At 39.5% G+C, this 144,179-nt stretch overlaps 2 pseudogenes; both read left to right on the top strand.

Moving 5' to 3' along the window:
• Window positions 1–18,622: 18,622 nt before the first annotated feature.
• LOC148013944 (adenosylhomocysteinase 2-like) lies at window positions 18,623–103,067 on the top strand (annotated as a pseudogene).
• A 1-nt stretch (window position 103,068) lies between these two features.
• Window positions 103,069–103,749, top strand: LOC148013945 (uncharacterized; annotated as a pseudogene).
• The last annotated feature ends 40,430 nt before the right edge of the window (window positions 103,750–144,179 follow it).

Below are 144,179 nucleotides of genomic sequence, written 5' to 3' on the forward strand. Positions count from 1 at the left end.
GGCATCACCTCTCTATGGAGGCCTAGGGTAAATGCCTCCAATGGGGGGTTCTGGGGTAGTGCCCCCAGTGGGGGCTTGGGGACAACACCCCTACCAGGCTATCCGAGGGGAGAGTACCCCGCGCTTTGGGGATCCGAGGGTTGTTGGTATACCTCGATGGGTGATAGTATAACCATTACATGATTTTTTTAAACTTTTGACTTAAAATATTTAAAAAAACTAAAAAATAGTTACAAAAGATCTAAATTTACTCGTACTCGGTAACGAGTCATGATAATTTGAATAGTGCTATACATTAATGACTCTTTTCACGAGGTTGGTCTTTATAATTAATCATGAGATTTCTCAAAATGAGTTTCTCTTTTCGTCGGTTTCTATGTCACATAACTCTGCAACTTGAGAGTTTTCTCTGTTGTATTTTCACAGTTACAAGTTTTGCATCCCTAATCCTTTGTGTTTTTATCTTTTCTCCTCTCGCTCCTCTCTTACTATAGGTTTTGTGCCCCTAATCTTTGGTAGTTCTATCCCCTTGCTTCTCTGAGTATTATTTATTGTTTCATTATCTCAACTAAAATATATTATGTAGTGTAAATTTTGATTCACATCTGGATATTGTGACCAAAATTGCTTGCATCTTCAAATAAAAAACCTTGCTCCAAATGTTTAAGAATATAGGGTAGTGAATGATCACCACTTCTTAGTGCATTCGCTCTACTTTATTGGTGATTTCTATTACGCTTCAAGCAATAGAGATTAACGCTACTTCTACTAACTAAAAAAAGTTTTAAACTCTTCTCTACTTTATTTCTCACTTTGAGTTAAACTACATTGATTTGGTATTAGTGGTTCTTCACTTGTTTTCTTAATCCCTACTAATGTATACTCTCTTAATCAATTTAATCCATGCAATTATGACAAATCACACAGCTAATCTTTCATATAATTAGTGTTGAATGATATTAAGATCAAGGATCAGAAGCATTATTAAATAAGAATCACTATAAAAATTAAATGTAATCTTTACTTTTATAGCAATAAGATTAGATACTCATTCTTGGAAATTCAATGTCTTTTTATTCTTCTTGATTGCTTGATTGATCTCTTGGACTTCTTGTTTTTTTTTTTAAAATGACCACTATTCTACAAATGATAGCTTCTTTGTATTGAATATGAAAAATATGATTTTGTATAATGTTGAAAATGCTCTCTTTTTTATGAATACAAAATATATGATTTTTATAATGTTGAAAAAACTCTCTTGGATGTGAATATGAAATAAATGATTCGTGTAATTCTTTTATTAATGAATATTTTCAAAATAGTAACCTTCTATCTATTTTGTGATGCTATATACCTTAAGGTTTGCCCTCATGGCTAAATTTGGCCTTATATTTCTTATGTTGATCACTAATATTGGAGAATTTTATCAAGTGCTCATGCATCATATTATACTTTCTTATATAGCACTCTATTATACTAAATTCACTACAAGGGATGGGGGAGTGATGCTAGTTAGTGACACAAAATAGCGGTATCGCTATTTGCATTGCAAATAGCGTCACTAAATTAATTAGTGATGCTAATAGCAATGTAGATAGCAATGTTTAAATACACTAATTATGATGCTGATAGTGATGCTTAGCAACACTAATTGCGATACTAATGGTAGCGATGTTGCTTTGAGAAAAAAAAGTGACAAAAATTGGAGTGCCGTATTTGTTTTAGATATTTTTGAGAGAGTGACAGAGTTCGTTGCCTTGAGAGGGAGAGGGAGATGAAGAGGGAAAGAGAGAATAAGAGCTTCTCAGCGCCGCCGCTACCTTTGTGGTAGATACATTGCCTCTTCTTGCTTTGTTTTTGTATTTTTTTCCTTTTTTTTGTTTTTCTTTATAATGAGATGCATTAAAAGAGAGAGAGGAAGAGAGAAAAGGAGGGAGGAAGAAGAAGAAATGAAGAGGAAGGGAGAATGAGAAAGAGAAAAAGAGGAAAGGTAACACACACACATACAGAGCGGAAAAGAGAAAAGAGATATGAAGGAAGGGAGAGGAAGGGAGAGGAAGAAAGAAAGAGGGAGAAAGGGGGAACGGATAATAAAGAGAGAGGAAGAGAGAAATGAGAAATGAAGGGAGGGAGGGAGAGAGGAGAATGGGAGAGAAACAATGAGGGGAGGAGAGAAACAAAGAGAGAGGCAACAAAGAAAGAGAAAGAGAAAGAAAGAGAGGGGGAAGATAAAGAGAGATGGAGAATGAAGAAAGAGGTGGAAGAAAGGGGTGGGTTAAGGAGAGGAAGGAGAGTTAAAAGAAATGAAAGAGAGGGAGGAGGAGAAAAATGAAGGAGAGAAAAATAAATAAATAGAGAGAGAGAGAGAGAGAGAGAGAGAGAGAGAGAGAGAGAGAGAGAGAGAGAGAGAGAGAGAAACAAAAATACTAAGAGAATTAGAGAGAATGTAATGATAGTAACATAGAGGGAGACACAAAGAGAGGTGGGAAGAGGGTCTTTCAATATCCTTGTTTTATAAGTTTTTCATTTTTTATCTTTCATTTTAATTATAAAAAGATGCATTGAGTGAGAGTGGAGAGGAAAATGGAAAAAAATAGAGAGAAGAAGGGAGGGAAATTAAAAGAGAGAAGTAAGAATGGGAGGAAAGATGGGAGAGAGAAAAAACATTGAGAGAGAGAGAGAGAGAGAGAGAGAGAGAGAGAGAGAGAGAGAGAGAGAGAGAGAGAGAGAGAGAGAGAGAGAGAGAGAGAGAGAGAGAGAGAGAGAGAAGGGGAGAGAGAAACAAATAAGAATGAAGGGAGGCAAATAAAACAAGAGAAAGAGAGAGAAAGAGGGGTGGCGAGAGAAACAAAGAAGGATGAAGGGAGTAAAATGGACAAAGAGAGATGGATGGAGAGAAATAAATAAAGAGAAAGGGAGAGAAAGATTAGAGATTAAAATGGAGGAAAATCACCAATGACGAGAACAAAAACTTATTATTTGCCGTAACATAGACCAAATGGAAAATGATGATGGTCGTGCGATCGCGAGACATATCTTAATCAATTTGTCTCGTACCCTTGCACTCAATGCAAGTTGGCAATTAGATGAAAGTGTTGCTTGTCCATAGAACGTGTATGACACTTTGGCATGTTTTAATTGGAGATCATTGACCAAGTGATCTCAAACTTTATGCGAATGGTAAGAAAAGTGTGAATCAATCATACTTTACATTCACAAAGTAATTAAATATCATATTAAAAAATATTAGATGTGCCCATAAAATTTATACAAAAAGATGATGCTTCACTCTAAGGAATGCACCTATTGTAGTGTCGGAGGGGTTTTAGTCCAAATGTTATATCCACGGAGATCAGAGATAGCAGGAAATAGAGAATAGGTGATAGAAGAGAAAAAAAAGAATAAACAAGAGGTACACAAGGTAAAGAAAAAGCACAATGAATTAAAGCACTATGTATTGATAGAACCTAAAATTCTTTGTTTGGCACTAATCAGAAGCAATCTCCAAGCATTAAATCTCTTGGAGCATCCTTGTAGACTAAAACACATGCATGAAACACTAGCTTCTTCTTTGCCACTCAGACCGCAAATATCATGGTTCCATTGTCTTCGAAAGAGGGGTAAAATCCGAGGACAACTGGTGAGAATTCTTTCAAGTCACTCCTTCTTTTCTGAGTTAGTTCTTTACTTTGTGTAAACTATGATTGCGACGCGTGTGATTTTGCCAATCCTTCTTTTTTCATGAAATCTCCAAAACTGGTTGAAAAAACAACTTTATTTTTGTATGCCACCCTATTCTAGATGTTTTTAATAGCTTTTTAGAATATTTATAAGAAATAATATCCAAAATATCAAAAATAGGTTAAACTTGTCCAAAAATCTAACATTTTTGAACCATCCATACTATGGACACTGACACTAATAACTAATATGATATTGATTCTTTAGATTAATAAGAAAGCTGGATAATGATACACTCTAGAGTTTTTCACATTGTGTCTGTATAGCTGTACGTTATCCACCTCCTCTCAATCTACACATCCTCTGGTATGTGCCAAAGTTGTAGTTGTCACCAAATTCTGAGTGCTCATCCTCTACAGCCATATTCTTTGCTTCTTCATCTTCCATATCTTCTTGGCTAGCCCTTGTATCATGGCCACTATTTTCTTCCAATTTTGGGAACTCATAGGTAATAAATTCCCATCTCTTGAATAATTTGATTCTTTTTCTTGCTATTGAAAGTTTTATGGCTATTCCATCCACCTCATGTAATGCGTAAGTAGCATTACCAAACACGTGTCTGATGCCAGGAGGCATATTACACGGTGGATTCCGTGCCACGATGGATTATGTGAGGTTTTACAGTGGATTGCGTAAGATTTTATTACCGGGGCTCATACACAAAGTGGATTCTTTGTGCGAGAAGTCGATGGGGATACCTATCCTTTTCAGGCATTTTGTTAATTTAGTGTGTACATGGGTGATTCCATAGCGAGTGATTCCATAAAATACATATTTAAATTAATAAACGTTTATGAGTTTAGAGTGCGCACTTGTGATAAATTAAGGTTAGGATTGATTTCTAACCAAATAATTTATTTATGTAGCTGAAGACTGCTAGGTATTCACTTTTGTCGGTTTAATTGTATTATTTTACTAACGATTGTGAATGCTTTAGTTGATGTGTAGAGATAGCAACAGTGGCGGTGGAAAGCATTGGAGGATAGCATGTATTCAAGTTATCGTCAATATTTTGATGGGCGCCTATATTTTGTCACGCCTATTTATCAAGGTGTTCAATATTTATTTACTATTTTTGTATGCGCATGGGCGCACGATTTAGATATTTGTATTTGGACATTGTATTTGGGTACACCTGACTTCTTGGGCACCCATTAGCTTTATTTTTATTTGGCACAAAAGCAAACTTAAAAGCTAAAGCATGCTATTTTGTAATTTGGGTTATTATTTGAGCTTGAAGATGATTAATATATGAAATACATGCTTTGTGGAGCACTCACACAAGGCATAGGGGGCGATTGCACCCAATTGGTCTCTTATTCATGTCATGCAAGCTTTCTATATTGATTTGTGTGCAAAAAGTAGAGTTCCTTTGTTCTTGGGGATCTTCTGACGCTCACTACACATGTTTATGACATCCAATATGTGCACTAGTGTCTTACCACATAGGGTACAAACCATCTTTTGAAAACTTTACGCATTGCACTATGCTTGTTGTCTAAACTACTATCATAAATCAATATCCAATCCCCATCACTACAAGATATAGACTTTATACCAATGTTTAAAGCGATGAAAATACAAACAAAAAATTTTTCCCCTGTCGTCGCAAGAAGCATCGTTATTGACAATGCCATAGACACGTCGCTATTGGCGTCGCTATATGCATCACTATTAGCGACGCCAATAGCGATGCCAATAGCGATGCAACTAGTAAATTTGCGATGCGCATAGCGATGGCAATAGCGATGTGAGAAGTAAATTTACGACGCTAATAGTGACGGTAATAGGGGTAAAAAAAAATTTGTAGCAAATATAGCACTGTATGTTGTATGAGAGCCATACAAAATAGTTTCTGCACTACTGTATACAAAGCACTTGCAAACAAAAATAATGTATACTGAAATCATAAAACTGATATATGAAATAAATACATGATCGCATAAAAAGCGATTGGTACAATCATGACAGGATATCACTAATATATAGAAAATGTCTACATAGATCAGGCGACTAAAAAATAAAGGTGTGTGAGCTCCAAGGATTCAAGGGCAAGCTACAAATCCTTGACCCTTGAAATTTCGTCCCGTTGCAAAGGAGCATCGAACGGATTCTGCAGAAAAAGAAACAACACATCAATCCACCATACAATAATGCATTCAAATATCTCATGGTAACTACAAACAAGAAAGATGAGTGACTTACAGGGCCGCCGCGTCTATATAATCGGTCGATCAATGCATTGAGACCGTGCCTCTCTGCATATCGAATCTCAAGGCCTTGCGGATCGCGATTTGTAATGAAGTACTGCAAAGAAAACAAAATGCTAACTATTAGAAACATGATTGTCAGTTCAAAGAATATTTCAAAAAAACAAACAAGCAAAACAAAAGAGAAACTTACAAAGTCCTCCAAATATGTCGTGTGGGCCGCCACTCCCAAGATGATGGACCACTCCGGCCTCGAGTCGTGCCCTCGCCGCCTCGCGCTGCTGACTCCAATGTCCTAGAGAATCTGTAGCCTCCTCCCTCAATCGGCGCCAGTCGTCTGAATCTAACCACTCGGGCTTTGCGGCTCCACTCTTGATTGCCTTGTGTGCGTTGGATCATCTATGTGACATGTATGCACGCATGCAATCCATCATCCAGCCCGTAGAGAATCTATCTACTGTGACTGGCACCGGAAACTCCTCGTGCAAGGATGCTACTATGAATTCCTTACTCCCCTCTAGTATGTTCTTCCAATGATCCAGGACGTGCCGAAAAACTTGTTGGCACAACTCTCTCATGCAAGCCATCACCCTCCTCCCCTCATCATTCATGATGATGGCTCCTGACCTACTATCGACCAGATATCCATAACACCTAGGAGTCTGCCTAAGATGGGTCCTCTTCCATCTCCGTCCACGCTCTTGGGCATATCCACGAGACCCCTCTACATCCGGTGTATCGACAAGGGTAACCTCTCTCGGAGTGGTACCCAAAGGGGTGTTGACACCTGTGCAAAAGCCGGAGTAACTGGAGTAGACGTCCCCATAGGTGTGACAAATTCTGGAGGTGACAAAGCTCCAGCTGAACGATGAGACGGAGACACCACATCCATGTCTCCATAGTAGCATCCCCCTGATTCCAATGTAGTCCCTCTCTCTGGCCCAAGTCGTGAGCGTTGAGATCGTCTGCTCGAAGCCGAAGCATCCGATCGCGTTGAAGCAGATCTAGCAGAGCGCCCTGACGAAGAACGAGACAACTCCTGGTCTGCCATCTCTCTGAATCTCGCGAGCTGGTCTGGAGACATGCGTGCGAAGATGTCCTGCAACTCCTCATCGCTCATCCCTCGACTCATCCTGAAAATGTCACCTGCATAGATAAAAAATGGTGTTAGAATAATCAATTTAAATTATACAAAGCACAATAATATAAATCATTTTTAAAAAATCCCTCTTAAAATGCATATCTTATGTACCTTTATAAGAGATCTAAACAACGAATTGAGTAAGTGGATGCTCCAAGTATGAAGTATCCTATGGTCCCATGTTAATCTCCTGACACAACTCCACATACACTAGAAGGTTGATAGACATGTCACCACAAAAGAATGAGTCCGCCTCGTTCTCAAAAAATTCTTGGACTCCTGTATTTCCATCATTGTTAGCCGATGCGGGCTCCAAGCTTTCAATGGCCTCCACCCCTTGTAATATCGACCCCTCTATTTGCATATTATCTTCATCTATGCTCGGAACATCGCTTTGATCATATACTCTCGCACTTCGGGGAGTTGAAGACCATCGAGGTTATCGGGGGTTTGGATAGAATATTACATGTTCACAAACACGTACAAAGCGAGTTCAAACCATTGTGACATAAACCATGTCATATTACAACTAGCAAGCAAATGACTCCATGCACCTGTTCACAATGGTTCGGCAACACAAAGGTGTCGCACAAATCCGTCCATTTTTTTTCGGAATCTATCTATTTCGAGAAATCCCGATGGATCTCGTCGAACTGTTGCTCCAGCTCCTCCAAGTACCACTTTGAACCACTGCACATCGAATAGTATCATGAAGAAGCTACGGTAATCCACCGTAATAATACTTTGCAAGTTCGCAAAATACTCCATCTCATCCACAACCATGTTCGGATCCGTTGCTCGTCGTCAGCTCTCTTGCTTGAACCTTGCCATGACACCACAGTCCATTGTGGATCGCATTTTGTCAATACGCTCCACGCGAAAATACCGTCCACGCGACCACGCTGCACTATATATTTTGTACTGTACATTGAAACACTCAAATTAGATGTCGCATATAAAATTTAGATACGACAGATTCTAAACCCCTCATCACCTTTGGACTACATCCCCTCGAGAATTCCTACTTCTCCATTGAGACCTCTGTCCCTTCGCTGGATGCTATGGTTAAGGCTCCATGCAATCATCGTGTTGACATAAACCGCGGCATCTCCTCCATGCCTTCAGGATATCGAATCAGTCGATGATGTGTACTATGTCAGAATTCAGCTCACGGTTCCTCTCGATCTTGCCTTGCAATCTGGTACTTGGCGAGCCACGTCTCCATGGAGACATGGTGCAACATACAAAAGCGATTCACCTGCTCTTCCATTGAGACATCCATTCTTTTTTCTACCCCATTTCCAACCACCACATCTCCAGTCAGTCTATCATCGTCCTTCAGCGTCCATAGCATATCATTGTCTGGTTCCACCGTTGGTAGCCATTGAGAGATATGCACTAATGCCTCTGACACCAACCAACCTTCGACCATGCTATCTTCTAACCGAGCTCGTTGTCGCACAAAGCCTTCAGAGTTTTCATGAAGCGCTTCAGGAAGAACATCCATTGCGTATGGACAGGTCTAGCAATCTCCACTTCGTCCACAAGATGCACAAGAAAGTCGACTTGTATCGTGAGCATGCTAGTGGGCAGGTATTTCTCAAAGAGACAGACCGTCTCCACTGATCCCCGCCTCACGGATTCAATAGAGAACGCCTTAATCTCTTTCTGTGAGATCCATTGCACCAAAGTCGACAACTTGTAAATGGCCCCATGAATTTCTGGAGTAAGGCATCCTGCGATCGCGATCGGTAGGACAAATTGTCACAAATGAGAAAGCATTATGAATAATGGTCACTTTTCAAATTGCAAAATGCCCACGCTAATTACAATCGATTCGTAGCACAAACCTGACATATCTTATGCAAATCATGGGATTTTAGCCCCGACAATTGGTCATCTTTAGAAAATGCGGACCTGAGAGAAGGCATCATACCCGTCGGAGTGCGGATAGACTTGATTAATTGCTTCACAATGCGCTCTTCTTTAGTGGACAAAACCCAAGGAGCGCGAGGAAGCTGCACGTGACCGTCAGCACTCGATTGCAGCCAAAGCGCCTCCATCTTACCTACCTCCTTCAAATCCATTCGTGCCCCTATAGTGTCTCTCTTTCTTGTGATGTGGTCCCATAGCAAGCTTCCCACATTCTTAAAAATATGCATGGGATCCAATAAGTGGTTGACCTGTAAGTGGGTCCAATATGGCAACTTGTAGAAAACTGAGAATCGTCACGTTCTATTTGGATGTGATTTCGGGTTGACCATTTTCAGCTCGTACTAGCTTGCGGTATCCATATGTGTTGGAGGTCGTCCAAGGAAACCTTCCTTGGGTTCATGATCCTCCGGAAAGAAAGTGGCGTGTCCTTAATATACCATCTTCTTCATGGTTCCTGACCTTCGGAAGTCTAACTGTGTCCCACACAATGGACATGCATGATAACCTAAGGTAACCAGACCTGTAAGGCGAGCCACGACCTAGTGAATACTTGATTGAATGAGATAAAATATAGATATTACCAGCGAGAACGGAGTTCTGCTCACCTGAGCACTCTCCCAATCCCGGAAAGTCATGCATCGTCCGCATGAGAATGGCTCGAATGTTGGCTGACTGCCGACCATTGCGTATGCTCATTTCTTGCACTGTGACCCCCTCCTCCCACAAAATATTAAGCTCATTCGACTAATGGACGAAGATACATGTCCATATTTTTTACTTTGTAGCGGCCTGGGACGAGAAAGCTAAGGATGAGATGTCCTTTCTTCGTAGAAAGAAACAGTATGCAATCGTTGATACATGCATGGATGTTATTGTAGTCCATGCTAAGCTTCCGTAAAACATGTCGTGCATCATCACAAGACTCAGGCATGGTATTTGCAGGTGGTAATATATGATATTTCAGTAACCTGAAAAAAATCATAAAACACCTTGAAAAAGCACAAATGTTTGTAATAATAGTGTAAAAAAATAATAATCAATGAAGCCTATGTGCAAGGTACTTGAATAACTCGGTCACACTCGTATTGCTCCACCCGTATTTTTCTTGCACACTTAAGAGTGTAAGAAATGTCTTCAACCGAGATACTTGGCATCCATCATATAATGGTATGGATGCTTCCTCTCTAAGTGGATCAGATGTCTTGACATTCATGGGAATCAGTGCATCGATCATTGCCTCCATCTCAGGCTCCAAGATTGTAGGTAGGTCTGGAAGGTTGTCTGTCTCCTCTGGCATTGACGGTATAGATTGGCCTTGCGAGTGGTGGATTGGCTCCTACACTCCATCCATCGCATGCCCATGAACTCTTCTAATTGGCTACAAAGGGTGCACTCCCCCTTGGGACGAGACATCACCCCCTAGATAGAAAATTTGCCAACAAGACCCAATCTTATTGTGTATGGTTTTCAATTAGCTTGTGAGTACAATGCATGATTAATATTAACTTCAAATTACCATTTGTTAAAAATCCTCAATCGCCTGATCAATGATCTCAGATTGAAACTCGCCAAATCGTCGTACGTGTTCTATAGACAATCGACGTTTTTGTCTAATTGCCAAGTTGCATTGAGAGCAAGGACATGGGACACGCTGATTAAGATACGCCTCGCGATCTTGAACAATAAGACCTTCTTCGTTTTCCATCTGATCTACATTACAGCAAACGAGGCTCAAATGGATAGCTTTATGGAGATGTATGTCAAGTTGCAAGTTGACAATAAGCTCTTGCTTGAGAGGTTTTAGCCTCTGCAAGAGCTTGAGAAGAAAATTTTGTAAAACATTGAGGTTGATATTGATGCATCCATGGTGTTAAAATCTAAACTTCAAGATATAAGAAATGCTTTACTGATTAATGTAAAGAATGCATTGTACATAGTAGTTGAGAGATTTGTTGATGTTATATCTCGGCTATATACCATGCTCAAGGATTTGTTTGTCCCCGTAGATAATTATTCGTTATTGTTTTTAAAAAAAAGCATTGGTTCATAAGGTTCATGAGTCGAAGACTAAATGTTTGGACTTGACTAAAAGATTGGATAATGGCTTAGATGCTAAAAGAAAAAGTGATGAATATGTTACTTCATCATTGCAACAAAAAGATTGGTGACAAGGATGCTATGATCAATGAAGTTCTTCACGAGGTGAATATAGAGTTGAAGGGGATGGAACACGATTCTTCTTTGGGATTTAATGGTGATAAGTCAATTATTGAGGTGTCTTCTTGTACAACCATTATACCTTATATACCTAGCTACAGTCTCTAGGTTATGTACTTTTAGTATCTTAGAGGGGCTCTACTAGGATTACTTACACAACTGCACTAGAAGGCTTTGAGTATAAGTAATCCATTTATGAGCATCATTGAGGATCTCTTAGTCTAATAATAAATCAGTCTCAACAAAAAGCATCTTAGAAATGTGGTTTTTTTGTCCTAGGTCCATGTATTAAAACTAATGCCATCTATGAAATCTATCAACTATAGTAATAAAATTTGTTTCAATCAATTCTACTCATAGTCATAACATTTGAAGAAAATATCCTATGCTCAATTTAAGGGATTCTTCTTCTATAACAATACTTTTGGGTTCATTTTGATGAAATACCATAATGACCATTAGCTAGGGTATCATTTTCTTTTAGTCCTTCCGTTGACTAGTTGGCATGATTTCTAATTTGTTATGCCTATAAAGTTAATACAAAAACAATGAATTATGCATATCACAATTAGATCCCCTACTTGGACATTATGAAGGATATGACCAATTTTAATCCATCTTAAAGAGTCACCAATGTATGTGGCCCATGGCAAAGCACATTGCATACCATTATCGATAAGTCTATTATCGTGCATCTTAAATCTCCTAATTAGACTTTATAAAGTGTATGACTAATTTTTAGCCCTCTTAAGGAGTCGATGTAATGGTACCCATAAAAAAAGCAAAGTGGATACCATTACCCTAATCATGGATATGTTATTGTTCCAATATATGTTATCTTTCTCTTTCTCTCCCTCTCTCTCCCTCTCCCTCTCTTTCTCTCGCATTTCCTCTCCCTCTCACAATATATCTTAACACTCTCCAAAAGCAAAAGGGAGAGGGAGAGAGAGAATGCACTCTCCCTCTCTCTCCCTCTCCCTCTCTTTCTCTCTTTATCTCTCATTTCCTCTCCTAAAAAAGCAAAAAAGAAAGTGATTTAAACCTTTAATAAGAAAAAGGGAGAGGGAGAGAGAGAATGCACTCTCCCCCCCCCTCTCTCTCCCTCTCCCTCTCTTTCTCTTTCTCTCCCTCTCTCATTTCCTCCCCCTCCCTCTCCCTCTCCCTCTCCCTCTCTTTCTCTTTCTCTCCCTCTCTCTCCGTTTCCCTCTCTTTCTCTCTTTTTCTCTCATTTCCTCTCCTATTAACAAGTAAAAAAGAAAGTTATTTAAACATTAAACAAGCAAAAGGGAGAGGGAGAGAGAGAATGCACTCTCCCTCCCTCTCCCTCTCCCTCTCTTTCTCTTTCTCTCCCTCTCCCTCTCCCTCTCCCTCTCCCTCTCCCTCTCCCTCTCCCTCTCCCTCTCCCTCCCCCTCTCTTTCTCTTTCTCTCCCTCTCCATCTCTTTCTCTCTTTCTCTCTCATTTCCTCTCCTAAACAAGCAAAAAAGAAAGTGATTTAAACTTTAAACAAGCAAAAGGGAGAGGGAGAGAGAGAATACACTCTCCCTCCCTCTCCGTCTCCGTCTCCGTCTCCCTCTCTTTCTCTTTCTTTCCCTCTCTCTCTTTCTCCCTCTCTTTCTCTCTCATTTCCTCTCCTAAACAAGCAAAAGAGAAATTGATTTAAACCTTAAACAAGCAAAAGAAAGAGAGAGGGAGACACGGATGAGATATGGCGAGTGTGGGGCGGCTCCTCTTTGCGATGAAGGCTCCTCCTCTCCTTCGTGAACAATGGTGGCGGCGGCGGCGGCGGCAAGTCTTCTTCCTCTCCTTCTTTCACGACGGTCGCTCTCTCCCTTGCTCTCACTCTCAAAACACAAAACATGAAAATGCAAAATAAAGCTGCTCTCGGTTTCGGCCCGCTTTTTTCCCTGTGGAGCGTTGCTATTTGTGTTGCTATTGACGCCAATAGCGACGCAAATAGTGACGCCGCTACCCACCGTCACTAATCGCCGTTGCTACCAGCTCAAATCCTTGTAGTGCATCTTGTATTGTTTTTTACCTCAATCTATATCTTTTATCTAACCATGTCTTGTTCATTATCCTTGTTGCCCTTAACTTTTCAACTAGCACCTCTATATCTTTTGACTTTCTTTCCAACTATCTAATGCATAAGGTCAACAACTCTCCATTCAACTCCTTTTTCAAAGGTAGCACACTCCATGTGACTATCATCTCTTCTATCGGCATGATAGGTTTTTAACCATACGACCACTCTTTTACCTTCTCTCCACATGCTTTTCCCAATGCCTTCACAATAGGTGGATGACCTCTTTCACTTTTTCAATTTTCTTCAAGGTTATAAGTTGAAGTTAAAGTAAGCTTTATCTCCAATTGTGCAAAGAAATCATTGGCTTCATCTACATCTAGTTCACCCCTATCTGATGTAATTTTTTTCACACATCCATATCAACAAAAGATCTCTTCTAAGAGAAAATCACACATGGCATTTGTTGTCCTAGTACGCAAAGCTCTCCCTTCCACTTGATTAGTCAAGTCTTCCCGGGAAAGTACAATATATCTTATTTGCCAAAGACCTATAGGCATCATGACTAAATCCACCACCCATTTAAAATGAAGAGACAAGGGATATGTGGGTTGCAATCCATTTGGATGTCTCACAGATGAATACATTTGACATGCCGTACATGTTTCCATAAAGTGAACAACATCCTTATACATACCCTACCACCAATATCTTTCTTAGATCTTTGCAAAAGTACCCCAAACACCTCTATGGCTAGCCCATAAGCTTTCATGAAATTCTTTCACAATGTTTTCTTGTGAAGCTTTGACACCCAATACTCGCAATGGCATACCGTGTTTCTTTTTAGCATGTTTCCACAAGTATCCATCTTTTGAGAAAAACCCGTAGGCTTTCCTCTTGATTTTCTTAAATTCCTCATCCGACCACTCATATCTCTTTGTTAATGTACTGAGGTACTGACCGATTCTCAGCCACTCTCCTACATATTTGTCTTCTAGGAACACTTCTACACAAGATACAAAATATCTAAAGTGTTTTCTCTTTGTTGTCCAAGCTTCTATTAGTGCTATAGCAACTGCTTGTATTGCTAAATTAACTGTTACAACATCCTTTTCAGTCGCAAGAAAGTTACCTTCTTCCTTTTTATCCATCATCCCATTTTCATTTTCATAGCATGCTTGAGATAACATGTTTGCCACTAGGTTATCTCTTCCTGAAATTTAGGGTTTAAAGATTTGATGTATGCAATCCTTCGGAACATAGAAATGTTTGAGGTAGCACAACTAGTAATCATACCGAATATAGACAAACAATCAATCTCAATGACTACACGTCACCCATAAAATACTTGTTATCATATTAAAGGGCTATCACAATTCCCTATAATTCTCTTTTACTTATGGATACCTTCTCGTTCAGTCAATACTTTAGCACCAAAGCAGATTAGCATATCTTTGCCATTTCTCATCATCTTGCCCAATTACCCATCCAATCCTGATTGGGCTCATATCAACAGTAATAAGGATAGGCTTTCCATGAGATTAGTCAGGTTTTTTCAATGTAGAAGTAGATTTCAACAGTTGCTTCAATTTCTTCATTGTTTTTTGATGTTTCCCTTCCTAGTGAAACCTCTGACCTTTCCTCAAGAGGTGATATAGAGCATCAACTACATGTGTAAAGTGAAGGAACCATATCAAATAGAATACACATACACCCAAGAATGTACGCACCTTAGATACATTTATGCACACATCTTGCATTCTATCAATCCCATCTATTTTTTTCTTGTGATAGTCTTTGCCCATAGGGCCCACACATATGCCCAACAATCAAAACCTCTTCAACTCTAAAGACTGGCTTTTTGACTTTTGTCTAGAAAGAGTTAAGTGCATCTCTTCTAGATGCATCAAAATCCTTTCACAATCAACAATATGGTCTACAACAAACTGTGTGTACCCATGAGCATCCATCTCTTTATTAAATCATCCACTACATACCCTTTGATTGGAACATCATCCAAGAAGGGCATTGTCAACTATGGTATAAAATCCTTGAGTACTCTATTCATAGAATTTGTCATGTGTGCCACTAAGTTTGTTGCACCCTGTGGGAGAGTACACATATGTACTAACCCCAAGGGTATTTATTTACTTGTGTTGGTTTAGGGTATGGTTAATTTTATATCTTAGATTTCGAATCACTTTCCCAATTCCACCAAGTTTTTTCCCTAGAGTTAATACCGTGATTACAGACGAGGCCATTTTACATGTGGCCCCTTGACTAATTATTTGGTTTATAGGTCTAACCGACACACATGGCTTAGTAGTTTAAGTAACTTTGTCACCTTCGTGTACCCATCAGGTGTTGCCCTTTTGGGATTCCTTAGGGACCGATTCACTTTGCGCAGATCGACTGAACACAGAAACCCTGAAACTAGCAAAGGATCCTGTTTTTTACATGATTTTTCATTAGTCATGCCAACATTCTTACTTTTGATATCTCCAGTTATTATCACCAACTACCTTCTTGGATCAACAAAACCTTCCGCTACTAACTCTTAGAGAATCACTTGACCTCCGATACATCTTTGCTGCTATGAAGCTAGATCAGTAAGCTATTACGCTTTCTTTAAAAGATGGTTGCTTTCGAGCCCACTCCCTAACTATCAACGCTTGATTACCTCCTTTTCCACTAAGTAATTGCTTAAGGACCTTAGCATATGATCCGGGATGTTTCCCTCTTGACTTCGGATCTTAGTACCCAAAGTATGTCTATACAAACCTATGGCCTGTATTCGGAGTTTCCTTGAGGTTGGTCAAGCTTGAGGCCAACCTAGCCCATTGAGTGCTCTATCCCAAACCATAAACATTGTACGCTCTATTGTAATAGATTTTGCAGAAAACCAGCTATATCCGATCTTGGTTGGCCTTTCCAAGCCGCTCTATCATTCGATCAAGATTAGACTATACATTTTTCCATTCCCAATGTAATTTTTAAGTTAGATCACGAATGCCATAAAGATATCCCCATTACGATTATATATTAGAAGCAAAATGTAGTAATAAACTTATTTTTAAAGACATAATCCATTTGTTGGCCAAAATTAGGTATGTCTGCCTGCAGCCATGTCAATCCTAGCTAGTCATTATTTGGAATGACTGCAGCCACGTCATTCTAAACATTGTTTAGCTTTTGCTACTGCATTATAGTTATATTAGAAGCAAAATGTAGTAAAAAAATTATCGTTCTAAACATTGTCTAGCTTTTGCTACCGCATGTATTAGAAGAAAAATGTAATAGGTAAGTTAGGCAAGGGGAATCATCTTACATTCTAGATACTGAGCTAACCGGTCTGAAGATAAGGGCCGGGACCCCAATAGGCCAAAGCCACTACTTTTGAAAAGACTTCTTATTGTAGTTATAGCCTTATCCTGATATGTTCTTTTTGGTAGTGCTTGAAGTGGTGGCCAACAATGGAGTTTTTGAGCTTAAAACGAGAAAATATTTTTATCATTTTAATTGATGACTCCACTTGCTGATTGCATGGAATGCAAATTGAAAGGGGATATCAAAGTCAAAAACCTCATCACTTTCATTACGAGAATTCAACCTCATAGTGGTGATTTACGGTCATCAATGTGATGTGATCATAGCGTTATCCGAAAACAATCCGGACTGTCCAACCATGTCTCCCGGTAATTTCCAGTACATATGGCAGAAAAAGACATACGCTTTTCACACATTGAGGTCAAAATGGCATCGGGTGTTTCACGTCTTATTAGAGTGCCGGAGATTTCTTAACTTACTTAAAAAACAAAAGAAGGCAACTATACTAAAGCAAAGAGGCATAAGGGCCATGGTGAGTTCAATCCGTGGGTTTAGAGTGAAAAATTTTTTTACAACAAAGATTTCTATGGCACAACCCATTTGGATTGGCCAAAAGAATAGGTTCTTATTAATCGATTGTTATTATACAAGAATTCTTGTATCGCTCATGTAGATCTTCCATGTACCGGAAACCAAAGGATTTACTGATTTTCCCTTTTTGCTGAACTTGTTTTAACACAACCCTATTTGCACGTATCAATTATGAACTTGCTATTGTTATGAAAGACAACCCCTAGGCTCAATTGTCACAGCAACGAGTATCGAACCATCGTTCCCACGGCTACAGTACCAGGAGTTGGTGCTGAGCCATCCCGTTCAAAACAGTACCACCGTCTAGCAGAAACTATTAGCGACATCTCGACGAAAAGTATTCGTATTGTGAACCAATGGACAATTTTTCGATTGAAGGAAATGCCTAATAAATAGTCAAATACTGCACTCTTTCGCTACAGTACTTTAGAAACAAAGTAAGGGAAAGCCCCATACATCAAGAGTTGTACTACTATGAATCAAAGACTGTCTACTCAGCGTTTCAGTCCAGTATTGCGCGTTCAATGGCTTTATAAGAATTAGCTGTTTTTGACCCATCCGATCCCTTACGCAAAATCTATTAGCTATATATAATCTATCTATATATAGTCTCCCGGTCCCCTCTATATATTCCTATCATGTGTGCTCAATTGACACACTTCTGGGGTTCCACTTTCGGTGTCTCGTGTCTCTCTTTTCCTCTCTCTTCCTCCGTTTCTTGTCTCCCTTGTGCACTGTTCAACATGGTATCAGAGCTGCTTGGATCCGATGAGAAAGAATCGTTTGATGACGAGGAGCTGGACTGGACAACACGGCCGATTGGTCGCAATTGAGGGCTAAGCAAGCTTCATCTCTCTGCGCCAGATGTCCTCACAGGATCGAGTGTGCTGTGCTTTGGTAAACCATTCCAAAGATCCAGAGCGCAGTTTTCGAGCCTCCCAAACGATCCAGAGCGCAGTTTTCCAGCCTCCCAAGACTCAGGAGAGATGCCAAATGCATCAGGCCCCTCTGAAAGCCCTAGGATGTTCAGAAGCTGATTGAGTTCCTCCTTGCTGTCTTGTCCATCGACTCTGAAGCTTCGTGAGGAGTCACGATTCAATACGTGGAAACACGTCGAATCTGGCGTTCCAGGAGAGGAGGAGGAAGAATCCGAGTGGATAAAATCTGCATTTTTTATTGCATTGCTTCTCCCCAGCTTCGGCTTGACGGGAGAAGATGGCTTTGACAAGAAAGCCAATCTCCCCCAGACGCAGCAGAGAAGTGTCGCAGCACGGCTTGCCACGAGGTAGGCTTGGTGCAGGGTCGCTACGAGGGCAAAGGTGATGCAATGCGATGGAACGGGAGCTTAGGGGAGGCTCCTGCACATCGAGTGCTTGAGAGAAGGGCCCTGAGGATCGAGAAAAGGGCCCTGAGGAGTCATGGGGCGGCGGAAGGCGCCATGGCAACAGGGTGTACAACTCAAAGGCGGGCAGAATTGCTAGCTGCCGAGGTCATGAAAGCTCCGCAAGAAGAAAAACCAGGAAAAAATCGGGTCCTTTTAAAAGCTCTACAGGCGTATCAAGTTTTGTCTGGACCGCAAACGCACTGTCAGCTCTACTGCAGCTTCGAGCAAGGACTTGGAGGAGGCGTATTGCTCTATCCTCAAGCTATCTCTGGGGTGCTCAAGTGTTCAATGAATTGCTGCAGAGCTGATTCCAAGATATGCTAAATTTTGTCCAAGTGCGATTGATCTTGCATCTAATGCCTTGATACAAATTTTAGAGTGGAGTGAGGACTTAGTTTTCCAAGATGAGGATTTTGATGGTGTGGCATTCAAGACTGTGAAAGCATGCTTAGCAGACATGCTAGAACTTTCACCTACAGTAGTAGCTGCAGCTTCTGAAGTACCAGATATTTTTGATATGTCAACAGCAATGTGTCATAATATAGCATACTATTTGCTTTGTCGACTGGAGGGAAGAGATTTGATAAAGTGCAACCTTGCTGAGGATGTCTCTGCTTTTCTGAAGGATGACTCGTCCATGCAGGATAGGCTATTGAATTTGGTGTCCTACAATCTAGTGAGGTTGTTTTATCTTCATCCAGAGATGACTCTTTGTCTTGCTTTGTTGACTAGAAGGAATAGATTTGATAAAGTGCAACCTTGCTGAGGATGTCTCTGCTTTTCTGGAGGATGACTCATCCATGCAGGATAGGCTATTGACTTTGGTGTCCTACAATCTAGTGAGGTTGTTTTATCTTCATCCAGAGATGACTGTTTTTCTAGCTTTGTCGACTAGAAGGAAGAGATTTGATAAAGTGCAACATTGCTGAGGATGTCTCTGCTTTTTTGGAGGATGACTCGTCCATGCAGGATAGGCTATTGACTTTGGTGTCCTACAATCTAGTGAGGTTGTTTTATCTTCATCCAAAGATGACTGTTTGTCTTTGAGATCTTTCAACCCATCTGATTTGGATCCGGATTATGAAGAACCACAAGAATTCTCAGAAAAAGAGACTGCAGTAGAAGAACAGAGTACAGGGGAGGAGCATCAGGATACTGAAAATGAAGAGAATGGGGCAAATTCATCGTTGGATGTCAAGTATAGTCCTCATTCTGAGGATAACAATGAAGCAGCTCCTTCGACAAAATGGAAAGTGAGGATGCTAAGATATTACCTGAAATATCTGAAAAGTCAAGGGTGGAAGACATTGGCGAGGTTGTGGAAGCTAACTTGGAAGGTAATGTCAACTCTAGGAGTGACTCTGTGCTGCATCCTCATAATGAACTTCATGACATCAAAGTTATAACAAGCCAATCTATTGGTTCATGAAAAGCCTCAGAAAGGCATATATTCTTTCCAGCTGATGAGGGTCTATATTCTAGTAATAGGCCAATCTGTTGGTTCATGAAAAGCCTCAGAAAGGCATATATTCTTTCCAGCTGATGAGGGTCTATATTCCAGATGATGACACATTATTTCGTTTATATTCTTTCCAGCTGATGAGCGTCTATATTCCAGTTGATGACAAATTGTTTCATTTATATTCTGTCCATGAGGCCCCACATGTGTTATGTTGTCTATAGAGTAGCGTCGCGAACCGTCTCTATAGACCTTGTGTTGTTCTAATTTCTGTGTTGTTCTAATGTTACTGTAACGTTTTTCTTTAAGTTTTGATGTGACAGATATACTGTTTACATCCCAAGTTCAGTTGCAGGAATTTCTTGGAGATTTTATCTTTTGTAGTGATATTGCTTATCCTTAATATACCTTCTCCGTTGATGTTGTAATTCACGAGTGATGTAGCTCCTTTGATGCCTAGGAGTGATAAAGCTCTTTTGATGCCTCTAAATAGGCTGTTGTAATTTAGGAGTGATGTAGCTCCTGAGTGATGTAGCTCATGAGTGATGTAGCTACTTCTCCGTTGATGTTGTAATTCACGTGTGATGTAGCTCCTTTGATGCCTATGAATAGGCTCTTGTAAGATCAACTTTGTAATTTTATATTTTGAATATTAATATAACGGTAGGCCTATATAGAGCTGTGGGTTTTTCCCTTGAGCCCCCAAGGGTTTTTTTCATCCATAATAAGGGATATTTATTTCAGCAGGGGTGTTAGCTATATATAGTTTGTCTATATATAGTGCCCGAGGTCCCCTCTATATATTCCTATCATGTGTGCTCAGTTGACACACGTCTAGGGTTCCACTTTCGGTGTCTCGTGTCTCTCTTCTCCTCTCTCTTCCTCTGTTCCTTGTCTCCCTCGCGCACTGTTCAACAAAATCAAACTAAGAAAATTTGAATGAAGTGAATGACTCTTCCAGTTTAATTAGTATGAAAGACATTTCAAAAATACCAATTCACACTTAGGTGAAATCGTCAGCATCCACCTGTTAGGTAGGGGAAGGGCCTTCTCTAGCGGTTAAATCTATTCGAGTTGAGGCAGAAGTTGAATCAAAAGCAGTTTCCAGATAGCCTGGTACGAAACCCAAGCTGCCCGAGACTAGAGAGCTATTAGCAGATAAGGAAGAAGATCCTAAAGTGTGTGATCCTCCTAACCTAAAGTGAAAGGTAAGAAGTAAGGATAAAGTGCCTTTGCATATGATGTTATTACTTATGCCTTTAAAAGCGCAGAGATTGCCTATGTTGCTATCAATCCTTTAAAAGGCTCTTTGGGAGCTGCCTGGCAACATGTACTATTTTTGTTGCCTCCAACAACCTAACTTTACATTCAGGAGGAAGAAAGACTATTTTGCCAGGAATGTGATAAAAATTTTAGAGTTTTCCAGCTAGAAAAAAGCTAATAAGAGGACTAACCATACTAGAAAAAGCTAATAAAAGGGGACTAATCGTACGACAAAAAATCTAATAAAAAGGGACTAACCGTTTCCTATTCTCATTTTATTGCTTGAAATAATGATTGCAAGCTATACAGAGAATACAAAAATTGGTTCATGTAACGGCTAAACAAACCGTTTTTTATTCTCATTAAAATGAAATAAAAAACATGTATAATATTACGGTGATAGTTATGATATGAGGCTTCAATATTGCTAGATACAAAGGAGAGTAAAGTATGGCTGAAAATAGAAGGAATTGACTTGAAAATTTTCATTCGATTTGTAGCTAATCCAATCCTTGCCATTACAAGCCATACAATATAAAAATGCTTGAAATAATCATTGCAAGCCATATTGTCGAGGCTAAACAAACTTATGAGACTCTACAGGACCATTTCTAATAATCGTTAGGCTCTGGCCTTTTTTAATGAGAGTAAGAGAGTTTATTATCTATAGGATGCAATAATAGTAGGTGCTTTCCTTATTAAGCCTAGGTGTGTTTATGAATTAAACAAAATTGAAGCTATGGAGGAAAAGCGAAGCTAACTCTTTAGGTAAGTACGATAGTCATTACAACAGTTTTTATTGGTTTTTTAGTGACTTTTCTCTTTATTGGTTTTTGATATAGTCTCTTGAACTAGTGCTTTCCTTGGAACCAATGCATTTAAAAAATGATGTATTTACTTTAAAATAAGATTGACTATATGAAAGACATATTTAATATGATTTTATCATTACCACAACCTATGCATTTACCATAGATAATATATTTATTGAAACCATAACCCATGCATTTATAAAAAACATAGCCAACGCATTTACCAAAACCATAACCGATGTATTTGTCCCATTTAACTCTTATAAACAGTTTAATTAGAAACATCTTTTTTTATTAAGAAAGAGATATGGTACAATGCATTTACCAAAACCATAACCAATGCATTGGATCATCTTCTTTTTCTTTAAAAACAAATGTCCTTTGGTTCTTTCTTATCCCTTTTTCATATTGTTATACATATCCATCAACATCTTATTTGTAAGTATTATGAGATAGAGAAATAGTCCATCAACACGTTGAACATTATGAAACAGTCCATTAACTTATTTATTGGTAAGATATGGAAACAATCCATCAACATAAAGACCATCATAGCTAGGATCAATTTCAAAATTTTTTAATTTTTCTCTATAAAAATATATGTTTTTTATGTTTGTGAAGCGTGACCAAGTGGTAAGGTAGGGGGTTTTGGTCCCATCACTTGGAGGTTTGAATCCTTTCGTCCCAAAATCTACTATTTGGCAAACACGCTCCATGGAGTAACCATGGGTTGAATAAAGGAAAGATAGGTTAGAATGAATGGAAAACAAAGGGAAAAAATCTTAGAGTCACAATGCACCAGTTTTAACTTAACTATAATATTGCCTTTTTCTTCTCAAAGAAAACCCCTTTCTTTGATGAAGATGATTTTTTGGGCTGGATACAACAATGGGTCCTTGTACGATGCGATGCATGAAAACTCTATTAAATGATAGAAAGATAAATAGAGGAATTGGTATGAAACTAGCCTATTCGATGTATGTTGGTCCCGCCCATATTGGTACTTTAAGAGTAGCAAGTTCCTTAAAAAATGTGCATATTGTAATGCATGCTCCCCTCGCAGATGACTATTTCAACGTAATGCGTTCCATGTTGGAAAGGGAGAGACATTTTACACCGGTAACTGCTAGTGTAGTGGACTTCCATGTATTAGCACGTGGATCCCAAGAAAAGGTTATTAATAATATAACTCGAAAAGATGAGGAATAATGTTCCGATTTGATTGTCCCTAATAGGCCTCAAGTTCCATGGTACATGTGACACAGTAAATATTACCATAGGAGAGACAACATTCGGATCCACACAACCTATTTGAGTTGGCTGAAATGCAAATGCTTTTTCATGCCTAACCAACATCTACATAAAAGAGTCTCTTTCAACACATCTGCATGAACTTTCAATTCCTCTAATATTTTAGATGTAACTAATGACCTATATCTTTAGAATCCCGTAAGCTTGGCTCCCTTGACACATTTTTACATATAGACCCTCAGTTTTTGGTGGAAGCAGCAAAGCAACTAGTTTCACCTTTTTGTCAACCATCTTATACTTTGTTTCCACAATTGCTTCATCCCATTGTAATCCTTCATGCTTAGCAAACAATGTTGTAACATCATACATGTCCAATGAACATACTCACAATACTCTATTTTTAACCTCATTTTCTACATTATAGTTGCTTAATTTCAGCCAGTGTCATTAATATTCAGCCCATAAAAGATGACTCAAGTGCCTTCATTTTTAGCTAGCAACTCTAGTGCTCTCAGTTCCTTAGTAGCCCGTTTCATATATATGCGTTCAACCTTGCAGATAGTTTCCATAGGCTTAAACCAACATAAACTGTTTGTTGTAAATTGAGAATAACCAATAGCAAATATATGCTTCATTCCATCAAGAGGCAAGTACATCCTCTGAATAGTACTATTGTAGCCTTGCATTACAGTGGTGCTCAATGAAAATATGGGTCTTTGAATTCCTTTGCATTTGGAGGTAAAGGAGACTCTCAAAGCATATCCTGATTCTTAGGATGATTAACACAAATAGTAAGAAATTGTGTTGCTTTCCTCCCATCCTTACTTTTAACTCTTGCATAAGAAGAACCATCATCAAGCACCTTTGTTTCCATATGCACTCTTGTAATATACAGCCATTCCAAAATCACTGCATATGAGGAATTATCTTGCACAAAGAAGTATTGCTCTTCTTGTACATCACTAATCATCACTTTTTCATTAGGACATACAGTATAGAGCTCTATTGAAGAATTTTTTGCAACCCTCATATGCCAACCATGATGTGTCCACCACAAGCCATGTACCATTTTCATACAATCCACACTCAATGACATTAATATCAGACTCGTGGTCAAGCAAAGCAATACAAGGAGTTCATGCTCCCCTATCTTCACTATTGTTTTAATGGTAGCCCTAGCCTAGTGATTTCTTGTCTAATGACTTCGAGGAATTAATCCTAGAGTCTCGTCCCCATATTGTTGCTTTTGCCGCATTACTCCACCATGGATATTGCTACAATACAATGCATTTTCAGCCACTTTCTTCTCTTTTCCACATGTTGTCCATTGATTAGTAGCATCCTACATAGATAAACCACTACTTACATCATGCTCATATTCGGTCCGAATACCCAATCAAATTACATCAATGAACAAGTGGTATGACCAAGACATTGACTCTTTGTCTTAATTATGTCAATGATTTTATCATGAAATTTCCACTTGACGATGCTAAGCACCTCTCCCAAGGTGAATTCCACTTGACTGTTTAAAATCTGTTCTTCAAGGACCTTCTTAAGATCTGTGGCTATCTCAATATCAAACTGCAACTTATATCCTGGGTGCTTGCCCTTTCTTTTTCCCTCTTGTTTGCTAAAACTGCAACTTATATCCTGGGTGCTTGCCCTTCTTTTTTCCCTCTTTTTTGCTATTTTGTTTTGCTCTGACCAACCTCTTCCATAACATGCTCGGGAGGTAGCTGGCTCGTTTGTAGCTCTAGGTTGCTCCACACTTCTTCTTGTCACTCATTTAGATGTCCCTACATTCTCTTCATCTCTCTTTTGTTTCTCTTCCATAAGTACATCCGTGTTTTGCACATTTGCTATATATGTATACTCTTTGCTAAATATGTACACGTTGAATATGCATCGACCAGTGATTCCCAACCAGTTGTTACAAATGTGTTGCCTTGCATGGGACATTTCACTCTCAATAACTTCTCTTTTCAGTTACATGTAAAGCATGTATCCATATTGTAGGCTTTGGACCAACCATCACTTGGCCAGACATTCTATCCAACTGTAGACCAAAAGTAGAAGCATGTAAAACCACTGTCGAGACATAAAACGGGCCCCACACTAGCTATAGGCACTAGCTAGGCCTTGATAACACTCAAAAGACAACCCCACACAGCTTCATGGCTAGGAGTGTCCAAGGGACATGCTCCCCTAATTGCTAGTATAGATATCGCATTTGTAGTAAAACGTAGTATAACAATTGTCTTTCCCTACTCCTCAGAGGATGATCCCACACATCTTGGTGTAGTATACCAACGTAACACAAACATAGGAGGCGACCCCTCGGCTGAATGTCATGGCCCCACTACAACTCTCCTACACCAAGTGGATTAGTCTCCACTCTCATATATTTTGAGCGATCCAAGAGATTTGATATTTCCTTACCAAGCGTACCCTAAGAAACCATTCATCTTCCCTACAACTGGGTTTCTTTATACACTCCACGTAGGTCAATGTTTGAAAAACAATTGTAATGCGTTCCAGTTTGATACCATGTTATGCTCACTGCAAGTGTGGATGACCATTGTGCTTAAGCATTTTATCATTAGAAATTATTTAGGTGAAATGCAAAGAAAACCCTTCAATGATTTTCCAACTATTCGTACGTGCGACGTTGATAAAGACTAACACCGAATTTCTTCGTGCTACTAGTCTCCTTAACTCAAATGATAGTCCATCCTATATGTTATGTATAGACAAAAAGATCATAATTTGAATCATTTTTAGCAATCAACCACTTTCACAAACCCTCTTCCCCCTAGTACTGTTTAGCTTTTGCTTTTGTTGGATAGTGTAAGGTTCATTTTTATGTAAATTTTCATGTAAAAATCGATAAAAATATACTCTGACATAGAAACAAGGCTTGACTGAGGCTTGATCCTCATGCCAACCTTTTTATACGTTCAAGAACATAAAATGTATTTTTTCCCTATTTTTTAGGTGAATTTTTTTTTCTATTTTTTCCATTTATTTGTCCAAAAAATCTATGATATTTTAGAGTTATTTTTATTTTTGATAAATTATACTCAACATTATTCCCATATTCATTTCCATCTCATATGAACCCCAAAAACCCCAAATTCCATTATTTCAATGAAAACCGCAACTTGCAAGTTTTACATGTTTAAGGGAAAATTATTATACTACTAATTTTTTTAATTTTTTGTTAGCATTTCTGAGAAAACACAATATGGGGAACCAATACCAATCATCCTCAAGCAAGTTTTTCAACCATTTATCATAAAACAAAAGAAAAGATCACTTAAGCATAGAAACCGCGATTTTGAGGCTCGTATCTCATAGATGAGAGGTCCTTGATGCTTGTTCTTTGCCGCTATTGCACGATCTTAGCCCGATCTATGTACTCCATTGCTTCCACATCATCATTTGATGTAGATTCTTTATCACACCCCTTCCTCTTCTCTCTTGAATTGATGCATATGAACAATAGCAAAGCGAAGAGATGAGAGAGGAGAGAGAAAGACTAAAAAAATCAAAATTTTCATTCCTTCATGCAATCCAGCAAGCTTACAATAATATTTTAAATAAGTTTACAGTCATGAAATCTGACAAGTCTCATCATTTTTTTTTCTTAAGCTCTTTTAAATAAGCTTGAGGTTAAATTATTAAACTATCTAGTTCATGTTTGACATGTTCACACTACATTGCAAGTGGATATTTGGATTTTGAGGAAGCAAACAAACTTGGATTCAAGATCCATCTAGATAAGTAGCTTCGTAGCATCGAAATCCATTGTCTTGGCCTCTGTTGTGCACTTTTTGGCTCCCGAATCCATGAGTTGCTTTATAATGCCAAACCTTGTAGAGATTAAATGAGGGATCAAACGACCACCAATTGACAAATCAAGACTTGTCTTAGATTCTTGACATTAAAATGCATCTAGAAAAAATTCATCTTGGCCATCTATTATCGTTTGATTTTTTATAAAAATTTAGTCTTTGGCGCTTCTTGGGCACTTTTTGCTCCCAAAACAACCCCAAATGTTTCAAGCACAACTCAAAATCAACTCATTAAATCAATCTTTCATTTTCAACCATGGGATAGGATGATTTAGCCTACTGTAGAGTCCCATGAATAGATCTGCACATGCATAACCACAAAGAGCATCGAGCTAATATAAAAAATTATAATCAACAAAGCATAAGAAGAGCTCTCACCCTATCCCTTGACAAAATCAAGGCATGAAAATCCACAAGAGATAGGCCTAGCATAATCGGATAGACATCTAGAGCAAGTCATTAACCAATTATGCTAACACGGACTAGCTAAAAAACCTATCAAAGAGGTCATCCTAGTGGTGGTCCGAACTACTTACCTAACTTAGGACAACTGGACCAGGACCTCCTACTATAGGCAAGGACTCCTATAGCATGGGCATCATATTTTTCTTGTAACACATTGTCTTCCCAAGGTTTCTATACTTGGACGTGTAAAAAGGAGGGAACTAAGCGTAGAGTGACCCAAGGAGAACAAGCACGGGGGGTTCACTCATATTAAAAAAGACATGTTACCTACATGCAAGGACTTCTAAAAAAACCCCTATTTATGAAGCTCGTAAGACTAGTATATCTCCCTATTAAAGCTTATAAGATATATACATGTATGCCTTTTTATGTATCCCCTTTCTTAAATTTAAGTCTTTATAGAACATATACTAACTTTCTTTTTAAAAGTTGGAATTATCCTAAGGAATTAAAAGTATCAAAATGGTTATATCACAAAGTGATTTATGTAGTGGCAGTTGGAGACCATCAAAGTATGTGTCACAATGTTTTTGAGTGCCCGTGCCCCCTTACCACATGAGGAGAGAGAGTAGGGGAATCAAACTCCTTTATACTTAAAGTGATTACAATAAGCGGACACCAAGCTCTCTTTGGAAGAAGGGGAGTTGAATCTCTCTACCAAAACCATGGGAGAGTGCCAACTCCCCCCCTCCTACACTATGATTAATTCAATAACCCTAATATGTGAGGGTTTATGATTTTAACCTTACTTGTCAAGGTCTCTTGTATGCCATGGAAAAACCAATCTATGGAGAGAGGTGATCAAATGCATCCCCCCTTCTTTTTTACCTCTATCCTCTCCTCAAATTTAAGTTCAATATAGGAAATTAAGAGGGGTCTACCTCTAATGTATACACTTAAGTGTCCCCTTCCAAAAAACCCCTCCCTTACACTCACCTGATACCATATAACATCTATAGTGAACCCGCCAAGAGAAAAGGGCATAAGTCTTAGGTCCTCACTTGGTACCCAAGAACCTACTAAACTCTCATGAGGTGACACTTTATCCTTTTTTAACGCTCACTTTTATTTTCACTCCAATCTTCATTTCTTTTCTTTTTAGCTAGCTCCTACCCTTAGGAAGACAAGGCATTAGACTCGTCCCTAGGAAGCTACCAAGTCTCCGCAAGGCGGTAATCAACTGCTTATGGAAACTTTATTTCTTTTTCTTCATCTTCTTTTCCTTTTCTTATTGAGGGGCTAGAACCCCTTTTTACACACCTCTGTAATTTTATTTCTTTAGATAGATTTAGAACTTTCTCTTCTCTTGAATATTTTGGCAGGCTTCTCTAATTGCCTCACAACTAACATAAAATCCTAGAATGACCGCCTAGCAAGTAGGACAGACAACGTTACAAGGACTATCCTCTATCACAGATCTTTGATGCTTGACAATGTCCTAACAACAAGTAGACAACTACTCAAATCTCCCCCAGATATACCTAACCCAAGCTTAGGACTTCATGCCTTGATTGCTAGTCCCACAAACAAAAAGAAATTTACCCCTACATATATAGAACATTATTTGGTTAATGAGAAAACTCAAAAAGGGTACGATACCACCTGGAATGGCCATAAGAAGCTCCTCTACAACAAAGGATCCCTCCAATGACTTTGTCTACCTGTGTGATGCAATCATTAAAATAGAAAAACCATTAAATGTACCTGCACCAAACAGACATACGGCCCTCTTGGCCAAATGAAATAGAACATTTCACTGCAACCTAACTGGCCCTCTTGGTCTAATGAAATAGAACATTTCACTATAACATAAGTGGCCCTCTTGGCCTAACAAAATTAAGCATTAAATTCCTAGAAGTACTCGGCCCTCTTGGCCTAATGAAATAAAACAAAACAGCTCGTATATATCCCCCCTTTTTGAAAGCTTGCTAATATATAGCAAGATGCTCCATCCCAAGGAGAAAATATGGCTCCTTCCTTAAACTAAATGCATCAGATTGTGATCCATGCCTCCTGCATAAATAGCTAGATGTTGGTCAGACAACATACTAATCATCAATATTTAGGCCCATGATTAAATCTTTGTATTCCGCCATCATGTTATTGGTAAATCCAATCCCAAGATAAATAGCTAATTTCATCAGGACTCTACATAGGAGATCTCTAATATCTACCCCTATACTCCCTTTCTTGATGGGATCCCTAGACACTCCATCAAAGTACAATGTGTACATCCACAAAGGGTTCACACAGTCAGCCATCGACACCTCCTCTACTTGTAATTATAATAGTCAAAATTCAGCATGTTTAGAGGATGAACTATAGGCTCCATCCCACAATCATCATTTGATACAACAAGGATGCTTGTCAAAATTCATAAGCAGTGATGATAGAAGACTTTGATTTTCCAAATTAATGATCCATCCTCTTGCTCAATTACTTTATAGCCTTTACTCCACCAGATAAGCTTCCCTTGATTGTATCTTTGCTCCAAGTATGGGTGCTCCAGATAAGGAATTAGCCACCTCATCAACCAATATTTTCTCTTGCAAGTTTCTAAATAGTCCCACATTGACTTGCAATGTATTTATTTCGTTAGTGCATTTAGATATAACAAGGAACTTTAATATTTTTAAGATTAACCTTATTTCTAAACTCCATTCCCTTAAGATCAGCCATTAATTCCATAGACTTACTTTTTCCTATTCTTACGATGTTGTAGGGACCGCCCCATTTGGGCTCAAGTTTTCTTGAAAATAGCTCTCTATGTGCATCATAATATAGAACTAGTTGTCTCTTCTTAAAGGTATATTTCTTCAATTTTAAATTATGCAGCTGCTTCATCTGACACTTACTAGCAACTTCTTGGTGCAACAAACTCTACAGCTTGAGCTCATCCAAGTGGGTCAGAGTCTTAAACTGCTCGAAGAGTACATCCTCATCACCTAAAGAGTGATTGATTGTGAATCTTATAGTTGACAACTCAATCTCTAAGGGAAAAACACACTCCTCCGCATAGACAAGCTTGAATGGGGTGTGGCCAGTGGATTGTTTAAACATCATGTTATATGCCCACACCACCACATATAGTTTCTTATCCTAGTCTTACTTCTTTTCGGACACTATTTTCAATAAGGCATCGATAAGCTGCTTGTTAGTACTTTCAACTTGCCCATTTGTCTGAGGGTTATAAGGAGTCATCTTATTGTGCTTAATTTGCCACATGTCAATCAGGCTCTCAATCACCTTATTTAGGAAATGGGTTCCTTGGTCTGATACTAATTCTTTTGGTGAATGAAATCAGCATATAATCTACTCTAGTAGGAAGCTAGCAGTTTCCTTTACATTGTCCTTCCTTGTCACTTGTCTCTAATTCCATACAAGATACAATAGCTCTCTCACTTTGAGGAGACTCAAGGTGGTATGAATCCTCAAGTAAGTCACTCATAAATATATGTGTGCATCACATGGGTTCAAAATAAGATATTTTCAAAATACCATCTTTATACAAATTTTTCATACAAAAGAGTGTAACAAAAATGGATTATTTACAAATTGAATAGAGAAGGGTTATGTTTCATTTAGAAAAAATTCATAGATAAGAATATTTATAAATATGCCTTGAATGCACATGATGTAGAGGACATATATATAGTAACTCCCTTGAGTATGCATCTACTACCACACGAATGGCACCTTTTCCAAATATCAATCGACCAGTAGGAGGTTTCCCAGTCTTGCTTCTTTTTGGACACTATTTTCAATAAAGTACTAACAAGCTGCTTGTTAGTACTTTCAACTTGCCCATTTTGCTGAGGGTTATAAGGAGTCGTCTTATTGTGCTTAATTTGCCACACATCAATTAGGCTTTTAATCACCTTATTTAGGAAATGGGTTCCTTTATCTGATAGTAATTCTTTTGGCGAATGAGATCAGCATATAATCTACTCTAGTAGGAAGCTAGCAGTTTCCTTTATGTTGTCCTTCCTCATCGCTCGTCTCTAATTCCATACAGGATAGAGTAGCTCTCTCACTTTGAGGAGACTCAGGGTGGTATGCATCCTTGGGTAAGTTACTCATAAATATATGTGTGCATCACATGGGTTCAAAATAAGATATTTTAAAAATACCATATTTATACATTTTTTACATACAAAAGGGTGCTATATAAAGGGGTTATTTACAAATTGAATAGAAAAGGGTTATGCTTATTTTAAAAAAATCATAGATAAGAATATTTATAAATAGGCCTTGAATGCACATAATGTAGAGGATATATATATAGTAACTCCCTCAAGTATGCATCTACTGCCACATGATTGGCACCTCTGCCAAATATCAATTGACCACTAGGTATATGGACTTGACAGTTGGATTGAAAGATCCATGGCCTTTCTAACAATACTTGATAGCTTGGCCGTCTTGTGAACCTAATAATCCTAAAGTCCACAATGCATTCCACACTAGCAACACTCACAAGGACTTTGGTAATACAACCTTTAGGCTGTCTTAAATTGTTATCAACCATTCACTGAATTGTGGAGGAGTCTTTTTGGATTGCTAGACCTAACCTCTCCATCAATTCTAAACTCATAATGTTAACCGATGATCTTGTATCTATGATAGCATGATCTACTAGTATTTCATCAATGTAGGTTGCAACCCTTGGGCAATGTCTTTCACCATGCTCCCACCAATCATATCCTACTCGTGCTATGCCCAAAGGTTTCACAATATACCCATAACACAAGATCTTTTTAAATTCCTTGCACACTCTTGGAGACAGCCTAATCAGCTGCAAGAGATTCACATTTGATTCAACTTCACAAAGAGAGATTGCCAAATCAAATTCGAGATAATTTGCTAGAGCTCTCTTGTCTCGCAAGACCATTCTCTCTTTTGGTTTTTGAAGTGGCTTTCGTGTTTTCTTCTTAGCTTTAGCCTTTCTCCTTGTTAATTCTTTATCCTTCTTAGTGCCATCTTTACTCTCTATGGGTTTTAAAGTTTCCCCTTTCATGTCAAGGTTAAGGACTTGCATCCATTTCTCATATTTCTTAGGGTTTCGAGTGACAGGTTTCACATTATCTTTGTTGCTTTCTCTACCCTTTTGGCCTCTTATAATGGCCTGAAAATTAGAAGCTTGAGTGCCATTAACCCATACAGTCTCAATGCAGCTAACTCCACTACCACTAGGTAGCTCCTCTACAATAGCCTTACCTCTTTGAAGTATGTGTTTTGGTCCATCATCTTGTTGAAGATTGTTCCCTTGCGCACGATGGTTAACATGACCTAGATGTCTACTACCTTGCTGGAGAGAGCTAATCTTACTCCAACAGGTGGCAGCCAAATGGCCAGACTTCCCACAAACATCACAATTAGCATTCGGCCAATTTCTAGAGTAGTGCTAGCTGCCAAACCATTTACAACTAAATCTTGATGGTGCACCCTCTTTAGGGCATCTACTTCCTATCAAATTCTGTTGTTTTTAAAGGAAATTGACATCAATAGCTATTTGGTGATATTGTTCAAAAACCATGTCAATGTAGTGCTTCATGATATCCTTAACTTCACTGAGGATATTCAATGCTCTTGACTCATAGCCATGATTGTCTATTTGTCGTTTCATTGGCCTAACAGTTTTATTGGGCATTTGTTGGTAACTAAGAAGAACAAAATTAGGGTTTGATGCTTGGCCTCCAATATTTGGTGGCACCATCTGAATAGCCATATGCATAGTCACACTAGGAGGAATTGGCAATAAAGGCACATTTTGCACCATGCTTTCTCTCACATTCCTGTTAGTCATAGCTATCCATTGACTTCCATTGCCATTAGTCAATGCCAAATTAATTCCTAGAACTAGACCCATATTAAGTTTGGTTTGAGAGGCATAGGCCGCTTCTAGTCAGGATTCTACTTCTTGTGCTTGTCTAATGGCAGTGTCCACATCCGATAAAGTGACACTACTGAACTACACTTACATGTTGAAATACAGACCATGCAAGAAATACTGCAATTGGTGGGATATATAGAGGCTTGCAATTTGCGAAAGACATCTTTTCACTTCTTGGCATATGCTCTGATATCCTCATATGGATCTCGATTTGTCACATTTAGTGCATGTAGCCAATATTGATTCTTTTCATAGGTAAACCCCCATCAAAAGCCTTCAAAAAATAAATCAATATGGTTATGGTTCGGGCCTCTAGGCCGTGATACCATATAGCAGCTCTTCCTTTGGAAGTTGTATTAAAGAACATAATTAAATGTCCATCTTGAATCCGATAGTTGAACATCAACTTCTAGAATTCATTAATGTGCAGTTCCGCATCTTACTCCACTAACCCATTAAATATGGGTACAGGGAAACCTAGGGCTGGCGAATCCACCGTTCCAGTAGATATAGCAATAGGTTGTGCCACCATGGTAACAACCAGATTCGCTACAGGGTTTGACTAATTGGAACTATAGCTCCACACAAAGTTGAGAAAATGATTGGAGGGGGGGAAGAACTAGAGCTTCCTCCCCCTAACGGTTTTTGTGCCAAGCTAGGGTTATTAAGACCCCACCCTTGCAAAGATATCGGGCCACTCCATTGTGGAGAGTATCTTTTTTTATCTCCGCCTACCGTGTAGATGCTTTAGCCCTTTCTTGCTTTTGCAGCTTCGCTTGATAGTCTTGTAAGCTGGCTCACTAATTTGAATTCCTGTACAGTAACCTGTACAAAATACTCTCTCCATGCAAGATGAGCTAGCCCAAACAATTCCATCTTTTGAGCATATGTATGCACATGTGTAGATACATTCGTACCATTGAACAACTTGATCTTATGCTCCACTGCTTGTAGAGCATTCATCATAGCAGTTTTTGTTTGAATAGAAGCTTGCATTACTTGTTGTTGTACGTGCATATAAGCATGTTTATAATATTGCACTAGCTATTGCAAAACATCACTAGAAATTATGCTTGAAGGTTCTCCCAACTTCTCTTTTGCTCTGATAACCTTTCATGTCAGGTTCACCACTATTGAAGGGGTTTTTGTTGAAAGGTTTATCCATGACCTGAGATAGACCGCATTTACAATCCATCGCCTGTGTACATGGAACGGATATGGATGGGTGTTTCAGGGATCTATTACATAGCTGCCCATCGACCTGCGTACCTTCAAATTAACTTGAAGAGAATCAAGTGGATGGAGGATTTGAAGATCGTGAAGCTGTTCGTCTTTGTTGAGGTTCATGCAAACGCGACCCTATAGGTCAGAGGTCGAAGGGTTAACCAGAATAAGTATGTGTACGGGGAAGTGATTCAAAGAATCCCTGTTGATCGAATCAAGGTTTTGGGACGTCATGAGAAGAATGGATATCAAAGAAAAAGATACCCTAATCTTCCAATGAACTATCGATTCCTCAAAATTGATGACCCCAATTCATACTACTACTCAGTTCCTGTAGCTGAATGCAACAACATCTTATTCTCCTACTTATGATCTAACTTATTGAGCTTAATCAAGTAGAAGTGGATCATGCTAAAGAGTTAACTGAACTAACTTATTGAGCTTTAGTTCATTGGAAGCGGACGTATTTCCTAAAGAGTTAACAGAACTTCTGTCTCAAAGAGAAGTGGATCATGCTAGTGCCAGGAGTTGCACCAATTGCAAAGAGACCTTATACAATGTCCATCTCGGAAGCAATTGAGCTGAAGGAACAACTCAAGCAACTACTAGATCAGGGCTACATGTCCTAGCAGTTCACAATGGGGAGCTCAAGTATTGTTCCAGAAAAAGAAAGATGGAACGCTTCGACTGTGTATTGATTATAGAGGGTTAAATCAATCAACTGTCAGGAATAAGTACCCTATTCCTAGAATAGATGAGTTTCTTGACCGTTTTCAGGGTGCGAAGATCTTCTCCAAGATTATCTCAGGTCGGGTTACTATCAGATAAGAATCAAGGAAGAAGATATCCCAAAGACGGCCTTCAACACTAGATATGGACACTTTGAGTTCTAGTTATGTCATTAGGGCTTACGAATGTGCCTGCCCCCTTCAATAGGTTAATGCAGGATATCTTCAGACCATATCTCGATAACTTCGTGCTCGTCTTTTTCAATGACACTCTATTTTATTCCAAACACAAAGGAGATCATGAACCCCAACTTCGGATTTTCCTTGAGACAATGAGGTCACACAAGATGTATGCTAAGATGACGAAATGTGCATTCCTCAAACGTCATATTGGTTATTCAGGATTGATCGTATCAGCAGAAGGAATCTCAGTGGATCCGGCCTAAGTCACAAATGTTCTAGGATGGCCAATACCAACAACTGTCAAAGAAATACACAGCTTTCTTGGATTGACAAGATGGTATAGGGTCTTCATTTAAAAATAAATAAAAAACTATGCTTTGATTGCAGCACCTCTGACAGACTTACTGAAGAAGCAAACGTCCATTGCATGGTCAACTGCCGAACAAACTAGCTTTGATAGGGTGAAGCAAAGTTTGGTATTAGCACCGATCCTGAAACTTCTAGACCTCAGTAAGGAGTTTGAGGTAGTAACTGATACTAGCATGCTTGCCTTAGGATGTGTGCTCATGCAGGAAGGTCATCTTGTAGCATGCTCTTCAAGGAAACTAAAGAGCCATGAGAAGAAGTATGCTACCCATGATCTAGAATTGTTAGTTGTCATCCATGCTCTAAAACTTTGGAGACACTACCTGTTGGGTAACAAGTTACTCTAGTGACTCATCATAAAGTCTCAAGTGGATCTTTACCGAGAACAAGCTTAACATGAGACAACGTCGGTGGATTGAAGTGCTGGAGGAGTATGACTTTGAAATCAAGTAGCGACTTAGAGAGGAGAATGTAGTTGCCGATACACTTAGTCTTAATGCATTCTTTAATTCACTAATCTTGCAAAACCCATCAATAGCTAGATCTCTAGCTACAAAGGTGTCCATGCCAAACAACCCAATACTTGAACTAGCTAGAGAAGAAGCATGCCATGATTTAGTCCATTGAAGAAGTATGTACCTAATCCTAGCCATGTACTTGTTGACCAACAAGTGTAATGCCTAGTCAAGAAGTCCTTGAACTATGGCATGACAGGATCTTAGATGTTAGGGAAAGACAACTGAAATCTAGAACCTTGAGAGAATGGCTCGTCCAATGGAAAGATTATTCCGAGGAGGATGCCACTTGGATGGATAAAAGCACTCTCAACCATTAATATTCCCATTTTATATCGAGATGAGGACATCTTGATTCCTCCAAGGGGAAGGGAATGTAATATTTCTATTGAAAATATTACGAGGCCGTATGAAATCCCGGGAAAATGATAATGCCGGCATTTTGGTCTCACAGACGGTGAGATCTTTAACACGATGTATTATGATCTCCATGGGCAGAATCGAGACTACGGTCTAATGAAACCGTATATTTTCATGAGAACCTCCTCTTGGGAGGAGGTCAAGAGGATAATATTGGAGTGAATGCAATTTTTTTTTAAATCCTCTTCCCCCCACAACCGAAGCATGGCTGAGGGAAGAGGATGGTGCTAAAATGGGAGAGTGTAGATGTGGAGGGGAGGGACTACATGTAGGCACCACGTGGGGGGAAGGGGAGGCCTTACCCCTTCCTATAAATACCCCCTCTAAGGGGTGAGAAGGGAGGAGTGGTAGAGAAGCAAATAGTGTCGTGACACTGCCATAGACCATTGTGGAGGGAGGAGGATCGACGCCGCCAGGCTGTGTGACCGAGAGAAGAAAATCTGCTTCAACCCTCGTGACCAATTTGATAGTGGAAAAGGAGGGGGGACGTTGCAGTCGCCAGACCAAGGGAGGAAAACAATAAAGCTACCGTTGTGAGGTTGAAGGGGGGAGTCGTGGAGGAGCGTAAATGCTGCTGGTCATGAGGGAGGGGAGCTAGGTAATCGAAGGCTGTCAGAGAGGAGGAATAGTGGGAGAAGTCTTTACGTGAGGAGGGAGGTGAGAAGTACGCTAGCCTCGTCACCGCCTGAAGTCGAGTACACTGCCAGGGTCTCCATCTGCTGTCGTGCCTGAAGCCGAGGATTCCGCCAGCAGCCAATTCGATGGCTCCCTCTTCGTCCACATGAATAGCTGTTACCCACAGAAGCTTCCAAGAAGGTTTCTTGGGAAGCTTCTAAGGGGGGGCCTCCTTAAGGCCCTTTGCCTTGCGTTTTTACACAAGGGGATTTTTACCCCGGGAAATTAAGCTTTTCCCTTGCTTTTTTCCCCCTCGAGAATTTAGACTTTTTCATTGAAATCCTTTCCACACAAGTCCATATTTTATCCCCTAGAATTTAAGCTCGCTTGCCCCCCCCCCCCCCAAAACCCACCTTAGGCTAGGTTTTAAAGAACCTTCCCATGGGGAATCCCCACTCAAGTTCATATTTATTCACGGGCTCTTAAAAACCCTTCCTATTGCCCTTCTCAAGCGGTATCTTATACCCCAGGAATTAGGCTTTTCTCCCCCTTGCATCCTTGGGAATTAAACCCTTTCGTTCTTGGTTTCCCAAAAAAAAAGTCACCTATCTCGGGTTTTTTTAAAATTAAAAAAGAAGTATTTCCACAAGGCTAGTTAACCCCCATTTCCTTTTAAATCCTCCCCTTGCATTCCACAAAGCCATTTTTAAACCCTTCAGTGGATTTCACCCACACAAGTTCTTTAAAGGCTCCCATGGTATTCCCACTCAAAGCCATATTAGCAAGTTTTAAACCCTCTTCTCATTGGGTCTATTGAATCTCCCCCTAAGTTTTTTCTAACCAAATTAAAAGGCCCTTCCCTTTTGAACCTTCCGAAAGCCCAAAGTTCTTTCCCTCATAAGCTTCAAGAAGGAAGCCTATAAGGTCTTCCAAAGCCAATTCCACAAGACGAGGCATCGGTTAAGGAAGCGGAATCTCAAAAGGAATTGCGTGTGCGAGGGAGACGGGCCAAGATCGTAAGTCTGTGGCCAAGGCAAGAAGGTTGAATTCGCGATGGCCCCTAAAAAGTCACAAGGTGCAACTGCGGGAGGTTCTTCTCCTAACATTCACGTGGATATCTCCCTAAGCCCACAAGTCCAGGTTTTTACTATTTTTGATTCGTCGCAAAAGTAAGGCATTATGCACGATAAATTCATGGACTAGGAAGCACCCACGCATGTCAAATTCACCTAGCCTAGTTAAATGCAATTGGAAATAGATTGACTATTTGAATAATTAGCTCATGACATGAAGTGGTCATTGGTATTTCCAACATGATGAACAAAATAACGTAAATTATCTATGCATCTCACGACCTTATTAGTAGTTTCCCTTGCGTGCATATCAAAGTGACGGCCTAGAACACCTATTGCCTATCCTTATAAGGTCAATTTTTTTTTATTAAAGTGCACCTTTGATTAAGCATGAAAAGAGTAATCCCATGTTGCATTTTTAGACAAATCTTCATTGAATGATTCATTAGGGAAAGTCATTAACCCTGAAAAAAATAGAAGAGCCTAGAAATGATTCTAGAAATTTGCATGTGGCATGGATTGTAAATTGGAATAAGTTAACTCTAGTTTTTTGTGGCATAAATCTCAATCAATTACGTAAGTAGTTACGAAAGTTGGTGTAATGCTCATTTAGCCTACAAATAATTCATTCAGAAATAAAATTAGGAAAAGGCTGCATGGTCCACTTTAACATAAACCCCAAAAGCCTAGCAGCATAAATCATGAAATGCATGTTCTAGAAGGGTCAATGAAAATTATGTCGTAACTTAACCTACGCTTTGATCTTAAGTATGAAAGTTAGGGTTGGTAAATCTAATCATACGTAGGCAATGAATCATGTGATTACGAGAATGGTATCGTAAATATCTTCAAGAATAGACAAGTAAATTGGTTTACCCTGACACCTAAACCCCGAGGGACTCGCTTAGGAATGGTTAAATCAAAGCAACATATCCCAAGTGCTAACTGGGATTTAGCACGTTGAGGACGTAACCTAGTTGCTCTTATTTCCAAGCTAAAACTCTCATACTCTAAAGACCTGCCCACATTCACGGAATGTAGCGACAATAGGACATACTTGTGAGAAATGATCTAGGGTTTGTTACCCTAAGGATCGCTCGCTAAAAATATGAAACTCGGTTTGAATTGGAACCCTAGGACTGTCAAGGTCGGCCTAGTGCAATCAGGAATGGATCAGATATGAAGACACCCTAACCCTATTTCCTATTATTCATGATTTCGTAATTAGAAGACGACATTCGATGGGTAAAATAGTCCCATGGATTAGATGCGACACGTACAACAAGTTGCAAAGTTGCGTGACCTTGTGGGTTGACCACAAGGGAATGGCCAATTCCTCGAAATGAGATTGGCAGATTCTTGCGCAAGTTTATCTTGCAAGAGAATGAGTGCTCATCCTGATATAGCCCCTTTCTTGGGAAAGGTGACCAAGATAAGTGGATTAGATAATTGCTTGGAAGCAAAAGACCAATCAGTAAATTGGAATAACATATTTACTGATAATAGAACTTAAGGTATTGGTTAAGCTGGGTTAATAGGGTACGGCCCTAACCCAAGGATATAAGGGTTAACAAACAAACCCTTGGGGATCTTGCCAAGTTGCAATTGATCCCGGATCGAGTGTTGGATGCATTCGGAGAGAAGGATTCACTCCTTAGCTGTTGGCCAAATAAACGACCACTGGAAATGATTGTGCCTGTAACAGTTTAGAAAGCACTGTTTACATTGTTTACTCAAGGAACTAAAGGGATAAAAAGATATCTAATGCTTCAGGTTTAAGGCCTGAAGGGAGAGGCAGCTTCAGTTACCCCCGACTGCCTGCCTGACCCTAACCAAGGGGGTTGTTGACCGCGCCGGGAACGTGGACTGAACTTGCCACAAGAGGTCTCTCCGTTGAGCTCTACTTGGAGCAGGAGGACGCTTGGGTGCCAGGGGGGACTCTGGCCGTAAATCCCTTTCCTTACGGGTCCTGCACAAGAGGCTAACGTGACTCGGGATTGGATCTTGAGGCCCACATACTAGTTTACGGGTGGAAGCTTGGAATAGTGATCCCTGTGGATTACTGGATAGCCTTCAGGCGGATTATGGACAAGCCTACGGGCGGAACTCCTTGTATTCCAAAGATAAAATGATGAAATGTTAATAAAGAATTTGTTTGATATTGTTTTTCTATGTCACGTGATAAGATTACGTGAAGGAACCAATGCTTAACGGATTAATTAAAGAAGCTGATTGCTACATGTCAAATTAATGTGTTAGATAATTACATAACTAAAACAAACCGAGGAAAGTGCGGAGGATAGGCCATAGGTCCGTCCTATGGTTGGGTGGTCCCGGTTAGCCGGAACTTTTCTCAAAATCTCGAAGAACAGCTGAATGATCGTCAGAGAAAATGAATAAAGAAAGCAATAACCTAGAGTTATGTCTTAACCGATTTACGCTGTTTTAGGGGAACGGAATGGGACTATGCCTTATGGCAGAGAGGTTGAGCTTTGCATCCCCCTCGTTTCCCATTCTCCTTGAACCAAGTGCAACATAAATCCGCTTCGGATCTGGTGTTTCTGCGTAAAGTAGTACGCTTGGGTACGACGCTAGTTGCTGTTAGATAATGACCAATCAGGATAACCCTAATTTCGGTCGATTCTAAGTGGGAACGGCCAGGATACTTCCGCTACGTGGCAGACGCGGGAAGACCTAGATCGCAAATCCCGTAACATTCCATGGGAGTGCCAGGCGGAGATTTCTAGACATCCTTTCCGATGGACTGCTAAGACGTGTCTTGGATGATTCTAGTGGACACGTTACACACACTTTCCTCAATTTGTTTTAGTTAGGTAATTATCTAACACGTTAGTTGGACATGTAACAATTAGCTTCTTTAATTAAACCATTAAGCACTAGTTCCTTCATGTAATCTTATCACGTGACATAGAAAAACAATATCAAACAAGTTCTTTATTAAAATATCATCATATTTATCTTTGAAATACAAGGAGTTCCTCCCGTAGGCTTGTCCATAATCCGCCTGAAGGCTATCCAGTAATCCACAAGGATCACTATTCTAAGTTTCCGCCCATAGACTAGTATGTGGGCCTTGAGATCCAATCCTGAGTCACGTTAGCCTCTTGTGCAGGACCCGAAAGGCGAGGGATTTATGGCCAGAGCCCCCCCTAGCACCCAAGCGTCCTCTTGCTCCAAGTAGTGCTCAATGGAGAGACCTCTCGCAGTGGGTTTGATCCACGTTCCTGGCGCAGTCAACAACCCCCTTGGTTAGGGTCAGGTAGGCAGTCGGGGGTAACTGAAGCTTCCTCTCCCTTCAAGCCTTCAACCTGAAGTATAGATATTCATTTAGTTTGTAATTCATAAATCAAACAGTGCTCTAAAATCTCTAGCAAGCACAAACATTTTCATTGATCGATCTTGTTGTTGACAAACTGATAAGGAAGGAGTCTTTCCTTTCGAATGCATCGAGCACTCGATCCAAGGTGTCTTGCAACTTGGCAAGATCCCTTATATTCTAGGTTAGGGCGTACCCTATTAACCCAACTTGGTCAACCCTGAAGTTCATTGGATACTTTAGTTTCCAGTTTTTAACCTTCCTTACTTAGAAGGATATCAAAGAATACATCCTTTTTGCAAGATAACTTACGTTAAGGATCCACCATCCTTGTTGAGGATATTTAACCTTTCTTCTTGGGAATCAATCACAAGACCATATGACTTCGTACTTGTTGCGCAAGTCCTGCATCGTAATATGCGATGAAACAATCCGTTTTAGTTTCTTTAAGACCTAGGGTCTCCTAACTTTTATTATTTCCTTTAAGAACTCAGGGACAAACCCTAGTTCTTTTATGTTTATGATTTACTGACCCTACAATCAGGGAATGTGGGCAAGTATTTAGGGAATAAACATTTCTTGGATTTTAAATCATTCCCGATGAATATTTGGCAGCATAGGTATTTCTAAGTTTATATTAATTTGGTTAACTTTTAGAAGGTAATATCGAGATCACTTCCACACGATTTGTTATCTAGGTGTCAATTGATTTTTCAATCCTAAACTTTATCGATTTAAGGTTAGGTAAATTCAATTAATCTTCCTTTTTCCTTGCAAACAAAACTCGTGCCAAATAAGCAATCTTTCCCTTGCTAAGTTATGGAGTTAGCAATGATAATGTCCTAGAGTTTAAGCATCGTAAGAAATCTTTCATGAATTGCACCTTCTATGATGATTCGTTGTAAAAAGGAATAATGATTAATGGTGCAAGATGCAGAATTATACCTTCTAGACTTAACCAAAGTATACTACTTTAGTGGGTAAATAATCTTGCTCATAATTCGTTTCAATGCATAATGCTTTTTGAAGGAAAACTATGTTTATACTTTATTTATTTTGCATGTTTAATTAAACTAAATTCCTTCGTCGTAAATAACTAGGACAAAATATATCTTATCCCTAACAATTCATCTTGTACAATTAAATTAAAACCGATATAAAATTAAGAAGGAAAAACTTGGGTTTGGGGTGAGATATCCACATGGATATCGGGAGATGACCCTCCCGTAGCTACTCCTTGGACTTTCTTAGGCGGCATCGCAATTGTAGTCCTTCGAACGTGGAAGCAACTTTACCTCCTTTTCGGAATTCCACCGTTGCTTCAATACTCTTCTTCTCTCTTTCGAGGCAAGGAATCGTAAAGGGATTAACCACGAGAAGGGGGTAATAAGACCTCTAAGGTCTTAGCTTCTTCGGGAGGGAAAGGTTTACAAAGCCTAAAAAGGCCCTATAGGGGTACATACACAGTGAAAAGGGTGAGTGTGAGTGTGGTTTCACAAACATATGAAGGGCCTTGGGAGATCTTTGGGCACGGGAGTGAAAGGGTATAAAAAGGGGGATCTTGAAGGGATTTTTGGACACGGGGGTAAGTTCCAAGCCAAGGGGAAAGGTGAAGGGTGAAGGGGGGTTTCAAAAGGCACAAGAGGGGGGCTTATGAATTTAAGCACGGGGGGGGAAAAGTAATAAGACTTTTCAAGCCTTAGTTATTTTTGGGGGGGTTCCATCCATGGGAAGGGGGCTTAAGGGGGAAAGGGGCTTAAGGCTTTAAGCATGGAGGGGGAAAAAAAAAGACTTATAAGGGCTTAATGACTTTTAACACACGAGGGGGTTAAATCCGTAAGAATCATCTGTGAGGGGATTAAATTGCGGGGTGGCCACATGGAAACAAGCCTTAAGGGGACCCACTTATGGAAGCTTCCAAGGAAGCTTCTATACCTGAGAAGCTTACGTGGAAGAGTGAGGGAATTTTCACATTAATGTCGGGGGGGGGGGGGGGGGGGGGGACCCTTCTATTCATGACGAGGAGGATCTTGATGGTGGCAGCGCGGTTGCATTGGCCACTTGGCGGCGATCTTGGCGCTCCACCTGCACGCGAATGCTGCCCCCTCGGACCTCAGCTCCTCACGGCCTTAGGTGAATGCTGTGCCGAGTAGCAGCAGCAACGCCAACACTAGTAGTACTATGGCTCTTCTCCTTCTCTTCAAGATATTAACCCCCTGATTACTGACAAGACGATCAGCCTACCCGATTTCATCCTTTCCCCCGCTGGCAGCGTCGTCCTCATTTAAATAGGGGAGGGAAGGGGGATCCTCCCTCCCCTAACGTGTCAATGCACATGGTCCTCCTCCCTCCAAAGCATCCACAAGGATGCTTAGTCATCCACCATTCCCTCCCTCTCCCCCAACACGACACTCGACTGGGGGAAGGAGGGAATAATTTTTTTTTTCCTAATTTTAAAGAAAAAAAATATTATCCCTACTAAGAGGGTATTCATGCAAAATGCGTGTTTCAACTACGTAGCTGTCACATTCTCCTCCTCTTAGAGGAATCAAGATGTCCTCATCTCGAGATAAACTCGGGATATTGATGGTTGAGAGTGCCTTCATCTATCCAAGTGGCATTCTCTTCGGGATAATCTTTCCACTGGACGAGGCATTCTCTCAAGGTTTAGGATCTTAACTGTCTCTCCCTAACATCTAAGATCCTATCAGGCCTTAGTTCAAGGACTCCTTGACTAGGCATTACAATTTGTTGGTCATCAAGTACATGGTTAGGGTTGGGTATATATTTTTTCAATAGGCTAATATGGAATACATTGTGAACCTTTAGGTTCTTAGGGAGTTGCAATCTATAAGCATTAGGTCCTAGGCATTTGAGGATCTTGTATGGCCCACAATACCTTGGACTTAGCTTCTTGCAATTTCCTAAGGCTAGAGAACTCTTTTTAGGGTGTACATGAATGAAGACCATATCTCCTTCTTCGAAGACCCTTTCTTGACGCTTCAAATCCACGTATGCCTCCTGTCTATCCTTGGCCGCTTGTATGTCTTGTCTTATTGACTTTATTTGGTCATCCATCTCTTCAAACATCTGTCTTGAAGCTTCAACCCTTAAGGTTGGATCAGAAAAGTTTAGGGGACTTCGACAGTCATGACCATACAATGCTTGGAAGGGAGTCATCTGAATGCTCTGCTAATAAGAAGCATTGTATGCAAATTCTACCAAAGGCAAGTATTGAATCCACCTCTTCAGCTCTCGATAGCAGTATGCCCTAAGCATATCCTCGATGACTTGATTTACTCGTTCCGTTTGGCCATCCGTTTGGGGATGGTAGACGGTGCTAAAACAGAGTTGAGTCCTAATAGCTTCAAAGATAGCTCTCCAGAAGTGTGATGTGAAGAGAAAATCTCGGTCACTAATTATTCTTCTGGGTAAACCATGTAGCTTGAATATCTCTTTGATAAACAATCTTGCAATGTCGGAGGCTTTATAGTTTGTCTTTACTGGAATAAGGTGTGCAACCTTGGTAAGCATGTCAACCACAACCATGATGGAGTTGTATCCTCCCTGGACTTGGGATAGGCCTACAATAAAATCCATACAGATGAATTCCCATTTCATTTGGGGAATGTCAAGCGGTTGCAGTTTCCCTGGCATCATGACATGTTCGGCTTTGATACGTTGGCAAGACAAACACTCAGTGACATATTTGAGAACGTCACCTTTGAGCCTCTCCCAATGGTAGCTCTTCCTAGCTGCATTAAGAGTCTTAGCATAGCCAGGATGTCCTGTAAAAGGGGAATCATGAGCTTCCCACATTATTTTCTGCTTAAGTGACTGGCTTGTTGGTATACACAGCCTTGTTCTATAGTAGACAAGTCCATTATCAATGGAAAATTCATGATACTTAGCTTGCAGCTTTTGATTCTGATCCTTGATAGAGATCTCCTTTAGCATTAATTGGTAGGCGAAATCCTGGCATGCTTTCTCTCTAGCTAACTCAAGTATAGGGTTGTTTGGCATAGATACTTTTGTAGCTAGAGATCTAGCCGTTGATGGATTCTGCAAGATTAGGGAATTTAGGAATGCCTTGCGACTAAGTGCATCGACAACTACATTCTCTTTCCCTGGTTGGTACTTGATTTCAAAGTCATATTCCTCCAACACTTCAATCCACCGACGTTGTCTCATGTTGAGCTCGTTCTGGGTAAAGATCCATTTGAGACTCTTATGGTCGGTTACTAGAGTAAACTTGTTACCCAACAAGTAGTGTCTCCAAAGCTTTAGAGCGTGGATGACAGCTAGTAATTCCAGATCATGCGTAGCATAATTCTTTTCATGGCTCTTTAATTTCCTTGAAGGATGACCTTCCTGCATAAGTACACACCCCAAGGCAAGAATGCTAGCATGAGTTACTACCTCGAACTCCTTATTGAGGTTTGGAAGTTTTAGAATAGGTGCTGATACCAAACTTTGCTTTAAGCTATCGAAGCTATTTTGTTCGTGAGTTGACCATGCAATGGAAGTCTGCTTCTTCAGTAAATCCGTCAGAGGTGCTGCAATCAAAGCATAGTTTTTGATGAAGACCCAATACCATCCTGTCAATCCAAGAAAGCTACGTATCTCTTTGATGGATACTGGTGTTGGCCACTCAAGCACATCTTTGACCTTGGCTGGGTCCACTGATATTCCTTCTGCTGATACTATGAGTCCAAGATATTCAATCTGACGCTTTAAGAATGCACACTTCTTCATTTTTTCATACAGCTTATGTGACCTCATTGTCTCAAGGACAATCCAAAGTTGAGGTTCATGATCTTCTTCCTATTTAGAATAGACTAAAGTGTCATCGAAGAAGACAAGCATGAAATCATCAAGATATGGCCTAAAGATATCCTGTATTAACCTATTGAAGGTGGCAGGTGCATTCGTAAGCCCGAATGACATAACTAGGAACTCAAAGTGCCCATATCTTGTATTGAAGGCCGTCTTTGGGATATCTTTTTCCTTGATCCTTATCTCATAGTAACCTGACCTGAGATCAATCTTGGAGAAGATCTTCGCACCCTGAAGAAGATTAAGAAGCTCATCTATTCTAGGAATAGGATACTTGTTCTTAACTGTTGATTGATTCAGCCCCCTCGGTAATCAATACATAGTCGAAGTGTCCCATCCATCTTTTTCTGGAATAGTATTGGAGCTCCCCATGGTGAATTGCTAGGTCAGATGTAGCCCTGATCTAACAGTTGCTTGAGTTGTTCCTTCAGCTCAATTGCTTCTGGTATGGACATTTTGTAAGGTCTCTTTGCAATTGGCGTAGCTCCAGGTACTAAGCTAATCTCATGATCCACTTCTCTTTGAGGCGGAGGTTCAGTCAACTCTTCAAGGAATACGTCCGCGTATTCCTTTAGCCAAGAAGGTCCTTCATGAGACTCTTTCTTTTGATCTAATTTGTTGAGTTTGATCAAGTAACCAGGTAATCCTTTTCTGACTCCTTTTATGATCCGAGATACTTTGGCCAATTGGATTATCGGCACTCCAGCCTCGCCTTGAGTAGTGACTAATTCCCTTTCAGAGTTTCGAAAGGAAACTTGACCCTTTCCACAGTGAATGTGGGTGTCGTTGGGCTTAAGCCAATCCATTCCGAGTAGACACTCATGGATACCTAATTTCATGACTCTGAATTTGACCGAAGTATTCTTTCCTCCTAGAAAGAATTCCACCTTAGCAGTTTTCCTGGTACAATTAACCTCACGACCATTTGCCAATTCCACAAGCAGGGTAGGTGCTTCTACTGTGGCTATTCCTAATCTTTTTGCACATGCTAGTGAGATAAAGGAATGTGTACTGCCACAATCAATCAAGGTCTTGAAACCTTTACATTGATAGTCCGACGGTGTCTGAATCACTGAGAACTGGCGATTCGGCCCTTTTTTGTGTAAAGCGGCATGGACTGTCGCTCTTTCGAATTCTGCTTCCATGGTTGGAACTTCTTCTTCCCCTTCTTCACACATTTGCCTATTGGCAATGCAGGTGGTTCTTCCTCTTCCTCGGGTAGCGGCTCCTTGACCACAGCCTATTCCTTGGAAAGGCGCTTGGTGATGTCCTCCACCAAGCTTGGGACATTGCCTCTTGAAGTGACCGGTTTCGTTGCAGTGGAAACAATGGAGGTTTCGGCCATTACTTTGAGTAGGAACAAAGTTATTGACGTTATTCGTCCCTGCTTTCTTTCTTTGTCCTTGATTATGACCTTGAACTCTCTTCATTTGAGATCTGAATTCTCCTCTGTTCGGGTCATTATAAGACCAAGTTTTGTTACCACTTGGTTTAGCTTGCACCTCCTAAATTATAGGTGCCGCTCGAATGAGTGCATCTTGAAGGTATGATGGACACATAGATTTGAGACGGGTATTTATTGGTGGATTTAAACCCGCACAAAATTTGGACACCTGTTGTGTCATGTCCATCTGTGGCGCATACTTTAAAAGTGAGATGAATTTAGAGTAGTATGCGTCAAGAGTGAGCCCTAGCTGTTTTAGCTCATAGAACTCGTTCATTTTCTGCGTGCGATATGTAGGTGGTAAGTATCTGCCGTGCACGGCTTTCTTCAGCTTCTCCTAGGTAATGGATCTCTCTACGATCCCTTGATCTCTACACCATTGCTTCCATCAAAGACTTGCTTCGCCGGTGAGCTTTAACTTGGCAAGCATAGCTTGATTGGCGGGTGTAGTACCGGTTGCTTCGAAGTAATCCTCCATGGATTCAATCCAAATTTCAGCATCAGCTTGAACAAATCTGTCTCTCCCGTCAAACTCGAGTGGCTTAACCTGCTTGAGAAGGAACTTCTTCTCCTAGATCACAACAGTACTTGATGTAGGAGGCGAATTAGGAACTTTTACCTGGGGTTATGCTTGAATAAAGGTTTTCTTAACGTTATTATACGATAATCGACGTTAGCTTATATTACATCTTTTATTCAGCTATCTCGTAAACAATGTAGCTACTTAACTTTTTATCAACTCTTATGGACAGCCAGACATTGATAAAAAGAAGTCTTTATTTGTATTTATATGGGCATAGCCCTTTCAAATACAACGTTTCATGTGATGATAAGAAAATTGTTACATTTAGTTTGGAGAGAACAACATTGTATTACATTTATCTACAGGAACTGTGTAATAGTAAGGTTTTGGGTCATGGATCTTCAGGAATCGATAAGTCATTGGAAGTTCAGGATATCCTTTCCATTGGAATCCATACTTCTCATGGCGGCCCAACACTTTAATCCTGTCGACGGGGATTACACGGGTTACTTCCTCATATACATATGAGTTCATCTCAACACTCCGACCTCGAATATGTAAAGTCGAATTTACGTGAGCTTCCAGAAAAACGAACAGCTTCACGACTTTCAGGTCTTCCAACCACTTGATCCTCTTTAGGTTGGTCTCTAGATAAGCAAAGTGATGGGCGGCTATATAATAGATTCCTGAAGCACTCGTCCATCTTCGTTCCATGTACAAAGGTGATGGATTATAGATCTGCTCCAGGATGTTCATCATCCCAATCCTTTGTCTATAAAGCGGAGAATGCATTGCAGTCATAAACATGACCCGAAATACCAAAAATTTGTTCCATGCTTCATAACTCTGCAAGACAACATTGAAGGTGAAAAAATGTTTGGACAGCAACAATTTGTTTACTTCATGTCTTTGAAAAAAAACAATTCTATTGTTGGTCGGCTCTGATACCAGCTCTAACGTGTCCACTAGTATCATCTAGGATATGTCTTAGCAGTCCATCGGAAAGTATGTCTAGAAAGCTCCGCCCGGCACTCCCATGGAATGTTACAGGGTTTGCAATCTAGGACTTTCCACGTCTGCCAGGTAGCAGAAGTATTTTGGCCGTTCCAACATAGGATCTACTAGAATTAGGGTTTTCCTGATTTGTCATTTCCTAACAACAACTAGGGTCGGACCCAAGGGAACTACTTTACGCAGAAATGCCAGGTCCGAAGCGCATTCACGCTGCACTTGGTTCAAGGAGAAAGGGAAACGAGAGGGATGCAAAGCTCAACCTCTCTGCCATAAGGCATAGTCCCATTCTATTCCCCTAAAACAGCGTAAATCGGTTAAGACATAACTCTAGGTCAACGCTTTTGTTGTTCGTGTCCTTTGACAATCATCCCGCTGTTCTTCGAGATTTGAGAAAAGTTCCCGGCCAACCGGGGCCACCCAACCGTAGGATGGACCCATGGCCCATCCTCCGCACTTTCCTCGATTTGTTTTAGTTAGGTAATTATCTAACACGTTAGTTGGACATGTAACAATCAGCTTCTTTAATTAAATCGTTAAGCACTAGTTCCTTCACGTAATCTTATCATGTGACATAGAAAAACAATATCAAACAAGTTCTTTATTAACATATCATCATATTTATCTTTGAAATACAAGGCCGGTAGGCTTGTCCATAATCCGCCCGAAGGCGTTCTAGCAATCCACAGGGATCACTATTCCAAGTTTTCGCCTGTAGACTAGTATGCGGGCCTCGAGATCCAATCCTGAGTCATGTTAGCCTCTTGTGCAGGACCCGGAAGGTGAGGGATTTACGGCCAGAGCCCCCCTAGCACCCAAGCGTCCTCTTGCTCCAAGTAGTGCTCAACGGAGAGACATCTCGTGGTGGGTTTGATCCACGTTCCTGGCGTGGTCAACAACCCCCTTGGTTAGGGTCAGGTAGGAAGTCGAGGGTAATTGAAGCTTCCTCTCCCTTCAAGCCTTCAACCTGAAGTATAGATATTCATTTAGTTTGTAATTCATAAATCAAACAGTGCTCTAAAATCTCTAGCAAGCACAAACATTTCCATTGATCGATCTTGTTGTTGGCAAACTGATAAGGAAGGAGTCTTTCCTTTCGAATGCATCGAGCACTCGATCCGGGGTGTCTTGCAACTTGGCAAGATCCCTTATATTCTGGGTTAGGGCGTACCCTATTAACCCAACTTGGTCAACCCTGAAGTTCATTGGATACTTTAGTTTCCGGTATTTAACCTTCCTTACTTAGAAGGATATCAAAGAATACATCCTTTTTGCAAGATAACTTGCATAAGGATCCACCATCCTTGTTGAGGATATTTAACCTTTCTTCTTGGGAATCAATCACAAGACCATATGACTTCGTACTTGCTGCGCAAGTCATGCATCCTAATATGCGATGAAACAATTCCTTTCAGTTTCTTTAAGCTGATGTTTGTCAGACGTAGGGTCTCCTAACTTTTATTATTTCCTTTAAGAACTCAGGGACAAACCCTAGTTCTTTTACGTTTATGATTTACTGACCCTACAATCAGGGAATGTGGGCCAGTATTTAAGGTATAAACATTTCTTGGATTTTAAATCATTCCCAATGAATATTTTGCAGCATAGGTATTTCTAAGTTTGTATTAATTTCGTTAACTTTTAGAAGGTAATATCGAGATCACTTCCACACGATTTGTTATCTAGGTGTCAATTGATTTTTCAATCCTAAAATTTATCAATTTGAGGTTAGGTAAATTCAATTAATCTTCATTTTTCCTTGCGAACAAAACTCATGCCAAATAAGCAATCTTTCCCTTGCTAAGTTATGGAGTTAGCAATGATAACGTCCTAGAGTTTAAGCATCGTAAAAAATCTTTTATGAATTGCACCTTCTATGATGATTTGTTGTAAAAAGGAATAGGGATTAATGGTGCAAGATGCAGAATTATACCTTCTAGACTTAACCAAAGTATACTACTTTAGTGGGTAAATAATCTTGCTCATAATTCGTTTCAATGCATAATGCTTTTTGAAGGAAAACTATGTTTATACTTTATTTATTTTGCATGTTTAATTAAACTAAATTCCTTCGTCATAAATAACTAGGACAAAATATATCTTATGCCTAACAATTCATCTTGTACGATTAAATTAAAACCGATATAAAATTAAGAAGGAAAAACCTGGGTTTGGGGTGAGATATCCACATGAATACCGGGAGATGACCCTCCGCAGCTACTCCTTGGACTTTCTTAGGCGGCATTGCAGTTGTAGTCCTTCGAACGTGGAAGGAGCTTTAGCTCCTTTTCAGAATTCCACCGTCGCTTCAATACTCTTATTCTCTCTTTCGAGGCAAGGAATCGTTAAGGGATTAACCACGAGAAGGGGGTAATAAGACCTCTAATGTCTTAGCTTCTTCGGGAGGGAAAGGTTTACAAAGCCTAAAAAGGCCCTATAGGGGTACATACAAGGTGAAAAGGGTGCGTGTGAGTGTGGTTTCACAAACATATGAAGGGCCTTGGGAGATCTTTGGGCACGGGAGTGAAAGGGTATAAAAAGGGGGATCTTGAAGGGATTTCTGGACACGGGGGTAAGTTCCAAGCCCAGGGGAAAGGTGAACGGTGAAAGGGGGTTCAAAAGGCACAAGAGGGGGGCTTATGAATTTAAGCACGGGGGGGGGGAAAAGTAATAAGACTTTTCAAGCCTTAGTTCTTTTTGGGGGGGTTCCATCCATGGGAAGGGGGCTTAAGGATTTAAGCATAGAGGGGGGAAAAAAAGGACTTATAAGGGCTTAATGACTCTTAACACACGGGGGGGTTAAAGCCATAAGAATTTTCTGTGAGGGGATTAAATCGCGGGGTGGCCACATGGAAACAGGCCTTAAGGGAGCCCCCTTATGGAAGCTTCCAAAGAAGCTTCTATACCTGAGAAGCTTACGTGGAAGAGGGAGGGAATTTTCAGATTAACGTCGGGGGGGAGGGGACACTTCTATTCATGACGAGGAGGATGTTGATGGCGGCAACACGGCTGCATTGGCCGCTTGGCGACGATCTTGGTGCTCCGCCCGCATGTGAATGTTGCCCCCTGGGACCTCAGCTCCTCACGGCCTCAGGCGCATGCTGCGCCGAGTAGCAGCAACAACGCCAACACTAGCAGTACTATGGCTCCTCTCCTTCTCTTCAAGATATTAACCCCCTAATTACTGACAAGACGATTAGTCTACCCGATTCCGTCCTTTCCCCCCGCTGGCAGCGTTGTCCTCGTTTAAATAGGGGAGGGAAGGGGGATCATCCCTCCCCTAACGTGTCAGTGCGCATGGTCCTCCTCCCTCCAAAGCATCCACAAGGATGCTTAATCATCCACCATTCCCTCCCTGTCCCCCAACACGACAATCGGCTGGGGGAAGGAGGGAATTTAAAAAAAAAGCCTAATTTTAAAGGAAAAAAATTATCCCTACTAAGAGGGTATTTATGCGAAATGCATGTTTCAACTACGGAGCTGTCACAATAAGATAAAGACAAAGCACAATTGTTGAGAATAGTGAATGATGCTTGGCCATAAAGGCCAGACATGTGCCCAAAAGAGGCTTGCCGATAAGTGGCTTTGTATGGAAGATATGAGAAAAATTGTATGCTCTAGAAGCTCTATGAGAGATGCCCAGAATCCCATAAGCAATGTGAGGAGAGGGGAGAAGCTAGAAAGCTATAAAGACATGTACTTGGTTCATTTTTCAATGAGAATGCTATTGTAATTTGTGCTTTAGTCATGTCAATGTCTATGTAAGATTGCGTTTATGAGTCCAAGCTAATCTATCTTGGAATCTAATTCACTTGAGTAACAGTCACTGTGTTTACTCTCAATCATCATGCTTCTTGTCATTATCTTCTATCCTCCATAGCTAAACCTTGCTCAAGGATCCATGTTTCTCAACAACAATGAATCAAAGCACTATGTATTTATAGAATGTGAAATTCCTTGTCTGGCACTACTTAGAAGAAATCTGTAAGCATTAGATCTCGTGGAGCTCCCTTGTAGACTAAAAAACATGCATCAAACACTAGCTTCTTCTCTGTTGCTCAGATCACAAATCTCATGGTTTTGTTGTCTCAAAAAGGGGGAACACCATATTGGGGAATATGGGAATTTACCATAAGTTTGGGACACATGGTCAAATATTTGGATTTGTCATAACTTGAACACTATAACTCCAAATTGAGCGCTCTATAGCTTAATAGATTCCATTTTTCAAGTGCTTTCCAATGATAGGTCACATCATATGGTTTTGAGAAACTTATGGGCATGTTATCCTGGTGCCACCTTTTTAGTATTCAAAAAATGGGAATTTGGAGATTCCCAAACTCACTAATATTGTGTTGGGGGTAAAATAACAAGACACCTGATCAAAATTCTTCTTAATCACTCATTCTTTCTCCAGTTTGAAGTGATGTTTACTTCTTGTAAACTATGATCGCGACACACACGATTTCACCAATTCTTCTTTTTTCATGAAATATCCAAAACGGTTTGAAAAAGCAACTTGCTTTTTACATGTCACCCTCCTCTAGAAGTTTTCTATAGTTTTTTAGGATATTTACAAGAAATAATATCCAAATGATCAAAAATAGGTTAACCTTGTCTTAAAATCTAGTATTTTTGAACCATCCATACTATGGACACTAACATGAATGACTAATACAACATTGGTTCTTTAGATCAATTAGAAAGCTAGAGGATGATACACTCTAGAGTTTTTCAATCTATATCCGTATAGTGGCATGACAATAGCCCATTAGAAAAGTTGGTGGACATGTGATGGATGGATTGCTTGAGTCAATACACCAATTGAAGGGCACGCCACAGATGACACCCTCAATACCAGAGGAGACAATGGGCCTTTCAAACCTTCCTCTAATTTTGGAACCTAAGATGGAGGTAGTGATTGATGCATTAATGCGCATGGATGTCGAGCTATCTGATCCACTGAGAGAAGAAGTATCTATACTATTATATGATGGAAACTGAGTATCTCACTTGAAGATGTTGCTTGTGCTCCTAGGTGTGCAAGAAAAGCATAGGTGGAGCGATGCAAGTGTGAAAAAGCTCAGGTACATTCTATGATCCATTGATTTTTTTGACTCTATTATAAAATAAAACACTTATTGTGCTCTTCAAGGTGTCTTCTGATTTTTCTCAAGTTGCTAATGTATCATATGTTACCACTTGTAAATACGATGCATGAGTCCCATGATGATGCACAATTTATGTTACAAAAGCTTGGTATGGACTACAACAGCATCCATGCATGTGTCAATGATTGTGTGCTGTTTCGAGGAGACTACCGAACTAAGGAAACATGTCCAAAGTGTGGTGTTCACATGTACCAATAGGATATGCAAGGGAAAATCATTCCTCAGAAGTTTCTTAAATACTTTTCACTTATACCGTGTATATGTTACATGTTTTGTATGTTAGGAATGATGAGCTTGACAACAAGGCATGCGTAGAATCGGTCCACAGATGGAATCCAACGAATATTAGTAGATTCACGTGCATGAAGCTACATTGACTCTACATTTCTAGGCCTTGCACAAGAGCCAATGAATCGTCAGCTTCGTCTTGCTATGGATGGCGTGAATCCATTTGGTCTCCGCTCAACTTCTTAGAATGTGTGGCTTGTAGTTCTTATTAACTATAACATTCCACCATGGCTTTCTACAAAGAAAGAAGTTAGCTTGCTTGTTCTTGAGCACTACAAAGTCAAGGACATAGACATCTATCTCCGTCCATTAGTTGATGAACTCAAGATTTTGTGGGAGGAGGGGTCGTTGTGGAAGACACGAGCAAGCACAATGATTGACGATCTACTAATATACGAGCCATTCTCATGTGGACCATGCATGGCTTTCCAAGATTTGGGAAGTGCTTAGGTAAGTGGGATCGTTCAAGTTTGTGCTATCTAATAATGCTCGTTCAAGCTTTATTGACTAGATAGAGATGATGCAACACATTTGGTTACCTCAAGTTATCATGCACGTTCATTATGTGGGTCAGAGTTAGACTCCTGAAGGTCATGGAACATAAAGAAGATGACATATTAAGGACACACCGTTTTCTTGTCAAAGGGTCATGAATTGAGGGAAGGTTTTCTTGGATGACCTCTAGCACAAATCAATGCCCAAAGTTGGTACGAGTTGAAAATGGTATAGAAGGAGTCACATCCAACAGAATGTGATGGTTTTCAATTTTCTTCGAGTTTCCATATTGGATCAACTTACAGATTAATATGGGCAGCTTATTATGGGGACCACATCACATGAAAGAGACACTACAGGGGCAGGAATGGATTTGAATGAGATAGGAAAGATGGAGGCACTTTGGCCACCATAGCCGAGCATCGATGGTTTCTTGTAACTACCTTATGCTCCTTGGGTCATGTCCACTAAAGAAGAGCACATCGTAAAGCAAATAATCAGGTCTATACGCATCTTGATAGGTATGATGCATTCCGTCATGCTTTCTTTCTCTAAAGAGGACTAGCTATTAGGGTTGAAATCCCATGATTGGCATAAAATATGTCAGGTTTGTCTTGATGTTGATTGCAAGTAGCCTCAGTATTTTGCTATTTAGTGTCTAGTTGTTCGTAATGCTTTTTCATTTGACAATATGCTATCAATTGCATGGTGCCTCACTCTAGAAATACACGAGGTGATTTATAGGTTGTCTAATTTAGTGCAATGGATTTCACAGAAGGAGATGAAGACATCATTTTTTGAATCCACAAGATGGGGAGTGTTGGCAATAGTTTGTCTTTTTGAGAAGTACCTACTCACAAGCATGCTCACGATTTAAACTCATCTCCTAATGCATCTTGTAGGATAAAGTGGCAATTGTGGAACCTGTCCATAGGTCATGGATGTTCTTCTTGGAGTGCTTCAAGAAAGATCTTAAGGGCTTTGTGCGAAAATGAGCTTCGTCGGAAGGTAGCATCGATGAAGGTTGCCCAATGTCGGAGGTATTAGTGCATATTTTGAGAGTGGCTACCGATGGTGGATTCAAACAACAGTATGCTATGGTCATTGAAGCACAATGATAGTCTGACTAGAGATGTGATGGTTGAAAATGAGGTATAAAAAATGATGGATATTGCCATGGAGGAGAAAGTGAATCATTTTTGTATGTTGTATCATGAATCCATGGAGAAGTGGCTCGCTAAGTATGAATAGGTCAGAAAAGACTGAGAAGAAGCTCGATCAAAATTTGGATGCAATACATATCATCAATCGATTCGATATCGTGAGGGTATGGAGATGGTGCGATTTATGCCTATGCGATGGTTACATGGAGCTTTGATCGTAGCTTCTCTCATGAAGGGATGGAGCTCTCTATTAAGAAGTGGGAATACTCAAGGGAATGTAGTCCGTAGATGATCGCATGCTTTATTTACTATCATACCTAGCTTCCACGTGCAACAATTAATCTAACCATTTCATTGTATAGCACAAAATCTATAGTGCGGCATGGTCACATGGACAACATTTTTGTATTGAGAACATGGACAAAATGTGCTCCAAAACAGATTGTGGTATCATGGCAAAGTTCAAGCAAGAGAGCCAATGGCGAGCCACATATTCGAATACCATGGTGACAGATGAGATGGAGTATTTTGGATACTTGCAAAGTGTCATCTTAGTGGATTACCATAGCTCCTTCATGATCATATTCGATGTATAGTGGTTTAAAGTGGTGTTGGAAGCAGCTGGGACAATCCTTTGGTGAGATCCATCTAGATTTTTGAAAATAGATTCCAAAAAAATATGGAGGGATCTGCATGGCATGTTTGTATTGTTGGGTCATTGTGAACGTGTGCATGATCTATTTTTTCTAAATTTTTTACGAAATGAAAAAATATTTAATGTTGATTCACTCTTATATGTCATATTGAACAAGTAATCTTCTATCCAAATCCCCAACAACCTCCATGGTGGTATGTTGTATCATCAACTCCTTGGAGTGCGTGAGTGTATGATAAAAGCAATGTTCCCAACGTAGACAAGGAGAGTATGTAGGTGGATTTGATATCGCCGAGGGTAGAGGGGGAAGAGGACTTGGAGCGTGCAGGGGAGGCACTAACGCAGATGAAGAGGTAGAAGGCCAATAATTTTTTGAGAATGAAATGGACTCTTTCTATGGTGGCCTATCTATAGACCTTCTAGTTTATGCTGAGTTGTGCTAGCAGATTGACATAGGGCCATAGGCCGAGTTGTATTTGTATCAGCTTACTCAATTCATTGATGATTCACTTTTAGGGGTATTTTAGTATATGAATTTATTTAGTAGCATTTTTTCAGAGTTATATTATCATGTTTTACCTAAATCTTTAGAGTAATCATGCCAACATCATTTGCTATCTATGCACATTATCTCTGATGATACCTAAAGAGTAAGACAAGTCGAGGGATGATCAATGAGGAATTGCAGGAGAGATTCACACATATGTCTCTAGATCAAATGGTCTTATTTAGAGATATAGTAGACCAAGAGCTGTCACGGACATCGTCAGGCTGTTTATAAGAGGCCTCCTTTGTCACGCTTTGATGATTTGATTTTCAATAGACAAGGTCCATGCTCTAGATTGGCCCCAAATGGAGCATAGATTTAGGGGGTGCTGCAGAGATGTGGATGCTATGAGAGCCTACATACGATTCTAGAGAGGGTCACTACTTCTTGCTCTCACATGAGTTCCAGAGAGGGTGGCTTACTTAGGTGTTGTGGAGGCATTTCATGTAGTGTCTCTATCTCCTCGATCTGATGGATACTCGTTACTCTAGGATTTATCACATCTATAGGGACACGTACTGCCATGACTTCGGGTTTTGCTCAATTGTCCACAGGTGGCATCCTTATGGGTGGTACTCTGAGGGATACTTCCCCTACAAGAATGCCAGATATATCAGGGTCTCCTAGGTATGCCCAGGAGTGTGGTCGCATGTGGGAGAGGCCACATCTTAGACATATTCTAGTAGGGTATGGCTCTCGTAGATGATAGGACACATACTATAATCAATAATGATGAGGGGAGGAGGGTGATGTCTTGCATGAGGGAGCTATGCCAACAAGTATTTAGGTACAATGTTATGGACCATTGGAATAATATACTTGAGGGGAGCAAGGACTATGTAGTGACATTGTTGCACCAGGAGTTTCATATACTTGCAGTAGCAGTGGTTCTCCACTAGGATGGATCATGAAGTATATGTGTTCAACATGTCACACATGATCAGTTGTATCCAAGGAAAATAATGGTGGTGCTTCAAAGCCCAAGTGGTTAGACACAGAGGATTGGTGGAGAGTCAAGGAGGTTACGGATTCTTTGGGATGATGGTGGTAGAAGCGGGAGGCAGCGATGGTATGATTGGAGACAGGGGTCATGTATTATTTGGGGAGTGGCAGCCACAGGATTTATCTAGAGGACTTTGTAAGTTTTCTTTTGATTCTTATCGCTTTCTTATTTGGAATGTTACTTGTACTAATAATCATGTTTCTAACAATGCTTTTCTATTTTCTTTGCAGCACTCGATCACAAATCGCAATCCCATACATTTGGAGACTTGATATGTGGAGAGGCATGATCTTACTACACGATAGATTATACATGCTTGGTAGCCCATTAAGTCAATTCTCTTTATTGTTGGTAGTCACTAGTTTTTTTAATGGTGCAATATATATAGGGAATTAATTTTCTGGTTGTTCATTTCGCAAAGTTAGTTCGATGCTCCTTTGCATTGGGGCGAGCTTTTAGATGGCAAGGATCTGTAGCATACGCTTCAACTCATGGAGGGCTCGTCATCTTTTTTTTGGTCCTATGATCTATGCAGACCTCTTCCATCTCCCATGTAGCATTCTTTTGATATGCTTATTTGTATAAATTTTCACTTGGCAATATTTACATTGCCTTGGCTCTTATCTCCATGGTTCCATGTAATTTCATGAGTTGTCATTACTAGTCTTGTACGAATTTTATGAGTTATCAGTCTTGTGGTCTTAAGTAGTTTTTGTGTTTGTCATCTTGACGATGATTGCATATCCAACATGTAATTGCTTTGCATAATATTACACAGCATACGATGCTATGGATTGTAGGGCAGCTTGTTCCCCTGCCATATTTTTTCCCTTTGTAATCGTTGTTATTTGTGTCGCAAATTTACTGCACATGCTGCTATTAGCGTCGAAACAAGCATTGCAAAGCGTCACAACATTTTTAATGCTAATTGCAACACAAATAGCGGCACATATAATGATGCCCTCTGCGATGAATTTTTAGAGACACTTATGCCAACACTTTTAGCGATGATGGGGGTTGTCTTTTTAATGAACATTTGCATCACTTTGAACATTTGTATGAGGCTTTCTTTATCTTATAGTGATTTTTGTAGTAAAAGAATTTTCATAATATTTTATCATTATATTATTTATGATTTTATAATAAGCATATGACCATACAATACTTACCAATACTTAATAAATAATATTACACAAAATGTAATATATGATTTTGCCATAGGATGAAATTCAATCTTTTAACAACACATATCATGATCTTTCATCAATCTATACATTAGGCCACATGGTCAAAAGTTTTCTTATAATATAAGTACTTTTTGTTATTTTATCCAATACAATCTAAGATTTGGCTATGAGCTCAAATCTTTTCTTATAATATAAGATGCAATTTTTCTTATTTTTTAAATATACTCTAAGATTTGGCCATGTGGCTAAATCTTCTCCTTAAGCTATCTCTTGACCAAAACAAGGACTCTTATAGTATCACAATATCTTGCAATAAATCAACTACTTTGTTCATTCTACTAGACAGATGACGTGTAACCACTTGGTCAAAAGCTTTCTTGCATTATTAACCCTTACTTTCAAGAGGGAATACTATTTTCTACTTAGAATTCCTTACTTTCTATAATTTGACTATGTGGTCAAATCTTGTCTTGCAACAAATAAACCACTTTTTAAGAAATTAGTCTTGAAAAATCTATGGTGGTTCAATCACAGAGATCTAGTCTAATCTCAATCCAAAGATAGACCTAGAAAGGCCTACCAAGATTGGACATATCCGGGTTTTTGCAAAATTTATTACAATAGAGCATACAATGTTTATGGTTTGGGATAAAGCACTCAATGCACTCTAATAAATAAAAGAAAATTAGTTTTTCAAAAACCAATCCTCTGGCCATTGCTCTTTAAAAAAGCTCATTGGTTCCATGTTACCGTTACAGATGAAGGTAAAGATTTGGATGTTCTCCTTTTGGGTATTTGATTTGATTCTATTGCTCTCTTTCAACGTTGCATGGAAGCCATGACCTTATGTTCGACCAATAGAATAGCCACCAATTAAAAGGCAATGCGATTTTGTCTTTTTGAAAGCTCTCAGTTTCTAGATAAACCTATCCATTGGCATTTTAAATATGGCCGTATGGTAAAATATTCTAAGAAAAAACATTCATTATATTATCTCCAAAAAGGAAGACCATATTCAACTTGGAACCCCTTAATTACTTACTATAATTATAGGAAGTTTGGCCATGTGGTCAAAGCTTGTCTTGTAATAAGCGAATCACTTTGTTCCATAAAGCATTTGCTTCATTTTAATTTTTCACAACTCCCTATCTATATGGTCATATAAAAATATCGTATCATTTTGCCATTAATTAGTGACTTTGGCCATTCCACTACAAAATAAAAATTGGCCATATGGTCAAAGCTTTCATTTTGTTATTAATGCTAGCATCCAAGAAATTCCCATTTTTGTTTCATTTGACCATATGATCAAATTTAATCTCATACATCTTGAAAACCATGAGACCAATTTTTTCATTCCATTATTAAATGATATTTGGCTATATAGTTAGATCCGATTTCACAACATGTTGCAACAAATAAATCACTTTCTTCATATGGTTATGAAACTAGATTTGGCCATATGGTTAAAACTAGTTTATAAAAACATACATATCTTATAAGTTTCATTGTGAGGTCAAATTTTCACCTTTAAGTGTTTATAACATTATCTTACGTTGATATCGATGGGATTTGTTACATAATGACATTTGTTTACATGTGAATCTCATATTATAATAAACTACATTCTTTGTTTAACTAGCCTTTTAAAACCATGGCAGAGTTTCTAATCTCATAGATAAGTCTTGTGACTCAATAGGATTTGACCACATGGCTAAAACCAATAGCAAAGTTTTTTTAATGACTCCTTTGTAATATTCCCGCTCAATAATATTACCCAACTTGACTCCCCGCACGCCGCGTAAACCCTATGCAAGGTTATCTTCCATATGGTAATTGCCGACAATTTAATCCGTAACCCACACGCATGAAATTGGGACCTCCGCATTGGCAAATCGAGCTCGAGGGTTCAAATCTGCATAATCGCGGGGAAACACCCTCTTGGGAGGGGCAAAATGGATAATATTAATGCAATATTTTTTTTTGTTTATCCCTTTCCCCTAGCCGATGCATGGCTGGAGGAGAGGGAGTGAGGGGAGGGATGGGCTAGGTGGGAGTCGTGGGCTGCATGCATAACCCACGTGGTGGAGCTCCCCTCTCCCCCCCTTGGGCTATAAACCCCTCCCCCCCCCAACCTTGGAGTAGAGGAGGAGGAAGGCTGCCTGAGATGGAAGGAATCAGACGAAAGGCAGCTGAGCTATGCACGATTAGAGGTAGGGATAAGGGAGAGGCTGCACTAACGTCCAGAGGAGATAAGAGGGAAAAGGCTGCGGAGAGAAGGGGAGAGTAGAGGACGACGCCAAGTTCGAGGAGAGAGGGAGAAGTAGCTGCCACCGTGTCGTGGAAGGCCACCGCCTATCGTGGAGGGTTCCAAGTTACCGCCTGCTCTACCGATGCAGCAACGCTGCCACCATTTTCCCCTGCCACGCCATCATCAGTCCTTTTGAATTCCTCCCCAATCATTTACCTTTAACCCACGTGGATTCCTAGGGGAAGCAGAAGCTTCCTAGAGCTTCTTGGAAGCTTCCATAAGGGGGCTTTCTTAATGCTTGTTTCCGCATGGCCACCCCGGGAGTTTAAAACCTTCCATTCCCAAGAACCTTTTTCGCAAGAGCCCATTTCCGCAAACAAGCTCCAATCCCATAAGTCTTTTTTTCCCACAAGGCCTCCCATAAGCCCAAGTCTCACAAGCCCGACCTTTTTAAGATCCAAAGCTCGGTGAAGGTATCACCTGCATACGAGGGAGAAGGGCAAGTTCTTGAGGCTGCTTACCAAGGCAGAGGAAATTCACCGATCGTGTAAGGTTAAAGGAAAACCAAAAGCCCGTAATCATGCCTATGATGGCCCCCAAGAAGTTGCAAGTCACGCCTGCACATCAGGAGGTTCTTCTCCTAACATTCACGTGGACATCTCCCCGAACCCACAAGCCCAGGTTTTTACTAATTTTGATTCCACGCAAAAGTAATGCATTATGCACGATAATTTCATGGACTAGGAAGCACCTATGCATGTCAAATTCACCTAGCCTAGTTAAATGCAATTGGAAATAAATTGACTATTTGAACAATTACTAGAATTAATTCATGACATGCAATTGGTTCATTGGTATTTTCAATGTGATGAACGAAAAAACATAAATTGTCTATGCATCTTACGACCTTATCAGTAAGTTGCCTTTTTGTGCATTTCAAAGTGACGAACCTAGAACACCTATTACCTATCATTATAATGTTGAATTATTAAGTGCACCTTTGACTAGACATGGAAAGATTAAGCATAGGTCGCATTTTTAGGCAATATCTTCATTGTAATGATTCATTAGGGAAAGTCGTTAACACCCGTAGGAAATAGTAGAGCATGGAATTGATTCTATGAGCTTGCATGGAATAGGTTAACTCTAGCTTTAATTGGCATGAATTCCATTTAACTATGTTGTAGTTAGGAAAGGATTGCATGTTGCACATTCGTCGTGTGCCAAAAATTCATCCACCCATCAAGAGTTGCATTTAGGAAAGGTTGCATGGTTTATTAAAGCATGAAATTCTAAAAGCTTAGAAAAACAATTATGGGCATGATTCTTGAATGTAAGTCCTAGTAGGTTCAATGAAAGTTATTCTGCAAATTATCATGCGTTTTGATTTTAATAAGAAAGGTTAGGGTTATTGCGAATCTAGTGGTACGTAGAAGCAATGAATCACGTGTTTACGTGAATTGTGACATGTTGCAACTAGTTTTCTCATTTAGATCAAGTTAACATCTCTAGGAATGGTTCGTCCTTGTCGCAAGACAAGTACATCCAATTATCTAAATCACCTAACCCGCAAGGGATTCGCATAGGCATGGTTCAATCAATACGATAAATACCCCAAGTGCTAACTAGGGTTTAGCACGTTAAGAACTTGGCCTAGTTTTGCACTTGTTGCCAAGTCGAAATCCTCATACCCAAAGGTCCTACCCTCATTCACGGAATGTAGGGACAATTGGACGCTCATGCAAGTAATGATCTAGGGTTTCTACCCTAAGGATCACTCGTTCAAATGCTAAAACTCGGATTGAGTTTAAATCCCTAAGACCGTTGTCGGCCTAGTTCAATCAGTATTGGGTTGGGAAAGAAGACACGCTAAACCCTGCTTCTTGTCTAATCATAATTCCTTGACCAGAAAACATCATTCAATGGGTGAAATGATCCCTTGGAACAGATGCGACACTTGTGCAATAAGTAGCAACGTCACATGACCTTGTGGTTTGATCACAAGAGAGTTTGCCATTCCTTGGAATGAGGTTGGCAGGTTCTTGCGCAAGTCTAACTTGCAAAAGGATGAGTAGTCATCCTGTTATATCACATTTCTCGGGAAAAATTGCCAAGTTAAGGGAAGTTAGCTATTTGCTTGGAAGCAAATGATCAATCAATTTAAAGTGACATGGTTGCCAAGATTTACCATTAATAAAACCTAAGGTATTGGTTAAGTTGGGCTAATAGGGTATGGCCCTAACCCAAGGACAAAAGGGTTAACAAGAAAACACTTGGGGATCTTGCCGAGTCGCAATTGATCCCGAATCGAATGTTGGATGCATTCAAAGAGAAGGATTCACTCCTTATCAGTTAGCCAAATAAACGACTACTGGAATTGATTGTGCTTGTAACAGTTTAGGAGCACTGTTATCGTTGTTTTCTCAAGGAACTAAAGGATGGAAAGATATTTAAATGCTTCAGGTTGAAGCCTGAAGGGAGAGGCAACTTCAGTTACCCCTGACTGTTTGGGTGACCCTAATGAAGGGGGTTCTTAGCCGCGCCAGGAACGTAGACCGAACCCGTCATGTGAGGTTTCTTTGTTGGGCACTACTTGGAGCAGAAGGACGCTTGGGTGCCAGGGGGGCTTTGGCCGTAAATCCCTTGCCTTCCAGGCCCTGCACAAGAGGTCAACGTGACTCGGGATTGAATCTTGAGGCGTGCATACTAGTCTACGGGTGGAATCTTGAATTAGTAATCCATGTGGATTGCTGGATAGCCTTCGAGCAGATTATGGATTGCCTTCGGGCGGATTATGGATTAGCCTGCGGGCTGATCTTTTATGGATGTATTCCAAAGATAAATAAGTTAACCTGTTGAAAAGGAACTTGTTTGACAATGTTTTTGTATGTCAAGTGCCAAGATTATGTGAAGGAACCGGTGTCTAACTGGCTAATTAAGGAAGCTGCTTGATGCATGTCTAAAATAAATGTGGTAGGTAATTAGACACCTAAAGCTACCCTGAGGAAAGTGCGATGGATGTGGCCATGGGTCCGTCCTACAAATGGGTGATCCCGGTTGTCCGAGAACTTTTCTCAATTGAAATGGACATCAAAGATCTCTTCTCGAAGGAAATGAACAGCAAGGGTGCTGACCTAAGGTTTAGGTTACTAGAATCCTGGTTTATGTTGTTTTAGGGGAATGGAATGGGACTATGCCTTATGGATAGAGAGGTTGAGCCTTGCATCCCTCTTTTTTCCCATTCTCCTTGAACCAAGTGTAGTATGAATCTGCTTCATCCCTAGCGTTTCTGTGTAAAGTAGTTCGCTTGGGGTTCGACGTGCTAGCTGCCGTTTAGGAAAGTGACCATTAGGGGAAACCCTGATTCAGGTCGGTCCTAAGTGGGAATGGCTGGAATACTCCCGCTACGTAGCAGACTCGGGAAGTCCTAGATTGCAAACCCCGTAACATTCCATGGAAGTGTTGGGCCGAGCCTTCTAGACTCTCTTCCCGATGGACTGCTAAGAGTGTCCTTAAAAGGGAACAGGTGGACACGTTACATCCTTTTAGTGGAAACTTACATGTACAATAATTGGAATGTTCATTTTGGACCAAATAGAGTTGTTAGTCATTTCGGACTAAATCTCATTCTTTAATTAAATAGGATTTGACCACATGGCCAAAAAACTTAGCAAAGCTCCTAGAGTATGATCCTTGCATAGGAAACTTACATGGAGAAGAAATCTAATGTTAACTTAAGGACAAAATCATCTATGAGAATTTCAACATAACCACAATGATTTTTCACTATATACCATACTATACTAATAGTCAATATTTCATTTTTGCGTAACCATTTGGTTAAGCCCATGGCCAAGTCTCACTATTAAAATTTTTTGATCTTGTAACCAAAGCTCATGGCAAATTTTTTACTATATGATTCTTGCAAGGAAAACATAATTAATGTTAACTTAGGGACAAAAAGATATGTGAGATTTGAAACATAAACACATCTATTTATGGTTAGATTTGATACCACAATTAATCTAAAATTTTAATATTTCATTTTATGGAAGAGTCCCTTTGGAGTGTATTTATCTTGTATTTTGCAAAATCTTGTGGTGTTGTGTTTTCAATTTCCAACCTAGAAATCTTATACATTTATGTAGTTTTTGTGAATTTTGACTATTTGTAGATCCACTTTTGTTTAACAAATTTTCCTCTTTGTAAAACTATTCAATGAGAAAGAAAGATTTACATCCAAAAAGAAGACCCAAACCATAGGAGTTAGTGGTGATTTTGTCTATCCATGGTATGTGGATGTTTATGATAGTGAAGGAAAAAGGGCTAATAATGTTCTCTTATTTAGTTTAAAGAGTGAAATTGCATTTTTTAAACAAGTTGGTGTCATAGAGAAGCTAATAGATGGATGTGTTGGGAAAGAGGCAATACCATGTAATCTTGTTAAGATTGTTGAGATATTTGTGATCACATCTACTGTAATCCCTTTGTAAGGATCAGTGAGGGCTCAAGACCAGAATCCCATATGCACAGTAGGAGAAAATACTACCACTCAATTCCTATAAAGCATTGTACTTGCACTCTTTTTCTAATGCAATGATCGTACTCTTTTCTTTCCAGTAAAGTGTCATGTCATTGTCAATACACAAGATTGTGTTTATGAGTCCAAGTCTCAATCTTGGAACCTAATTCACTTGTGTAACAATTTGTCCTTGACAGTGTCAATTTCTTCATGAGTTTATTTTTCATCTTTCAACCTCCATAGCTTTCACATCTGCCATGCTCTAGATCCTACGTATTTTAACATTGGCCACTCTAGAGCCTAGCATTGACAGAATTCATGGTCATTGTTCAGAATGCGCCTGATGTCATTCGTGCTATTGCTGTCATTGCTACAGGTGCGATGTTGATGACCACCATAGAGCATTGTTAGCCCATCATTCAAGCTTCATTTTGATAATTTTTTTAAAAAATTATCCACTGTAGCTCCTACAATCAGCCAAAAACTAGGCCTGGGTCAAAACCCTAATCGAGAAAGCCATAACCAAACTTCAGTGCTCATCATTTTCTCTCTTTTGCCACTGGAACAACCAACAGCCACTTCGATCTACTATCCCAGCATCAAATCAAGAAGGGGAAGATTTGGATTTGAAAGAACTTGAAGGATTTTGCAAATTTGGAAGACTCAAGGAAGAAACATAGTCTCCATTGATACCCATTTAATGCTCTTAGCACTTGTGTCTTTTGACACATCTCAATCAAATCTTCTACTCCTCAAATCTGCTAAGTCTAAACTTGATTTGTTGTTTTTCTTGCAAGTCTAACATGGGCAAAGACTCTCCAACTTCTCACTTCAAAGAAGTTGGGTTTCACACTTGGCAGACCTGCATCAAACTCATCCTGATGAGAAGGGCCTCTGGGCCATTACCACCACTGGAAAAGAAAAGAAGCTTTGTGATGTGGATCTTACTGACACTTGGCAAAAGAATGATGATAAGGCTCATGCCATTATCAAATTGGAGCTAGACAACAGCTATATCCACCATGTGGATAACTGTGATACCTCACAGGATACATGGAAGAGACTTGACACTTCGTTCAATGCATAGTCTATATCATCAAAGTATGGTCTCCTGATTGAGTTTTTCAAGCTTGAAATGAATTCCAGCACATCACTTGCCATGGTAAGAAGTTCTGCCATGCTAGAAAGAGGTCCCAAAAGGCCTATCTAGTTGTAGTCAAAGAAGAAGAAGAAAACGGAGCAAAAGAAGAAGAAGACCACCAAGCTCATCATTCCTTCTTTTCATATAGACTTTTTTAGCTTTGTATTTCCTAACCCTAGTGCTTCAAACATAAACTTATAAACTCCTCAAATAAGCCTTGCACTAGAGCCTCTATACACTTTGTGAGACCCTAGCTACAGCCTCTAAATGTCCATCATGTTTGTGGTACCCACACTTAGCATTTTTTGCAACAGCCTCTGGATTTTTTCCATGTTGATGGTGTGCACACACTTTGCAGGTGTTGCTTTCACTAAAGCCTCTACACACTTTGTACTTCCGGTTGTGATTGAGGAGGGGTGTTGAGATATTTGCAATCACACCTACTGCAGTCCCTTTATAAGGATCACTGAGGTCTCAGGACCAGAATCCCATATGAATAGTAGGAGAAAGGACTACCACTCAATTCCTATAAAGCATTGTACTTGCACTCTTTTTCTAATACAATGCTAGTACTCTTTTCTTTCCAGTAAAGTGTCATGTCACTCTCAATACACAAGATTGTGTTTATGAGTCCAAGTCTCAATCTTGGAACCTAATTCACTTGTGTAAAAAATTTTCATTGTTAGGGTCAATGTCTTCATGAGTTTCTTTTTCCTCTTTCAATCTCCATAGCTTCCACATCTGCCATGCTCTAGATCCAGCATATTTTAGCAAAGATCGAGGGAAAAAATGTAGTATAAAAACTTGATCATTTGTCATTTGACTTTACACATATTAAAGAGGATGAAGAATACTCTTTGAAAAAAAAAGGGTTGGATCTTATTTGACGAGATAAAGGGCACAAAAGACATTATATGAGCATTTCAAGTTGTCTAAAATAGTGAGTTACTTTCCCTATCAAGAAAAGGTGATCATCCTGACAAAACAATGAAGCTCCAAGATAAACGAATAGATTCGAGATCTTTACTTTCTCCAAGAAGAAAATAAAACACAAAATCCCACAAGCTCAAAGTCAAATCATATCAACAAAGTTACTTGTCACAACCTCTAGTTGTTAGTATGGTTGCTAACACTAGTGAGAATGATGCCACTTTATATTTCATGCTAGAAGTTACACCTGTGAGCCAATTATAATTTCTCTTGAGGTCAAAGGAGTAGAAAGAACAGTTGATTCTCTTGAGATGATTAAGAAGAATAAAAAGAAGGAAGAATCTCAATCTCACATGTTTAAAAAACTCTTCCCATTTGGTCAAAAAACAAAATTCTCTATTATCATTGATAGGTGCTTTGAGGCACCTCCTTTGTATACTTATTAAAGGTCACTATGTTGGGATGTTTCATAAAGAATCTCATAAATCCAACAATAGCAACATATCTTATGCCTTTTGTACAGGACAACAATGAGAAGAGACCCATGCATTATGATGAAGTGGATGCTAATAAGTTGGAAACTTATAGTTATTGGATTATATTAGGGCTTTACTCAATTTATGTATCAAAGATATATGTTCAAAGTAATACTACATGTTGTCTGGCAATTAAAAATTTATACACTACAAGAAATGCTAGAATATTAGTTGATTGTCCTATCAAAATTTGCATTGAACTTTCATGAATGACAAATATGGAATCACATAATGTCATGAAGAATTTCCCTTATACTGCACAACTTCAACAATTAAGAGATCTATGGCTAGCATTTGGTTCTCCTCCAAAACCCCAATAAGGACTTATTAAGATAAGCTCTTAAAAAGTACCATGGTAGGTAATCATAAATAATCTTACCTTGATTTTTTGTGAAGATTAGTGTGACGCTCTTTCTTTTGTTCTATGCTTACTAATTTGATCTTTCTTTTATAGAGATTTATGGCATACATTGAAGAAAATTGTGCATCAAGAGTTTGCCATATGATTTTTAGCTCCCAAGAAATGTTTGATAGTTGGATCAAAATCATGAAGTCTAGAGGTGAGCTTATAGATACTCTATAAGCTCACGTCTAGATACTCTAGAGGTGAGCTTATATCCTAGGAGGAGAGTTTGAGAAAGAAGGGAAGGCAACCTTATCTTGCTGTATTTCGTTGCCCTATGGGTATGAATGATGGACACATCCTTACACTACAAAAGGAGATCAATGAAGTTCATATTCTTTTTCTTAGAAACAAATGGGATGATTATGATATGATTGACATGGAAACAAGGCCTAAGAAGATCAAGCAAGATAGGGTCATAAAGTAAGAATTAGTCACTCTTTTTCCAAAAAGTAGTGTTATGATGGACTAGGGAAGAGCTTGTTGATGACTATGATATCAATGATAAAGTCTACACAAAGGTTTTAGACATTTGCAATGATTGGGTATTAAAGAAGCTCACACATGGAATTGATGTAGGGTCCCTACCAAATGGAGTAAAAGATATTGTGAACTTTCTAATTAGAAAAAATCAATATACTCTTTAATTCTCCACTAGTTCCTGCCTTAATGTGTATAAGTTGTCGAATGTAATCTTGAAACCTTTTATCTTATATAGAATGCTTACAAATATTTAATTACCGTTGGGGTTGTTATTCTTAAATACAACACATGGAGTGGAGGGAATGAAATGGGACTCTATAAAGTTTGGAAAGGTTGTATCCTCTCTACTACAAATGACATGTGAAACTAAACAATTCATGCTATCATTCCTTGGTCGAAAGCAAATGGTACCTTTGGGTAATGATCTTGAAAGCATTTCTTGTAAGTATCATATGTTAGTTGGTAGTGTTGACTTCCTACCAATGGATAGAACCTTTGCTTTTGGATCTATAGAATCCTTTATGGTTTCGACATTAGTGACCATGGAAAAAGCTTCATCAATTTTGAGTGATAAATAAACAACGTCAACAAGACTTCCATTTTGGATTTTGAAGGCTTGGACAAGGAGTGCAATGATGAAGGCCTTGAAGAAGACCAGAAGATTGCAAAGGCCATTTTTAGAAAGAAAAATAAAGTTATGAGGACTACAACCAAAGAATTCAACTATGCTCATGAGGTTGCATTTGATGTATAGTGTAAAGAGAGGTTGAAGCAAGAATCGTGGATAGTCCGTGAGACTATCAAACAAAATTCAAATGCCCAAGAGATTTGTCCTACTAAAGTTCAAGTTCTTGAAGTATCACTAGAGGGTGTAGCAAAATCAAGCTAAGACATTCTAATTATGAAAGAGAAATTAAATGTGACTTCAGGTATTTAAGCTTTGTTTCTTCTTCTTTTATCAAGGAAGACACACTGATGTAATTTTGGTTTTTTTCTTGAAAAGTTATCTCCATCAGTATTTGTGATATTTTCTTTCTTTCGTGATATTGCTTAAAGAAACTATTGCTTAGTTTTTTTTTAATTTTTTGCAAAAGGTATCAAACATGTTTGGTTTAAAAAATCTATGTAAGTAAATCTTTTGCTAAAATATTATTAAAGAGATAATTAACATTTATCATCCTTTGTAAGCACAATTGTTTAAAGAGATATTGTAATCTATTCTATTAGAACACTTATCACAATGAAAAGTTAGAGCTAGCTATACGAAATTCACTTATATTTATTTTAGATATTATTTCAATTAAAGTCTCATATGTGTCATATAATGATATTGTCATGTTGGTTTTGGTTAGATTTGTCTACATGGTTAAATCTCTTATCTTTGATAATCTATTTTACTACATCACTAGTGTATGTCTATGCATGTACCTTAGGATAAGAGAGCCAACAATATTACACACCCCAAGAAAATTTAATTGCACCTCCCAAAGGATTTGTATATCACTAGTAAATATTACAACAAAGATTTTACCTCCAATGTGTCTTTTGACATGTGTATATCGAATGTTAAGATAAAATGCTTGTTACAATTTATAAGTGTAAATATCTATGGGATATAACTAGTTTAAAAATAGAATGGTTAGTCCTTAAGAAGAAAAAAATGTATCATATTAAAATTTTCTTTCAATAATTAGGACTAATAAACATCTTCTTTGAACATACCATTTTGAGGTCATTTTTAGAATTTGAGTATATTTAACATTATAATGATGAGATAGTTTTTGCAACTAATTATGGTGCTCTATTATTAGTAGTCTAAGTATACTTATAATTAGTGATAAAGAAGTAGGTATGGAAAAATAACTTTATTAGTATAGATTTTATCTCCAAGAAATCATCATATATATTTTTTCACCTTATGATATTAATCTTAGTTAGATTTTTTCACATGATAAAATGCCTATTTTCTTAAGACATCATTTATTAACTAGTACTTATACTTATATTTGTCAATATGAGGTTAAACTACTTTAGTGTTCTATGCCAACTTATAGCTCAAATATTAAGTAGAATGATGAGAAGGTAAATGAATCTAATGTGCTTACTTTAATTTTTTATAACTTCAAATAATAAATGTATGGTTGGATATTTTAGAGATTCAACAAGAGTAGAGCATGATGATGTGATTGATGTGTCCTTGATAAGAAATGCAACACAATTGTGTGTAATACTTGATCTCAATAGTATTTATTTACAATAATGTTTTTGCTAAGTCTAAAAAGGTTTAAAGATATCAAATGGAAAAGCAATGGCTTATTCTTTGACCGAGATGTATGGAGTTTCTTGAAGCCTCATTTCCAAGATTTCAAATGAAAGTTCGATGAACAACTTTACATAAGAATGTCATGGTAATTATTAAGTGCTTGGAGATCCATGAAAAGAAAAGCATCCCTTCTTCATGATTTAGGGAAGTATGTATGGGATCAATATGGAGATGTTTGTTAGCATACCAAGACTATTCTCATAGATGGTAGCCCTTACAAAGGATCTCTAAATCCTATTTAAAATGACATTTATCCAAAAACATTTGATAGTAACACAAGATTAGTGAGTTTGGGAATCTCCCAATTCCCATTTTTTGAATACTAAAATGGTGGCACCCGGACAACATGCCCATAAGTTTCTCAAAACCATATAATATGACCTATAATTGGAATGCGCTTGAAAAATGGAATTTATTGAACTATAGAGCACTTGATTTGGAGTTATAGTGTTCAAGTTATGACAAATCCAAAGATTTGACCAGATGTCCCAAACTTATGGGAAATTCCCATATTCCCTAATATGGTATTTAGTGATTATGGAGACTGTATCTTGATCAAAGAACTTCTATCATACTTGACTTGCTTAAGAAAATACCATGATGCACATGAAGTCATCAAGTTTGATTTGATATGGACAGGAGCCAATTCAATATGGACATGAAATGTATGCACAATTTAAGGTTGTCATTGATGAATGGACTAGAGGAGACATTGATAACATTTCATAATCATCATCAGCGTATGAGACCATGATTGATAAAGACAAAAGCTTTATTCAACTTTCAATCACTTCTTGCTTTAAGAGACCATGTATTATACAAACATCCTCAACAAATGCCTTCCATTATCCATCTCTTACATTAACTAGCTCACAACTATCCAAGTTGAAATAGGCTCCTTTAGTCTCTACTTTGAAATACATGGAAGTAATGCAACAATTTGCTCATCATCACTTAGGATATCACTAACATTTCAAAAACCCTAGTGCAACTAAACGTTTTATACAAAATCTACAAAAGTTGTATTTTAACTAACTCTATATGGATTGATTTTAACTTCCATAATAAACATATCCCTTATCTTAAGGGCTTTCATAATAAATTGTATGGCTATGAAATATATGCTTGTTAGAAATTTAAAGTGTTTTATATAGTTACCTAGGTGTTTTTAAACACGACTAATATCAATGAGAGAATCTACTTCATGTTTTTTATTCTTTCAATAACATTAATTATATTGTGTTGAAGTTTCTTAAAAAGTGGGTTAAGTTCAATTTTGTACTTTATATCTTAGCTAACAACTAAGCCTTGATTGATAATTAAATTTATGCCTGTTTTTTTTAGAAACACAAACCATTGGTCAAAGGTTAAGTCTTTAGTCTTAGAAAAATCATAAACTTTTGGTTTGATATATAAATCTTCCTGTTATGATATGAAATTTCATTTAGCTATTCAAAGTGTTAAGCTAGTTGATTTGGACTAAAGCCGATATCCATCTTATCCACATTCTGTTAAGACAAATAGAAATTTTGAACAAAATATATTTATATATACATATACATACAAAAAATACAAATGGAAAAAAAATTATTTAATATACTTGCATTTGTTTGTTTATAGAAAAAAAAAGAACCATCACGTCATAAGTTATCTAAACTTATTCCCATCTGGTATCAGATTAAGAAAGATTAAGTATTTGGTCTTAGAAAAATCATAAACTTTTAGCTTGATATATCAATCTTTCTTTTATGATATAAAAGTTCATTCAGCTATTCAAAGTGTTAAGCTAGTTGATTTGGACTAGAGCCAATATCCATATTGTCCATCCATTGATAAGATATATAGAACTTTCGAACAAAATATATTTATATATACATATACATACAAAAAATGCAAATAGAAGGAGAAATTATATAATTTACTTTCACTTGTTGGTTTATAGAAAAAAAAAACCATCAAGTCATAAGTTATCTAAACTTATTACTATATGGTATCAGTTCAAGTTACTTAACCACATGTAGTTATTAGTGGTGACTTTGTTAAGGTCTTAGTTCATGAAACTTATACATATCACTTTAAATGATTCCATATACAAAAGAAGAAACTCATATAATACCTTTAAATCCTTAGCATTATAAAATTTGGCCATGATAACATATCTTTATATAATGTTTGAGGCTTTTGTATTCTAAATTCTCTCTATACTTCTTCAAACCTTTGTATTCTTACATCAAACTTAGAAATTTCTTGGATATATCCTAGCTAAGCCTCCTTGATGTTTCCACCACCATAATATCACATTTTGTTAGTACGTTAGGAAAGATAGAGTGAAATCCAAATCTCCTAATAGCCACAATATAGCTTACACTTTGTTATTTAAGCTCTCAAGATGTTTGATCTCACATTTGTAAAAATGAATTAATAAGTAATTTGACATATGAAATAAATATTCTTGTTGTATAACTCAAGTGCTCCAGTGGCAGTTTGAGTAGATGGAGCTTTGATGGTCATATCTTATGTTTGAGCTATACATAGCTCACCCTATCTAGACTAGGTCTCACCTATATATATATATATATAGATTGTGATCAATATAATATAGTATTTGGGAGTGTATATGGTGTGTCTCTTCTCTCTCTATCACGTCTATATATATCTTCTCTCTCTACATTTCAACATGGTATCAGAGCTATCACGATCGACTACAACCAATTCCTTGAAGAAGACAATAAAAAAGAGTCACAATCTTTCTTCATATCAAATTATGCTCAATTTCTTATGTATCAAAAGTTATGTTAGTTCAAGTAAACTGGACTTGAAGCATGAAAACAAACATCACAATAACTTTTGGTGTAGACGTCTATGACATAGGTTTTGTCACGATTACTCACTCTTGCATTTTTGTGTTTTCGTCAAAATTAGTTAGATCATCATCTATTCTTCGCCAAAAAGTAAAGCGATAACATCTTGAGCGTTGTTCATATTTCTAGTCTATGTTGGACCGATTTCTTCTCTCACATGTTTTGTCTATTTTGGTTCGCTTTATTCTTGCCCATGTTTTGTCTATCTTGGGTTTCTTTCTTTTGGAGTATGTTTTCTGAACTAAACGTCTTTTCTTACAGCATAGCTTCAGTATACAATTTGTTGTACTACACTTTTGTCATCGTTTCGTATATGGTATATAGATTCTATGATCTCATATTGTATGTATTTTCTCAGCCAAGTATGTCAAATTCTATAATCCTCAATGGATTTCCTTATGGACAATGTTCCATCTTTCACTTTCAAGGATAAGGATACAAGGAACTTCTAATCATTTTCTATATATGAAAAAAAAGAAATTCCCTACCAATTTCCTTGTTAAAAATACATATAATTAGGGAAAGTAAATAATAGGAAAAATGAAACATTTCCTAGTTAGAGAAACTAGGTTCATTTTTCCTATTATTCACTTTCCCTACTTATGTTTAATTTTAACTAAAAATTTCATAGGGAATTCTTTTTTTATTTTTTTCTTTTTAATGTAGAAAATTTTTCTATGTTTCCCTACATAGGGAAATTTCCCTACATATGGTAATTTTCTTATATAATAAATTTCTTATGTGATTCTACTTTTTATCTACCTTCAAAATATTGCATTTTCCTTAGTTTGCATATTCCTATTTATATGATTTTCTAAGTAAGAAATTATATAGCAAGTTTTCAAGTAGAAAATTATATAAATATTATTTAGTTAATTTCAAATAGGACATAATACATATCTACTAGATTAGGTAAACCTTTTTCACTATGTAGGCTTCTTTTTCCTATACCAAGAAACATTTCCTAAATAGATAATTTTTTCTTGTATAGGATTATTTTAATGTTGTAAAAAATCTTGTATATATGTAATTTTATTTAAAAATATTATTTATTTAATCTTTATGATGTCATAGTATGGTGATACTATATTCTTACTCAAGTTGATCCCTAATGGCTAATAAAATGGTAAATATAAGCATCGAATTGTACATTATCCAAATGTAGAATTGAAGATTTTCTATCACTTGCATCGATGCCAATGCTAGTAACGAGTTGCTTGGCATTTGCTGGAAGGAGGGCTTGCTCATCATTGTCGAGAACTTCCTTATAGCTTTCTTGGTTATGGCATGCATATCCCTTTGGAATACACAGAGATATATAAGCACAAGAATGTGATAAGGATATTATAAAACCATGATTAAGATTGATTAACAAGGCCTAGGCTAGCCTAGCTTAGCTATTGCATGTTGAAGTCCTCAAGCATAGCAAACAACTACACATATCACATTTCCACTTACATCCCCCATGATTGCAATAGGCAAAGAAGCTTATGATAATGATGATGTCATGGTGTAAGTCTTCCTATTGTATAATAGTAGGAAATTAGAACTAGTCTTTGTAATGGGCTAATCCCCACTAAGTATAATAACTATTAAGAGTTGCCATCAAATTTGTGTTTTACATAGTGTCTTTAGAATACTTGCTAGGAGGGGAGTCACATGACTGCCATCCACCATTCTAATCAATGGAGTCCAACTCCAACTACATAGATGCCACCCAATGCTCGCTCTATGAGTCGTCCTCCAAGGAGAGGTTCTTCATTATAAGTAGTAGCTACAATTGGCTATGCAACAAAGTATGCATGGCAAGCAACTTCCCTAGTTCTATCAAGAAGTGGAGTGGTCGACTATTTGTTGTCCCATAATGTATCCAACAACCATCTAGGGACTTTTTTTGCCTCCCACATAGCATCCTTCTCATTAGCTACTCCATCCTTGGTAATGCCTTGATCAATGGGTTGAAAATCAAGCGCATATTCAACAAGTAAATGCTACTAAATCAAGTGTTCATTGCTGATACAAAGGTAACAAACTATCAAACATATCCATGGCAGTCACAATTGGATGATTTTTGTAGTTCATAAAGGGCTGGCCTGCATTTTCAACCAAGACCACATCTCTACTCACACAAAGATCTTTTCATAGAGGGTTGGTAAAACATTAGCCTTTATTTTCTGCACTATATCCAATGAAAGTGTATTTGATACGTATAACTTATATCTTTTGTCAAAGTGGCTATTGCATTAAAGCATATACCATATGCTAAAAAACTCTTACATGGGACATCATTAGCTTACATCCATTCCAAGTCTCATAATTCGTGTATGCCATAGTTCCACCAAGTCTCATAAATGACAAAAAAATGGAGTTTTGGAGTTTTTTGTGCCTTACTCTTAAGTGGTTGCCATCTCTAATATTTTTCAAGTTGAGATAAGGTAATGATGTAATAACAAATCACTCACATCAAGGCTCTACAACATGGTAAAATACTTTCATCGAATTCAAACAGCTTTGTGTAGTAAGGATAACTGTTGCATTCTAGAACAACCAAGGGTAGGGAGATATGAGAAGGCCAGAGGTAGAAGGAACACGCTACTCCACAATTGTCATATAGTCCTCACTTCCCAATCCCACCAACAACTGACACAATTGATAGGTCGTTATTCATTCGTTATGCCTTGTCCATTCAATATCCCACTTTGGCAACCACCTGTAAACTATGTGTTCCATGAACCCTTAGTTTATTGAATAAATAGCTATTGTATAGGATCTGGTTTTCAATCTTGTTCTTATAAGTGATAAATATTTGGCCAGTACCCATGCAGGTAAGGATGAGGATAACTACACCCTTTAAGAGCTGAAGTTGTTAATGAGAGAGTAATTTACATAGACTACTTCAACCCTTATAGCCTTAAGATGATATGTTGTCTTTTGCACCACCTCACTCATTGCCAAGCCACCCACAGCTACAATAAACCTACAACTTTTAATTTATCGTGACACTGCTTAGACTTGCAAAATATGTGTCAAAACAACACCTCAAGCAGTCCTGGGGCAAGAGTTCTAGCTTTGTACGAGAAGCTTTCTTGCTTTTGAAATGTCTTAGTAAAGTTTTTAGTTGATTACTCTATTCTGCACAAAGATTAAATTATCCAAGTCACAAAAGTCATTCTTCTTTATTCTTGGAGTTCTATCTCTCGCATCAAAAGTCTTTGAAAATAGATTTCCATTGACAAAACACAACCCTCCCCACCCCCCCCCCCCTCCCCCACCCCAACCCAAAATTTAAAAAAAGCTCTTTAAGTACTCACTTTTGAATGGAATTCACCCCACCTTTCAAAGCAGTTGAAAAGGCTTGCCATGCTCCTATTGCTAAGTTCTCTGCTGATGATTCAATCTCCTTCAGCCCCTATAGCAAAGGCAAGCTCGCCATCAAGTCAACTTCAAAGTGGTTAGAAGTGAAAGAAACTTACATAGCACAAAATGCAAAGTATACGTGTCCAAAAGAAAAATCTTGGCAACCTCACTCATCTCATGCTCATTTGTTTTCATGCACTGCCCTAGAGCATAAACTACCTTGTCCATTTGACTTAACCACATTCTAGGTGCATTCCCACTCTTCAAACCACAAACTGCCTCACAGTGTAGAACATTAATGAGGCGGAGAATTTTTAGCAAAAGTCTATTAAGGAAATTTATGTGTTGTCCTCACTACATGGCTAAACACTTGTGGATGCGCCTATCATGAAGCCCATTGAACCATCAAATTTTCTGCTAGAGAATAGTTGCTCAAACTATTGTGAAGTTACATGCAATCCCTACAACAATTGCTAAGTCTTTATTTGAAAAGGTGGTGGTGAGACATACATATCTAGAGTTGTATGCATGTCTCTAAACCTATGGAGTATCCATTTGGCTCTATTTAGAGCTTACCTAGTGAACTCAATGTGGTTTAAAGCGCCTTGTGCTCGTCCACCTTTAGAATATCTAGTCTACTATCTAAATGTCATGGCCAAGTTGAATCTCTAAACTTGTGGACTACCCAATTGGCTTTAATTTCAGTCTCTAATTGAGCTGCATCACAAGCACCTGTGAACTAACTTGTTGGTTGAGCGAGATTGTTAAAACAAACCATGCTTATTGTACTCATTTGAAAGCCAAGGCCATGAGATGTTTCTATGCGTGGGTGCTGATGATGGTGACAAGGCTTGTATTGGTGAGAACATATCAAAATATCGTGCATCTTCATGGAGGACTAACTAGGACCTTGCACTCGCAGATTATGGCCCCCACTGGCGGCAAGCCGCTAGATGGATCCTCACCCTGCCTTTCTTCATGAGCCAAGCCGTACAGCAGGCGATGGCTGCCCGCCATGGAGGATGAGACAACGCTCCTGATAGGTCGACTCGCACGCAAGCCCAAGGCCCTTATTCATGGCATCATGTTGTGGGAGAACCTACACCTCATGGTTTACAATGTCCTCTACTAGGTGGCCTCTGGGAGGAGGTTCGAGGGCGAGGATGAGCCTCTCTATGTTCACGTGAAGAGCCTGAACGACCAGTGCAACCACCTCATGCAGAGTTGGGCTTACAACTATGGTGACTTCTTCCCTACCCTTTGTTGTCTTGGCTTCATCAAAGGTTACTTGCGGGCCTACCGTGGTGTCAAAGAAGCTTGCGAAAACATGTTCGAATACTTGGTCTCGAGCCGACTTCGGTAATTTCATTCGCACCCACAGTTTGCTCTCTCTCTCTGCCTCTCATACTATGAAGAAACTATTACAAAACACAAATTTTGGTTATCCTTGCATAACTTTGATTATGTCAACACAGTCTATTATCATCAAGTTTCCACTATATAAAGTGCAATTGTTATTCCAATTGTTACTATGAGCTCTCTTCTTTGTGCCTCTCATACTATTAAGCCACTCTTACAAAACACAAATTATGGCTATTGTTGCATCATCTTAGTTTCAACTATATAATGTTGAATTGTTATCCCAATTGTTACTATGAGTTATATATGTATTTCATTCATGCTATTAGAAAAGCCAAATGGTTCGTGCATAACTTTGATTATGTCAACAAAGATTATTATCATCTGGTTTCATCTATATAAAGTGCAATTGTTATCCCAAATTTTTGTTTCACTATGGTGAAGATGTACCCACCCACTTAAAAGTATTGCACAATCTTAGTCTCCATGCATCTATTTAACTAGTTTAGCAAGGCAATCAACTCTAGTACCAAAGCTGCCACCTAGTTATTTGCCTTAACACTTTTGTTTGATTCATTCATTAGGGAGCTAAATGGGCTAAAAGACCTTCCAAAAGAAGAGAAGAGGACATTAGGCATTGATTGCATCCTTGTAGCTTTGGAGGACAATGAAATCAAATATGAAAATATGTTATAATTTGTAGAAAACTTAAATGCAATAGGTAATTGGTGTATTAATATCCAACACATAAGCATGTAGATTACAAAGGTTGGAGTATATATTTCAAAAATAAAGAAAGATTGAATCTAGTTATTTTTTGAAAGTTGTCTTTTCGAGGTATGGAAAATCATATAGCTCATTAACTCCATAGGAGAGATTTTGCAAGTGCTCAGACCTTTATACAACACTAATGATCTTGAATGTGAACTAATCAATTGTCTTCCTTTCTATTTTGCATAGGACTTGATACAATCTTGATCACGCTTGATTGTTGAGTTGGTGAATAATCCAAGCATACAAGAAAAGGTATATCAAGAGCTCTTAGGTATCAAGACTCAAGAACCAAAATAGAATGAAGCTCACTTAAACATTGTGGGAGATTCAAACCAATTATTGAAGCTTCCCTACTTAGATGCAGTACTTACACAATCCATACATATTTTTTAGTACCTATATTTTTCATTGTGTCAATTGAAGCCCAATCGTGGAGTCACTTTGGGCATCCCTTACGAAGGGCCATGTCAAGTGTTCAAAGCCATTGTGCTTGAAAGTAGGAGACCATTTTGGGCACACAAATCAAGATGGTTAGTTTTCCCACCCACAACCACATTTTTAGAAAAACCTCCGTATGACAAGTCAACTACATGCCTTGTATGAGAACCATGTAAAACCTCGCTAGGTTAATCTATTCAAGAAGCAAATATTCCAAGGCCAATGTGAACCATTTAGTGAAATTCTTTTTGAGATAGGTCACATGTAGGTAAATGATGCTTTCATGAATAAACATAGCTATGGTTGTCAATACATAAAAGACATCGTATGATCTTAACTTTGTGTAAATCATGATTGATGAGTAGGTTAAAGGAGATAGATTAGTGACTTGTTTAATCTCGCTTTCTTGGACAATTTATCCATCAAGCAGCCTCATGCAAAATAAACATACCAGCACACACACTCTAAGAGAAGTAGTGTATAGCCTACTTCTCTATATTCTCATTCTTCTTATTATCATAATCATAATTCATGGGTTTTGAGTTTATTTAGGATATTTTTTATTTTGTTTAGAAATACCAAAAAAAACATGTGATAGCTCTTCTTCATGCAACTAGGATGTTAGTTACCATATTAGAATCACCTACAAATATGGCTTCCATATCAAGTTCCAATTAAACCATCTTAAGCCAATACCATGAAATGGGGTATTCAAAAGAACAACCCACACATGTAAAAGGATATTAAGGAAATGGGGCATTCAAAATAAAAACTCACACATCTAAAAGGATGGGGAAAACTCACTATAGGGCACTATAAATCAAGCCCTTGCGAGAGAAAGTAGCCTTCTCTCTAGAAAAACCCTAATATGACTTGCCTTTAAGTGAGCACAAGCACAAAACCTAATAGCCCAATATGATCCAATATGGAAAAATGAGAGTCTCTAGAGAGGAAACGTGCTTGCTTGGGAATAGATTGTGTCAAAACAGTGAGACCATGAGCACGTGTGGACCACAATGAGCTGCATAATGCTAACACCATCTCTTAGATCATGTGTGGACAATACACGAATGTATACAATGATCAAATGAAAAGAGAAATATCCTTAGAGGTCCACCATACGCTAGCACCCCTAGAGTAACCTCAAGATGAGCACAATGTGTCCCCACCACCATAATCACCAAAGAAGCTTCATCATCACCATACAGCCAACATCTCAAAAGAGCCTCTAGAAAGCTTATTGGAATAGTTACTCCCATGCTAGACACCATCTCCAAAGGAGCAACAATGCCAATCTAGCTCATACGCATACCCAAATCATAGAAAAGGAGCATAGCACCATCTTTATCTCACATGCAATCTACTCCAAGTGAAGCACAACATGCCATGGTTTCCCTGCCTTTAGCCCCCTACCAAAGTGTGCCACCATGTGAGATCAACTAGGAGAAACACCACTCATTAGCAAAAACATCCCATCATGAACCTAGAGGAAACAAGCTCTAGTATTTCTTTTCACGATATCAAGCGTTTTTTTGAAACTAAAAAACCCTAGTCAAATTGTAGTTAGGTTTGATTTCTGAAAGCTTAGTTGTTTGCATTGTTGAGAATCAGAGTTTGCAGCAATAGAATGTGTGCACAAGAGGGAGAAGAAATCTCAAAGTACAAGAGTGAAATCTTGCTTATTAAGTTGCTCAGAGTACAACTTGGGTACACTCTCTCACAAATGATAGTGACCCATAGGCTGTTTATATAGCCCTTTGCCAGCTAGGGTTAGGGTTTCCCCTGCCCCTAGGGCTATTCACACTCATCTCCCCTTATACTCCCTTGTTTACAGTGGGTTTCTATGCCCATCTTCTAACACCCCCCCTCAATGCCAGGGTGGCATTGGATTACAAGACATGTAAGAGATTCCCCCCCTTTTTGGGATGCCTTTATAAATCAGGGTTACAAGGTTGTTTTAGGTAGATGATTTAAGTAGTCAAAACAGTCGATCTTCAGATGAATTGGAGACATAGTTGGCCACCAATTCTTTGGGTATTTTAGGAGTGTTGGGGCATTTACTAGTGATATGCCCTGTCTTCTTGCATTTGTTACATTTCATCTTCTCGGGATACTTCTTCCAGTAGTTGTTTACAAGATGTTCTTTTTTCTTACAAAAAGAACATTTAGTGAGAACTGTATGAACCAATACTTGTTCACGGGAATTTGAAGTTGCCTGACTATTGTTGCTTTCTTTGTGGTTCCTCTTTTCCTCATCCAAACAAGATTGAATGGTACTTGCCAATGTAGGATCTGGAATGTTGGTGAGAGTGGTTACAAGAGTAGGAAACACCTATTTTACAGCTTTTAGGAGAATAGCAATAGCATCTTCTTCAAGTATTGGAGCTTGTACAGAAGCAAGCTGTACTGCCATAAGTCCCTTCATATGAGAAATGAATTTTCCCAAATATTCTCCTGAGCGATATTCCAAGCTAAAGAATTCAATTTTAAGGAAGATTTTAGTATTTTTGCCAGTGGCTCCATAGAGCTTTTCAAGCTCATCCCATTTTTCTTTGGTAGTGTTTCGTTGATCAACATGATGAATCATGGATTCATCTAAGTGTAGCATTATGATTGCTTGAGCACGTTAGTCATCCTCTATATCAATCATATTTGCAGAGTTTACAACTCTACTGCCTTGAATAAGAGGCCAATACCCTCTCTCCATCATTTTGTATTTTATAAGTACTTGCCATGGATGGAAATCCTTACCATGAAACTTTCCAATTTGAGAACAGACATCAGCATATGTTGTGGTCATTGGGAAGGTCTTACCACTTGTTAAGACAAGGGTAGTGTCTAGTACCTTACAAACTTTTCACTGAATGCAGAAGCAAATTAGACAAGGTGAAGTCAAAGTTGCAATGAAGAGAAGGGTTGAAAATCATATAAGTGTAATATTTCAAAGTATGACTTTGGTGGTCCTTTCTTATGTGCAAGCTTCTTCCGTGGTTTAATAGTCTTTTTAGGTTTTAATGAAGTAAACCTAGACTGGACTTCAGGATCCTCCTTGTGATACGGCTTAGTGGGCTGAAGCTTGTGTTGGACACGGTTTGTCTATTATCTCAATGCTTGTTGATGCTGATGATTCCGAGGAGAGTATGATGACACTCATGCTATTGATTTCACTGACCAATGTACTTGAGACAAAGTCACTCATGGTATGCAATACACTTCTTGTGCATAATGGTCTATGTGTTAATTTTACACATAACCTTACAACAATATATGAAGAGGAAAAAAAACTCACTGGGTTTTAATGAATGCCCAGCAAGCAATTAACTTGATGACTTATGATTAATGTTAAAAGAACACTATTGTCAAGCTTAGTGAAGTGCTTGAATGGAACCCAGTTGGAAGTCGGCTTCCTGATGCTTGGTGATGTCCGTTGAGCATTCCCAAGAGCTTTAGACTCTGGAATAGGATTCAGAGACTGTGCTTCAATGATTAGAATCACTATTAATGAAGCTCAGAGTGTAAAAATGCCAAAATGTCAAGCTTGGAGCTTGTTGGCTATGAGTGCCAAAAAAAACACAATTAGGGTTTGGCTTGTAGTAGCCAGCAGAGGAAGAATTTCTCAGAGCCCTCTTAGCTAAGGATAGCCCACTTGGGGGGCTATCAAAGCCCTATGGTGGTGGCTAGGATTGTGTCTTCTACAGCCCGCGTTTCAGCACGAGATATGTGCCTATCCAGACTGCACTGTTTTTGAAATCCATACAATGCTGTCCTTATGCATGCCTTATTTCACGGTCTAGTTGCGCCCTGAGATGAGGAAGAGTTCCTCAGAAGAAAGTAGAGGGAGATATGGCCTCCTTTGGCCTCCCCAAGTCCTCCAATGGAGGTAGGTTGCAGGCAGCTATGGAGGAAGGAAGGGTAGGATGAAGAAAATGATAGCTCATGTGCAATTAGTGATGACTGATGCTGAGAGAAGATGAGGAGATCAGAGTTGGCTCTCATACCATGTTGAGAATCAGAGTTTGCAGCAGTAGAATGTGTGCACAAGAGGGAGAAGAGAGCTCAAAGTACAAGAATGAAATCTTGCTTACTAAGTTGCTTAGAGTACAACTTGGGTACACTCTCTCACAAATGATAGTGACCCATAGGCTGTTTATATAGCCCTTTGCCAGCTAGGGTTAGCGTTTCCCCTGCCCCTAGGGCTATTCACACTCATCTCCCCTTATACTCCCTTGTTTATAGTGGGTTTCTATGCCCATCTTCTAACATGCATGATAGTTTGTTTTGTTGTTTTGTAATTGGATTTCTTGTGTTTGTCTAGCTTAGGATTTTTTTCTATCATTTTTTTTGATTTGTTGAGTGTGAAACTTGATAGCCTTGGTTGAGCTTGGTGTTTTTTTGGACATGTTGATGCTGGAGTTTGCTATTAGCTACCAAACATTGTGGAGCAAGGTTTGTTTTCTTGTTGAGACTCTTGGACATCAAGGGGATTATGGGTTCACAAGCAGTTCATGTTACACTTGCTAATGCACTGCACTCGGGGGTCGTCTCCTATTCTTATCAAATACTTCCATGCCATGGGTTGGGTTTAAAGCACATTTTGCACCATCGTTGAGCACTAGCACGGCATGAGGTCCGCTACAGCTATATGTAGTAAATCTTAGTTGTACACGCACATGAGAGAGCACATGTCATTGAGCATGCACATTTCTTGCACGCATGATATTTGGGATGTTCATCACAAAATTAGGAACCTTTGGTTGAGTGTGTAAGGTGGTTGGGTGAGTTCGAGGGTCGTGAAAGACACCGCCAATTGTGAGATGGGTTGTTCATATTTAGTCAACATCTTGAGGACCATCATTTCTTGAGTGATTGTGAGATTTTGGGTGGGTGGAGCGGATATTGATATTTTATTGATGAGCTTTGAGAGGTGAGAATAAGGATTTAAATAATCAATGATTTTTTTTTGCATTTTGCATGACGCACGATCACATGTAGATAGACTAAGCACAATTTCTTCAATGCATGCATTATTTTTGTTTGTAGAATTGATTGATTGGTTGCATATCATGGATCCAACATTGCATATTTTTCCAAATCATGAATGATTGGACACGGAGTTCATTTAGAAAACCATATTCCTGCTAGGACATGCTGCATTAAAAAAATAGGTTCATATCTAGAGAATATTTATTTTGAAGACTCAAGGATCAAAGGAATATGTCATAAGTTTTACATCGTCAGCGAGTATTTCTTGAAGAAAAAGAAGGCATGTATACTGAAAGTGTTTGCACTTACAAGAACAATAGGCCAAGGAAGGGAATAAGTCATCCAAGATAAAAGATGGAGAAAAATGATGTGATTTACAAAAATCAATATTTTTTCCCATTTTTGATGGATTTTTGTAATTCTGCCCATGCAAGCTTGTTGACCAAATGTGTTCCAATCGTTTTGAGTATCCCAATGACTATATTCGGAGTTTAAATGACAAAGTTATGATCCAAACAAGTTGCAAACAGGCATAGGGCAGAAAAAACAAAAATAGTGAAAAGTAGTAGAAAAGAAAAAGCCAAAAGCTGAAAGCAAAAAGCCTAATGTATGTGAGTGTGGATATAAAACTATGTAAGGAGATGAGAATGGAGAGTTAAGGGCCTTTCCCCTGAAGAATTTTGATTTATGGGGTCGAGTGTTGGCTCAAGGTTGTTGTTTTCCGATTGTTGGTATATTCATTGTGTTGTGGTTGTGTGATGCTCTACCTGAATTGGGGTTCTAGTTGTTTGAGCTACAAGAGGCATTATTTATTGTGTGTTGTCTTGTTTTCATGTGTGGCTTGTGGTGTATTGTCAAATACTTGAATTTTTCAAGTTGTGTTGTGCATCCAACAAAGTCAATTACCCCAATCGGCACTCCTTAACATCTTGTTATCAGGTTATGAGTGAGGCTTGCTCTTGATCACCGCTCGTGTAACAATGCTAGAGTATATCTGTGCTGATGAAACATTTTGCTCCATTACACCCACTCACTATTCCTATCTAGCCCGGAATGTGTGAGGAGTGCATGCAACCATGGCTATGCAAGCTCCTTCATTAGGGGCTCCCCCCAAAGGTTTGTAGGAAGCTCTTATGCTACCGTAGCAACATGCAAAGAATCAAAGGCCTTACCCTTCTGTGATGATCACTTGACCCTTAGAGAGAGAGAGAGATATATATATATATATATATATATATATATATATATATATATATATATATATATATATATATATAATCTTGCTAGATTTCCTTCATTAACATTGAAATATTGTCCTATGTCAACATCAAGTGTGAAACATAAAATGCAAGATACTCACATAAACTCTCAAGGTTTTATCATGTAAGAAACCTATGTCGTGATAACCTATTGAAAGGTTAGCAAAGGTTGTTGCAAGCTACTTTCTTTAGCTACAAAAGGGTTGAAATAAAGGGCTATTGCATTATATCATACCAAGAATCATCACATGCAAGCCACAACCAAATGAAAGTATAGATTAGAGCATTCTTAGAAGAGAATTTGAAGTATATATGATAAAATCCATTTCTTTAATGTGTAACCTATGTGGTGTGATTGTGAAAATATTGCACATCACATCTCTATACAATGAACATGCCAAAAAATTTAAATAAATTGGTCAAATATGTATCAAGAAGATATGCCATTTGACATGGAAACTAGTAATTGAAGGGGGAATTAGTGCCTTTCCATGAAATATTTCACATTCATATTAAGGAATGATTTTTGATTGGTGCTTGTCAAGTGTATATTTGTTTCACTTAATTTCATATAGTCAACTTAATTTTCCACTTAATGTTATCGGTCGATTGGTGCTTCTCAAGTACATATTTGTTGTAGTTGATTTCATGAAGTCAAGTGTATGTTCTTAGGGATGATTTGTGGGTCTAGTTCTTCTTATGATCAAAAGCTTGAGGCTTGAATCTTCTTTGACATTATGTCACCTTCCAAATTCTACAACTATTGAATGGTCTTCTTGGAGCTTTGAGAAACTGTTGGACATTGAGGAGCTACCACATGTCACATGTTTTTTTTGTATCCCATGCTTCATAATTGTTGAATCTTCTTTGCATTGTCTTCAAGGCTCATCTGGTCTATGTGTGAGACTTGAGTATTAATGGTTCTAACATCAATCTCTTGTTACTATAGCATTTATTAAGTATCAAGGGCAGGTGATGGAAATGCCCATGTCACTCTATAAAGTGTATTGTGGTTTTGCTTTTTTGGGTCCTAATTTATATTATTTATACTTTACCTTGTGTTGGTACCAACTAAGTGCATGATCTTGCGATATTGTAATCACACACTATCTTCCTCAAGAGAATAGCTTATTAGCTAAGGAAGATAGTGGAGTAGCTCTCTCTAAACCCAACCAAGCATGAAGTATGCCCTTTCCAATTATTTTTTTCTTTGGGATGATTTGTGAGTCTAGTAGTGCTACAATCAATAGCTGCACACTTGAATCTTCTTTGACATTATGTGGCCTTCCAAATGCTACAACTATTGATTTCATGAAGTCAAGTGCATGTTCTTAGGGATGATTTGTGAGTCTAGTTGTTGCTATGATCAATAGATCGAGGCTTGAATCTTCTTTGGCATTATGTGGACTTCCAAATTCTACAACTATTCAATGGTCTATCCTCGCACAATGCTTTTCAGCATGCTCGAACCCAATCTTCTCCTACTCATGCTATGCCCAAATGTTTACAAAATCTAGAATCATGGTCAGAAATAATAACTTTTGGTAATCCATGATTAGTGAAAACAATTTTCAAAAACAATTGTGTTGCCTGAGATGCTGTTAAAGTTTTCTTGCATGGAATGAAATATGCTTGTTTACTAAACCTGTCTACAACAGTCCAAATCATATTATGGTTAGCTTTAGTATTAGGTAAACCAGTAATAAAATCCATAGAAATCTGTTCCCATGGTCTTGATAGAATAGATAAAGGCATTAGTAAACCATACTGTTTACCATGATGTCTCTTAACTCTTTGACAAACCAAACATTCAGAAACAAAGTTAGATACATCAGTGTCCATATGTGCCAAATAAAAATCTTCAGTCAATGTACGCAAAGTAGATATAATACCTCTATGACCTTGATATGGAGGACAATGAATCTCATTCAAAACAAAAGATCTAAATGGTACTCTAACACATAATCTCTTTTCATAAAACATGAATCCATCATTGTAAGACAATGAATCAATAGGAATCCAATTATTTCCAACTAATTTATTCCAATCAGCATGAAATGTAATGTCCTGATGATAAGTATCTTTCATAGGGGTTAGAGAATCAAATGATATAACAGAGATATTATGAATGGTTAGTCTTCTACTTAATGCATCAGCTACTACATTTTCTTTACATGGTTGGTATTGAATAAGGGGATGAAAACTCTGAATAAAAGCTGCCCATTTGATGTGTCGGTGAGATATTTGGGGTTGACTAAGGAGATGCCTAATACTTTGTTCATGAGTCTTAATCATAAATTCAGAACCCATTAAGTAATGTTTCCATTGTCTTAAAGCTTGTACAATAGCTAACAATTCTTTATCATATGTGGAATATTTAAGTTCGGATGGTTTCAGTTTACAGCTAGAATAGGCTATGGGATGATTATCTTGCATAAGTACGGCTCCTATTCCAGATCCACTAGCATCACTGACTACTAAAAAGAATGGTCTATTGAAATCAGGTAGTTGTAATACAGGAGCATGTGTTAATGCATTCTTCAATAAATCAAAAGATTTCTGTTGATTATCAGACCAATGATAAACAATACCTTTCTTTAAAAGTTTAGTCAAAGGCAAAGCAAGTAATGAAAAATTTCGCACAAACTTCCTGTAAAAACTAGCAAGACCTAGAAAAGAATGTAACTCATGCACATTTTTGGGTATAGGCCAGTTTAATATTGCTTCTATCTTCTTAGGGTCAACCTTAATACCTTCTCATGACACAATATGACCTAGATATTCAATTTCCGTTTGAAAGAACTTACTCTTTTCCAGATTAGCATATAGTTGATTATCTTTCAACAACTTAAAAACCAAAGACAGATGTTCATAATGTTCTTTCTCATTTTTACTGAATACCAAGATATCATCAAAGAATACTATAACACAATGCTGATATTTCAAAAATATGTGATTCATCATTATACTAAATGTAGCAAGTGCGTTAGTCAATCCAAAAGGCATCACTAAAAATTCATAATGACCAAGTTGTGTTCGAAATCCAGTCTTAAATATATCAGATTTATCTAATCTCACCTGATGATAACCAGATTTAATATCTATTTTACTAAATATGGCAGAACCTTGTAGTTTATCCGTAAGATCATCGACCCTAGGAATTGGATATCTATTCTTTACAGTAATCTTATTTAGGGCATGATAATCAATGCACATACGATAAGTTTTATTATTCTTCTTTACGAACAAAACAAGTGTGCCAAATGGAGAACTACTAGGTCTAACTAATCCTCTATTTAATAATTCCTCAACTTGATTTTGAATTTCTTTCTGTTCCATTTGGTTATGCCTATATGGTGCTTTACAGGGTGGTTGTGTACCAGGAATTAAATCTATTTTGTGGTCTTCAAGACGTGAAGGAGGTAATCCAGGTGGTAGATCTTCAGCAAAACAATCTTTAAATTGTGCAAGGAATTCTTTATGCCTAGAGTGCATATGTTTGTCTTTAGCTTGCAGTTCATTCACCCAAATTAAATAAAATTTATTACTTTTGTGTAATGCACATTTAGCTTGAGTATGAGTAAGTAGTGGAAAATTATTAGATGCGTGCTTACCATACAATGCAATGTGTTTTCAGTGTATTCACCAATTTGAATTTCTAAATCATGCACCTCTTGTGTTCCATTATACCTTGTGCCTTAGAATGCTACTTTAATGCGATAATGCGTAGAAACAGTTTATAATTTCAATTCTTTCACTAACTTTGCAGAAATAAAATCATGTGTACTACCATCATCATGCAAAATAATCTTTTCTTTTCCATGCACTAAACATTTCATTGTCAACAAAGAATGTGGAGTTGGCATACCTGGTAAAGTATCCGAAGGAGAAGCAATGTTGTTCTCATCTTCCGTAAAGTCAGGCATTTCCTAATGTTCTTCATCTTCCATTGCTCCAAGATATTTGATATGCTTAGGGGGCTTCTTTGATTGGCAATTGGCTGCTAGATGTCCAGGTTGATGACATTTGTAACACACTATAGGTTTGGCTTTAGATACATTGTTTGCAATGGCAGGAAGTCTAGGAATATTAGGATTTGGCTGTGAGGATGGCTTAGGGTTTTGATTGGTATTTGATGGCAAAGGAGGTGGTTTTGTCCAAGACTTACGGAAAGATGATGAAGGAAATCGACTTTGATTGAATCTTCTGAAATTTGAATTGAATTGCTTAGAATCATAGTTACCATTTGCTTGAAATTGTTGTGGACGCTTGTCTCTTCCTTGAAGCTTGTCTTCAGTGTCATGAGCCAAACAAATTGCATCTTCAAGGGTTGCAGGCTTGAACATATTGACTTTAGCGTAGTAATGCCTAAGTAATCCAGACATAAACTTGCGCTTGTGAGTCGCTTCAGGTACGTCTTCAAGCATGCGCAGTTGGAGTAAAGCATTCCAAAAACGTTCGGTGTACTGAGAAATAGGCACATGATCTCTTTGCTGAATAAGGTCCCATTGCTTTATGGCTTTTTCATGGAATTGTGGAGGAAGGAAATTCTGCATAAACTTCTTCTTGAAACTCTCCTAGGTAGTGGGACAATCTATGCTATTACAAACCACGGTCCACCAAAGAGATGCTCTATCCACTAAGTGATTAGTGACACACTTGATTTTATCTTTTTCAGCGTATGTTTCCTCATGAAAGTAATCATCAAACTGACTAATTAATGCAAGAACAATCTTTCCATCTCGAGTGCCATTGAAAGTATGGAATTTGAAATTTATTTTACTTATCTTTGTTTCTTTGCGGATGGATTGAGCTTCGAGAATCGCATCGATGGTTTGTCGGATAAGATCTTCAGGTTGTGGTTCCTCTTTGTCGGTAGTCGATCTTTGTAAATTGGCCAATTGAGCTTGCAATGCTTGCCGGACTCTTCGTTCTTCGTCCAACTGCATCATAATTAAATCCAACTTTTATTCCATGGTAGGTTCAAGAAGATCGCCTTCAGCCATTAAATCATCCATATTTTGTTCCGTCATCCTTTAAAAATTCAAAAGACCTCACACTCGCAAAATCCAATTAGCGGGATGAGCATAGCTCAAAGTCGGGTGTACAAGGCTTACAGATTTTTGTTTGGCTTCCACGGTCTTCATCTTTGGCAATTGCGGAGTCTGAAATCTTTGTAAAATCTGTGTTTGACCTTCTGCATGCGCTGAAACTGGTTCACCAAGTCTCCGTATGCGAACAGGGTCTTCCAGGGAACAACTTTGCAGTTCGGTGCTTCTGCGCCGTAGGAACAATCCTTATGGGAGTTTTTGGCACAAGTCACTTTTGACTTCTAGTGACTTGCTGGACTTACAGAGTTGCACAGCTTATGAAACTTGGTAGACTTTGGAGCTTTGTGTGATTTGAGACTTAGGTAACTTAGCTTAGCTTATAGCTAAGTTGAATGAAAACGGAAAATTTTAGGGGGGGCGTTTTTTTGCACCGGCGGAAATCACGCTAAGGTCCTCCTCTGATGCGTCGATTTTAAAGTTTGTTGAGCTAAGCTTTTTAAAAGCTTAGCCTTGAAGCTTTTAAGCTTAATAGAAAATATAAAACTTATCTCTCTGATCTGTGAGAAGACGACTTTGTAGAAGGAGAAGTTGACATAGTCCTCCGCTGTTACAGGCCGGTCCTTCGCGATCAGAGGTTGTAAACAGAGGTTCTTGACCGCCAAGAATCCACCCGTATCGACCGTTCGTGATGAGACTGACTGTAGAGCTCGATCGTTCCAGGAGCTCCGCCTTCGCGCAAGATGGGTAGCGATTGGAAGCTCTCGATCTCGACTTCGCTCTGATACCACTGGTGCACAGATCAGATGTTGTATGCTCACGTAATGAGCGCCGGAAGGTCCCCAAGAACAAAAGAACTCTACTTTTTGCACAAAAATCAAGGTAGAAAGCATGCATGACATGAACAAGAGACTAATTGGGTGCAATCTCCCCCCATGCCTTGTGTGAGCTCTCCACAAAGCATGTATTTTATGTATTAATCATCTTCAAGCTCAAATAATAGCCCAAATTACAAAATAGCATGCTTTTGGCTTTTGAGTTTGCTTTAGCACAAAATAGAAATAAAGCTAATGGACAGGCGCCCAAAGAGTCAGGCATACCCAATAGAATGTCCAAATACAAATATCATAATCGTGCGCCCATGGGCATACAAAATAATAAATAAATATGCAACGCCTTAATAAATAGGCGCAACAAAATATAGACGCCATGCCTAAGGTATGTACCCATCAAAATATAAGTGATAACTCAAATACACGCTATCCTCCAATGCTTTCCTCCACCACAGCTGCTATCTCTACACATCAACTGAAGCATTCACAATCGTTAGTAAAATAATACAATTAAACCGACAAAAGTGAATACCTAGCAGTCTTCAGCTACATAAATAAATCAATTGGTTAGAAATCAATCCTAACCTTAATTTATCACGAGTGCGCACTCTAAACTCATAAACTTTTATTAATTTAATATGTATTTTGCAAAATTACCCGCTATGGCATCACCCATGTACACACTAAATTAATAAAACACTCGAAAAGGATAGGCATCCCCATCAACTTCTCGCACAAAGAATCCACTTTGTGTATGAGCCCTGGTCAACAAAGTTTATGGAATCCACCATAAAACCTCACAGAACCCACCATGGCACGGAATCCACAGTGAAATATGCCTCCTGGCATCAGAAGAAAAGTCGTATTATTAAGTGACCACTTAATTTAAGCCTAATTTGTTTGGTGACCACTTCCCACAAATTATATCTTGGCATGACTATTTGTAATCTTCCATAAAGTGTATATAATTGATATAGTCGATATTTGTAATTTCCCAATCCGAAATGCGGAGAATCGAATTCCCTAGTTATGTAGCCTACAATTCCCTACTCTGCTAGATGGGAAATGGGATTCCCTAATCATATGACCTATAAATCCCTAGTTTAAAATGTGGGGAATAAAACTCTGTAGTTATATAAAAGGAAATCATATATGCATGCCTAAAATTCCCTACCATGAGATGTGGAAAATGCAATTCTCTAGTTATATATAGGGAATCCATATATGCATACCTAAGAAAAATTAGAGAAATTCTTACATCTCATAAGTTTTCCTATGTAGGAATTGTTCAAGAGCTCCTTGTGGGAGTCCTTGGGTGAAAAGTAAAGATGTTGCTAATTCTTAAAGGTGATGACTTGCATGATATATTCTTGGTAATTATGAATGTATGCCTCAACTAACTGATTAGACTCCTGATAATACCCTTGTAACTTAAGGGCCTATCTTTGAAGAATGGCAAATTGTTTATAATGAGTAAGTCAAACGCGACAAAAAGCTCAATGTGTTGTTAACATCTAATTCTTCTTTATCCTTACTAGTGTATATTTATTTCTAACTGTAAATACATTTGTAAGGGATGCATATAAATTGACACTAAGGTGTTATTAATGTATGATAATATTAAAATTTTTAATTTATTTAAATTAATCCTCACTAACTTATAATCCTTTTACTTTTAATGCTATTTTTAAAAGTATTTTTTGAGAGTGTGAAGATCAATCTGTTGATTTTGATCAAGGTTGTATTGATGTGAGCTAAAATTATAATAATTTAAATTCTTTCTTTCCTACCAAGATATTACTCAGTCGCTTATTAGGTGACTAATATGAGGATACACTAATAACTCTACAGCTACACTATACCCATGTAGTCCACCACCCTTGGTCATGGCACACTTATTATGCCATGTCTTCTTTACTCAGTAAGTTCACACTTAGTGATCGTAGGTATATATATTGTGATAACTTCATATCAATATTTTATCATATTATAGGCTTAATTCTCTTGTGTGAAAGAATAAGACAAAAGGAGAAGATTTCAATCCTATGTATCTATATTTTCAAGTCTCCATTGCTTTTATGTGTTGGCTCTTGAGTTCTTCACTTCTCTCCCCTCTTATTTGTTTTCATGGTATCAAGTCATCCCATGGCTGCACAGAGCTAGATTAAAGAATGAGGTGAAGGAATTTAAGGAACAATGTAAGAAAACAAGCAACATGTAAAAAGCTCTTCCATATTGCTCCATTTGCCTAAGGTTATAGCTTTAGGAGGCTCTTGAGTCTGGTAGAGTTGCAGTTTTTGATTGTTGTGAGACTTGGTAAGCAAGAAGAAAAATGTGTATATTGGACCTCTATTCTAGATCTCTAAGTGGTATTGATAATATTTTTTAAGTATGCTACAGTTTCAACTATGTTAGCTCTTTACAGGTGCATATGTTACAAATTGTAAATATCTAAGGAATTAGGTATTTGCTGAGTTATAGACATATAATGTTACACTTATTGTTGTGGAATTAGTGAAAAGGACTATGTGTTTAGTTGTGGTGTACATGGTATCAACTTGGTTTCTATGTTGGATTATTTTGCAAGGTTGTCTATTTTGTTAAAATGTTTAACAACTTCAACTAGATTATGAGTGAGAAGCTTTTTTCCAACAACTATCCAGCATAAAATTTTAGGATGATAAATCTCTTGAAGGGAAAAGGCAATTGAAATTATATTGAATGAGACATGGCAATAGTACCTGAAGTTCTTCCACCTTACTTCATTTGCCTAGGGTTATAGCTACACAAGGCTCTTGAGTTTGGCAGAGTTGCGGTCTTCCACTGTTGTGAAACTTGGTGAGCAAGAAGAACAATGTGTATATTGGACCTTTGTTCTATATCTCCAAATGGTCCTGACAATATTTTTTGAGTATGCTACCATTTTGGCTATGTCAGTTATTCACAGGTGCATATGTTACAAATTTTTTATATGTAAGGTTTTAGGTATTTGTTTAGTTATAGACACACAATGCATCTGCATAGAAATTGTATATTACAATCATTGTCATGAAATTAGTGAAAAGGACTATGTGTTTAGTTCTGGTGTAGATGGTATCAACTTGGTTTCATATTTGAGTTTTCTGCAAGATAGTCTATTTTGTTAAAAATGTCTAATAACTTCAACTAGATTTTCTGTGAGAAGCTTTATTAGAACAACTATTCTTAATGAAAATTTAGGATGAAAAATCTCTCGAGAGGCAAATGTGTTTGAAATTATATTGAAGGAGACATGATAGTAGTACATGAAGTTCTTATGTGAAATGCTAATACAGAATAGGTAAAGGCAAATAAAGATTAGGACCACACATAAAGTCATGTACTAGCTATCTATCACAGTGTCACAAATAGCATAATGGGCTATTTTTTGGGATTTAAAACCCTTGCTACTGCATGAAAGAATCTAGCAAGGCTGCTTGAAGTAAACACAAAGGTTAGAAAGCTACAACTCAAGTCAAAACCAAGTGAAAAGAGAAAACTTGTCCATTAATGATTATGCCTTGAAGACCAAGAGTGTTGTGGAAGTTGTTGAATTGATCAATGTGAGAGTTGACGATGATGATGCTATGCATGCATGCTTAGATAGACTTGGACATGAGTATCAGAGCTTTAGGTCATCTATGAATATGAGGGATTATATCCCTTGTTTTGCAGTCTTGATTTATATGTTGATACTTGAGGAGAAGGACCTTGGGTTGGATTCTACTTCTTCTCAAAGCAAGAACAAGTCTAAAAAGATGCTTTACTCTACTAATAGAGGTAGAAGTTATGGTAGAGGCCAAGGCGTAGTCATAGTCAAAGTTATGATGTACAACAAAATAGGGAAGGACATTCTCGAGAAAGGGAAAGTCAAAGAGGCCAACTTGTAGATTCTAAAAGGCAACATAATTCTAGTGATAGCAAGAATTATTTACATTGTGGTTAGAAAGGCCACATTTTAAAAAATAACTTTCAAAAGAAGGCTACATTAGAAATTATAAAAAAACAAGACAATTATGCATCGAATAGTAGAAATAATAATGATAGAAGTGAATAGTTGTTTGTTTTGTAGCACTTTATGAATATTATGATTATTGATGGTTCATTAAAGAATTATGTATGATATATAGACTAAGGTAAAAATTATGGGAGAATTCTAGTCCAAATGGTATTTTTTGGAGGTTTTCTTGGCCGCTTGGCTAAATTTTTAGGCTTGAAAACTCAAAAAATCACCCTTATATGCAAAAACTTGTATATTTTGATCCAAAATTTGCCTAAAAATAGCTTTAAAATAAGATTTTCTCATAACAATCACCTATTTTTCTAAACTCTTTACCATCGATCAACCAGACATTCCCCACCTATCTATAAACTAAAAATCATGGGGATCTCTTAATATTTACCTTGATGTAGACTCAAGTGCCTTTAACCACATGACTTCTTATGGAGAGTGGTTTAGACATATGTACAATCCACAGTCTTCGGCCTATGTGGAGACTCATGAAAATGTTTCTTTGAGTGTAGAAGATGGTAAAATAAGTACTTGACTGATATATTGTATGTACCAAGTAATACAAAAATAATGGTTTCTATTGGTCAAACGGTGGAACAAGGATTGTAGGTTTGTAATGAAGGGGACTTAAAAGAGAGAGAGAGAAGGAAGAAGACTGCAAAAGAGAGCAAAGGAGAGAGAAATACTAGGAGAAGAGAGAGAAAGACAAGAAAAGAGAGAGAAAGAGAAAGAAAGAGCGGAGAGAGAGAGGGGAAGCCATGGGAGTTGAAGGTGAAGGTGAGGAGACAGATTTGTATTTAGCAAATGGTACCCTAATCAGGTCCTTGTACACCTTAGATAACCCATCAATGTAACCGAGTGTTCGCATGTTCTAACCTCGTGTTAACCCCATGTAAGACCCTCTCATCCCATTCTTTACATTCCATCCCGACCCAGAAGGTTTTTGCCCTCAAAAACAAAAAAGAAGACATATTGGTATGGCTAGGTGGGGGGGTGAAATCTTGTGGAATGGTGGCCTATGAGCATGTATGCAGTGTGAGCATGAGGGAAGAAGGTAACTCAGTCACCAATTCTAAACAAGAAGGGCTAGATAACATTGGACAACATGCTGTCCCAAACATGCCTGTAGTGGAAAAATGCTCATAACTTGCCATGGGAAACTCCAAATGAGACGTTCTGCATGTCAAAACAAAGCTCGTTGAATAATGTTCAGCTAGGTAGGTCATGCATGGGTGCAATTAATGCAGGTCCAAAACTGTTCGAAAACATATGGCTATCTATTGGAAAATAGGCCCAAATTGAGTTGTCCTTCAGCCAAGGTTGCCGCCTCAAGGTGAGGGGACTGCACCGGGGGAGTGTTGATGTAGATAGAGCTTTTTTCAACCCTCAGGATCAAATGGATAACCTCCATAATAAGCATCAAGAGCACAAGGGTCATCCATATAAGCATGGGTCACCGTACTACCACCGGGGTCAAAAGGATAATTGTGATCTAATGCATCCACTGTATCATAGAAGTAATTTATGGTTTCATCTTCAAGCATTGATGGTGGCACAAGATCCTTACGGACCCATACGGTTGCATGCATTGACTTGTCCATAAACTCATTGGGAACCAATAGGCCAAGTCCGACAAGAGCAGATGAGGCTCCAATCACTACATCATTTATTGCATCAATCCCTAGGCATTTCATGTCCATGAGTTCCACATGTGAGCGTGGCTACTACTAGGCATTCAAAGTTAAGGGCCTTAGGCTGATGGGGCACCTGCTCAAGAGCTTAGGGAATAGTGTGATGCTCTCATCATAGCATCATTCTTGAGAAGTATCATGTGGCTCATAAGGATGTGCATGTTGCTTATAGTAATGATCAAGTGGCTAATGATATTGAGCACTCCGATGCTAATAATGATGTTGCTCCCCATGTACATACTCATATATATTTGCATGATGTTGTCCATGTACATAGTACTATCTAGATAACCATCCATGTATGTGACCAAAATATAGCTCATAAGAACATACATAGTCATCAAATGCATGCTGCTCAAAATATTCACAATCGTCATATGCATGTTGACCATAAGTAGGCGCATGCACTTGCCTTTGCACATCCAACCCATGCCAATGGTCGTGATACTCATAATGTTCATGAGAATGCCAATACATGCCTTGTTGACCAAAATTTCCATTGGTGCCATACTGCCTATGCATTACATGCGGGCCAAATTGATTATTAGGGTCTTGCTACCCAAAATTCCCATGCTTTCCATGTCCACCTGCATTAGGGCCTTGCTGCTCATGCAATACATGCGAACCAAACTAAAAATTTGGGCCTTGCTACCCAAAATTACCATGTGCATACTGCCCATTGCCATGTGCATGCTGCCCATGTACACCTTGTATTCCATGCTACCCAAACTTCACATTAGGCCCTTGCTTGCCGTTCCCATGAGTATGCATATAGCTTCCATTATGGGGGAGCTACTATCCCAAGGATGGGCTTGAAGGGTTCATAATAGGGGAGGGAAGGATGGGTTCATCATGTCTAGTGGAGGGCTCGCCCATCTCATAAGTACTATGGGGAAAGCCATGGGTGCCACCACCAAAACCTTGTGGGCTATGCCCGATCTCCAAGGGAGGAGGGCGGTTGGCCTCACGGGGAGGTACATACTCCTTGGGCTAAGCCGAGGAGGGTGCGATGGTAGGAATGAGGGTGCCCATGAACTTGATGAGTAAGTCCATCTTTTCCATCATCTCGGAATGAAGCTAATCTTGGCGGGTTTCCATCTTCCTATGGCATTGTGCAAACTCTACATGCGGGTCAGCATGACGGGTCTCATGTTGGGATAGAGTATGGTTAAGCATAGCCAAGCCGTCCATCTCGGGGGCACCATCTTCAAACATGTCTTCACAATCCTCTTGGGCTGAGCTAGGATCATTCATTGAGGCACGGGAGCCCCTTATTTCACTCTTGAAGTCCTCTTGGGCCTTTGCTTTTCCCTTATGGCCTGCCATCCTAAGTGCAGTCCACTAGACCCCCTATTACAGAAATGGAAATATCTTGAGCTAGGAAGCTCCGAGTGCCAAATTTTTTTATTCAAATTAAAGCTCTCAATTCCCTCTACGAGGCCATGTAAAAATATCTCCGACAATACCTCTGAGCACAAAATTGGGTGTATCTCCCAAACCATAGGGTGGAATGGAGAGATTTTTGGTTTGGATCAAAGGGGAAGATGCCCTCTTCAAATTGAGCTATGGATTCTGTGATCAATCACAAAGAAGGCTTTGTTGTAATTGACTTTTGCAGGCTAACTGTGTGGGACTGGTTGTCTGCAACACCCTACAAGAACTCCTTCAATGAGCATACATTATCCCAATGCTGAGGTGATTATTACAAGAAATAAGGGGCCTAAATGGTGGTTCTCAATGCCACATAGAGCCATACATCATTTGCATCAATAATTATCTTGGTGAGACCATTTCTTGACTGCATACCTTGCCCATCACTACATACATCCACCATACATTCCCAAGTGATACATCTCATTTTTAATACATCTACAAGGTTGTGGAATGTAAATGATCGGGGCTTGGGCTATTCATTCAAGTGTACTTGCACCTGCAAGAAATTTTTGGGATCCACATCACCAGGAAGTGGGCAAAGTTTCCCTCGGGCTAGGTTGTGCACCCCTTCAGGGCCTTAATCAGGAGAGGGCTTCAAGGATCCCTCTTTTGCTCCCGACTCGCCTGGTCTATGCATACATGGCATGGATTTTTAATTCAAGAAATCAACATGCTATGAAATTTCAATTGAAGAGTTGGGCTTTTCATGAGATGCATGACCAATAAGGAAATGGGATAGGGGAAGGAGTTACCTCTGCAAATCAGTGACTCATTGACTGCATGACTTACCCTTCTTACAAAATTCTTTCTTATCGGTCAAGAATCAAGACAAGAGTATAGTTAAGGATTAGAGTAAAATCTTGATCAATGGGGAAAGAAATTTAAAGAGCATTCAGCCATGCATGCATTTCAAGAGTGTTGAATAGGGATGGGAGTTCAGTTGGCACTCTTAAGCTTCAAGAAGGCATGCAATCCTTCCATCTCTCTCATCAAGCAGCTGAGCTCAACAGTTAGATGTAAAAGATTGACATACCTTATTCAAGATCAGGGAAGAGTTAATGGCTGCTCTCTCCAAGAAATTTGTGGTTGCCCTTCTTCTTGCAACCCATGGTTGTATGGGGCCTTCAATGTTCCGCGATGCAATAATGAAGAATTAGTGATGAAGGCCAAATTTTACCAGCAACAATAGCAATAGGGTGGTAGTCAGCTGTAGCAAGCAATACCCCCAACAGATACAAAAAACCCGGCAACAACCACCTGTTGCGGAACATAGTGTACCTATAAAATCACTTGCTATTTCTCGAGATTGTTAGCTATATATTCATCTGTATTTTCTTGGAAAGGTGAAACCCTTCGGGAGTACTGGTGGTGTATTGAGAGAGATCTTGACTTGGGTCCTGGTAGTGGCCCAGATTTGAATGTCGATGATGGTGGGGATGCTACTTTGTTGATCCACGAAGGTGTGAAGGCCGAGGAAGCTTATGGCAAGGATGGCACATTACCAAACCCAGCTTCTATTGACAGCCAAGAGTTTCAAATCGTCTTGTCTATTTTGCAGGATGGTATCAACAAGATCCTAAGAAGTATCACAGAATGAAGGAGAGGTTGGTTGGTGTCTCTAAAGAGATCACCACTAGGGTCCATCGTCTGTATCAGATGCAGGCCAGTGTCAATGATTCAGTGACTAGGAGTAAGTTTGACAACCTGTATGGGTGACGCCACTCACTGCCTGATGGACTCATGAGGGCCACTAATGTAATGATTGCTAGAAAAGTTGTAGTTGTCTATGGTTACGGTGATGTTGACAAAGGTTGTGCTGTTGCCATGAGGGCTGGAGGGGCTCGAGTAATTGTCACAGAGGTTGATCCAATCTGTGCATTGCAATCCTTGATGGAAGGCATTCTTGTCTTGACCTTGGAGGATGTTGTGGAAACTGTTGACATTTTTCTAACAACCATCTGGTGTAAAGAAAATCACTATCAAGCCTCAAACTGATCGCTGGGTGTTCCGTGAGACCAAAACTGGCATCATTGTTTTGGCTGAAGGGAGGCTAATGAACTTGGGTTGGATCACATTACCGCATCTTCAATGGTGAATGAATGCCCTAGTGGTCCGTCATCAAAGCAACATGAGCTCCAGGCCATGAATCCAAGCTCTATGATAACAGTGCCCCTTGAGAACCTATTGAAGAGTTTTGAATCCATCACCTGCTTTAGGCAGGCACAGTTTGACCTTGTAAAGGCTGGCCATGCTGCAGAAGTAGAGGTTACATCCATCAATCATGTGTACTTGAAGGCTGGCACAACTTCTCCCACTAGATTTGTCATGAACATGAAACCATCTGAAGCAGAGGCAGGCTTTGATATGCGAGTCTCTCCTTTTGCCGATCTAGTAGCCTTGCATGCCTAGATGGAGTATGAATGGGCACCCACCTGGAGGAACTTGTCTTATAGCTTCACTCAAAAGAAGTCATTACTATCCATTCAAGATATCTCTCTCATCACTGCAAATGAGTCAAATCCATGGTGGCAACTGTTGAAAGAGGCTCTCCTCATGGCTGGAGGTGAACTGAGGGAGCCCGAGATTTTTCTTGCTACCACTGATAGCTGCTTTGTGAGGGATTCTCTCCCATGGCTAATACACCTATTCTACTGCATGACCACAATGAGTTTCTAAACAAAAAAGAGTATTTGAAAGGGATTACAGTGTACATTGAAATCATCAAATCCTTTCTGTTGTGAGATAAAAATAGATCCTGGCCAGATCTGTACATACTCTGGCGCATTGGATTGTGCCATCAAAACAGTGAAGAAAGAGGATCCCATGGCAATGTACAAGGGCTTTGTACCGACAGTAATGAGGCAGGGCTCATACACTGTAGTTCTATTCGTGACTCTGGAGGAATTTCTATGCATACGGAATCTAAAGTTAATACACCATCAGATGAAAGCTCATCTCCCTACAGGTCCACTTCATAGCATCCTTCTTCATCACCCTGCAAGTCTCAAAGTTGAAAACGAGATGCCATTTTTGTCTCCTTGCCTCCAGATTTGGCAAAGCCTCCTACCATAGCTCGTGTGTGTCTTCCAAGAAAGTTGCCATCTTTGCCTGTGTACCTAAAAAGTAGGATTTATTGTTGGAAAATGAGACTAGATTTGAAGGAAAGGAGAGAGAAAGGAAGGATCAATAACTAAGCTCTAATACCAAATGTAATGAAGGGGACCTAAAAGAGAGAGAGAGAGAAGGAAGAAGACTGTAGAAGAGAGAGAAGAAGAGAGCAGAGGAGAGAGAAAGACTAGGAGAAGAGAGAGAAAGAGAAAGAAAGAGGGGAGAGAGAGAGGGAAAGCCACGGAAGCTGAAGGTGAAGGTGAGACATATTTGTATTTATCAAATGGTACCCTAATCAGGTCCTTGTACACCTTAGATACCCCATCAGTGTAATCGGGTATTTGCATGTGCTAACCCCGTGTAAGACCTTCTAATCCCATTCTTTACAAGGTTCAGTTGAATCTAATGGTTGTTATGTACAAGATCTTAAAAATCATTTTATGTTGATTGGAAAAGAGAAAGGTACTAAAAGAGTGTTTACTCTTTATGTAAGTCTTCTTGAAATGGATGCTACCATGTTTGCACAAGGTTTAGGTATCCTAGATTATATTGAAATTTGGCATAAGAGATTTACTCATGTGAATGTACAACAATTGAAAGACATGTAGGCAAAAGAAATTGTGGATGGCTTGCCCAAGTTTCGGGTTGATGAAATACATAAAGTATGTGAAGTATGTCAATTTGGAAAGAAACCAAGGTATGTGTTTCCATATGAAAAGCATGTATACAAAAAGCCACTTGAATTGATAAATTTTGATTTGTGGGATACTATAAAGACTATAACATTGAGTGGTTGCAAATATTATATTTATGTCATTGATTATCATACTCGTAAAGTATGGCTTTACTTTATATAGGAGAAAAGTAAAGTGTTTACTCACTTTGAAAGCTTAAGGATTTGATTGAGAAGGAGACAAGGTTGCATATTAAATACCTAAGTTGGATGGATGGAAAATCTCTCTCCAATGAGTTTTTTTATTTCTTGTGTAAAAATGATATACATAGATAATATACATTTAGAGATACTTTGCAGAAAAATGAAAATTCTCACTGAAAAAATAGGCATATTGTAGAGGTGTCTCATGCATTGATCTCAAAAATAAACTTGTATCATTACTATTGGACTAATGCAGATACTACTATATACATTATTAATAGGACACCCACAGCCACTATACATGGTGAGACATTGAAAAAGAAGTATGCAAGTAGAAAGCTAAATCTATCCCATATAAAGATATTTGGATGTATTGCTTGTGTACCTTTTTCTCATAATTTATTCATTAAATTAGATCCCAAAGTAAATATATATATATATATATATTTATGGGATATTCCCTTGAGTAGACCAAATATTGATGTTATAACCATGTTAAATGTGAGCTGAGTTAGTAGGGATATTGTTCTGGATGAAATGAGTAGCTAGTATACTTATATGAAAAATGGAGTTAGGGCTAATGAGCATGAGATGTGGTTGTACCAAAAATAGATAAATAGTCATAGACATTTACTAGACCACAATAGTCTCCTAATCATGGTTCTATTGATAGAACTTGGAGTGGCAAATTGAGATCACAAGTTACTCTACAAAGTATATCACAAATGTTAAGAAAAAGTAAAGAGAAAGTTGGAGTCTCACCTACTATGATAGATATATCATTAGGTTTCTTTAATATTGATACTGATTTAGATGGTTCTAAGCATAACTTGGATGAGGAGTTTGGGATTCTATATATTAAAACACCTAGTGTACAAAAGGCATAAGAGGATGCTAAAGCACTTGCTAGTGATCTAGATCCACATACGTCAAATAGAGTAAGAAAGACAACATAATGATTCACATATGATAGCTATCTAGCTCATCATTATGCATAGATAACTAAGATTGTGAAGGATGTGAAATCCACTTGTTTTGAGGATGCAATAGATAATGAGTTTTGGGATCTTGCTATGAATGAAAAAAAGGCTGCACTTATAGATGAAGACACATATTTACTTGAAGATAAGAAAGTTATTAGCTGCAAATGGGTTTACAACATCAAGCATAAGTCAACTAGATCTATGGAGCGCTATAAAGCACGAATGGTTACCAAAGAATATGTATAGACTCATGGTATTGATTATGAGGAGACTTTTGTTTGAGTGGCTAAAATGGCCACTACAAGGACTATCATAATAGTGGATGCATCAAAATGTTGGATTATGCATCAAATGGATATTAAAAATACATTCTTATAGGGGGGAGTTGCAAGAGGAAGTTTATGTGGAGCAGCCACTTAGTTATGTAGATGAGAATTATCTAGATTATATATGACAGCTTCATAAGGCCTTGTATTGGTTGAATTAAGCACCTAGGGCATGGCATGATAAGATTGCAGAATACATTGTAAGCATTGGATTTCACATAGCACATACTAATCACTTACTTTATGTATGCAAGAGTAATATATGTATTGTGGTCATTACTATATATGTGGATGATTTTATCATTATGGGTGACAGTGAGATAGAGATTAACAAAGTGAAAGGTTTTCTCAAGACTAATTTTGAGATGAAGGATTTGGGAGAGGTTCTTGACATATAGATAATCATGACTCTAGAGGATATATGATTGTCATAGAGAAAATATGCATTGAATATGTTGAAGTAATATGGTATGGTTGATTGCAAGTCCTTTTCTATAGCTTTGGATGTTAATCCTAAGCTTAGTGCGCATGAGGGCGGCTTGATTTAGAATGTCACTATGTATCAAAAGATTGTAGTCACCCTTCTCTATTTGACAATTATCAGGTCAAACCTAAACCTCAACCTAAACTACATATTTGGTTTGGAGACTCGTTTTATGGAGCTTCCAAGAAACCACATTTAGGTGTAGTGTAATGCATATTGTGCTACATCAAGTACACATTGGATTATGTCTTATTCTATGGTGCAGCTATACCATTAGACTTTCATAGCTATGTAGATGCAGATTGGGATGGTAGTATTTCAAACAAGAGATCTACTAGTGCTTTTATATTTTTATTAAGTAGTATTGTTATTACTTAGAGCAACAAGAAATAGCCATAAGTTTCCTAGTCTAGTAAATAGGCATAGTATAAAGGTCTTACAATTGCAACATGTGAGGTAGCTTGGTTGTACAAGCTACCTGGTTATATGGGGATACATGTGGAAAAAAATGTTATCATTTACTATAATAACCTTAGCAGCATTCAATTGGCTAGAAACCCGATGTATCATGTGTGGACCAAAATTATAGAGATTCATTATCATTTTATTTTCGAGTGAACTCTGGCAAGTGATTTTGACTTGGTTTCTGTTAGCACAAAGGATCATGCTAGTGAAATTTTCACAAAATCCTTGCGAGCTAAGAAGCTTCAATGCTTTTAGACCATACTTGGAGGAGTTCATGAGAGGCTTGAGGGGGAGTGTTGAGATATCGAGCTCTACGTGAGCTTGCATCCATTATGTGCCTTAATGATATGGTAAGCTATCATTCACTAGCATGTTAGGTGACTAACATGAGGATATGCTAGTGATTCTACAACTCAACTACACCCATGTATTTCACGCTTGGTTATGGCACATTTGTTATGCCACCTCTTCTTTGCTTAGTGGGTTCATACTTAGTGACTGCATGTACATATCTTATGGTACTTTCATATTAGTTTTTTATAATGTTATAGACAGTTTGTTTGTGTGGATGAAGAAATAATAATAAGAAGATTTTAACGTTATCTCTCTATGTTCTCAAGTTTGCATTGCTTTTGTATGTGTGCTCTTGGATTCTTCACATGTCCTCCCTTTTGTCTTTTCTCAATAGCTAGCAGTATAGAAAGGATTAAACCAACTACTCTATTGAGTTGTATCTATATATCCAAGGAAAGCTACACAGAAAGAGATTGCATGGATAATAGGAAAAAAAAAGATTTGTCCTCCACGAATCTAAGCGACTGCTACAACTTCTTACCATTTGAGCACTTTCTAATACATTAGAACATTGAAGGAAATATGTAATATAAATATTCAAAGATTAATCTACAATACACAATGTTCACAAAAATACTAAAACTAGAAACAAAAAAGAGGTATGACTTGTTGGACAACCACACATAATCTATTGGTAATGAGTGCAATAAGACTATATCTAGTAAGTCTCTAAACCTATGGAGTCACAATTTGTAATTGAGTGCTACAAGGAAATCAAAGTAGCATTGCTAGAAATAAGGTTTAATTATAAGATTTAAATTAAAAAATGAAGTGAACATAACCCAAACAAAACTTATAATGTTCTCGAAATAAGTCACTCCTAAGATGATGCACAACCCATGTCCCTAGCTGTGCCCTCGTTGCCTCTTTTTGCTACCACTCTTGCCCTAGAGAGTCTATGGCCTCCACCTTGAATCTCCTCTAATCCTCTATGTCCAACCAGGAAGGCTTTAGTACGCCACTCTTCTATTTGTACTAGGAATTCCTCATCCAAGAATTCTATCATGTAGTTCTTGCTCCCTTGTGCTATATTCTTTCAATGATCTAGAACATTGTGCCTAAATACTTATTGGAAAAACTCCCTCATGTCCTCCCATCACCATTCATGAGAATGGCACCATTTTCTCTTCTATTAAGTACTTGTATCATGGGGAAGGTGCATCTAAGGTGCACCCTCTCCTACCTACAAGCATGCTCCTAGGCATAACTAGGAGACCGCTCTATACCTAGCATACTTGTAGGGGTGATATCTCTCAGAGAAGCCATGAAAAACTGAGCAAAACTTGAGTCAAGGGAGCAGACATTTATATAGGTATAACAAATCTGAAACGTGTACTCTTGTCCAAAGAGATGGAGACACTCCATTAGTACCTTTGCAGCATGCATTGGAGCCATCCTCTTGACATGAATTGGCACGAGAGTAAGGAGTAGCAACCAACCATGAAGTCACAACATTTGTATATTTGTATCATCTCACCAACCAACCCCTAGAAAGAGGAGGAGAGGAAGTCTACGGCTCTCACCATCTCTGTTAGTCTATAAGTGAGGCATCCTTGAGCTGCTCTCGACTAGCCTAGAGTGTGGACTTTGAGATAACTTCTTCTATACCTCTAAAGTTCATGATTTGATGCGGAGATATATGCATGAAGATCTCTTTAACTCCTCATTTGTGTGTCCTTTGCTCATCCTACTCTGTCTGGATCATCTATACTGACCTAGATAGTTGAAAAATGATAGCACAATCAATATAAGAGCAAAGGTGAATTAGAATATCTATATTTTCAAAGAAATATGTAAGTTATAAATTATATGAAAATTACTTATATAAGAAAATAGTTAATGAATTCGACAACAAGGGGATACAAATATGATTGTCATCATGTGGCTCCATGATAAGATCATAGCATAGCTCATATACACCATAAGGGTTGTGCATGGATCCCCATACAAAGAATATTCTTCTAAATTATTAGAGAATTATGGTGCTCCTTTCTCTTCCCCTGAATTATCCATGCCTATCTCCGCCACATGCTCTAATCCCTTTTCTTCCTCCATCCCTCACAACTCCTCTACTTACATACTCTCCACATCTATGCTAGAGACATTACTTTCATCATACACTTGAGTGCTCTAAGCTCTTGATGGCATGGCATACCACCAAGAAGGTTATCGTGGGTTTGGGTAGAAGATTAGCTATTTAGGGTCTATTCAATATCCAAATAAGATTCACAAAGAATAAAAAAGTATTTATGATTGATTTAAACAGTGAAAAAATACCAAAAAAGACCATGTATGTGTTCATAGTGATTCAACGAGACAAATATGTTGTGTAAATTGTTCCATCTTTTCTCATAATCTACCTCCAAGAATCCAAACAATCCTTGAACTATTGCGTCTATTTCTTCCAATACCACTTTAAACCATTTTATAACAAATATAATCATGGAGAAGCTATGGAAATCTATTGAAATAACACTTTGTAGGTTGTTTAATTACTCAATCTCATCTACTACAATATTTAGACTTATGACCCACTGTCAACTCTCTTGCTGAAACTTTGCTATCACACCACAATCCATCATGAATTTCTTTTTGTGAATACACTCAACTTGGAGATATTACCCACATTATCACACTATAGTGTAGACTTTATACTATACATTGAAATGCCTAGGTTAGTTGCTCTATATAATTGCTAGACACAACAACATTGAAAGCACACAATTACCTTTGGACTATATCTCCTACCTCTCCCTAGAGATTTCCTCCCCTTGGAATGAAGAAATGTTCAAAGCATCATACAACTACCTCATAGACATGAACGGCAACAACTCCTCCATGCCTTTGGAATATCAAACTAACCATTGTTGTATACTATATGCTGAAATTCTGATCACGCTACCTTCTATTCCCTTCTAGCCTAATTGCTTGTACCTATCCAACTATTTCTCTATAGATGTGTGATGCAACATAAAAAAATGAATCACTTTCTTCTCCATAGTACCATCTATCTTCTTCTTTATCACATTTTTGACTAGCACATCCCCTATTAGTCTATTGTCATTCTTTAGCATCCAACCACATCATCTTGTTATGTAAATCCACTATCAACAATCACTTTAAAATATATACCAATGCCTCTGACACTACCCAACCTTCAATCATGTCTCCCTTTAGATGAGCCTCTTGTTTGCAAAAATCATTTCAAGTTTTTCATAAAGTGATCTAAGAAGAATATCCACCAGGTATAGATAGGTCCTATAATCTCCACTTCATCCAAAAGATGTACTAGGAGATGCATTTTTATTGTGAGAAAGCTCATGGGTAAGTACTTCTAAAAAGAGACATACTATCTTCACCACTCCTTGCATTGTAAACTCAATGGAGAATGCCCTGATCCGCTTCCACATGGTCCGCTATATTAAGTTCAACAACTTATAAATTGCAGAATGTATCTCTAGAGTAAGACACCTCGTGATTGAGACTGGTAGTATGAACTCTAAAAATTTTAATGCATTAGAAACTATAGATTGATGTAAAGTAAAAAAATATTGGTTTTACTTTATGTGATGTCAAGGCTAGGATAAACCTAGTATATCTTGTGCCAATCATCATGGAAATTTAACCATATTAGCTGGTTATCTTTAGAAAATCTAATCCTGATATAATACATGATATCTCTCGATATGTGGATATACCTGATAATTTGCTTCACCATGTGCTTTTGTTTAGTGGATAAGAGCTAAGGACTAGGAGGTAGTTGTACATGACCATCAAAGATAATCTCTAGCAAAAACACCACCATCTTATCTACCTTCTTCAAATCCATTTATGCCCTACAATATCTCTCTTTTCCATCATATCGTCCCACAAAAAGCTACCGATATTCTTGAAACTATACATTAGATCCAACAAATGGTTCATCTATATATGGGTTCAATATGGCAACTCATTAAAAACTAAGAATCATTACATTCTGCTTGAAAGTGACTCCTCATAGACCATCTTCCACTCTCATACCAAGTTTAGGCATTCATTTGAGCAAGGGTTCCTCCAAGGAAATTTTTTCTCAAATCATGGCCCTATGAGAAGAATGTGGTGTGTTCCTAATAAGCCATTTTCTTTATAGTCCATGACCTTTGATAGTCAAACTTTGATCCACACAATGGACATGCATGGTAATGTGAGGTGACAAAGTCTACCACAATATCCATATCTATTCAATACAAACATAAACAAGCCATACTAGATAAGAGCAATGATAATGGAAACTCGTTTATTTGAGTGTTCCTCCCTGAAATGTAGAAAGTCATGCATGGTCCATATGAAAAGGGCTCGTATATTAGTAGACCACCTCCCAATATGTGTGCTCATTTTTTTCACAATAATCTCCTCCTCCCACAAAATCTTGAGCTCATTCACTAATATAGCAAGATAAGTGGCCATATTCTTGACTTTATAATACCCAATAACAAACAGTGAAAGAATCAATTGTTCTTTCTTTATAGAAATCCATGGCAAGATGTTCTAGTTCACAAGGGCTACTAGCCACGTAGTATTGTAAGAAGGCAAGAACAAATTCATGCCATCCGTAGCAAGACGAAGATAAAAATTCCTTGCCTCTCTTACAAAGCCTAAAAGGCCAAAATCAATGTGACTTTATACCCAAAATTATGTTGATATTTAATAAATTTTATACACGGACCTATTTTGTGAATGCCACATTAATACCATGTTAGAAAATTTGAGAATATCCCAAGTCTCACTTTCAAATAAGAGGTAAAGATTTGGAAATGTGGTCCAATCTTAACCCATGCTTTAAAGTGGGATTTCAAAAGACAATCTTTGTAGTAATTAGGGTAGACTCCACTTTTATGTAAGGGGACCAAATTTGATCATGTGGCCAAATATTAATTATATTGAAAATTTCCAAACTATATGAGGATTCCTGAATTTCTTAATATAGTGTTCCTTGTTAAGATTGCTATTTGTGATGTTATTTCACGAGCGGTGTTCAGAGACAAGTGCCACGAGACGACAAGGAGTGATGGGACCTAAAATGGGTCGGCACTGGCTATGGCACTAGCCAAAGCTCATGCATACAATAGACAACCCCACCTCACGGCATCACGGTCAGGAGTGTCTAAGATTCACTCTACACTAAATGCTAATGTCGATTCTGCATTTCTATTAAGTCATAGTCCAACATTTGCCATCCCTTCTCCTCAAAGGAACATCTCATAATATATAGGCATAATACCTCATATCACACACATAGGGAAGCACCTCTCGGTTGACTGCCATGGCTCCAGTGCGACTCTCCTACACCTCAAGGATTGGCCCCAATATGCATCGCTTCAACATAGAGTACACACGATACAAGATCCACTCTTTCATTTTTAATGTATTCCAAGAGATACCATGTGCCCTTACCAAATAATTCCCCAAGAAAACAATCAACTAGCCTACAGCTTAGGTTGTTTTCCCACTCAAGCGTAGGTAATCATAATCGAAAATAGGTGCTATGCATCCAATTCGTCATATTCTGATACCATGGTTGATATGCACATGAAAAAGTGGATGATCCTAATGTGCTCAAACATAATTTTCAATCAAAAATGTGTCATGCACAACTAGGCTTTCCAATGCTCATTCACTAACTCGTTTTCGGCGATGTAAGGATAGAATCGAGACATTGCTCATGCTACTATCCTCTTAATTAAACTAACACAAAATCTATATCATGATATCCATCAACAAATTTAGCAATAAACAACACTCAAATCGCATCATTCAAACATCCCACCCCTACTTTTAGGTAGTGCTTCCGTTGCATAGATGTAGGGGCTAATTTTGTCATGTTTTGATGTATGAAAAGCGATAATTCACGACATTTGACAAACAGATAGGGCATACTGAGGCTAAATCTCATGATCCACCACTATCATACATTCACAAACATTCATTATATTTTTTCTTATTTTTATGAAGCATATTTCTTTTTTTTTCTATTTTTTCTTATTTTTTAGCATCTATTTTATAATAATCACTATTATTTTCTAATTTTCTTATACTAATCATTTCAGCATACTAAATTTTGATTTGATTTTTCATTTTCTTTGATAGGAACACATTTCACCTACCCGAAACGACAAAATCATCATTTTATCCTTAAACACCGCATTTCGAGTTTTACGAGATTTAAATAGCGCATGTAAATTATTGAATGCTAAAATGACTAGATTGTTTGGTTGATTTTTGTTGTTTTTGAGGCCTGAATGGTTGATTTTTGATGGATTTTGAGTGATGATTGGTTGTTTTGGAAGTGTTTGAAAGTGTTTTTGGATTATATTGATCATTTTTTGGAAGCTCATGATGATTCTTAGTGGAAATATGAAGCTTTGTGATGTTCTGATAGGTTCGGTTGAGGTTCTGATACCTTCTATTTAGCTTCTATTTTGTTCTGATTTTCTTTTGTATAAAGCATAGATTAATGATTGATAAAGATTGAGGTATTTTGAAAGCTTATTGAATAGTTTTTGATAGTTCGGAATGGTTTTAATATAAGTTAGGAGGTTCTGTTGTTCTCTGTTGACCTTCTATAACCCTCTGATGAGCTTTTGTAGAGCCTATGTCTCAGTTATGTTCCTGTTTTGTTCTGTTTTGTAGATCTTTCGCAAGTGTTCTATGGAATGAGGGTGTGACTTTGGGAAAGTTTTCTCAAGGATGAATCTAAGTTCAAAAGAGCTAAAACAAATGGAAGAAGCAGTTGTTGAAGACTCAAGAGCAGACTGGAGTGAAGTGACAGTAGTGAGCTATGAAGAGATATTGTAGTGGCTCTGGTGCTCTTTCATACCTTCCATGCCTTTTGGGAGGTGCATCCAGGACCTAAGAAGGATTATTGAGAGTGATTATTGAGTATTGTAGTAAGGAGATGATGTACTATTGATAGAGAGAGAAAGAGAGAGTCAGAGATAGTCAATTCTATCAAAACAATGTGTCTGTCTATAAGAGATTGAGAGAGAAAAATTTGAAGACAATGAAGATGAATACTATGTGATTATTTCCATTTAAAAATGGTATATTATTTTGTGTTTCTTATTCTATTAATGGATTCTATGAAGATCTTGAAGATTATGGCTGATTCTATCAAATCCATGGGAGATATCTACTATGATGTTGCGTGAAGATTTCTTCTTTTCCTAGTTGTGGTTCTCAAAAGAATGAAATTAAAGCTTGTGGATGTTACAAGATTTATTTTCTTGCAATAGAAACCCCTTTTCCTTGGTGTTCCTCTTGGGCTCCATGTTTTTGGTGCACAACCGAGGAAACTTGCTATCAACAAGCATCAGAAGAGGCTGAAAATGAAGGAAATGACATTGCCAAGAAGATGAAAATTTAATGGATGCTTGCAAAGTTCCTTCTTCAACTAAAGAGTTGGAGATTCTCATTATCAAAGCCACTTTCCATAAGAATTTCATCCCACAATGGCGGAAACATATTACCATCATGATGCAAACTCTATGTGGTGGACTATTTCCTCTTCCTATTGAAGCAACAGAGACATGCATCTTGGTGGCAATTTGTTTGGGAACAAACTGAAGAGTAGAAACAGAGAGAATGACCATCCATGGAAGATTTGGAATTCATTGAGAAGCTTCGAGACATCATCAAGTGGGAGATCATGAAGAAGCTTCACGAGTGATGGTCAGTGGAGGTTCACGAAAACAAGAAAGAAAAGAGTTGGAATTTGTTTGTGGATGCTGAACAACAAGATACGTGGGATGCTTGGTGTTTTGACAATCTTTTGTTTGTCCAATTAGAAACCCACTAGAAGTTGGTAGACAAAGTGTTCTTTACAACATACACTATTGAAACCATCAGAAGCTGGCATTATTATGATGATGGAACAACAACGATTCTAAGAATAATGAGTTTTGATACTTTCAGAACAAAATATCTCTCCCTTTTTGTAGTGGTTTGAAAGCTGAATTCGGAGATGTTTAAAAGAAGGAAGTAGAAGAGATGTTTGCAAGAGAATCCTCCAAAGTCTGAAGCCCCTCTCTGATTCTCTCCTATTGAGTACAAACCAAGTGGTTGAAGCCAACCCCCTGATGAAAGATGCAATCAAGAGGCAAGTGCTAGAACGAGTCGAGAGGTACGTGAGAAGAGAGAATGCAAGAATCAAGGCTGAGAAGGAGCTTGCAAGCAGAAGCCTCCTTTGACGCCCTAAAAGCACTCTTTACAGAAGTCCCCATGGTGACTCAAAGTCCCTTTCCTAGTCAGATTGGTCTTGGAAATATTGATAACAGGCTAGGAAATGTCGTCCCACTGCCAATTTTTAAGGGAGAGTACAATGAAAACCCTGATATTCATGTAGCAAAGTTTATGGTAGCATGTGTGGCTAACAATGCCGGAACCCCTGAGCATTGGTTAGTAATCTTCCGTGCCACTTTCAAGGGTGTGGTATTTCAATGGTATGAGAGACAAGCAACAAGAACTTTTAGCACATGGGATGGCCTTCCTCACTAAATTTAGGCGTGAAGGTTTTGAAGAGCAGATGCGAGAGGAGTTCATGAATCTAAGTCAATCCTCTAGAGAAAGAGTAGAACCTTATGTCTCGCAAATGGAATCCATCCTAAAGAGATGGACCAACCATCATTTGGATGAAGGCATCCAGAAAGGAGTATTCCTCAGAGGCTTACAACCAGAAGTTCACAAGTTCGTGGAATTGAGAAGACCAATCAACCTGCAAGTTGCAGTGGAAGGTGCAAGACTATATGCAAAAGTTGAAGTAAGACTGTCAATGACTCTAGGAAGAGGAGTCTTACCTCCTCCCATGCCAGGAATGGAATACCACCAAATGCAGTCCCAGGGACAGTTCCCTACCCCTATCCCCAGATGCAAATAGTGTTGTAGTACAAAATGCACCTAATCCACAATGGTCGCAAATGACAATGCCTTAGATGATGGTTCAACCACAACAACAATGGCTTTAATGTAATGTGTCCACCTGTTCCCTTTGAGGACACATCTTAGCACTCCATCGAAAAGAGAGTCTAGAAAGCTCCGCCCGGCACTCCCATGGAATATTACGCAGTTTGTGATCTAGGACTTCTCGAGTCTGCCACGTAGCGGAAGTGTTCCGGCCGTTCCCACTTAGGACTGACCTGAATCAAGGTTTCCCCTAATGGTCACTTTCCTAAACAGTAGATAGCGTTGAACCCCAGGCGAACTACTTTACACAGAAATGCCAGGGACGAAGTGGATTCATGCCACACTTGGTTCAAGGAGAATGGGAAACGAGAGGGATGCAAGGCTCGACCTCTCTGCCCATAAGGCATAGTCCCATTTCGTTCCCCTAAAACAACATAAATCAGGATTCTAGTAATCTAAACTCTAGGTCAACGGCCTTGCTGTTCATTTCATTTGAGAAAAGTTCCCGGCCAATCGAGACCACCCATCCGTAGGACGGACCCATGGCCACATCCACCGCACTTTTCTCAGGGTTGTTTTTAGTTGTCTAATTGTCTACCACATTTAGTTGGACATGCATAAAACAGCTTCCTTAATTAGCCAATTAGACATCGGTTCCTTCACCTTAATTTTAGCACTTGACATAGAAAAACAATGTCAAACAAGTTCCTTTTCAATAAGTTATCTTACTATCTTTGGAATACATCCATATAATCCAGCCCGTAGGCTAATCCGTAATCCACCCAAGGGCAATCCATAATCCGCCTAAAGGCTATCCAGCAATCCACAGGGATTGCTAATCCAAGATTCCACTCGTAGACTAGTATGCAGGTCTCGAGATCCAATCCGGAGTCACGTTGGCCTCTTGTGCAGGGCCCGGAAGGCAAGGGATTTATGGCCAGAGCCCCCCTGGCACCCAAGCGTCCTCCTGCTCCAAGTAGCGCCCAATGGAGAGTTCTCTCATGGTGGGTTCGATCCACGTTCCCGGCGCAGCTAACAACCCCCCGGGTTAGGGTCAGGCAGACTGTCGGGGGTAACTGATGCTGCCTATCCCTTCAGGCCTTCAACATGAAGTATTAATTAACTTTTCATCTTTTAATTCCTTGAGAAAACAATGCAAACAATGCTCCTAAACTGTTACAAGAAAAATCAATTCTAGTGATCATTTATTTGGCCAACTGCTAAGGAGTGAATCCTTATCTCCGAATGCATCCAACATTCAATCCGAGATCAATTACAACTTGGCAAGATCCCCAAGGGTTTGTTTGTTTACCATTTTTTCCTTGGGTTAGGGTCATACCTTGTCAACCCAACTTAACCAACACCTTAGGTTTCATAAATTAACAGTAAATCCTAGCGACCATGTCGCTCTGACTTGATTGATCCTTTGCTTACCAAGCAAATACATAACTTCCCTTAACTTGGCAAATCACCCCAAGAAGGTGATGTAACATGATGACTGCTCATCCTCTTGCAAGTTATACTTGCGCTAGAACAACCTACCAACCTTAATCCAAGGAATGGAAAATCTATCTTGTGATTAAACTATAAGGCCGTGCGACGTTGCAACTTGTTGCACAAGTGTCACATCTATCTCATGGGATTATTTGACTCGTTGAACGGTGTTTCCTCGTCAAGGAATTATGTTTAGACAAGAGGCAGGGTTTGGGGTGTCATCTTACCCAACCCTAATGGTACTAGGCCGGTCCTAGGGTTTCCAAACTCAATTCAAGTTTTAGTATTGGGTCGAATGATCCTTAGGGTAGAAACCCTAGATCATTGTTTGCATGAGCATCCAATTGACCCAAACATTTCATGAATGTGGGTAGGACCTTTGGGTTTAAGGGCTTCGACTTGTCGTCCAAGTACGATACTATGTCGCATTTCTGACGTGCCAAGCCCTAGCTAGTACTTGAGGTGTTTAATGTATCGGCTAGTTATGCCTATACGAAACCCTAATGGTTATAATACCACAAATGATTTGGATAAATTGACCCACTTGTCTTATGATAAGGACGATCCTTTCCTAGAGATGCTAAACTAGTTTGCAAGATGTCAGAATACATGTAAACATGTGAATCATTACTTCTACGCATCAAAACGGTTTGCAATAACCCTAAATTTTCTTGCTAAAGTCATTATGCATGATAATTTGGAGAGTACTTACATAGTATCTATTAGGTTTTACATCAAAGAATCATGCCTACAGCCTTTTGTCTAGTTAATTGAGTTTCATGCTTTGATAAGCCATGAAATCTTTTCTAAATGCAACTCGATGAAATGAAATTTACGCACGACGAATATGCAACATGCAACCCTTTCCTAACTACAACGTAGTGAATGAAGTTCATGCAAAGTGAATATTGTAGGACTAGTGTTGAATTATTCCATTTTACAAGCATATGCCACATCCAAATCCATAGATTCATTTTCGTGCTTTGCAATTCTTTTTCGAATAACATCCTACAGGTGTTAACAACTTATCATCATGCGAATCATTACAAGGAATATATTGCCTAAAATGTGACATATGCTTATTCTTTCCATGTCCAGTCGGTCATCACAACTGTACTTAAAAATTTCATCCCTTTGCCCTAAGCAATAGGCGTTTAGACTCATTACTTTGGAAATGCACCAAAATAGCAACATGCAACTAATCTCCTAAGACGGACCATTCTGGAAATGCAAACGATCCAATTGTATGCCATGCATCAACCCTTGTTTATCGTTCAAAGAGATAATTTTTCAAATGTACTTTTATCGCTACCACATGCATTAACGATAAGCATAAAATGCATTCTCCCTATGGAATTAAGCATTTCTTATACGTGGGATTAAATTCATAAAACCTAGACTTGTGGATCCGCGGTGATGTCCACATGTAAATTCGGGGAAGAACCTCCCGCGGGTGTGCCTTGTGTCTTCTTGGGGGCCATCGTAGACGTGATTACGGACTCTGCAGATTCCCTCTAGCCTTTACTCTCGCTCTTCGAGATGGCCTGAAGGTCGATACCTTCTCCTCGAGTAACAGTTGGAGTTTTTCGAACCCGGTTTTAAATCCGGGGAAGGTCACATAGGAACAAGGCCTATGTCCCTTATCCTTAGAAGCTCCTTAAAGAAGTTTCTAAGAAGCTTCTGATGTTGAGTAGGGCCGATGTGGAAGAGGGAAAGGCAATGATTGGGAGGGAGGGAAGTTTGACGACGATAAGGCAGGTGATCATGGAGCTGCAGCAACGCTGCAATTGTTAGCTATATATAGTCTATCTATATATAGCGCCCCAGGTCCCCTCTATATATTCCTATCATGTGTGCTCAGTTGACACACTTCTGGGGTTCCACTTCTGGTGTCTCATATCTCTCTTCTCCTCTATCTTCCTCCGTTCCTTGTCTCCCTTGGGCTATCCAACATGGTATCAGAGCATAGAAAAGAGGACGACGATGACTTCCAATTTCTGTATGATTGCATCCTTCTCCCTCAATTGCATCTCAAAAGAGGCCACCAGACCTCTAGTGTGTGAGACTAGTGTGATAACCGACTACACACACACATACAATGCCTCTCTGAGTAGAAAGAATATAAAGAGGAGACCTGGGGTGCTATATATAGACAGACTATATATAGCTAACAACAATGGCCTGGCAGCGAATCTACAGGCGGGCGGTGTTTACAGACAGTGCAGCGGCTCTCATTTTCCCTCAATTTTGCAGCTTCTACCCTGCTATTTTTCCTCCCCCAATGCCTAAGGGGTGTTTATATAGGCTTAAGGGGGGAGAGACTCCTATTGAGATGACAAGCTCAACACATGTAGACATTAATGATGGACCGCCTGGTTAGATGGGTCCACACATCTACACTTAGCACGTTAGTGGTCATTATGAATCTCACATGGCCACTGACTCATTACTTATTATATTCAGATTGTTACACCTATTTATAGCTGGCATAGTTATAGCGCCAGTTGACTAGTGTAGTCAGTTATGCATTGTTTGACTTAGTAGGCCACTTTCCTTTATGCTGTATCTGATCTATACTTTGTGTACATTGTAAAGTGTATGGAAGAAGAAGAAGAAACCAATAAGAAAACGTTTTGGCCTCCATCTCTCTTCTTATCTCTTGAGTGAGCTTCTCCTTGTGCATTTTGTGTGTGTTTGGCGCAGCATCTTGAGTAAGTCCCCCTACCATGAGATTCTTGACTTGATATCAGAGCCACACCACTAAGAGAGGCTAATTTTTAAGGTTGAAGTGAAGGAGAAGAAGTTAGGTTCGAGCAAGCAAGCCACAAGTAAGAAGCTCTCCCATCCCTTCCACTCTCTCTCTTGGATAGTGCCTGTGGAGGCACCGGAAGTAGGGTCAAGCAAAAATCTCTTATTGCTGTGAGATTTGGTGTGCAAGCATTTAATTTGGGCATATGAGATCGTTTCAGGCCTTGTTTTAGAGCCGCAAGGTTGCAGACAACAGTTTCAGGGTATACTGTGATTTCGGTTGTATTGACCGAAAGTGGGTGCACTGGTTACATATTATCGTGAATCTGTAATTTTTGAGGTGTTTGCAGGAAGTAAACATAAGATTTATCTATAAACATATTGCAGATTACATGTATTGTTGACCAATCAGTGAAAAAGGTGGCTTGATGTATTACTGTGCACGTGTTGTGGAAGATTGCAGAAGACTAGCTTGATGTGCAATATCCTTGTTTGTGATAATGGTAGAGAATAGTGGAAATCCCATTATTGAGAAGTTCGAAAAGAACAACTACCCTTCATGGAAGTTTCATGTGACAAACTTCCTCATTGTAAAGGGCCTTTATGAGTTTGTCTCAGGTGAAAAAAAGGAGCCAGAGCTGGGTATCCCTCCGACTGCAGATGAGTTAAAAGCATGGAAAGAGTGGAATGTGAAAGACAAAAAGGTGATGTATTGGCTATCTGCAGTAATTGATAATACTATACTGGGACATATTAGGAATGCAAAAACTTCACATGCAGCTTGGACCATTTTTGAGAGTATGTTTTCAATAAACACAAAGGCACGAAAGATTCAACTCAAGCAAGAGTTGAATGCATTGAAGAAAGGGAAAATGTCTGTCAATGAGTATGTGTTGAAGGTGAGGAGCATTGTAGATGCTTTAGCAATGATTGATGCAATGACCGATGATGATGATTTGATTTCATCCACTCTGAGTGGCCTTAACAATGAGAAAGCATGGAAATCATTTGTTACTTCAATATATGTACGAAAGCCATTTCTAGATTATGATGAGCTCATCTCTCTCATGATTACTGAAGAGATCAATATGCACGGTGATTCATTTGAAAGAAATGGTGAACAGGTCCAAGAATTTTACTCGAGTTTAGGAAGGGGATGTGGTAGATCCTCTTCAAGAGGCTGTGGTACAGGACATGGTAGTGACAACCAGCAAAACAGATTGAATCAGCAATTTGGCGATATGCAGGTTTCAAGAGGTCATGGTAACTTTAGAGGCAGGGGGAGCTTTAGAGGAAGAGATGGATGGCAGAACAGAGGTTATAACAACCATGGTATTGTGTGTCACTACTGTGGCAAAACATGTCATATTGCAGCCCAATGTTATGCTAAGAAAGATGATATTTGGAGTGGTAAGTTGTAGCAAGGAAACTATGCATCGTCTTCACAACAAAATGAAGACAAAAATGAATGTCTGCTTGTTATGCATCATATGTTGAATGCTGTTACAGGAAAGGGAACACATGATGATGTTTGGTATGTTGATTCAGGTGCATCCAATGATATGACCAGCCATGCTAAATGGTTTGGAGAGATGCTCGATTTATAAAATATAGGTTATGATCAGACGGGTGATGATTCATGCCACCCAATTTTACACATTGAAATTCCCTTGTCCTTTCATGATGCTAAGACAAAGAGTCTTTCATATGTGTTACATATGCCATCTATTACAAAGAACTTGGTGTCAATAGGTCAAATGGTAGAACAAGGGCTGCAAGTTAGATTTAATGCAAAGGGCTGCTTTGTAGAAGACTTCAGTGACAAGTGCAGGTTGGTTGCAAAGGGAAGTAGAGTTTGACATATGTTCACTCTAGATGTTGGAATTCCTACTATGTATGCTAAAGGAAAAGGTGTTGTTGTCGATATTGAAATTTGGCACAAATGCATTGGACATACAAATGTACAAAGGCCGAAATTAATGCAGTCCAAAGGGTTTGCCTACATTTAGAATTACAAAATTTCATAAGGTATGTGAAGCATGTCAGTTTGGTAAGCAGGCAAGACAACCCTTTTCACATGACAGAGATGTAAGCGGAAATATCCTTGACGTTGTGCATACAGATATTTGGGGGCCTAAACAAAATGTATCTCTTGGAGGCAGTTCATACTTTGTCACATTCATTGATGATTGTTCTAGAAAGTTGTGGGTATATTTTATGAAGGAAAAGAGTGAAGTGTTTGAGCACTTTGGAACTTTCAAGGCTATAGTTGAAAGAGAAACATGCTTGAAAGTAAAGTGCTTGAGGTCAGATTGAGGGGGAGAGTACCTCTCGAATGAGTTTAGTGATTTTCTTAGGTCTCATGGGATAAAGAGACAATTCACATGTAGGTATACCCCACAGCAAAATGGGGTTGGAGAAAGGAAAAATAGGCATATTGCAGAAGTTGCATGCGCCTTGATGGCTGAAAAGAATATGCCTAAGCATTTTTTGTCTGAGGCTGTTCATACTGTTGTTTATATTATGAACAAAACTCCCATAGCTGCAGTTCATGGTATGACTCATGAAGAATGCTTTACTAGCAAGAAGCCTGATGTATCACACTTGAAGGTATTTGGCTGTGTTGCATACGTTCATGTGCCAGATGAGCTACAGAAGAAGCTTGATCCAAAGATAGAAAAATGTGTTTTTATTGGATACTCTTTAGAGTAGAAAGGGTATCGTTGTTATAACCCTGTCACATGTAAGTTCGGAGTGAGTTGGGATGTCATCTTTGATGAAATGAGTAGTTGGTATGCATCTAGTGGTGATGCATTGGATGATGATGATGATCATGACACTCATGTGCAGGCTGAAAAGCAAGAATCACGGACTCTTAGTGGACCAGAGATATGATCTAGTAGTCCTTGGTCTGGGAGACTAAGGAGTAGCTCTACATCTTCAGGTGCATCTAGTAGGACTACATGTAAAGACAAAGAAAAGAATAAAGTGTCATATGGCATTGATGCAGTTCTTGATGGAGACTGCAGTGGCTCAGAGAGCTTGGATGATGAGCTTGGCATTCCTTTAGTGAGAACTCCAGGTGTGCAGAGAGCACGCGTCAATGCAAAGACTCCATTGAGTAATCCAGTGGTACGCAGGTCTAGCAGGGTGAGATACCTTGTAAACAGATTTGGTTTTGAAGGTTATGCAGCTCACCATTATGCTTATATGGTGAAAGTGATTGAGGATGTTGAGCCCACATGTTTTGAGGAGGCTTTTGGTCATGCTCATTGGGATGCAGCAATGGATGAGGAGATGGTTGCATTAGAGGCCAATAAGACTTGGGATCTAGTATCATTGCCAAAGGGCAAGAAAGCTATTGGATGTAAGTGGGTTTATAAGATTAAGCACAATGCAGATGGTTCTATTAGTAGGTACAAAGCTAGGCTAGTTGCAAAAGGCTATGCCCAGACATATGGCATAGATTATGAAGAAACCTTCAGTCCAGTTACTAGGATGGCAACTGTCAAATGTGTGAATGCTTTGGCAGCAACCAAAGGTTGGAGGTTGCAGCAAATGGATGTGAAGAATGCCTTCTTGAATGGTGATTTGCAGGAAGAAGTGTATATGGATCAACCGACAGGTTATGAAGATTTAGAGCATCCCACATATTTGTGCAGGTTGAAGAAGGCGCTCTATGGGCTCAAGGAAGCACCTAGAGCATGGTCTGACAAGATTAGAGAGTATCTTGTCAGGATTGGCTTTTATGTTTTTGATGATAATCACTCACTTTATGTGAGAAAGGGAGATGCAGGTTTGGTCATCATAGTCATCTATGTGGATGACTTGATTATTATAGGTGATAGTGATAGTGGGATTGCTAAAGTTAAGGACTTTTTGAAGAAGAAGTTTGAGATGAAGGATTTAGGTGAGCTAAGATATTTCCTTGGCATTGAGTGATCAGATGCGATGATGGTATATGGCTGTCCCAAAGACAGTATGGCTTGGATATGTTGTCCAAGTATGGTATGACAGCATGCAAACCACTTTTAGTCCCGTTGGAGCAGAATGTAAAGTTGAGTGCTAATGTTGGGGATGAGATAGAAGACCATACTATGTTCAGGAGGATAGTGGGGAGTTTTATCTACATGACCTTTACAAGGCCAAACTTGAGCTACACTGTTGGTCTTGTGAGTTAGTTTATGCAAGTACCCAGAAAGACACATTTGGATGCAGTTAGACACATATTGAGATATGTGAAGTCCACATTACATTATGGGATTTTCTATGAGGCAGATACAAATGTACAGGTGTTTGAATACACAGATGCAGATTGGGCTGGTAGTATGTCTGATAGAAGATCTACCAGCGGATACATGTTCTCTCTTGGTAGTGCAACAGTTACTTGGAGCAGCAAAAAGCAATCTATAGTTGCTTTTCGAGTACAGAGGCTGGATATAGATGTGCTATTGTTGCAGCATGTGAGATAGTATGGCTGCAAAAGTTATTGGTTGATTTAGATGTGCAGATGGAAGGTCCAGTTTGTCATTTATTGTGACAAGATGAGCGGTATACAGTTGGCTAGGAACCCTGTGTTCCATGCGAGGACAAAACATATTGAGATACACTACCACTTTGTGAGAGAGAAGGTACTAGCAGGTGAGATTGACTTGGTATATGTCACCACACAGGATCAGATAGCTGACATCTTCCCGAAGGAATTGGGTACAGAGAAGCTTCAAAGTTTCGAAGCTTACTTGGAGTTGCAGAGATGCAGTTGAGTTTGAGGGGGAGTGTTGAGATGACAAGCTCAACACATGCGGACATTAATGATGGACCACCTGGTTAGATGGGTCCACACCTCTACACTTAGCATGTTGGTGGCCATTATGACTCTCACATGGCCACTGACTCATTACTTATTATATTCAGGTTGTTACACATATTTACAACTGGCATAGTTATAGCGCCAGTCGACTAGTGTAGTTGGTTATGCATTGTTTGACTTAGTAGGCCACTTTCCTTTATGTTGTATATTATCTATACTTTGTGTACATTGTAAAGTGTGTGGAAAAAGAAGAAGAAACCAGCAAGAAAAAGTTGTGGCCTCCATCTCTCTTCTTGTCTCTTGAGTGAGCTTCTCCTTGTGCATTCTGTGTGTGTTTGGCGCAGCATCTTGAGCAAGTCCCCCCAGTGCGTGATTCTTGACAACTCCACACACATGGAGACCCCCATGCTTCCCTCTTCTCCCATGCATATCCACCTCTACAAGCTCCCCATACTCCTCACCTACTTCCTCTCCCACTCTCTCTCCTACAGCCATGCATCGACTGGGGGAAGGGATAAAAAATTTTGACTTAAATCTCATGATTATCCCAATTGCTCTTCAAAAAGGGTGTTATCCCACTGGTTCTTACGGTCTTCAACCCCAGCCTCGATCTCACAATGCGAAGGCCTCATTTTTGCATGTGCGGGGTACAGATTAAGTCGCCGATAATTACGATGTGAGAGATGATCTTGCACTGATTTTTACGCGGCGTGCGGGGAGTCAAGTTCAACAAGATTTCTAAGTGGAAATATTACATTCTCTCCACCTTGGAGAAATCGAGATGTCCTCATCTCGAGAAGAACTAGGGGTATTGTTGGTTGAGAGTACCTTCATCTATCCAAGTGGCATCCTCCTCGGGATAATCTTTCCACTGGACGAGACATTCTCTCATGGTTCTGGACCTGAATTGTCCTTCCCTAACATCTAAGATCCTGTCAGGCCATAGCGCAAGGACTCCTTGGCTAGGCATTACAACTTGTTGGTCATCAAGTACATGGCTAGGATTGGGTATATTCTTCTTCACCAGGTTGATATGAAATACATTATGAACCTTTAGGTTCTCAGGGAGTTACAGTCTATAAGCATTAGGTCCTAGGCACTTGAGGATCTTGTAGGGTCCACAATACCTTGGACTTAGCTTCTTGCAATCTCCTAAGGATAGGGAACTCTTCTTTGGATGTACACGAATGAAGACCATATGTCCTTCCTCGAAGGTTCTATCTCCACATTTCAAATCCGCGTATGCCTTCTTTCTATCCTTGGTCGCTTGGATGTCCTGTCTTATGGACTTCATTTGGTCATCCATATCTTCCAGCATCTGCCTTGAAGCTTTAACTCTTAGGGTTGGGTGTGAGAAGTTTAAAGGACTTCGAGAGTCATGCCCATACATTGCTTGAAAAGGGATCATCTGAATGCTTTGTTGGTAGGAAGCATTATAGGCAAACTCAACCAGTGGCAAGTATTGAATCCACCTTTTTGGTTCACAGCAGCAGTGTGCCCTTAGCATATCCTCAATGTCTTGGTTGACTCGCTCCGTTTGACCATCGGTTTGGGGATGGTAAGCTGTACTAAAACAGAGTTGAATCCCAATGGCCTCAAAGATAGCCCTCCAAAAGTGTGATGTGAAGAGAGAATCACGATCACTAATGATTCTTCTGGGAAAACCATGTAGCTTGAATATCTCCTTAAAGAATAACCTTGCAATGTCTAAGGCTTTATAGTTTGTCTTAAGAGGAATAAGGTGTAGTAAGCATATCAACTACAACCATAATGGAGTTGTATCCTCCCTGAACTTGGGGTAGGCTAACAACAAAGTCCATACTGATGAATTCCCATTTCATTTGGGAAATGTCAAGTGGTTGCAACTTTCCTGGCATTTTGACATGTTCAGCCTTAATACGATGACAAGATAAAAACTCAATGACATATTTGAGAATGTCACCTTTAAGCCTCTCCCAATAGTAGCTCTTCCTGACTGCATTGAGGGTCTTGGCATAGCCAGGATGTCTTGAGAAAGGGGAATCATGAGCTTCCCAAAGTATCTTCTACTTGAGTGACTGGCTTGCCGGTATACATGATCTTGTTCGATAGTAGACAATTCCACTATTGATAGAGAATTCCTGATACATAGCCTACAGCTTCCGATCTTGTTCTTTGATAGGGATCTCCCTTAGCATCTTCTGATAAGTTTGATCATGGAAAGCTTCTTCTCTAGCTAGCTCAAGTATTGGGTTGTTTGGCATGGATACCTTTGTGGCTAGAGATCTAGCTGTTGATGGATTTTGTAAGATTAGAGAATTAAGGAATCCTTTTCAAGCTGGTATTTGATTTCAAAATCACACTCCTCCAGCACTTCAATCCATTGACGTTGCCTCATGTTGAGCTCGTTCTGAGTAAAGATCCACTTGAGAATTTTATGATCTGTCACTAGGGTAAAATTGTTACCCACCAGGTAGTGTCTCCAAAGCTTGAGAGCATGGATGACAACTAACTGCTCTAGATCATGGGTAACATAATTCTTCTCATGGCTCTTCAGTTTCCTTGAAGAGTATGCTACAGGATGACCTTCTTGCATAAGCACACATCCTAGGGCAAGTGTGTTACCATCAGTTACTACTTCGAACTCCTTACCAAGGCTAGGAAGTTTCAGGATAGGTGCTGATACCAAGCTTTGCTTTAATCTATCAAAGCTAGATTGTTCAGCAATTGACCATGCAATCGATGTTTGCTTCTTCAGTAGATCCATCAGAGGTGATGCAATCAAAGCATAGTTTTTTATAAAGACCCTATACCATCCTGTCAATCCAAGAAAACTACATATTTTCTTGACAGTTGTTGGTATTGGCCATTCCATAACATCTCTGACTTTGGCCGGATCCATTGAGATTTCTTCCACTAATACGATGAATCCCAGATATTCAATCTGACGTTTGAAGAATGCACACTCCATCTTGGCATAAAGCTTGTGTGCCCTCATTGTCTCAAGGACAATCCAAAGCTGGGGCTCATGATCTTCTTCTTGTTCAAAGTAGACTAAGGTATTGTCGAAGAAGACGAGTACAAAGTTGTCAAGATATGGCCTAAAGATATCCTGCATTAACCTGTTAAAGGTGAAAGGTGCACTTGTCAGCCCGAATGACATGACTAGGAACTCAAAGTGTCCATATCTAGTGTTGAATGTCGTATTTGGGATATCTTCTTCCTTGATCCTTATCTGATAGTATCCAGACCCGAGATTAATCTTGGAGAAGATCTTCACACCTTGAAGATAGTTAAGAAGTTCATCTATTCTTGGAATAGGGTACTTGTTCTTAATGGTTGATTGATTCAAGCCTCTGTAATCAATACAGAGCCAAAGCGTCCCATCCTTCTTCTTCTGGAACAACACTGGAGCTCCCCATGGTGAACTACTAGGACGGATGTAGCCCTGATCTAACAGTTGCTTGAGTTGCTCTTTCATCTCAATTGCTTCTAGGATGGACATCCTATATGGCCTCTTTGCAATTGGCACAACTCCTGGCACTAGTTTAATTTCATGATCAACTTCCCTTTGAGGCGCAAGTTCTGTTAACTCCTCAGGAAATACGTCTGCATACTCCTTTAGCCATGAAGGTTCTTCACTAGACTCCTGATTCTGATCTAGCTTATTAAGCTTAATCAAGTAGACAGGTAGTCCCTTTCCAACTCCCTTTATAATCCAAGATGCTTTGGCCAATTGAATTTTCGGCTTTCCAGCCTCTCCTTGAGCCGTGACCAATTCCCCTTCAGAGTTTTGAAAGGAAACTTGACCCTTTCCATAATGAATGTGGGCGTCATTAGGTTTAAGCCAATCCATCCCGAGCAAACACTCATGGATACCTAGGTTCATGACCCTGAATCTGACGAAAGTCGACTTTCCTCCCAAAAGGAATTCCACCTTAGCAGTTTGCCTGGTACAAGTGACCTCATGACCATTTGCTAATTTCACAAGCAAGATAGGTGCTTCTATTGTGGCTATTCCTAATCTTCTTGCAAAGATGGTGAGATAAAGGAATGCGTACTGCCACAATCAATCAAGGTTTTGATGCCTTTACTTTAATAATCCGATGGTGTCTTAATCACTAAAAACTGGCGATTCCGGCCTTTCTTGTGAAGGGCGGCATGGACTGTTGCGCTCTCAAAGTCTGCTTTCATGGTCGGGTCTTCTTCCTCGCACATTTGCCTATTAGCAACACAGGTGGTTCTTCCTGTGCCCCGGGTGGCGGCTCCTTGGCCACCAGGGGCTCCTTGGACTTGTCCTTGACATTGTCCTCTACCAAGTTTGGGACATCGCCTTTTGAAATGACCGGGCTCGTTGCAATGGAAGAAACGGACATTGCGGCCATTACCTTGGGTAGGGACAAAGTTATTGACATTGTTGGTGCTTGATTTCTTCCTTTGTCCCTGGTTTTGACCTTGAACTCTCTTTGCTTGGGACCTATATACTCCTTTGTTCTGATCATTAGAAGACCAAGTCTTGTTACTTCTTGGCCTGGCCTACACCTCCTGAATTATGGGCACAGCTCGAATGAGTGCGTCCTGAAGATCTGTTGGGTGCATTGATTCGAGGCGGGTATTCACAGTTGGGTTTAAACTCACACAAAACTTCAACACTTGTTGTGTCATATCCATTTGTGGCGCATATTTCAAAAGAGAGACGAACTTTGAGTAGTAGACCAAGCTATTTCAACTCATAGAACTCATTCATCTTTTGTGTGTGATACGCAGGAGGTAAGTATCTCTCTTGCATAGCTTTTTTCAAACTTTCCTAGGTAAGGACCCTTCCGAGATCCCTTGGTCTCTACACCATTGCTTCCACCAAAGTTTGGCTTCGCCGATGAGCTTAACCTTGGCTAGCATTGCCTAGTTGGCAGGTGTAGTACCGGCCGATTCAAAGTAATCTTCCATGGACTCAATCCAAATCTCAGCATCAGCTTGGAGAGTCCTTCCTTTCCCTTCAAACTCTTGCGCCTTGATCTGCTTGAAAAAAAACTTCTTCTCCTGAATCACGGCCGTACTTGGTGTAGGGTTTGGACTAGGAATCTGTACCTAGGGTTGTGCCTGAGTAAAGGATTCCTAACGTTAACAACTCATTAAACATTTCTTTCAGTACATTTCATGCCCAACTCAGCTTTCAACCAAGAAACCTAATCACTTAACATTTTATCAATACTCACAGACAAGACAATCATTGATAAAAAAGAAGTCTTATTTCATTCATATGGGCATAGCCCTTTCGGAGTACAATATTTCTTGGGATGGTAGAACAAGCTAATACATTAATTCCGGGAGAATAAGGTCGTGTTACATTCAGCTACGGGAACTCGGTAATAGTGTGGATTTGGGTCATGGATCTTCAGAAATCGATAAGTCATTGGGAGGCTAGGGTATCCTTTCCTTTGGTACCCATTCTTCTCGTAGCATCCCAACACCTTGATCGTGTTGGCAGGGATTATGCGGGTCACTTCCTCGTACACATACATGTTCAGCTTTACCTTCCAACCTTCAACATGTAAATTTGTGTTTACGTGAGCCTCAACAAAGATGAATAGCCACTTGATTCTCTTTAGGTTGGTTCGAAGGTACGCAAACCGGTGGGCAGCTATGTAATGGATTCCTGAATCACCTGTCCATCTCTGTTCCATGTACAGAGGCAATGGATCGTAAATACGGTCTAGGATGTTCATCATATCAATCCTTCGTCGATAATCTGAGGCATGCATCGCGGTCATAAACATGACTTGGAACACCATGAATCTGTTCCATGCTTCATGACTCTGCAAGGTAGCATGGATAAGTAGTAAGAAAATGTTCTTAATAGAAAAATTTGCTTTACTTCATCTTATTAAGTTTTCTTATGAAGACAGATCCTTCGTTGGTTTGCTCTGATACCAACTGTAACATGTCCACTTGTTTCCTTTCAAGACACGTCTTAGCAGTCCATCGAAAAGAGAGTCTAGAAAGCTCCGCCCAGCACTCCTATGGAATGTTACGGGGTTTGCGATCTATTACTTTCCGATTCTGCCACGTAGCGGAAGTATTTCGACCATTCCCATTTAGGACTGCTGACCTGAATCAGGGTTTCCCCTAATGGTCACTTTCCTAAACGATAGCTAGCGTCGAACCCCATGCAAACTACTTTACACAGAAATGCCAGGGACAAAGCAGATTCATGCTACACTTGGTTTAAGGAGAATGGAAAACGAGAGGGATGCAAGGCTCGACCTCTCTACCCATAAGGCATAGTCCCATTTCGTTTCCCTAAAAAAACATAAATCAGGATTCTAGTAATCCAAAATCTAGGTCAGCAACCTTGCTATTCATTTCCTTTGAGAAGAGCTCCTTGCTGTCCATTTCATTTGAGAAAAGTTCCCGGCCAATCGAGACCACCCATCCGTAGGACGGACCCATGGCCACATCCACCGCACTTTTCTTAGGGTTGTTTTTAGTTGTCTAATTGTCTACCACATTTAGTTGGACACACATAAAATAGCTTCCTTAATTAGCCAATTACATACCAGTTCCTTCACGTAATCTTAGCACTTGACATAGAAAAATAATGTCAAACAAATTTCCTTTTCAACAGGTTATCTTACTATCTTTGGAATACATCTATATAATCCATCCCGTAGGCTAATCCATAATCCACTCGAAGGCAATCCATAATCCACCCGAAGGCTATCCAGCAATCCACAGGGATTACTAATCCAAGATTCTGCCGGTAGACTAGTATGCGGGTCTTGAGATCCAATCCCGTGTCATGTTGGCCTCTTGTGCAAGGCCCGGAAGGCAAGGGATCTACAGCGAGAGCCCCCCTCGCACCCAAGCGTCCTCCTGCTCCAAGTAGAGTCCAACTGAGAGATCTCTCGCGGCAGGTTTGGTCCACATTCCTGGTATGGCTAACAACCCCCTTAGTTAGTGTCAGGCAGACACTTGGGGCCAACTGATGCTGCCTCTCCCTTCAGGCCTTCAATCTGAAGTATTAATTAACTTTTCATCTTTTAGTTCCTTGAGCAAACAATGCAAATAGTGCTCCTAAATTGTTACAAGCACAATCAATTTCAGTGATCATTTATTTGGCCAAGTGCTAAGGATTGAATCCTTATCTCTGAATGCATCCAGCATTGGATCCGGGATCAATTGCAACTTGGCAAGATTATGGGAGCTTTCACTCAACCGCCAAGACCCTCGGACCGCTTATTGTTTCAAGCGTTCCAAGCCAAGCACTAATGGCTACCTCTCACATAGCCGACGCGCCATCCATATCTACGGGTGTAGTGAGCTTACCTTGATGCCGTTCGAGTTACCTCCTCTCCCGCGCACTCTGGTAGCTCCACGATCCAAGTGCAAGCTTCAAGCAAGCTCAATCCTCCCGCTCCAAGCTCCAAGCTCCAAGCTCCATTGCCGCGAGCAAGACAAGAGAAGAGAAGAGAAGAGAAGAAGAGAGGAGAAGATGGAGAGCTTCTCCTCCTCGGTCCCTCACCCTCACACACTCACTCCCTCACACTCTCACACTCCCTCTCTCAAGCACAAGCTCAAGCAAGCAAGAACAAGAAGAAGAAGAAGAAGAGGAGAGCTACTTTTGGCCACACACAAGAATGAGCTTTTCATTCACTTTTCAACTTTATATACAAAACCCTAAATCCCTTTTTGGGCAGTCATCCCTTTTTTCCCTTTTTACATGGCCGGCCATAGCCTAGGCCCTTTTTCCCATTGTCCTTCTATCTTCCTAGCTTCCTTTCCACCGCCCGTCTACATTTACAAATTGCACGGGTGAGAGCCCAGCGCTCTTTTACAAGATTTCAGGGTGCGCCTTTTTATTTTAAAATGCGCCTTTCCCCTTTTGCCTTTGCCTTGGACTTTTAAGGTTGCCCTTGTGCTTTTGGCCTTTTCTTCTTTTCTTTCTTTAGTCGGGCTACCTTTTTTCCGCCTTTGCCCTGCGTCTTTTCCACTTTTTTTTGCTTTCTTCGTGTTGGGGTTAACATTACCCCCCTCCTAGACGAGTGCCAGTCCCATGGCACTCACCGTCGTAGGTTGCAGGCTGTAGCATGCACCGAAGACGTGGGTGACAAGGACGCCTGTGGTTTCCGTGGAGGAGTGTTGGTGGTGGTGTGGCAGAAGGTCCTGGGGGCCTGTTGGTGGTCAAGGTGGCTGCTGGAAGGTTGTTGGAGTTGGTGGTAGGGCTATGCTATGTTGTGCGTTGATGGCCAGCACAAGTGTTGGTTTTTTGGGGATTCTTCACATGACGATCCTTTGTGGGCTTGTCGGATGGAAGGGATAAGCATTCAGAGTTGGGTGTTGATGAAGATCGAACGACACTTTTGTTGGAGTCTTCAACACCTGCAATTTGAAAACCTCTGGTGTGGTCTCTCCCTAAGGGATAGTGCTAGTCTTTTATCGTGCACAAGACATATTTGATTAGTTTGGGAGACAGGTTGAACTCTTAAGCAAGCTAAGAGTATTTTCCTGCACTTGAGGACCCAAACTATGGATATACTTTGGTGCAAATATTATGTGATTGCTCGTGCATACTTAGATATTACATAGTTAGAAGACTATTGGCCTAGTTCCTTGTATAGCAATCAATGAAGCAAGGGGCTAAGTTGATGGAAAAATTTGTCGATGAAAACGGGGAGTACACTTGAAGATTGATTGAGACATCATTATGGTCTTATCAAGACCATGTAGCATAAGTGAGCTCCTTGATGTCTAGCACTTGGTTGCTAGTGACTACCTATAGTGCGTGAAAGGTATGGTGTACTTTTCTATTGTCTTTCATGCCTTGCTTACCACTGTGGATTGTAATGGCATTGAGATTAGTGCAAAAGAATTGTGTAGGTGGTTTAGGGTGACAGGTCTAACCATAGGCGAGGTGAGCTCCCTAGGTATGTCCTGCGCTTAATGTGCCCTGAACAATTGTGGGGGATGTACAAAGGGCTAGGGGATTAGGGACGGAGCCAGCCGACCAAGGTCACTAGTCGTACCTAATTTGAGGACCCCTAGGAGCGGTGCCGTGATCATGTGTGCTCTTTTTTTTTTCTTTTTTTTCCTTTTTCTTTTTTTTTTTTTTTCTTTCTCTCTCTCTCTTTTTTCTTTTTCTTTTTCTTTTTTTTTGGTGGAAAAAATGAATACAATCAATGCCATACATTGAGGCTGTTAGCCTTTCATTTGGATTGAGAAATGTTGGGATCCAAAGGCTATGAAGGATGGATATTACAGAGATGATTGTGTCACCAGCCTTGATGCTAGAGGAACTGTTGTTGAGATGAAGAGATACACTTGAGATTTTTCAAACCTCCTTGTGACACACTCGATGTTGGTACAAGTGAGGTAACGACTGTCGTGAGCCAACTATAGAGTTTTAACCAGAAAGAGGGCGTGGCCCAGGAATGTTTTGTGGGCCATGCAAAGTGGGCGATTGGCAAGGGTGCTTTCGGCAGCGTGGCTTTGTCGCGGCTTGCTATGGGGTTGTGGGTGTTGCGGTGATTGGCAAAGAGCATTTTCGCACACGGACCTGTATTATCCTGCATCCACTTGTCGCTTCATGAGAGCATATGCATTGTGTATGCCGCAACTATAATAAACCAGTGCAATGCAAGGAGACATCACTTATTTGAATTCTATGGTGTTGACTAGACATTTATCACTTGCGCTTGATTAGCTTTTTCTTTGCTAAAGACGTAGCATATATTAAACGCAGATATAATAAGTTCATCCAAGTCAGGAACATGTCAACACTTAACAAGTCGGGAACACTTAACCATTAAAAACCAAAAGTCCTGGCCAGTTATCATTTGATAAGCCCTTTATGCATTATGGGCTACTCGATTTGTACGAGGCGGGGCGAGTCTGGATGGCCGGGTGATTGGGGCTCTGCTGGTGTGGGGCTCCCGTGGGGGCGAGCAGGGAACATGTTAGCCAGGATATGAATGGTGTAATCCCGGCTCGCTACCGTCTCCAGAATTTCTTTAAATAATTCATTAAATTCTTCTCTTTCCCGGGCTGCCCTTTCTGCCTTTGAGCATCTGGGGCCCGAGCGGGAGCTGGGAGCTCGTACCACTAGTGTTGCGACCTGTTGCGGGTTTCGAGTCTCAATTTTCTTGACTCGAGGGTTCTTTGGCCTTCGCCCTGGGCAATGTCGCTTAGGGCCCCGCTTCTTGGCGTACCTCTTGATGGTGGGCACATAGCGCTCCGGTGGAGGGGCGCGTGCCACATGCTCCCGCCTTGTGCGCAGAGCGTCTTTGCATGCTAGATCCCCATGATTTTCCATGCGTTCCATTGCAAAAGGAGACCTGCAAGACGCAATCCAAGGGTTTAGGCCTTGATACAAGATACAATTGTTTTCACAGAAGGGATTTTAGTGTGGTTTATGAAGCGCATATACAAAAAAGGGAGGGGTGAGGCATGCGGTGTTTGTTGTAGGGGAATGGTCCCCATGCTGATGTTCATGTTGCCTCCAGTCATTAGCGGACATTAGTTTATGCTAAGTCGCATGGACTGGTTGTCATGGAGTGGGACAGAGCACATGCTCGAAAGGATAGACCAAAAAGGGAAGAAGGTGTATAGAAAGAGACTCCACCCTATCTACACCATCAGAGTTGTTGGTCAAGGCCTCCTATGGCAGGAATATGGGTTGCATGTCCTTCACCTGGAGGTGGGGCTGATTACCCGACTTTTAAAAGTGTGAAGTGAGGAGGACCTGAGGAGCTTAGCCTGTCAAACCCGACTCTTCTCCCTGCACTTGACTATCATTGCTTGTGTGTGTTGATATTGTTTATACATTGTGACACAAAAATTCGTGTTTATTTATATACATATCTATGAATCCATGTCACATCACGAGGATAAGAACCAAGTGTAGAACTCGCGGTTGTACCTGAGCATGGCACACGCATCTAGTATTCGTGGCAGCTGACTTAATATTGATAGATATTTTGCCAGTCGAGTAGTATGGAACCTTGACCGAGTCTACTGGCAATATGTAACTCCTCTTTGGTGAGAACCTTATCAATCAAAGGGCCCTGTAGCCTAGTCCCAGCCAAGTCTGCACCCCGAATGTCTGTGAGCACTCGAAGGGAAGTTGGTGCCACGTAGGTTGGGTCTCTTTGAGACCGCCATTTGGCCAATCGCTCTTCTGAGACCGTCATGATCTGAGCCCCTAGTTCGGCCATTACAACGCGGCTTTCACTCCAACTCTGCTCAAATTGACTCTGGCCTGTTGACAGTCGCTTAAGTAGCTCTATGTCTACGAGATTCAGTCGACAGAGCACTTCATTGAACGTGACGGTTAAGCGCAGTTCGTCAGCCTCCTTGTCGGGGATGAGTCACATCTGTTCATGCAGGAGCCTATCGTAGTGCCCGTTAACATGTTCTTGTTCTTCCCATGATAGAGGAAAGGTCAAGTAATCTCCAAGCTACTCCTTGGGGATCGTGCCCACGTCCTCAAGGACGTAGATACGTGCGACCACTTTGAGCTTAGCCTCTAACTCAGTTAAGCATTCTGCGACATTTCTATGTTCAACGAGGGCTTGCTTGGTTGCTATCTCATGCAAAGTTCTAAGAGTTTCCTTAGGCTTTAGCATGGCTGGGGGCTCAGGCCTAGATGAGCAAGATTGGTCCATGCTAGGTTTTCTTATGCTGTTGGGGTTCTCACGTTTCTCCTGAGGTTTTGTTGTTCTTTCATCATGGTTCTTCTCGGATGTGACTGGTATAGATTTGTCACCCTGTTGTGACAGCGTTATATCCACTCATGATTGATCGATGTGAGTTCTATTGTGAGTGGATAGAGTGTTGTAAGCCAATGGCAACTGTTGCTTTGGTTTGTCAGAGCACATAGATGTGTCTAAGGTTTCACTGCTACTAGGAGAGGCATCAATGAGTTCATTGGTGGATGGACTTGACGCTTTATTCATTAGCTCTTCAGCGCTCTTCGTCTCAATGTTCTTGCGGTTCACAACCTCCTGCAACTGCTGTTGTTTTCGCTGTTTTCTCCTTTGTTTCCTGGTTCATGAAGGTGCATCTCTCGTCGATTCAGGATTCTGGACTAGGCCACCCGTTGACGTGCTTAGTTGAGCCTCAGCATTCTCTCTCTCTAGTGTGTCCTTGTGGGACATAGTCATGGCCTGCTGAATAGCCTTACCAAGCTGTGAGGGCACAACTGCCTCCCGTTTCGGGGAGTCTAGCTCTTCAGCCAACTCCCTTGAGTTTAACTCCTCTCGCCTAGGCTTTAGGCCCTCCGAAAGTGCTGGAGTTTTCGAGGAAGTTGGTTGCGACACTTCTTCTTCTAAGGACATGTTCCACAAGGGGCATTGTCACGGCTAAGGGCTGCGACTGCTGTGATCCCTGATTGGAAGTAGTAGCAGCTAGTTTAGTGGGCTGGCTTCCCTTGGTGAATTGCGGTGTCAAGTCCTTAGGGCAATTGGAAGTAGTCGTTGCTCTTAGAGCATTCACTTGTGTAGGTCGAGTATCAGTTGAGCTAGCCACCTTAGGTCGCATAGGCATATCCTTGGGCCAAGAGCTACAGATGGTGTCATGTCCCACCTCTTGGACATTTGGAAGCTTAGATGGAGATGGAGATTGGGATTGAGCAGCTGCCCTTGATGACTGCCGTTGTGCTTCCTGTGTCCATTTGGCAAAAGAAGACGTAGGAGATCTAGGACTCTTAGGTGGACTTGGCATTGGCTGAATGATTTGCTCGAGGCTTTTAGAGGATTGTGCCATTTGCATTGTTGAGAAATCAGCCTTGCCTTGAGCAATGTTGTGCCTATGATGCTTGCTCTCCCCTTGGGAAAGCAAAGGCTCCTTGGGCACTAATGATTTTTGTGCATGCTCAATGGCTGCATCTGATGTCCGCTTGTCAAACACACTAGGTTGAGGATCTACTTTTTGATAGGCCATGTTTGGTTTCTTGATTTCAGTAGTGATGGGCTCAATCACTCCAATATTTTTGGTTTGAAACTTGGCCTTTCATTTGGTTTTCCTCCTACGCCTCTTTGCTTTGGACATAGTTTGGGCTTCTGATAGAGGTGGCCTAGCAGGGTGTTTGGGCACCCAAATCCAATGATTGCCTGCATAATACCCTTGAGCACGAAGCCATGCCTTGGATATCCATCGCGGTGTTGTGCTGACTCTCCATCGACGCCTCCGTCTATAAGGCTTGGGCTTCTTTTGTGGTCTTCTACGATATTTGTGAGTCCAAACCCTATCCTTGGCCTTGTCTCTTGACCTTCTTATTTCCGGCATGGCCTCACTCACTGGTTCTCATCGTTCGACCTGTGCTTGTATCAACTCTTCCAACAAGTCCTTGCCCTCGTTTGTAGGCTTGACTGTTATGTCATCACCTTCCTTGCCTTTCCCTTGAGGTTCGATGAGGTCACCCTTACTAAAGGTGGTGACTATCCTCACACCTGGTAGTGTCAGGTGTATCCTCTGTGCTACATAATCAGCCTCACATTTGGTAGCCCTTTTGAAGGGTCTTCCTAGGAGGGTTTCTTTCCTGCAGCTAGCACTTTTTGGAGGAACATGAAATAGGATAGGCAAGCTTTCCGTTTCAATCGTCGCAAGGATTTTGCACTTCCCTATGAGTGCTTGTGGGTGTCCCCCATAAGGGCTAAGAGTTGCACTAGTCAGTGTGAGCTCTGGTTGGCCTAGTAGGGTCCATGATTCAAAGGTCAAGATATTGAAATCTGCTCCTTCATCAATGAGAGCATCAACACTATGCTCTCTTTTTGCGGTGAGTTTGACCCTAAGATAAGAAGGTGGTACTACGTCTTCATCTTCGGGGTCTTGGCTTGTAAATTTGATCCTTTTGACAGATGCCCTTGAGTCCTCGACTGCACGACTAGATGTGGATTCTCCACTACTGTCTTGGATCGTCAGTGCAGTGCTACTCAAGGTACATCTCTCGTCAAGAGTGTCATGTCTAGTCATCTTGGCATTTGTCGCTTCTTGATGTTGCATTTCGCTCTGACTAGACATGGTATGAACACAATGTCTTTGTGTTCTAGTGATGTGGCCTTTTTGCCCTTGATGGCTAGATTGGCCAGTTGAGGCTCTAGGATCTCTGTTTGTCTCTGTTCGGGTATGGGCTTTTGGCTGCTCTTTTGCACGTGAGAATCCATGCTCGTGTAGAGCCATTACTTCACTAAGGTCCATTGGAAGGCCTGTCGCGGCGCGCGTTCTCTCTCCAACCTACTCGAGGGAGGTGCGGAGGGGGCAGAGCCCCCTCTGCGGGGGTCTGGGGGGGGGCAGTCCCCCCCGGCCCGCAAGGCCGTTACGGTAGACGCCATATGCAATTTGGAGGACCGTTTATATCCAAATTTTGAACTACGCGCTCTAAATTTTAGCCCGCTTATGGATCTGTGATGGGCCTTCAGCTCTACGTAGCCTTAGGGGTCAATCTCGGGGTTTAGATGTATCAAAATTTGTGTTCTAGGCACGTGTCCGATTCTGAAAGTTTTTTGTCCGATTCTCAGATGTCCGATTTTCAGGAGTCCAATTATCAGAATCGGACGTCCGAATTTGGGTGGGTCCGATCGGACTAGTGGTCCGATTTTGGTAACGTCTGATTCTCGGAGTCGGATCCAAAAGTGGTCTGATTTTCAAAGTGGTCCGATTATGGGAATCGGATCGGACAAGGTGGTCCGATTCTGAGCTGTCCGATTCTGGGCTGGGTCCGATTCTCTGGCTAGTCCGAGTCTGGGACTCGGACGGCGTGGTCCGATTATGAGTGGCCCGATTATGGACTCGTCTGAGTGTCCGAGTCGGACGGATTGGTCCGAGTGTCTGATTCTCAAAATCGGACGGGTTGGTCCGAGTGCCACGTGGCACGTCCGATCGGGCTGGTCTGATTCTGGGAATCGGACCACAGCGAGTTGGTTCGAGTGCGTCAGCGGGCGGGCGCGATTCCAATGCGCTTGACCCCTCCTCACTGTCTGGTGCACACAATCACCACAAACTTTTTAAATTTGATCAGGGCACTTGTTGGAAAACATCAAACTCACCTGGAGCAGCACGAATCACCGATGCCTAGGAATCAGGGCAGCGCTTCCTCGTCCTGTGAACCAGAAGTTCTCTCTCTCTCTCTCTCTCTCTCTCACAAGGCAAACCAAGGAAATGAGGCCTGTCCTGGCCTCCCAAGCCTCTTAAGGTCCTTTTCGAGCACTGCAGAACCTCACAGCTAGTTCCTTGTCCCTATCTTACCCAGAAACTTGAATCTGGTCCCCTATTTCCCTGTTTTAGCTTGTTATATAGCAACAGAAAACCCCACTGTTTGTTTGTTTTTTTCTTCTTTTTCCTTGTTTTTTCCTACCCTAAATGCATCCAAATCACAAAATAAATACCTACACTACTCCATTCCACAATATAAATCTCAGAAAGCAACAAACCTACTTGCCAAGGAGATCGAATACCATCTTCAACCCCCTCACTTCCTACCTATCTACCTCAAGCACCGGTTCGGGGGAAACCCCTTACTTTGATGCTCGATTCGAAGCGCGCAAGCGCTCAAGGCTTGAATCCGTTGGTCCCGGCAACGGAACCAAAATGTGGGAGCTTTTGCTCAACCGCCAAGACCCTCGGACCGCTTATTGTTTCAAGCGTTCCAAGCCGAGCACTAATGGCTACCTCTCACATAGCCGACGCGCCATCCATATCTACGGGTGTAGTGAGCTTACCTTGCTGCCATTCGAGTTACCTCCTCTCCCGCGCACTCCGGTAGCTCCACGATCCAAGTGCAAGCTTCAAGCAAGCTCAATCCTCCCACTCCAAGCTCCAAGATCCATTGTTGCGAGCAAGACAAGAGAAGAGAAGAGAAGAGAAGAAGAGAGGAGAAGATGGAGAGCTTCTCCTCCTCGGTCCCTCACCCTCACACACTCACTCCCTCACACTCTCACACTCCCTCTCTCAAGCACAAGCTCAAGCAAGCAAGAACAAGAAGAAGAAGAAGAAGAGGAGAGCTACTTTTGGCCACACACAAGAATGAGTTTTTCATTCACTTTTCAACTTTATATACAAAACCCTAAATCCCTTTTTGGGCGGTCATCCCCTTTTCCCCTTTTTACATGGCCGGCCATAGCCTAGGCCCTTTTTCCCATTGTCCTTCTATCTTCCTAGCTTCCTTTCCACCGACCGTCTACATTTACAAATTGCACGGGTGAGAGCCCAGCGCTCTTTTACAAGATTTCAGGGTGCGCCTTTTTATTTTAAAATGCGCCGTTCCCCTTTTGCCTTTGCCTTGGACTTTTAAGGTTGCCCTTGTGCTTTTGGCCTTTTCTCCTTTTCTTTCTTCAGTCGGGCTACCTTTTTTCCGCCTTTGTCCTGCGTCTTTTCCACTTCCTTTTGCTTTCTTCGTGTTGGGGTTAACAAAGATCCCCAAGGGTTTGTTTGTTTACCCTTTTGTCCTTGGATTAGGGTCTTACCCTGTCAACCCAACTTAACCAACACCTTGGGTTTCATAAATTAACAGTAAATCCTAGCGACCACGTCGCTTTGACTTGATTGATCCTTTTCTTACCAAGCAAATACATAACTTCCCTTAACTTGGTAAATTACCCCAAGAAGGTGATGTAATATGATGACTACTCATCCTCTTGTAAATTATACTTGCGCTAGAACCTGCCAACCTTAATCCAAGGAATGGCAAATCTATCTTGTGAGTAAATTACAAGGCCATGCGATGTTGCAACTTGTTGCACAAGTGTCGCATCTATTTCATGGGATTATTTCATCCATTGAACGGTGTTTCCTGGTCAAGGAGTTATGTTTAGACAAGACGCAGGGTTTGGGCTGTCATCTTACCCAACCCTAATGGTACTAGGCTGACCTAGGGTTTCCAAACTCAATCTGAGTTTTAGTATTGGGTGGAACGATCCTCAGGGTGGAAACCCTAGATCGTTGTTTGCGTGAGTGTCCTCGACCCAAACATTCCGTGAATGTGGGTAGGACCTTTGGGCTTGAGGGCTTCGACTTGTCGTCCAAGTACGATACTATGTTGCATTTCTGACGTGCCAAGCCCTAGCTAGTACTTGAGGTGTTTAACGTATTGGCTAGTTATGCCTATACGACACCCTAATGGTTAGAATACCACAAATGATTTGGGTAAATTGACCTACTTGTCTTACGACAAGGACGATCCTTTCCTACAGATGTTAAACTAGTTTACAAGACGTCACAATACATGTAAACATGTGAATCATCACTTCTACATACCAAAACGGTTTGCAATAACCCTAACTTCTCTTGCTAAAGTCATTACGCATGATAATTTGGAGAGTAACTTACATAGGACCTATTAGGTTTTACATCAAAGAATCATGCCTACAGCCTTTTGTCTAGGTAATTGAGTTTCATGCTTTGATAAGCCATGCAATCTTTTCTAAATGCAACTCGATGAAATGAAATTTATGCACGACGAATATGCAACATGCAACCCTTTCCTAACTACAATGTAGTTAATGAAGTTCATGCAAAGTGAATATCATAGGACTAGTGTTGACCTATTCCATTTTACAAGCATATGCCACATGCAAATCCATAGATTCATTTTCGTGCTCTGTAATTCTTTTTCGGATAACATCCTACAGGTGTTAACAACTTTTCCTCATGCGAATTATTACAAAGAAGATATTTCCTAAAGTGCAACATACGCTTATTCTTTCCATGTCGAGTCACAAATATACTTAACAATTTCATCCCTTTGCCCTAAGGAATAGGCGTTTAGACTCATTACTTTGGAAATGCACCAAAATAGCAACATGCAGCTAATATCCTAAGATGGACAATTCTGGAAATGCAAATGATCCAATTGCATGCCATGCACCAACCCTTGTTTATCGTTCAAAGAGATAATTTATCAAATGTACTTTTATTGCTACCACATGCATTAACGATAAGCGTAAAATGCATTCTCCCTATGGAATTAAGCATGTTCAAAGCATTTCTTATACGTGGGATTAAATTCATAAAACCTGGACTTGTGGATCTGTGGTGATGTCCACATGTAAATTCAGGGAAGAACCTCCCGTAGGTGCACCTTGCGTCTTCTTGGGGGCCATCGTAGACGTGATTAAGGGACTCCGCGGATTCCTTGTAGCCTTTACTCTCACTCTTCAAGACAGCCTGAAGGTCGATACCTTCTCCTCATGTAAGAGTTGGAGTTTTTCGAACCTGGTTTTAAATCCAAGGAAGGTCACGTAGGAACAAGGCCTATGTCCCTTATCCTTAGAAGCTTCTTAAAGAAGCTTTTGATGTAGAGCAGGGCCGACGTGGAAGAGGGAAAGGCAATGATTGGTAGGGAGGGAAGTTTGACGATGACAGGGTAGGCAATCGTGAAGCTGCAACAGCGTTGCAACGACATGGCGGCGATCTACAGATGGTGGCGTTTACAGGCAGCGCAACGGCTCTCGTTTTCCCTCAATTCGGCAGCTTCTATCCTACTGTGTTCCCTCCCCCAATGCCTAAGGGTGTTTATATAGACTTAAGGGGGGGAGAGACTCCACACATGTGGAGACCCCCATGCTTCCCTCTTCTCCCATGCATCTCCACCTAACACAATATTAGTGAGTTTGG

Source organism: Lygodium microphyllum, chromosome 25, assembly GCF_053477565.2.
Source record: "Lygodium microphyllum isolate KBCC chromosome 25, Lygodium_microphyllum_v1.1.10, whole genome shotgun sequence".
Classification (NCBI taxonomy): domain Eukaryota; kingdom Viridiplantae; phylum Streptophyta; class Polypodiopsida; order Schizaeales; family Lygodiaceae; genus Lygodium; species Lygodium microphyllum.